Source organism: Colletes gigas, unplaced genomic scaffold (genome assembly GCF_013123115.1).
Source record: "Colletes gigas isolate AHSC1104 unplaced genomic scaffold, ASM1312311v1 Colletes_gigas_Sc00039, whole genome shotgun sequence".
In the NCBI taxonomy this organism is placed as follows: domain Eukaryota; kingdom Metazoa; phylum Arthropoda; class Insecta; order Hymenoptera; family Colletidae; genus Colletes; species Colletes gigas.
Genome location: NW_025106668.1, coordinates 565,964 through 679,261, shown reverse-complemented (window position 1 = coordinate 679,261; position 113,298 = coordinate 565,964). Strand labels below are relative to the sequence as shown.

The 113,298-nt window shown below is 39.1% G+C and overlaps 1 protein-coding gene across 1 annotated transcript; it reads left to right on the top strand.

Moving 5' to 3' along the window:
- The first annotated feature begins 18,128 nt into the window (after nt 1-18,128).
- Nucleotides 18,129-112,373, top strand: LOC122402732. Its single transcript, XM_043405754.1, has 7 exons — nt 18,129-19,377; nt 106,914-107,099; nt 107,997-108,144; nt 108,506-109,026; nt 109,899-110,036; nt 110,193-110,480; nt 111,576-112,373. Exons 1-7 carry the CDS (start codon nt 18,129-18,131, stop codon nt 111,956-111,958), a joined length of 2,913 nt encoding a protein of 970 aa, XP_043261689.1. The 3' UTR covers nt 111,959-112,373.
- Nucleotides 112,374-113,298: the final 925 nt, after the last annotated feature.

The window sequence follows — 113,298 nt, the reverse complement described above, 5'->3', positions numbered from 1 at the left end:
TTTGGTCCAAAGAACGTGTAAGACAAGATTGCGTACCAGAACGGACCCATAAAAATCGACCAGCTCGAACGTCTTCGAAACTACTGCTGGCACAGAAACATTTTTCTGACAAACGATCAATGATTTTTCATAAGTGGCCGCATACTGGGAATATGAAGTTTATATTTTCGATAAATCGGATCATACATTTTCTAATGCGGTAATAAATGCAATTCGTAATTCCCTTGTAAGCTTCTTATGACGGGAAATCGTTGATTTAGAAGATATTTTGATTTTAATATTGTAATTGATGGCATTAGCAGTGGAATCGGGCACTACCACCCAATAGTAAAGTTAAAATATTTTCTAAATTAATAAATTTTTACCGCGTCTGGCTCAGTACTTTTCGTCGTACCGATTGATCTATTAAACAAACAAAGTTGATCTTCGTATCTACGTGTACTATTGGAAATAGGTGGTGGAATAAAAAACAATTTCATCGAAATTCCTTTTAACTAAGCTTTAATATTATTTGAAACACTTGGAAGGTACGTCTGCGCAGTTTGAAAGAAACGTCCAGAATGAGAAGGTCGGCGACGAAAAATTCGTCCCGTATAGTCCGGGCCACGATATAGCGAGGTCGTAAACTCGAGTAGGTGTCAAAGTTTACACGGTTCCAGTTCCCGAAACAAGTAGATTCACAGGAATACGAGCAGCTAAGGGCCTCGGACCATAGTCGGGGCTGTACGAAGAAATGTTTTATCTAGTGTCGCCATTTTTCGAGGTACCGTAACAGGTAAAGGTCTTATTCGAGTCTTTAATATCTTAATTTACCTGCTTATAATATGTGCGTAAATGGAAAAAGGTAGTGCAGTTACGGGCACAGAAAGACATTCAGAAAGGCGCCCTCAAGAGTTTAGTTTACGACCTCGCTATATGGTGGCCCGGACTATACCCTCAGACCCAATCGGTCCTATTCTTCGTCTAAACAAGCCAAGGCAGGGATCACAGCTGCATTGCATAGCTCTTTACTTGTATCTCTTAGTGGTTTTCGTTAAGGAAAGAAAACTTACTCTTTTGGAAGGGACAAACCAACATGCACATTTAGAAGAATCATAAATTACATTACGTACCGTACGAAACCATCCAAGTTTAAACAAAGCAAAGGATACGAGTAAAATATTTAGACGACACGTCCTTAGACCGTTTCGTCGGCTTGCAACGCGGCGAACGACGAACCTGATCCTGGGGATTGTGGAACGAGGTGCTTTGTACGAGGTTCCCATAGTATCTGCAGGAGTAAACAAGGGTTGGATCGCGTTCAGCGGGAGATTCGCGTTAGTGGCGCCCTTGGATAAATCGTACGACGCGCATAAACCGTCGTGGAACTGCGTCCAAGTCGTAACGGAGTTTAATAGCTCATGAGCAAAGCATATCCCCGGGTTTGTTGGACGTGGCGCGGATAAGACGGAATGCTATTTGGAGAAGAGATAAGTAACTTTCGGCGAGGTGCATAAACTTCACCCGAGCTCCAGTGTCGCACACGCGCTGACCCCGCAACGTCGCGGTATTCGTAGTCCCGCGACTCGGGCGGAATAAATCTCGCGGGCAGCGCGGAAATCGAACTTTATCCGACCATCCCCCGCGACGCGAGAAAAGAGATTCGAGTTTTTTTACACGGAAACTTCCGTCGTCGACTGGATCTGCGTCCTCTTGCAAAATTTTCCACGCTCCTCGACGCGAATACAAATACACCCTCGCAATACCAACGAGACTAAATTAATAGATAACGGATTCACTCGCGTTGCGTAACATATTCGATGTTATTTTATTGCATTCGGTGGTGGTACGATCTTTCGTATCAAGCACCTTACGTTTCAAGCTGAACAAAATCGTAACGAATAATGAACGAAATCGAAAACAAAGCTAGCATCAAGTAAGAGGGCAAGTGTCATCGATGCAGAAAGTATCGTATAATGTGTATTCAATTCATAATCACTTTTGTTGCTGTTAAATAGTTATCCACGATATTATAAAACTGACCAACCGACCATCTTGGACTTTTTTCATTCGACGTTGTTCCCTCCGAGAAAGCATGACACGTTTGATCCTATGCGTCAACAAGACTGCCGCCCTTGGTAGAATTATAATAGAAACTCAGCTTACGTTGTTAGCTGGGTAAATGTTTGTTGGCGAAACGGTAGGCCATACATCTCTTCTGCCCATTACAACTGACTCTCGAGAAACCGTCACCGCACTACTGGCTACCCCTATGTAGTTTCATCCCCACGCGCTTACAACCACACACACGCGCTCTGACAGCCACCACTCGGTCGGTCCGACTCACGCTCGCATTCCTCGAGTTCTTATTTTCCTAAACATTTCAATCTCACTCGCCCTCGGGAATTCCTCTCGCTCCTGCGATATAACTGGCAGGGCAGGTTGACCTAATTGATGCAACTGTGAATGGAGCAACCGTTTCCATAAAGCTAAGGGGAGAACATCGTGTGTCGGTTGAACATTAATCTTCCATGAAAAGTTTACGACTGTTGCACAGGTTGTTAATAAATTACACGTTTAATAGGATTCGCTGGATATATTTTGATACGCCGAAAACTTTGTTATTTAATTTTACACTGTTTATCGTCAATGGGAAATCAGAGCATACATATTAGGAATACATTAACGTTATTACTGAATGTCTAACTTGCAGAAATATGAAGCGTAAATTAAATAGAAGATAAAGGATAGACGATAGAAACGAGAAAAATATGCCACGGTATTCTACAATTAATTTCTATAAATGTATCATGAAAAATCCAACCCGTGTAATTTATTATCAGGACTTCTCTTTCAAGTTTCAGCAAGTTGCAATATTCTTGGTAATAATTAACAGCCCTGCGTTTGCAAGAAACATTCCAGATTGTTGCCTGGCGACAAGTGGGTTTATTCCAGTTTTACGTGACACGCAGTCACCATTCCCGACGATTAATGCGTTCAACAAAATCTTACGGACAGAGTCGTAAAAAAAAGGAGACACTAATGCTTTCAGAAAGCAGTTAAATGTTACATACGTTCGCACTTAACGATCGGGCGACTTTAAAATAAACGCTGTTCAGCCGTCATTAATCCATGACTCTGTCCAATTCGTTTCTATACTCGCGACCCCTTCGTTCGTAGGTACCCGCCGAGTCGCTGGCCGGTGGGCTTGAAAAGGTTAATGAAGTAACCGGAGTCTACGCGAACGCATCAAGATCGACCCAGTTCCAGATAATAATAAATCGCGGAAGTGGAACGGATCGAGTAGATAACGTATCGCTGAAACGAGACTTTCGAAACGATTATCACGTATGCGCCGTAACTCGTACACACGTAGTCCCTTTCATGTGTACGATGTGTTTTCACGGTAAATAACTTGGAATTAAACTTCGTATACGGTGCATGGTCCCATTATTGGACGCATAAAAATATTTAATCCTTAAAAAATTCATAAATTGTGGCGCTGCTTCGCTGCGGTTAGGATCTCGTGAAATTCGTAGGAGGACAGAAAGGAAAAAATACGACTGGGATATTAGGAACTTTTTTTTTGTTATTTTTCATGATTGGTCGCAGTACCTGGGGCTGGGGCCCTATAACTTGCATTTAGAATGAGCGTTAGTGTTTGTATGTGTTCGGGCTCGAGGAAAAACTTTCAAAAACCTCGTTTTCATTCATCATGCGATGGAGTATGGTGGTGGGGGTTGTTAGTTTAGGATGAAGTCCGGGTGTTTTTAGTGGGATGGTGATGGGATCGTAATTCCCTAGAGTGGCTACCAGGGGATTTGGGTGTTGGAGGTTGGAGGTTTGAGCTGCAATATAGTTTATTTGTGCTTCCATGGATATTAGAAAGTCGGTCGAGCGCTTGTGAGAGCGCGACCCCTCTGGTGGCGACGCCACAACATCTTACTGATATACGCTTGTCGACGGACAGTTGGACGTCCGGAATGTTCCTAAAAACAAGACGTCAAGCGTGAGCGAGTGTGAACGATGCCGGTGGTTCGTTGACGAAAGACGATTCCCTTGCCTGTTTCAGGGAAGAGACCACCCGAGGTTACGAAGACCCAGATGATCCGGATGTTTAGGAATTCAGCTCGAGCATCCGGACAAGAATAGGACCGAAGAGATACACGGGCTCAAGAACGAAGTACGTGCCAAAGGGCATTTGTACAAGTCAACCGACTTGTTTAACCCTTGAGTGGATCACTGCCCTCCGCAAGTTTCAACTAATAATTGAGAATTCCAAACATTTTATATCATAGGACACGTAATTTATTTCAATGTTACTTAAATTACTTAATTTGGTCATCTGTGGCAATTGCACCTGCTTTGACAATAGGAATTACCGCATGGTAAAGCCATTCAGCATATTTCCTTAGTTTCAAGGGGTGATTTGCGTATCTACCTCGTACAACTCTCAGTGGGTGAGATTTGGAGTCTCGAGAGGACTGGCCCCACGAGGGATGGGCAAAATAGAATCTCCTCCTATTTTTGAATGTATAAACACCAGTGAATCGGACGAATTCAGTTACAGCCAGAACACTTACCAGTTACTTACCAACAAGTACGTATGTACATAGATTCTTCGTTATCGACACCTTTAGGTAGGTATCTTATATTTATACATACAACAGTCATCTTAGTTGTTTTTTAGTGCGCATCTGGTGAATTATCTTCAATTTAGCAAGAATCCCTTTGAAAATTTCCGTTGCCGGCGTGCCCGGTGACAGGACACGTGCAGACCATTTTGAATTAATACGAAGGTAAATCATTTGGCGCGTAAAGCAGGAATCGGCCGAGGCGCGTGCGTAACCGCGTTAGTTACGAGCATTTAGAATGTCACGACCGGTCGGCAGAATTTATGACGAGCGACAATCGGCGACAGACGCGTCTGTTCTTTCGCTCGGCGGGCATCTGCGTTCCCGTTCGCCGAGCGTTTCACGCGGAATTCGTGTGCATCAGGCGCGGTAATGTCTTTCCGGGACCGTACGTCGCTCGTAGCCGTCGTATTTCTGCGCGGACTTTCAATTTAAAGCAAGAGTTGAAAGTCGGTGTTCCGAAACGAGCCGGACGACCGTAGGCGAGAACCGGGCTCTGGTATTTTTTCCTTTACCCTGTTTTCGTTTTGCTTTTCGAACGGAGGGATCCCGTGACACAGTGAAATACGGGGTGTTCCGTGTGATTCGTAGCACATCCGAAAAGGAGGGTTCCTCGTCCAGAAATAAGCAGAGAATGCCACGAATCTACCAACATCCTTGGACGAAACGACTATTTTCTTTTATACCGATATACAGTGAGTGTAAAAAGTATTCGTACACTAATCAATTTGAACAAAAACTTTGCAGAACTTTGTTTATTACAAAATTATGTTAACAAAAACATGCATACATATTCTTAGAAATCTCTGAAATAAATGTCATTAACAACAAATTAATTATTTATATTTATTATGAAAATATTAACAAATTTCCAGAAATTGACCTAAAATATAAGCGTAATAAGTATTCGTACAGTCTTTGATTCGTAACATTCCACATAGAACGATTACAAGATAATCCATGATATGTAAACATATTTAGCATCAGCATGTCTGGAGACGCTGTCGGTATAGGTAGTATCCTGAATTCAAACATTATCAACGAAATTATCAGTAAAATGGGACGAAAACGCAAGGAAACCTCTGAAGAAGAAAGGAAAATTGTTATAAATTTACATAATAAGTGTAAAACACTGAGTGAAATTTCTAAAGTTTTAAATAGACCGAGGTCCACGATTCAAGGAATCATTGACAGATATGGCGATCGAAAAACTGTAAAAAATAATCCAAGAAACGGACGTAAACGAATAATAAATGAGTATACCGGCCGATGGATAATTCGAAAAATAAAGCAAAATGCAAAGATAAGTGCGGTGAAAATCACAGTTGAACTTAAAAATGATCTGGACATTAATGTATGCAGTAGCACAGTGCGTAATTTTTTACGGGATAGAGGATATCACGGCAGAGTAGCTCGTAAGAAATGTTTCGTAAATGAAATTAATAGAAAGAAACGATTGCAATTCGCGAAAGAGTACGTTAATGTTCCTATGGAGCACTGGAACCGTATTATATTTACCGATGAGAGTAAATTTAACATATTTGGATCAGATGGACGAGGTACAGTATGGCGGAAAAAAAATACCGAGTACGAAAAAAGAAATTTGAAGCCGACCGTAAAGCATGGAGGAGGATCAGTCACAGTTTGGCAGTTAGGCTCTATGAGTGCGAACGGGGTTGGATCCCTCCATTTTATCGATGGTATCATGGATCACAAAATGTACATCGATATTCCAAAAGAGCATCTTCAGGTTAGTGCAAATAAGATGCAGTTACAGGGCAATTATATATTTTTGCAAGATAATGATCCAAAGCATAATGTTTATAATACACGTCAGTGGATCCTATATAATGTGCCGCAGCAATTAAAAATCCCTCCACAGTCTCCAGACGTAAATGTGATAGAGCACTTATGGAGTCATCTTGAAGAAAAAATTCGAGACCATCACATTTCTTCGAAACAAGATTTAAAAAATGCACTTTTAGAGGAATGGAACAAAATTTCTAGTACTATAACCAAAAATTTAGTAAATTCAATGCCGCAAAGACTTAAAGCGATTATACAATCTAAAGGAAATCCCACTAGATACTAAAATAGCAAATAGACTGATTTTTGTTACGTTTATGTACTAAAATTTATAGTTTTTGTTGTAAAATTAGAAGTGTTACGAATACTTTTTACACTCACTGTATATTCCACCGTCGAGTATGACGAACGACTAGGATTTGAAAAATGTTTCTCTGCTTCTATTCATATTTAGAAAACTTTATTCGAAACTCTATCATTCATGGAATTCTTTTTACAGACTAGACTTTTAGTCAAAATTCTAGTGCCTCTTGCCGAACATCGTGTCCATTTTTTTTGAATTTCTCGAAATTCCGTGGGCATACGAAGTGGTTGGTACTTTCCATGAGAAGATAAACAGTGACTGAACAAAGGTTCATCCGATTTGAATAAAAGTAATAAAAGTTATACGGAACTCGTAGAGTTTAAGTATGAAATTAATAATAACATCCGTCAATTTGTATAAATGTATAAATAAATTATTATTTATGATGCATGCACTAAGCGGAGATAAGAAAATTAAGAAATACTTGGGTCAGGTATGTAGATATAATATTTTAATTTTTATATAAAAAGTCTCAGGTACGACGCAACTTTCGATCTCAAGTGATAAGATGAAGCTTGTTGTTTAAATTTTAGTGAAATAGATAAATGTGTCGTCTCTTACACGATCTTTATGACAATCAAATTTGATTTGTAAACATAAAAATACTCTGTTAAGTGTCGAGAACCGACGAAGGTTCGTGAATCAAATTATTTCGCCAAAACGAATTCAAAAAGCAACGCAAGGAAATAATTAAAAAGGGCGTTTAATTAGTTCCCGCGCTACACCTTCAAAATTATGCAAAATTTATAATAATTTTGTTTTAATAATTAAAAGAAGAAAGCTATTTATATTAAATAGGATCGAAGATGTAGGTTTCTGAATTAAATTAAAAGGGTACAAGAATTGAACATATAAAAGTGTCTCGTTTTTATGTGCTACTTTAGAAGGGTAGACTTTATAAGGATCTACTACCCTTGTGGAAAGAGCACATTATTTTTCTGTTCGTTAAAACGTCGATAAATGATCGCGAGGGGTTGCATGTTCCAACGTATCGTAGCGATTAACCTGGTCTTCGACCTCGAGGAGTTAACAGAGATATGTTGCTGCGTATAATTAGGTTTCAAAAGAAATGTCAGAGCATATTAGAGGTTTTGGTTACTATTTGAAAAGAAAAGGTGGCTAAAATTCTGTATTACGTTAAACGTTAATTTCAGCCGAGCAATATTAGTTTTCTAGAGCTACCGTCCCCCTACACCTTTAGGTTATTAACTTCGGTCTTCGGGAATTAATTCCTCTTTATACAAATTAGTTACTTCGGAACTTCGATCAGATTACGCTTACCTAAAGACTGAGAAACTTGGAAACACTTTTGTTATCTAATAAATTCTTCTCGGCAGAGATTATCGAAAAGTGTTTAAAGTCAACGCAACCTTCCGCGAAGTGTATAATACAAGATCTTTATGCACGTGCACGTAATTTCAAAGCATTTTTTAAATAAAACTGCTTCCCGCTAATTTATTATATGAAGTGTCACGCCAGAGGTGACTTCGTAGTACAGAGGGTTAAAGAAACCAATTTTCCGATACCTTCGAACGTGAAACCCCCTTTAAACCTTTAAGTCACTTTCGATTTGTCAACGTTCGTATCAAAGGAAACGCGACGGCCGTAATAAACGTACCGCGTTCTGGGCTTATTTTAAGCAACCTGTTGTCGACTGGACTTTTTTATCAAGATTAAAGCAAACGGGACACATATCAGAGGCGAGGAGTCGAACGACTGTACAGCTGACAGACCGGTAACGATAACGTCATCGCGGCCAATCTTCACGAAGCGAGCACATTTTTACGACTCTCTTTCCCTCCCTAAAATCCAGGTCGCTCGATCTCGAGGGTGAGCTGTGTCTTCTAGACGCCTTTGGCCCTCTTTTGCCTCATTTACCAACGGACGGGGCCTCTTCTCGTAACTCATTGTCTCCTCCGCTGTGCCGCGTCAGCCACGATTGATGCGAGCTGGCACCTCGACACAAACCACGCGTCCTGAGGGCAGGTCAGTGTTTCTACTGAATTGATTTCCTATTCGTTCCAGTGGCTTTTCAACCCCTCGATTTTAATCGATGTCCCTTTCTTTCATTCCATTCCATTTGTCCTTTTAATCGATCAGAAATTCCGTTTTAATTACACAATTTAATACCTTGACCACCATGGTGATTACTGGTGATGGTCTGGAACTGGAAAGAATCTTGTTACCTACTCGTGGAATTTTTAATAACACTATTATCATTAGGAATGTTACAGAATTTTTGAACATTATCGAATCATCGAACGTGTCTATTTGTCGTATTAGAATTTGAACAAGTGTTCGAGGGCATCTCGTATTAACCAGTATTTAAGCTTGGTGAACATCTTTATTTTCTATTTTGTGTCTGTCAGAAGCAAGCAGAATCAGTCAGAATTAGTTAGGCTGGGGGCACACGAGTGTTAAAACGACGGATGTCACAACGTCCGTTGTAGAAATACATTGTCGTACATTGGAGACCACACGCTACGAACATGCGTCGCTTTCAACGTCCGTTGCAACGCGCGTTGATTTTTCATCGACGTATTTATGTTTTCCTTTGTTTTGAAACAAACGAAGCAGTCAGTCGTTTATTAGATGAAAAAGAGAGTTATTATGGAACATCTCTAACGAGGAGAAAAATAAAAAATCTGCAGCGTGGAATGAGATATGTGTGTCTTTGTTAGAAAATTTTCTGCCACTTCTTGAAGAGATCATAAGAAACAAAGGGTATCAAACTTCATATTAATTATGTTGTTTGATCGTTAAGTATACATTCAATTACGAATCTTTCGATGCTGTCAACATACTTTCCGCAATCGAATAAAAAAGTTATTTAATTTTTTCTGTCATTATTATAAACTTTATGTCTTCTTTGGTTCTACACGTACTAGTTTGTATTATATTAAATAACATAGCTAATATATACTTTCGATTAATTTCTAAATTATTGATTTGAAATAGAAAATATGCACTTTTGAGACGTGTCGACGTACTTACATCCCGCGGCGACTGTACGTCGATAAGGAGGCTGTCTTCGCGGACTTTTTGCCGATTCTCATTAGCACGCGATTGTCCGAAATTCGTCGAACGTGTGCGCTCGGAACGAACCCTCGATGCACGGGCTACGCGATTCGTCGAATGTCGCAGGCATGCGCCCGCCATTAGAACGAGGAGGACAGCGCGACCGGGGGTGGGAGAAGGAGAGAAAAAGAGGGAGGTTGCTCGCGAGTGAACAGCACGTGCGTACCCAGTCATCCTGGCGCACTCGCCAGGACCGTTTCTTCCTTTTGGCGACCCCCTCTCTCTCTCTCTTCCTAACCCGTTGCTGTTCGACGAATAGTCTTGAACCGCGGGACCCCGATTCCATCCAGTGCGCGCGTTCCGTGTGATAGAATCGCCGAGGGTGCCGAAAGATGCAGTCGTTTCGCGTGATCCAGCGGTACCCGTTCGACGGAGACCTCGGGAACAACGGTGGATCGCGAGGCGAATTTATCCGCGGCGTGGAAATCCTTTCATCCGCGTTCCCACGGATCAAGCTCCCAGTCCACGAAACGGAAGCTCAGCATGATCCTGCCACGGCGAAGACGGTATCCGCGATCCACGTGACCGCGCTCGGTATCTAGATCCCGATGAGACGCCCGAGAGATGACAGTGCGAAAGGAAGACCGAAAGAGCATGAGACACAGCAGTTCCTGGCCGGACCGGGCACCGCAAACGGTCAAAGTGCGCCTCGATCCACTGTCGCGCGCCTTCACGATCATCCCGACGATCCGCGAGGGCCACCTTCATCCGGTGCTCTCGAGGTCCGGCTGGATCGACGAGATCCTTTTCCTCGATCATGGGGATCCGACCCATGCCGAGATGAAACGCCGGTTCGCAGGCCAGACCGGTGCTATCGAGCCCCGGTATCGCGGTGAATTGGACGAGACGTTCGAACTACGCGCCTTTGTACCCGACGTTATGACCGGGAATCCAAAAAGTGACGTTGCGCGAGGCGACCCTCGACGCGATCACGGGGAGCGAGATACACTGGGAGCGATTAAATCGGACTCGATCGATGAGGAAGATGGGAAAGAAATTGCGAGATCGCTAAAAGCGTGCAAGATCGACGGTGGTGGAGCAGAGGCTGAGGATTCTCTGCCGTTGGAAACCGTCGTCCGCGTCGAGACGGCGAGTTTGTCCCGCGAAACGACGCCGGGAAAGAAGCCGTATGCTCGGGAAGAAGATCGCGATTACGCAATTTCTCTAGCGGCGACAGGGGAACCGCTGCACGCCTGTCCGAAGTGCACGTCCGAAGGTTTGCTCAGGCAACGCGTAGACCCTTTCGGTTCATCGATGTCGGCCGATAAAGGCAACACGGTCAGCAAGGCGGAAGCGCTACGTAAATATTCCGCGGTCGAGGCTAAAATGAGGAACAGCTGGCAGAGAATAGGAGCGACCGGTCTAATTGGAAGCGCCAGGAATAGGAATAAGGACGGGGAAATGCACGGGCGGAAGAGGAACGGCGAGCCGCCGCGTCGATTCACCAACGATGGCAGGAAGGAGGCTACCTTGAGGAGGCATTACTATCCGGAGGGCGGATGGGGATACGTGATCGTGACTTGCTCGGCGCTCATTCACTTCCTCGGCATCGGTTTGCAACTCGCGGCACCGGGTAGCTGGCACCTAACCGCCGAACTCAAGTTCCATCATTCTCCGCTTCACAGCGCGGGTAAGTAGCATTGTTACTAATCCTGCAAGGACGGAAACCCGCTGTGACGGCTGAAAGTAAAAACAATTGTTGGCCAGTCACTTCCAATCGGTTGATCGGATCAGACGTGTCTAATGTCCGCATACCAGTAAGTTTACGAATAAGTCTTATTGCGTTGCGTACGTGAGACTAGACTGGGTCTTTCCATGTTAGCAACAGAACGATGCACAGTCTGTCGCTTGCAAATATTGGTGGTAATAGTATGCATATGTATACAGGGTGTAAACGATAACTTTGGCAAAAATCATAGGGTAAGTAGAGGCCCCATAGGCTAGTATTTTAAGCATGGGAAATGCACTAGTAAAAAATTACGGCGATCTTTAACTTCGGTCTTTAGCTCCTGATGGATAGAAAACCCATCGTACTGGAAACTGTTTCTTTTGAGGTGGGTCAGTCGTGTAGGTGACAAAGATGACAAACATTGAAAGTTTTACGATGAACAACGTATAAACATTTAATGAAATCATGGTCAAGAAACAATAAACTAAAAAAAGTTTGCCTACCCATCAGGCGCGAAAGACCAAAATTAAAGATCGCCGTAATTCTTTACTGGTGCATTTCCGGACACGGGTTCCGATGCTCAAAATACTTGCCTATGGGACCTCTACTTACCCTATGATTTTTGCCAAAGTTATCGTTTACACCCTGTAGATGTGTGGCGTCAGTAGTTGCACAGTTGTCGTTTGAAAAATGGAGATAGAATACAGCCAACCAGGAGGTTGTCTTCTGAGTACAGAACGCTACAAATGAGGATCCTACTAAAAATGGTAACAAATCCTGCGCAAATGCTATTAATCACGAATACACCTCCGCTAAAGATCAAGCCATAACGCTTCAAGCTATAGATGGTATTAGTATCAAAGATTATGCCTATGAAATCGGACAACTAATCAGCCCTAAAGCGATAAGATTCATTTCGCGAATATCAAACGGTAGAATATGCATATACCTGGATAAAAAATAAACAAACTCTTCTAACCTTTGACTATAAATCTGTAGAAATAAAAAATAACAAAATAGGAATAAGACCTGTGCTGCAACCAGCATAGCGCATCATTCTATCAAATGTTCCTTCGATAACCTCCAGCTCCAAAATGGATAAGTATGTTTAAAACAAAACAGTGTCGAGCAGTGTTAAAAAATAACATACCTGAAAGCTGGTATTAAACTTCGGAAGACGTAAACCTAGTGTACGTAAGCCCGGACGGTATTAAAAAAATACCTGATCCAGACCTAATCCAGACCTAATTCAGACTTAACCCAAACTCACGCTACCCAAGTACCAAAGATGGGATAAACACAACCACATCCACCAATATAGAGACTCCTCGTACGATCGAAAGAAAATCGTCGATAAATAAGGACACAATGGAAATCGAGCCAGCAAACTTACCAGCAGAGGCATCGATCTTAACTTGGTAGACCAGCATAAGGCTTCCTAATTTCGAACAGTTGGTTCTGAATTGCATCAAAGAGAATGATAATAACGATCCTCGAAGGACAACACGAATAGAAAACACGATAACGTAGAGAGTTTTTTTTAGGCCAACCGCTATATTCGTAGCACGTTCAACAAGCAGATGCATTTAACGAATACGATACGAACGAGCGTAGTAGAAATTTCTTTAATTCTCTAGCTAGACAGGAAGATTGAAAAACTAATTTCTCGTATTAGAGAGATTTTTCTGTTGAATTGTATGGTCGAATCGAGGAACGCAGCAGGATTGAACCACGTCCGTTGCGGTTACTTTCCGTTCCTTCTGGTATTTAAAAAGACCTTGCAAACCCCACGCCAACCGTCGCCGCAATCAACAAACTATAAACCCAAGTTCCAATCCATTCGAGTCTCTATCATTAAGCTCACGCGCCAAATATTTGCACAGTCCGGCGTAACGAGCGCGAACGTGCCACTGAAAAAAGGAAATGAAACGCGGCAAAAACGTTTGATTTATGAATGGCTAAGTGCTGAATCAGCCGATCGGCTGGCTCCTAAAATCGCGCGAGTCCCCGAGATCGATTAATAATCTTATTCGACAAGCGAACTACCAATTAAGATAAACGACGTCCAAGGCAATTAAGGATGAGCACCGCCTCGAAGGTAAAATAAGAGAACAATATCGAGGAATTTCTTCTTTTCGGTACGGAACGTCTAATGGATATGTTTGGGCATATACGCGCATTGAAATTCCATACTTTGATAATTATTTGTGACAAGTGTCGTGAAAGAATGTTAATTTAAATGTAAAATATGGCACTGCAGTATATACGGTTGGGTTTCTCTGGCTCCAACGATTAGATATAAATATAAATTAGTTTTTTTTTAGAAATGAAATTAATCTTGCTGTCGTTATACTTGCAGTCTTTCAAACTATTATATTAGCTTGCTTAGAAACGTAACGTTTTTAAAAGAGACAATTTTAGTTTTACAACAGGCATTAGGAAAATATATACTTTTTCAAGCTTTCCTGGATAAAACAATAGAAAATGTTAGGTCAGTTTCTGAGAAAAGAAACCACTAATATGAAAATATTCATTTCGAGAAAAACACGTTCAAAGCTTTAATTATCAATTATTCAGCTGTGATACGAAGACGTTTGATTCTAATTACGTTTGTTAAGAATTGAAGTTTCTTTTTTACACAAGGAAGGTGTAAATATACCCATTTGAAACGAACATTACCTATAGATAGATGACTATGTTTAATATATAACTTTTATTATCGTTTTATACATTTTTCAGTTTCTTATTAAAAGTAATATTTGTATTTGATTTTTCATATATGAAAATTTGAAACATTCGAGTAATTCGAGCGGCTTGAAATTGAAACGGAACAGAACACGATTTTTCACGCTGAGAACGTAACGTTTCGGGTGGCTCGAGTTTTTCAATTTCACAGCAAGCTATTTCTTTTCATGGTTACAATTTCTTCGTTTGAACGACAGCTATGGAAAATATTAAAACACATAAAATTCTGTGCTACATATCGACTAATTTTGACATCGTGACATAGAAGGTTTCCACCATTTAAATAAATAAACAAAAGGAAAGAAAATATTTTAATTATCTGATCTGGAACAACTTAATAAATGGGTGTAATGATCATTCTCTTGTTGTATTCTTTTCTTGAATAATTGAAAGTTAAATTTTGTGTAAAATCGGCATTCTATTTTTGGTTCGTATTATTACTTTCTTTACGTACGAAGCTAACGTTAGTCATAAAATACGTGTTTTAAGAGTCATTTCTGAGCCCGAGGAGCCCCTTTTAATCTTTAGCGCTACGGTCGGACATTTTAAGATTGAAATTATTCGCTGCACCAAACCTAAATTTTCTCCGATATAAGACAATACCGATAATAACATTTGTAATAATTGTAGCCCCCCGGAATGATCTTTACTCTTACTAATTTGATCCCGAGCATAAAAAAGTTTACAAATTATTTGCATAAAAAGAATAATACACGATGCTTATTTATCCGTTGCGTTTGAAATATTTTTTTGATCAAACCTGCAAAATCAGTTTATATCGTTAAGATTATCGTTCGTAACGATTTATTAATTGTTCCGTATTCGATTTCCATTGTCGCTTGTGCAGGATTATTTTAGAAGAACGTTTCGATAGAAAGAGAGACATTCTGCAAAACTGAGCCAAGGTTGGATAATATTTAAAAGTTCGAATAGTAAATAGTCCGATGGTGGATGATTCGAATAACAAAGGCTCGGGATAAAGATATTTCATTTTTGAAAGTTGAGAAAACGATCATCGAAAATGGCCGTAACTTGGATCGATCGTTCGAGAAACATCGTTTCTCGAAGTCCATCGTTAAGAATCCAGAATTGCATTCGGACGAACTTTCTTCCCACGCGTTTCTTTTTTACCCCGCTGTGTTTAACGACCTCTTAATGACTCAGCGGAGTCGAACACCGTTCGGAGCCGTATCAACTCGTACAATGCATTACCGCAAATGGTCAATATTTTGCCTTATCTCTGCCACGCGAAATCGACAATATGGGCTACCTTATCGAAGAGATCGAGGTGATCTTTGCATTTTCGAACGAGATGTACACCCGCTAAACGAAACATTTCCACGTTTAACTTTATATTGTAGCAACTATTTATAAACAAATGATATATCATAGTTTGAATTGTTATTAAACGTCTTCCATTTCCTCGCGGTTCTTAACACTTTGACGGCCGCTGTCACGTACACGTGACTTTGCGAGCTAGCAGCCCTTTGGCCACTGTCACGTGTGCGTGATCTACCGTATCAGCCACCATTTCATCATACATTCAACTTATTACGTTGGTTATTACCAGACTGCGGATTTTTATGCAAATTCATATATTTATTAATAAAATTAATAAAATAAGAGCTTCGTAGAGGGTTCTTTCAACCCCTAAATACAATAATCCTTATCTTACTTGAGTTTTTGTTATATTTTTGCATATTAAATGCATCTAGTTATTATATTTGTAATTCCATATAATAGTATTCCTAGCATCTTCGTGTATCTCACTTTGGTCTACGATATCAGTGGTGACGGACAACGGTCTTCGCGTGATGCGTGCGGCCATTAACCAGTTAAGTGTGTTTGACGACTATATCCGTCATGGAGATGTGGCAGAATTTTGTGTCATGACGACTATATCCGTCATGCGTAAAATTTTGTTAAAATTTGATATTTAAATCGTAATTTTGGCGAAAACTAAGTTATATTCGTAAATTTTAATATGTTTAATATGTTTAGACGTCAAGACGAAACGAAACAAACAAATAAAAATTATAAATAATTAATATAAAGTATCGTTGTCTTTTATTAGTCATCACAGAAGCAATTACGGATTCATATATTCATTATGCATTGTGCCATGCTTTGCTCAACACCATTCTCTAACAGCAAGTTAAAGTAAGAAATCGATTTTTCATGTTTTTTTTTCGTTCATACGCAAAATATTTATGTTAATTTAAGTAAATAAATAAATGTGAGTGATGAAATAAAAAAAGATAAAAGTCATTTTATTATAACCTAATTTCATATTACACATACTCTGTGTTCGACGACTATACCCGCCATTGCTTAATTATCGCGACACACACTGGTTAAAGTGTTAACCAGTTATATCTATTTCGACCTCTTTGGAAAACGCGTATCTAAATTGCATCACACAAATTCAGCGACGACAAACACAAAGTACGTGTAATATGAAATACTCGCATATATTTATTTACTTGAATTAACATAAATATTTTTCATATAAACGAAAAAAAAACATTTCTTACTTTAATTTGCTGTTAGAGCACGGTATTGAGCATGGTGCAATGTATAATGGAATTTTGCATCATTTTTGGCGAATCGACATTCACCTGACATTTCATGTGTACGTTTAAAAAATCATAACTTCTTGACGGATCGATGGATTTTAATGATTCAAAATGCAAACACGGGCGAAACTTCAAACGTTAGTAATTTTTTAACGAAGTCTCGATCAACGAACTGGTACTCTTGATTTACGTCTTATTTTTGCATCCAGAATCTCCCATTGAGATTTTTCTCAAGGTTGAGCGAACAACCTGTATAGGCGAAGGAGATACAGTGTTGCAAATGAAACTATTTGAAATGAAATAAAAAAAACATTTTGGTTCCAATTTGGAAGAAAGACGAATTTTGTCCCGGCCAGCGCGGTTACAGAAACCACGTGGCGTTGAACGAAGGCGTGATCGTTACTCAACAGTCGAGGTGGCCGTAAAAGAAGCCGGTGTTCCAGATCGTCGCGGCGCCACGATCGCCCGTAAACGTTTCGCGTTACCGGTGTATCGTTGTGATTATTTAATTTCCAGCGTACGAAAGTGCGTGGCGACATCGGGTTCTCGGCCACGCGCCTCAAGGAAAATCGGGACATCGGAGATCGACAGTCCGGACGCGTAGCGAGCCCGGGAGTCTCACGTACGACGTGGTCGGTCGTGCAGGGCATCGCGATGCACCTACCGCGAAGGACCATCTTCCCACCGACACGAGTATTAATTTGTTTGCCCTCGACAGTTAACGCGCGACCATTGCTGCGAACGCCGCGGTCCGTTTCCAAACAATCGCGGTTTCGCTCGTAATCGAGTCTCGTCGGTGCGTTCAATTTTAGCCGGTTCAACGTTCACGCTATTGCCAGACGAAACAAGTTTGTAGTAATATTGTGCTGCTCGACGTAATTGTGGTGGATTGCAGTTCGTTGGATGGCTGCGTCGTTACCTGTCGCGAACAAACGAGGAACGTTTGCGCGGCTATTTCTCATCTAGCGCTCGAGGAAAAGTAAAGAACGAATTCGAGGTTGATTTGCAAACCAGCTTTCGAGTTATCAAACCCGTCGTGAGCATCACTCGTTAATATATCAATAGCGGCAATAGGAACGCGCCTCGTAAATCGGCAAATCTCTTAACGAGCAGCTGTTCGTTATCAATTCGAGGTATCGTTCTCGCCCGAGGAGAGAGCGTTTCGGAAAAATCGTCAGCCAGCGGTAGTCCTTATCCGACAGTGCGATACCTCCGCCACGCTGGCCGATATATCGTCGTCCGATCATAATTACGATCGTTAGAAATCCGCGAGCAGAATGGGGGACGAGGGAACTGGTTTATCGGATCCATCCAACGGAGATGCGTATCGTAAGCGTCGCGACTCGTACAGCGCGGCGATAGACGAGCCATCAGGATTCGGTCGTCGCGCGGTGCCGCCGATAAAGTCTCAGCGAACGAAACTCGGGGACAATTCGAGCCTCGAGTCCGAGACCTGGTCCACGGAGAGCTCGATGCTGAAACGAGACCTGACCAGGACCTCGTCGACGGACACCAGCAGATCCTGGAACGACAGCGTCGAGATACCGGAGGAACTGTTGGCCAGACTGACCAGGTGCCGTTCCGTTCTAACGGCCAAGTTCTCCGTCTCGTCCGAGTGTCAGTGTCAGTGTCAGTGTCGGTGCAGCCAGTGCCAATACTATCGCCGTAAGATCTCTAGCTGCTCGAGCAAGGATCACTCGATCCTCGGCGGTTTCAAGAGGAAGGACTCCGGGTACTCGGTGTCCACCTGCCAGAGCATTCTGCCGGCGTCTTCCGGCAGGAATTCGGTCGCCAGTCTGTTCCAGGAGATCAAGGAGGATCGCGGCAACGATCCCCGGGAGAGGATCGCCGGGGTGATCCAGCGTCGGCACTCGGATCAAACGCAGGCGCCACGCGGCTGCAAGATCCCCGGCATCGATAACCGCAGACACTCGGAGCAAACGCTCGCCAGAGACGCCACCGGCTGCGCCCGAGGTGCCGGCGGCGTCGACGCGACCACGACGAAACGAATCGTCGCGAGAACCAGTCCGCGGTTTTTTCCGGGGAAGGTCACCGGCTCCGGTACCAACGAGTCCTGGCCGTCTTTGCATAATGAAAGTCACGGGACCGATCCGGCCAGGGAACCCCCGACCGACAGACGTTTCGCCCAGCAACCGAAAAAGGAGAGAAGAGAGAACGCGGATAGTCCCGGCGAGCGTCGAAGGAGCAGCGTCGCCATCACGCCCAAGATGATGAGGAGACGGTTTTCCGAGCAGCTGATCCTCGAGGGTGGCCTGGGCAGCGTTCACGATTACGAGGATCTGGTGGAAGAGCCGGAAGAGGGTGCCGAGGAGGAGTCTCTCACCGCGATAAACGCTCGAAAGAGAATCACCTTGAAGAGACATTACTATCCGGAGGGTGGATGGGGACACGTGATCGTGCTGGTCGTCGTTCTCGTACAACTGATCTGTCACGGTGTCCAGCTTGGCTCGGGAGTACTTCTCGCTCCCGCTTCGGAACGATTTCACGAGGGTGTTGCTCATGCAGGTACGGGTTAATCTTTTACACTCGAATGTCGCCGTACCGGGGCAACAATCCGTACCCCGTTAACTTACCTTTCAGGGGGTTTTGTACTTTTAATATATGCTACGATGCAGAATGATGATGTGTTTTAATGTTAGCGTCATTTTGCAGGGCCTAAGGAAGGTTCTTCTTTGCTAAATAATTCGTTGCTGAATGTACTCTGTGAAGAATTTAATGTTTTACATACAGAATCAGCTTCGAACCGATAAGATTGATCTGTTGGGCCCTCTGTTGTTGTCTCCACGCTGTGATAAATCTGTTCTACTCTCGTCAAGTAAATCTGTCTTTGTACAAAATTAGGTTCTCGATTAAAAGAATTTTTTAACAGGTAATTTTAAATGTGATAAATTTTATTTAACTTACATTTCTGCATAGAGTTTATAGTGACGTTAAATCATCGGTAACGACAAGATTCTGTGAAATTTAGAACCGTAAAAATAAATTAAAAAATTTTCAAAATAACTACTTCTTTTTGTTAGAAAGAAGATAGTGTTTTATCCAAGGAACTCGTATTTTCACTTCGTACTAACAGCATTTTGTAAATTTTCAATACTTATATACACAAAACGCCATTATGTGTTGCGAAATTAATTATAGAAATATTTCTATTAGAAATTTTACATTTTATTGCACACTTGTTATCATCGAATCGTTCTATATAAAAAAAAACTTTAGATAAAGTAGATTTAAGCAAACAAAATATAAAAAGGTCGAATGTTCTTGAGCATCGTTGAATGTTTGACTGGTGATTTGTTACTGATGTAACAACTAAGCTTTTGGCGCGTGAGGGAATCCGTGTTAAATGGAAAAAGTTGGATACGATTGATCAAGGTTTGTTTAGCGAATCTGCTGGTAGGGATCAAGGCAAAGTGGAAGTGTGTAGAAAGCAAAGAAAGGGAAATTCAAGTGGAAAGTCGCAAAGAGGGATAGAAAGTATGTTTTAGGGTGGTGGAGATGAGGTTCTTAATTTATGGGCCCTCGTGGTCTGTGTACTGACGTAAATACATTGTCGAATTTGAAGAATCGCTTGGAACGTGTAGTTCTTTTATTCTTAAGAACTCATTCTCTTAGGAGGGGAGGATAAGAAATTTTTAGGAAAAAACGGGGCTTAAAACGTACAGTACAATGAATTAAAACAGATCCTAGAATTCTAATAATTTATATCAGTCGTTTGGATAAAATATAATGTTGAAATATAATATTGCAATTTGGAAGATATCGAATTTTTAAAAATTTTATGTTTTTCTTCTAGAATTCGTAACTTACTAAACGCATTGAATTTTTTATCGAGCAATCGATTTGGCGTGAAATGATCGAATGTTATCTATTATTGCACTTTGCTACGATGCAAAGATATTTAATAATAATGTAAATTGAGATTTGCAAAATGTACCGTTATCGTAAATTTTGTTTATCGATATGACAGCACGTGCAATTCTTCTTTCAATTACTTTTTAAAAAGAAAATTATTGGGAACAAAGTTATTCCCTGTTTATGTTCCTTACTTTTTTACGACCAAGCTGGTATTTTACGATTGAACGATTTCAGGTTTAAAAGAAACATTCCTATGGTAATTTTAAATAAACTGCATTCGAATAATGGAGTTTCGATGGCAAGCTATTCGGGTTACAGAGAAGATTCTAGTGTACGTAATGTTGGTTCGAATGCTATGGAAAACGATACCCTCAGGAATATAGCGCGACGAGTTAAAAGATTCTCAAGGGAGTGATCTTGCAAGTTGCAGAGATAAACCCGCATGATGAGATTTAAAATAACAACAACATGCATCTGATTGCCAAAATAGGGAAACTTCAACATTTTATACTTTACGACCCTCTAAATCTATCGATATTCACGTCCCAAAAATTGTATTATTTCGATGAATGTTTGGAAAATAAGTGCAAAATATAGGTTTCAAGTTAAAATATTCGATCTTAATTTTTACAGTTTTATTCAGGTCGTACAACTTTTATTTGAAACATTTTTTTCATTTTTTCATTTATATTTCATCGTTCGCTCCAACATGGGCAAAGTTAGAACTGTTCGTTCAGGGAAACGTCGCTTCGGTTCATCTTTAAATATACCAATAATGTCGGCAATAACTATATTTACTTCCTTTTCATTCTTCCAAGGAGACAGTCTCAAAGCTTAACTATCTTTATTCATTTCTTTTAACCAAATGTTACATCCAACGCTATAATGTATTTTCACAATTTACTTAACTATCCTTTGGGAATAGAAAATAAATTTTTCAATAATTTTTATTGACTTTTCAAGTTTTTATTACAATGCAATTCTCAAGGTTGACTAAATCAAAAAATATCAAAAAGATTATAATTCGGTAGGTTTCCTGTCATCGCCCTTAGCAAAACAATTAATTTATGTTGAACATTGGCAAAATGGCGAAAGCTTAAATTAAAAATTGCAAAACTTTCTCACTTTTTCCGCCACTTTTTAATAAAACTATACGATATACTCGTTATAAAAATATAATTTTGGTACGGGCGAGAGCTACTAGTATGTGGAACAACGTGTTAAAATTTCAGAACAATCGAACGTATGGTTTTTGAGATTTCATCTACGCCAGTTAAGGAAGTAACATTTCGAGGGAAACGCATTTAAAGTCTGCAAGATCATACTAATCGATCCCAGCTCCATATAGAAGTCCTTCCAGAAAGTTTCTCACCCAGATGGCATAAATGCTAGGATTTCACAATACCTGATATTTATCTCTTAAAATTTAACAGTAGATTCTTAAATATATAAAATTAAATAAAAAAGAAAATTGATTTGTTGAGGTCTGACACGAGACTGCCCTCTTAACTTGGCACTGTGTTCATAAATTCTTTCTTAAAAATTCTAAATACATAATTGGTGTGCACGTTCGAGTCGCAAGAGACGCGGATACTTAAATATTTTCGTAATCGCGATTCGTACGCGCGAAATGTTCGCATGTACTAAGAATCAAGATTACTGCTGATACATCCGCTGGGATAGGTCTATCAGATTCTGTCTTTTTGGTCTGTTGTTGTGATCACTGGGGTTCAATAAGCTTACAAGCAAGCAGGTTCTTGCGGTTACCAAGGCGTGTATGATATTCTTTTGTCGTAGTTGGTAATTTCTTCTTTAATCGCGCAGATCCTCCGAGATCATGGCGGATGATACCGCTCGGCGTGTACCAGCCGGCGTTACAAATGAGCTTAGCTGGTTCGCGCTGAAATCTTTGCACGATCTGAATAGTATAATTGCTAGTAAACCTTTACCTTTAATACCCTATGTTACATCCTCGCTATTTTTAATACTTTTCAAATTATTTCTGGTCTTCTGCTACTGCAAACACGTTCCCCGCGCATGCGTAATTCCTTTACGCGTTCGATAAACGTCCTCCAAATAATTCTCAAATTCCTAACGCTAGAACTGCCGAATCAATCAACACGAACCGTTCGTAATTTCTAATAAAAATTGTACAAAATTCATCGAACTGGATTTTCGAAAATTTATCATAGTTTTTTTTATAAGCGAACGAATAAACATTTATTTCCATTGCATTATACATTTCTTCGGGTATCTATCGTTTCAATCACTTTGTTACAAATAAATAGACTGTAACTGTTGGTAGTTATACCGTTAAATATCCAAAACTGAGAATCATTTGAAACAGGGACAAGACTGGACGTCAATGTCCATAACAGCCAAGGTGGACGTTAAACGAAAAATATATATCGCGTCGTTTATGCTTTCTCTGCAGGACCCACCCATTTAGCGATTCATAGTTAGATCACGTTTGAAACTTTATTTAAATTACTGTCTTCGATGTTGTTGTCGGAGTCAGGTTGTAAATACGAACGCACCGTTTGCATTACGAGAAGATTGGATCTCTTCCTGCGATTGCCCGAAAGGAATAATTGTCCGGTCAGTTCGCTTTCGAGTTTCAAAATATGCGTGATGTCCCATCAGAAAGGGGACACTTGCAATTATCTCGTACGATTTAAAACGTCCTGTACCAAGTTTTATCGCGGTCATATAATTATACAAGAATATTAATATCGGCTACAATGCATAATTCAGTCTGAAACATTTCTTTACATAGTCTGGGGGCCGATGGAAGTACAGTCCGGGCCACGATATAGCGAGAGCCGTAAACTCGAGTAGGTGTCAAATTTTACACGTTTCACAGCTCCCGAAACAAGCGAATTGACATAAATACGAGCAGCTAAAGGCCTTAGGCCATAGTCAGGGCCGTACGAACAAATTGTTTCATCTAGCGTCGCCATTTTTAAAGGCTTATGACACAGATCGCATTTTTGTCAAGGCCAACATGGGCAAAGTCAGAATTTCAAGAAGTGTATACATATATAGCAACCGAGGGGTCGTGAGAGCGCTTGTGAGAACGCGAGCCCTCTGGTGGCAAGCATGAGAGGCGACGCCACAGACTTATCACGTCTCCGACACGTAATTGTAAGCTAAGGGGTTAAACGACCAAATACTTGATTCGATTTAAAGAATCCAAGCTAACCTTGACGTGGCTCATCAAGTATTTAAGATGCTTGAATACCGACCGTACTTTTAGAAAAACCTTTTCGCTACTGCACAGCAATTTTCCTTAGAAACAATCCGTTTTATGCAGAGCTTACACATCGACCAAATGGTTCATCCGAGTCTACTGCGTGAGAGCGAAAGGGATACTTCGCGCTTGTTTACAGTTTTCGCATTGTAATATCATCTTGAACGGGTGCCCGCTTATTCTTGCACCTCGAGAATCGAGCAACGCTTTCCGTTAAGTATACTTTTCAATTATTTGCTAAATAATCTATTTAGCATGAAGACATACAATACGTAAAACTTAAGCGCGTAATAGTTATATTTGATTAAATTTAATTCGTACCTGTTTTCCCCACCTGTCCACTTAATTTTGCCCGTAACTGTATATGAAAATCCCAAGTTTGAATAAAAATATGATCAGTCGTTCCCCTGGTGGTGTTAACCGCGTTACTCGGAGAAGCGAATTTACGATGGCGCCTTGAGTTTAACCGTATTTTGATTTCACAGAAATTGTCCAAGCGATCCGATAAGTGGGGCATAAAATGTAAAATCATCCGAGCCGAAAGGGCCGATAAATGGGTGCATCCACTCGGCAGGAATGGTCGAAGCGCTCCGATAAGAGGCGAAACTTTTCGCGAAAACGAGTAAGCTTAGCGGCGAGATACAAGCACCGTGTAAACGATTCCATACACCTGTACGGCAACTGTCGTCCCGGCGAACGGTACTTACCTACCGTAACTCGCACTCGCGGCTTCTACGAGTTCTGTTCTATATTGCACACGACCGTGCACTCTTAACCTACATGAGTTTGCGGCTAGATACACGTGCAATCGCTTGGCAAACTAGTACGCGAGCTCGGATCGTTTTATTGATTCCGATGCTAACGCCAACTAAACCGTATCCAATAAACTGACCGACCCACAGCCCCCCTAGAAACCTTTGATTTTTAATCGATTTCCCGACAAATTGATCCCTTCGAACCAGATCATCAATCTTTCAACCCTCGCTCAACTTATGCCTCCACTTTGACTCCTCGAAACTATTCGTTTCAAATGTGCGTGCACGTCGAGTGACTTTCAATGCAAAATTTTTTCTGTCTTTTCTGGTATGTACAGGGTGTTCCGTGTTTTTCCGTACACACTTCAGCAGTGTGTTCTACAAGTATAAAATAAGACTAAAGTGTTGCATAACAGAAAATTCATAAATGATGTGTTAGAAAGGTATGATAGAAATGTAAAATGCGATGTTCTTTTATTTACTAAACAAATTTACTGACCCAGACCTAACGTCAACTAAACCGTATCACAGCCCTCTAGAAACGTTTGACTTTTAATCGATTTCCCGACAAATTGATCCCTTCGAACCAGATCATCAATCTTTCAACCCTCGCTCAACTTCTGCCTCCATTTTGACTCCTCGAAACTATTCGTTTCAAATGTGCGTGCACGTCGAGTGACTTTCAATGCAAAATTTTTTCTATTTTCTGTATATACAAAAAGAATTAATTGTTTAACACTAGATTTATGGAAGCCGTCAATTTCACGGATGTCTGATTCCATATTTAACACTTTACCGACCGGTAGCGGTTGATTAATCGGCTATCGGTCGGCAAGCGTTGGTCGGTAAAAAAGTTGATTAATACGCTATCGGTCGGTGAGTGTTGGCCGGTAAAAAAGTCGATTAATAGGCTATCGGCCGGTAATGTGTTAAAATTGCAGAACGCGTAAATATTATTTTTTAACGACTGAAGTTGAATTTGATCGATGCAATGGCATGAATACATATTCTAGTTAAAAGAAAAATCGTAATGTAAGGTAATCGTCTACATGAAAGGTACCAATGAATATACGTGCGATCAATGCCCGTAAATCTAGCGTTAAAGATGTCACAGAGGACTCCTCCAAAAATTATTAGTTACCCATTATCACATATAAAATTCGTCGAAAATAAGGCGACAATTCTTGAAGAAAGTTCGTAATCCGTCTTAATAAGAATTTACATTTTTGCAGATTCGATCAATACCATCGGATTTACCATAAATTATTCGATAGGTCTTATCGTACGATACAGGTCGTTTCCTTTGCATTACGTTCGGTGCGTGCAGATTAATCCAAGGATTTCTGGTGATAAAGTTGTTTGGTACACTGGAAATAAATAGGTCACAAGCAATTGTCGCCTTCTCGAAAGAAGTTGTACCTTGTAAAAAATGACATCTTGCGAGAAACATATCGGGGAAGTTTGTTCTGTACTTTTTCTAAGAGGCTGCAATATTTATTGTAATGGAGGCTCCAAACACAAGAGTCATACTTTAAGCGTGGGAAGACAAGCGCACTGAATAATTCCTTTGAGGTAACAGGATTACGAGAATATAGGGAATTACGGTTTAGAAGAGACATAACTTTTTATACAGGTTGTCCTGTTATTCGTAGTACAACCAGCGAGGGGGTGATTTCTCGTGGCAGAGAAAGTTCAAAGTGTAAACTAACAGTTTTTTCTTCTAATACGACTTGACCTGGAGCGTCTGTTCGTTACTGTCTACTATTGCAAACTCGATTTTCCTGAAAACGAAATTTCTGATACCGGTATTCGTGAATTCTAAATACTGCCAGGATCATCTGTAAGATTTGCTATTTTTAAGCACAACCGTTCAATAAAAATTTTTAAATGCTTTTGCAATAAAATTAGACCCTTTGTAATGTTTTATAAATTTTTTTTTTGAGACAGAGCTTTCTCCTAATGCGAAGAACAAGACACCACCGCATACGCAACGATATAAACTATTTTAATTAGATGGTGGGTCGAGGTTAATTCGGTGGAATTTAAGGAGGAGTGTCACAACTTTAAACAACCACTTTCCAATATAAAAGTTTCCAAGCTCTCGATACAGGTAGTTTTTCGATTTTGTTCAGCGTGTCGGTTTAAGCGGCATATTTAACCTAATCGTTCGTAAAATTCGCATCTCCGATGTTCTTTTATTGACGGGCGCGAAACGGCCCGGTCGTCGAACGCGCGGAATGGAATCGAACTTGTGTAAAAATTGGAAAAGCATCAGTCGAGATAAAGGTTTAATGGATTTTCGAGATCCCTCCGGACGAGATTGTGGAATTTTCAATTATTCGGGAATTTATGTTCCCCGGGCACGGTTTGATTGGAAAGCTGAAAGGTCGCGATCGTTGGCGTGGCTCGAAGAAAATTAAACCGATTTCCCGGTCGCGGGAAATATTTTTCGCGGCGATTAGAAAGCTCCGCGAAGCGCGTCTGTTGGGATAAGCAAGGATATCGTGGTCCGTAAACGCGGTGAAAACTCATGTTTATGGATTTTGGAAAGGTAGAAATTCTTTTGCAGGAGAATGTGAAAATCTGGAGCACCGTTTGTCTCGGTCGTCGTAAAAAAATAAAGAAAATGGAACGCATTTTACGACGGTTATATCCGTTGCTGTAAAAGCTTAAGGATTACGGCCCGATGCTTTCATGTTGCGTTCGACGAACTTGAAAGGATACTCGAGTCGAAACAACAAATACTTGAAAACATTTTCATTATCAATTATTTAAATTATTTAAAGATTGTATCTTCGAGCGTGTATCACTGTTGGAAGGTTAATTGGCTCGAAGAACTTGAACGTGTTCTGTAATTGACGTACTGCTGCTCGTAAATATTTCGACCACGTCGTCCAATAATCTATCGGGTGTTATTTTATTTTTGTTATAAAAATACATTAATGTTATAATTAATTTTTTGGTTAACTTTAGAATTGCGAATAATGAAAATTTTCGCGTTCGCTTTTCCAATATAGAGTTACGTATAAACATTAAACGCGAATTGCAGTTGCGTTACGAAATACGAATATTAATCGCGTTGCAAGTTGCAAGTAACATGAATTTGATCGCGATTGTCTTTACTGTTGTGATATTCCGGGTAGGGTCCAGGAATCAGCTGTGTATCTCCGCTGCCCGAGTCTTCTTTCACTCCGTTTGAGAAACAAAAGAATTCTTATAATTTCATTTGCTACTATAAGAAGCGGTATAGTCGGTTTCTCTAGTCTGTTGGTAATGTTGTGAGCGACGCCACCAGAGGGGTCGCGTTCTCACAAGCGCTCGAGTGACTCCTCGGTTGCTACATGTATACCTCGTCTGTAATGATAATACAAAAATCTAATATTAGGTATTCCTCCTTAAAAGTCATTTAGAGAAAGCCACTTCCGCCGCCCTTGTTTTGCAGCTACGTACTCAGCTTTCAAGCTTTCTATCGTCGATGTAGCAGCAGTGGACAATTTTTTTCGCGTTTACTATCTTTACCGACTTCAGCTGTCGATTCGAACGATTCTCGCAGTCACCGTTCCTGAACGTAGAGCGCGCAACAAAATCGTTGGTATTTCCATGAAATCGATACCTCAGTTTTTGTAACAAAAACGCAGTTGAATTGTAATACCATAAAAGTAATACAAAATTTCATAAAGCAGTAGACCTATTGCACGTACTGTGAAATTCTACCTTACCAACCATCGATAACTTATCGATCCCGGCAAGCAACAGTTACATTTAATATCCCTAGAAATGAGAAACCTTAAAATCCCGGGAGTAAACAACGTTGCAATCTAATAAGAATTGTTTTGTTATAAAAAACAGTATTAATGAGACTCATAATTCAAACTAAATATGTACACATAAGTCTTTTATGCTCATCAGTGTCATCAGATCATTTATTCACATAATTTCTTCGTTATTGATCCCAGAAGCAAGAAAAAAATAATAAATATTCTATTTTACATAGAATTTATTAAACGTATAAAAGAAATATAGATAAAAATTAAGAAATTCCATTATTCTTCATAGTTGAGTTCGGCGTGATTCCAGACCATTCGTACTTAAACGTAATACCCAGTATACTTTCAAAAAATTGATTTTTTTTAGGGCTCGCGTAAGAATGCCCCCTTAAAGTTTTAACAGAGAATACTTTGGCGAGCCACTGTAGTGGCACATATTACCTTCTGGAAACAGACGAAGGGGATTAAAGATCGTCGTAGGAACGGTTGGCAAAGCGTAACGGAGTTGATTTAAATTCGCCCGGTATAGCGAGGACTTTCTAACAGAAAGCTTTTCCAGCTTACAGCGTGTACGTAGCATCCGGGAATTCGCGGAAACCTTATTGCCAACGTGACTAATGCTACCGCGTAAGAAACGTCTGTCGGTGTAATGGATCGATAAGTCGTTCGACTCGACCGAATCACGCCGTTGACAAATGTCTTTTAGCCGCGACGAATGCAAAGCAGCCATGCTAAAGGAGTGTCTACCTAGTAGGTTGCTTCTGCTTCTGGTCGCGGAAACGTCTCGTCGCGATTGGAACGATAGCAAAATGTGCATTAAAACCAGACGAGACGAAGAACAATGACGCATTGATGTTTGTCAAAATTAACATTAATCTGACGTCGAAAATATTCTTTGGTTATTCGCCGTTCAATATTAGACGTTACAACGTTCTACTGTGTCATTTAATATTTTATTAATGGTATATCGATAAGAAAATTATGGTACTCGACCTCCCAATAACTAGGGATTCTAACTCTTATTGGTTATTAGTACTTTACAAAATAAAATTAACAGTAATGTTGGATGACTGAATAAACTCTTATAACACAGAAGGGGCATTACTTGACCACCCGGATTCCAACTCCATACAAACACCACACATCACAAACATTACTCATCCAAATATCCTAGTCACGATTTCTAATCCTCACTCGTCCTGAACCTCGTACCCTTCCTGAATCACACTGTCTCTTGACCAATGTTGGATGACCAATGGACCAAATATCGATACGTCATCGTCTGTTAGTCACAAGGCTCGTTAGTCACTAGGTCTAAGAGTCCTCCTCCCCTGCTATTGCTAAGACATATACATCCCTGGACCGCAGGGCCCAGGGGCTCAGAGTTGCACAAGAAGTCTGCGTGTGTTAACGCCTTGTCCAAGAGTCAAATTCCATTGCAAATTCCGTTATTCTTCATAGTTGTTTCATAGTTCTGTTCATAGTGTTTTTCATAGTTCTTCATCCTTTCAACGTAATTGAATGAATTCTTATAACACAAAAGGAGCATTACTTGACCACCCGGATTCCAACTCCATACAAACACCACACATCACAAACATTACTCATCCAAATATCCTAGTCACGATTTTTAATCCTCACTCGTCCTGAACCTCGTACCCTTCCTGAATCACACTGTCTCTTGACCAATGTTGGATGACCAATGGACCAAATATCGATACGTCATCGTCTGTTAGTCACAAGGCTCGTTAGTCACTAGGTCTAGGAGTCCTCCTCCCCTGCTATTGCTAAGACATATACATCCCTGGACCGCAGGGCCCAGGGGCTCAGAGTTGCACAAGAAGTCTGCGTGTGATAACGCCTTGTCCAAGAGTCAAATTCCATTGCAAATTCCGTTATTCTTCATAGTTGTTTCATAGTTCTGTTCATAGTGTTTTTCAAAGCTCTTCATACTTTCAACGTAATTGAATGAATTCTTATAACACAAAAGGAGCATTACTTGGCCACCCGGATTCCAACTCCATACAAACACCACACATCACAAACATTACTCATCCAAACATCCTAGTCACGATTTCTAATCCTCACTCATCCTGAACCTCGTACCCTTCCTGAATCACACTGTCTCTTGACCAATGTTGGATGACCAATGGACCAAATATCGATACGTCATCGTCTGTTAGTCACAAGGCTCGTTAGTCACTAGGTCTAGGAGTCCTCCTCCCCTGCTATTGCTAAGACATATACATCCCTGGACCGCAGGGCCCAGGGGCTCAGAGTTGCACAAGAAGTCTGCGTGTGATAACGCCTTGTCCAAGAGTCAAATTCCATTGCAAATTCCGTTATTCTTCATAGTTGTTTCATAGTTCTGTTCATAGTGTTTTTCAAAGCTCTTCATACTTTCAACGTAATTGAATGAATTCTTATAACACAAAAGGAGCATTACTTGGCCACCCGGATTCCAACTCCATACAAACACCACACATCACAAACATTACTCATCCAAACATCCTAGTCACGATTTCTAATCCTCACTCATCCTGAACCTCGTACCCTTCCTGAATCACACTGTCTCTTGACCAATGTTGGATGACCAATGGACCAAATATCGATACGTCATCGTCTGTTAGTCACAAGGCTCGTTAGTCACTAGGTCTAGGAGTCCTCCTCCCCTGCTATTGCTAAGACATATACATCCCTGGACCGCAGGGCCCAGGGGCTCAGAGTTGCACAAGAAGTCTGCGTGTGATAACGCCTTGTCCAAGAGTCAAATTCCATTGCAAATTCCGTTATTCTTCATAGTTGTTTCATAGTTCTGTTCATAGTGTTTTTGCAAAGCTCTTCATACTTTCAACGTAATTGAATGAATTCTTATAACACAAAAGGAGCATTACTTGGCCACCCGGATTCCAACTCCATACAAACACCACACATCACAAACATTACTCATCCAAACATCCTAGTCACGATTTCTAATCCTCACTCATCCTGAACCTCGTACCCTTCCTGAATCACACTGTCTCTTGACCAATGTTGGATGACCAATGGACCAAATATCGATACGTCATCGTCTGTTAGTCACAAGGCTCGTTAGTCACTAGGTCTAGGAGTCCTCCTCCCCTGCTATTGCTAAGACATATACATCCCTGGACCGCAGGGCCCAGGGGCTCAGAGTTGCACAAGAAGTCTGCGTGTGATAACGCCTTGTCCAAGAGTCAAATTCCATTGCAAATTCCGTTATTCTTCATAGTTGTTTCATAGTTCTGTTCATAGTGTTTTTCAAAGCTCTTCATACTTTCAACGTAATTGAATGAATTCTTATAACACAAAAGGAGCATTACTTGGCCACCCGGATTCCAACTCCATACAAACACCACACATCACAAACATTACTCATCCAAACATCCTAGTCACGATTTCTAATCCTCACTCATCCTGAACCTCGTACCCTTCCTGAATCACACTGTCTCTTGACCAATGTTGGATGACCAATGGACCAAATATCGATACGTCATCGTCTGTTAGTCACAAGGCTCGTTAGTCACTAGGTCTAGGAGTCCTCCTCCCCTGCTATTGCTAAGACATATACATCCCTGGACCGCAGGGCCCAGGGGCTCAGAGTTGCACAAGAAGTCTGCGTGTGATAACACCTTGTCCAAGAGTCAAATTCCATTGCTAATTCCGTTATTCTTCATAGTTGTTTCATAGTTCTGTTCATAGTGTTTTGCATAGTTCTTCATCCTTTCAACGTAATTGAATGAATTCTTATAACACAAAAGGAGCATTACTTGACCACTCGGATTTCAACTCCATACAAACACCACACATCACAAACATTACTCATCCAAACATCCTAGTCACGATTTTTAATCCTCACTCATCCTGAACCTCGTACCCTTCCTGAATCACACTGTCTCTTGACCAATGTTGGATGACCAATGGACCAAATATCGATACGTCATCGTCTGTTAGTCACAAGGCTCGTTAGTCACTAGGTCTAGGAGTCCTCCTCCCCTGCTATTGCTAAGACATATACATCCCTGGACCGCAGGGCCCAGGGGCTCAGAGTTGCACAAGAAGTCTGCGTGTGATAACGCCTTGTCCAAGAGTCAAATTCCATTGCAAATTCCGTTATTCTTCATAGTTGTTTCATAGTTCTGTTCATAGTGTTTTTCAAAGCTCTTCATACTTTCAACGTAATTGAATGAATTCTTATAACACAAAAGGAGCATTACTTGGCCACCCGGATTCCAACTCCATACAAACACCACACATCACAAACATTACTCATCCAAACATCCTAGTCACGATTTCTAATCCTCACTCATCCTGAACCTCGTACCCTTCCTGAATCACACTGTCTCTTGACCAATGTTGGATGACCAATGGACCAAATATCGATACGTCATCGTCTGTTAGTCACAAGGCTCGTTAGTCACTAGGTCTAGGAGTCCTCCTCCCCTGCTATTGCTAAGACATATACATCCCTGGACCGCAGGGCCCAGGGGCTCAGAGTTGCACAAGAAGTCTGCGTGTGATAACGCCTTGTCCAAGAGTCAAATTCCATTGCAAATTCCGTTATTCTTCATAGTTGTTTCATAGTTCTGTTCATAGTGTTTTTCAAAGCTCTTCATACTTTCAACGTAATTGAATGAATTCTTATAACACAAAAGGAGCATTACTTGGCCACCCGGATTCCAACTCCATACAAACACCACACATCACAAACATTACTCATCCAAACATCCTAGTCACGATTTCTAATCCTCACTCATCCTGAACCTCGTACCCTTCCTGAATCACACTGTCTCTTGACCAATGTTGGATGACCAATGGACCAAATATCGATACGTCATCGTCTGTTAGTCACAAGGCTCGTTAGTCACTAGGTCTAGGAGTCCTCCTCCCCTGCTATTGCTAAGACATATACATCCCTGGACCGCAGGGCCCAGGGGCTCAGAGTTGCACAAGAAGTCTGCGTGTGATAACACCTTGTCCAAGAGTCAAATTCCATTGCTAATTCCGTTATTCTTCATAGTTGTTTCATAGTTCTGTTCATAGTGTTTTGCATAGTTCTTCATCCTTTCAACGTAATTGAATGAATTCTTATAACACAAAAGGAGCATTACTTGACCACTCGGATTTCAACTCCATACAAACACCACACATCACAAACATTACTCATCCAAACATCCTAGTCACGATTTTTAATCCTCACTCATCCTGAACCTCGTACCCTTCCTGAATCACACTGTCTCTTGACCAATGTTGGATGACCAATGGACCAAATATCGATACGTCATCGTCTGTTAGTCACAAGGCTCGTTAGTCACTAGGTCTAGGAGTCCTCCTCCCCTGCTATTGCTAAGACATATACATCCCTGGACCGCAGGGCCCAGGGGCTCAGAGTTGCACAAGAAGTCTGCGTGTGATAACGCCTTGTCCAAGAGTCAAATTCCATTGCAAATTCCGTTATTCTTCATAGTTGTTTCATAGTTCTGTTCATAGTGTTTTTCAAAGCTCTTCATACTTTCAACGTAATTGAATGAATTCTTATAACACAAAAGGAGCATTACTTGGCCACCCGGATTCCAACTCCATACAAACACCACACATCACAAACATTACTCATCCAAACATCCTAGTCACGATTTCTAATCCTCACTCATCCTGAACCTCGTACCCTTCCTGAATCACACTGTCTCTTGACCAATGTTGGATGACCAATGGACCAAATATCGATACGTCATCGTCTGTTAGTCACAAGGCTCGTTAGTCACTAGGTCTAGGAGTCCTCCTCCCCTGCTATTGCTAAGACATATACATCCCTGGACCGCAGGGCCCAGGGGCTCAGAGTTGCACAAGAAGTCTGCGTGTGATAACGCCTTGTCCAAGAGTCAAATTCCATTGCAAATTCCGTTATTCTTCATAGTTGTTTCATAGTTCTGTTCATAGTGTTTTTCAAAGCTCTTCATACTTTCAACGTAATTGAATGAATTCTTATAACACAAAAGGAGCATTACTTGGCCACCCGGATTCCAACTCCATACAAACACCACACATCACAAACATTACTCATCCAAACATCCTAGTCACGATTTCTAATCCTCACTCATCCTGAACCTCGTACCCTTCCTGAATCACACTGTCTCTTGACCAATGTTGGATGACCAATGGACCAAATATCGATACGTCATCGTCTGTTAGTCACAAGGCTCGTTAGTCACTAGGTCTAGGAGTCCTCCTCCCCTGCTATTGCTAAGACATATACATCCCTGGACCGCAGGGCCCAGGGGCTCAGAGTTGCACAAGAAGTCTGCGTGTGATAACACCTTGTCCAAGAGTCAAATTCCATTGCTAATTCCGTTATTCTTCATAGTTGTTTCATAGTTCTGTTCATAGTGTTTTGCATAGTTCTTCATCCTTTCAACGTAATTGAATGAATTCTTATAACACAAAAGGAGCATTACTTGACCACTCGGATTTCAACTCCATACAAACACCACACATCACAAACATTACTCATCCAAACATCCTAGTCACGATTTTTAATCCTCACTCATCCTGAACCTCGTACCCTTCCTGAATCACACTGTCTCTTGACCAATGTTGGATGACCAATGGACCAAATATCGATACGTCATCGTCTGTTAGTCACAAGGCTCGTTAGTCACTAGGTCTAGGAGTCCTCCTCCCCTGCTATTGCTAAGACATATACATCCCTGGACCGCAGGGCCCAGGGGCTCAGAGTTGCACAAGAAGTCTGCGTGTGATAACGCCTTGTCCAAGAGTCAAATTCCATTGCAAATTCCGTTATTCTTCATAGTTGTTTCATAGTTCTGTTCATAGTGTTTTTCAAAGCTCTTCATACTTTCAACGTAATTGAATGAATTCTTATAACACAAAAGGAGCATTACTTGGCCACCCGGATTCCAACTCCATACAAACACCACACATCACAAACATTACTCATCCAAACATCCTAGTCACGATTTCTAATCCTCACTCATCCTGAACCTCGTACCCTTCCTGAATCACACTGTCTCTTGACCAATGTTGGATGACCAATGGACCAAATATCGATACGTCATCGTCTGTTAGTCACAAGGCTCGTTAGTCACTAGGTCTAGGAGTCCTCCTCCCCTGCTATTGCTAAGACATATACATCCCTGGACCGCAGGGCCCAGGGGCTCAGAGTTGCACAAGAAGTCTGCGTGTGATAACGCCTTGTCCAAGAGTCAAATTCCATTGCAAATTCCGTTATTCTTCATAGTTGTTTCATAGTTCTGTTCATAGTGTTTTTCAAAGCTCTTCATACTTTCAACGTAATTGAATGAATTCTTATAACACAAAAGGAGCATTACTTGGCCACCCGGATTCCAACTCCATACAAACACCACACATCACAAACATTACTCATCCAAACATCCTAGTCACGATTTCTAATCCTCACTCATCCTGAACCTCGTACCCTTCCTGAATCACACTGTCTCTTGACCAATGTTGGATGACCAATGGACCAAATATCGATACGTCATCGTCTGTTAGTCACAAGGCTCGTTAGTCACTAGGTCTAGGAGTCCTCCTCCCCTGCTATTGCTAAGACATATACATCCCTGGACCGCAGGGCCCAGGGGCTCAGAGTTGCACAAGAAGTCTGCGTGTGATAACACCTTGTCCAAGAGTCAAATTCCATTGCTAATTCCGTTATTCTTCATAGTTGTTTCATAGTTCTGTTCATAGTGTTTTGCATAGTTCTTCATCCTTTCAACGTAATTGAATGAATTCTTATAACACAAAAGGAGCATTACTTGACCACTCGGATTTCAACTCCATACAAACACCACACATCACAAACATTACTCATCCAAACATCCTAGTCACGATTTTTAATCCTCACTCATCCTGAACCTCGTACCCTTCCTGAATCACACTGTCTCTTGACCAATGTTGGATGACCAATGGACCAAATATCGATACGTCATCGTCTGTTAGTCACAAGGCTCGTTAGTCACTAGGTCTAGGAGTCCTCCTCCCCTGCTATTGCTAAGACATATACATCCCTGGACCGCAGGGCCCAGGGGCTCAGAGTTGCACAAGAAGTCTGCGTGTGATAACGCCTTGTCCAAGAGTCAAATTCCATTGCAAATTCCGTTATTCTTCATAGTTGTTTCATAGTTCTGTTCATAGTGTTTTTCAAAGCTCTTCATACTTTCAACGTAATTGAATGAATTCTTATAACACAAAAGGAGCATTACTTGGCCACCCGGATTCCAACTCCATACAAACACCACACATCACAAACATTACTCATCCAAACATCCTAGTCACGATTTCTAATCCTCACTCATCCTGAACCTCGTACCCTTCCTGAATCACACTGTCTCTTGACCAATGTTGGATGACCAATGGACCAAATATCGATACGTCATCGTCTGTTAGTCACAAGGCTCGTTAGTCACTAGGTCTAGGAGTCCTCCTCCCCTGCTATTGCTAAGACATATACATCCCTGGACCGCAGGGCCCAGGGGCTCAGAGTTGCACAAGAAGTCTGCGTGTGATAACACCTTGTCCAAGAGTCAAATTCCATTGCTAATTCCGTTATTCTTCATAGTTGTTTCATAGTTCTGTTCATAGTGTTTTGCATAGTTCTTCATCCTTTCAACGTAATTGAATGAATTCTTATAACACAAAAGGAGCATTACTTGACCACTCGGATTTCAACTCCATACAAACACCACACATCACAAACATTACTCATCCAAACATCCTAGTCACGATTTTTAATCCTCACTCATCCTGAACCTCGTACCCTTCCTGAATCACACTGTCTCTTGACCAATGTTGGATGACCAATGGACCAAATATCGATACGTCATCGTCTGTTAGTCACAAGGCTCGTTAGTCACTAGGTCTAGGAGTCCTCCTCCCCTGCTATTGCTAAGACATATACATCCCTGGACCGCAGGGCCCAGGGGCTCAGAGTTGCACAAGAAGTCTGCGTGTGATAACGCCTTGTCCAAGAGTCAAATTCCATTGCAAATTCCGTTATTCTTCATAGTTGTTTCATAGTTCTGTTCATAGTGTTTTTCAAAGCTCTTCATACTTTCAACGTAATTGAATGAATTCTTATAACACAAAAGGAGCATTACTTGGCCACCCGGATTCCAACTCCATACAAACACCACACATCACAAACATTACTCATCCAAACATCCTAGTCACGATTTCTAATCCTCACTCATCCTGAACCTCGTACCCTTCCTGAATCACACTGTCTCTTGACCAATGTTGGATGACCAATGGACCAAATATCGATACGTCATCGTCTGTTAGTCACAAGGCTCGTTAGTCACTAGGTCTAGGAGTCCTCCTCCCCTGCTATTGCTAAGACATATACATCCCTGGACCGCAGGGCCCAGGGGCTCAGAGTTGCACAAGAAGTCTGCGTGTGATAACACCTTGTCCAAGAGTCAAATTCCATTGCTAATTCCGTTATTCTTCATAGTTGTTTCATAGTTCTGTTCATAGTGTTTTGCATAGTTCTTCATCCTTTCAACGTAATTGAATGAATTCTTATAACACAAAAGGAGCATTACTTGACCACTCGGATTTCAACTCCATACAAACACCACACATCACAAACATTACTCATCCAAACATCCTAGTCACGATTTTTAATCCTCACTCATCCTGAACCTCGTACCCTTCCTGAATCACACTGTCTCTTGACCAATGTTGGATGACCAATGGACCAAATATCGATACGTCATCGTCTGTTAGTCACAAGGCTCGTTAGTCACTAGGTCTAGGAGTCCTCCTCCCCTGCTATTGCTAAGACATATACATCCCTGGACCGCAGGGCCCAGGGGCTCAGAGTTGCACAAGAAGTCTGCGTGTGATAACGCCTTGTCCAAGAGTCAAATTCCATTGCAAATTCCGTTATTCTTCATAGTTGTTTCATAGTTCTGTTCATAGTGTTTTTCAAAGCTCTTCATACTTTCAACGTAATTGAATGAATTCTTATAACACAAAAGGAGCATTACTTGGCCACCCGGATTCCAACTCCATACAAACACCACACATCACAAACATTACTCATCCAAACATCCTAGTCACGATTTCTAATCCTCACTCATCCTGAACCTCGTACCCTTCCTGAATCACACTGTCTCTTGACCAATGTTGGATGACCAATGGACCAAATATCGATACGTCATCGTCTGTTAGTCACAAGGCTCGTTAGTCACTAGGTCTAGGAGTCCTCCTCCCCTGCTATTGCTAAGACATATACATCCCTGGACCGCAGGGCCCAGGGGCTCAGAGTTGCACAAGAAGTCTGCGTGTGATAACACCTTGTCCAAGAGTCAAATTCCATTGCTAATTCCGTTATTCTTCATAGTTGTTTCATAGTTCTGTTCATAGTGTTTTGCATAGTTCTTCATCCTTTCAACGTAATTGAATGAATTCTTATAACACAAAAGGAGCATTACTTGACCACTCGGATTTCAACTCCATACAAACACCACACATCACAAACATTACTCATCCAAACATCCTAGTCACGATTTTTAATCCTCACTCATCCTGAACCTCGTACCCTTCCTGAATCACACTGTCTCTTGACCAATGTTGGATGACCAATGGACCAAATATCGATACGTCATCGTCTGTTAGTCACAAGGCTCGTTAGTCACTAGGTCTAGGAGTCCTCCTCCCCTGCTATTGCTAAGACATATACATCCCTGGACCGCAGGGCCCAGGGGCTCAGAGTTGCACAAGAAGTCTGCGTGTGATAACGCCTTGTCCAAGAGTCAAATTCCATTGCAAATTCCGTTATTCTTCATAGTTGTTTCATAGTTCTGTTCATAGTGTTTTTCAAAGCTCTTCATACTTTCAACGTAATTGAATGAATTCTTATAACACAAAAGGAGCATTACTTGGCCACCCGGATTCCAACTCCATACAAACACCACACATCACAAACATTACTCATCCAAACATCCTAGTCACGATTTCTAATCCTCACTCATCCTGAACCTCGTACCCTTCCTGAATCACACTGTCTCTTGACCAATGTTGGATGACCAATGGACCAAATATCGATACGTCATCGTCTGTTAGTCACAAGGCTCGTTAGTCACTAGGTCTAGGAGTCCTCCTCCCCTGCTATTGCTAAGACATATACATCCCTGGACCGCAGGGCCCAGGGGCTCAGAGTTGCACAAGAAGTCTGCGTGTGATAACGCCTTGTCCAAGAGTCAAATTCCATTGCAAATTCCGTTATTCTTCATAGTTGTTTCATAGTTCTGTTCATAGTGTTTTTCAAAGCTCTTCATACTTTCAACGTAATTGAATGAATTCTTATAACACAAAAGGAGCATTACTTGGCCACCCGGATTCCAACTCCATACAAACACCACACATCACAAACATTACTCATCCAAACATCCTAGTCACGATTTCTAATCCTCACTCATCCTGAACCTCGTACCCTTCCTGAATCACACTGTCTCTTGACCAATGTTGGATGACCAATGGACCAAATATCGATACGTCATCGTCTGTTAGTCACAAGGCTCGTTAGTCACTAGGTCTAGGAGTCCTCCTCCCCTGCTATTGCTAAGACATATACATCCCTGGACCGCAGGGCCCAGGGGCTCAGAGTTGCACAAGAAGTCTGCGTGTGATAACACCTTGTCCAAGAGTCAAATTCCATTGCTAATTCCGTTATTCTTCATAGTTGTTTCATAGTTCTGTTCATAGTGTTTTGCATAGTTCTTCATCCTTTCAACGTAATTGAATGAATTCTTATAACACAAAAGGAGCATTACTTGACCACTCGGATTTCAACTCCATACAAACACCACACATCACAAACATTACTCATCCAAACATCCTAGTCACGATTTTTAATCCTCACTCATCCTGAACCTCGTACCCTTCCTGAATCACACTGTCTCTTGACCAATGTTGGATGACCAATGGACCAAATATCGATACGTCATCGTCTGTTAGTCACAAGGCTCGTTAGTCACTAGGTCTAGGAGTCCTCCTCCCCTGCTATTGCTAAGACATATACATCCCTGGACCGCAGGGCCCAGGGGCTCAGAGTTGCACAAGAAGTCTGCGTGTGATAACGCCTTGTCCAAGAGTCAAATTCCATTGCAAATTCCGTTATTCTTCATAGTTGTTTCATAGTTCTGTTCATAGTGTTTTTCAAAGCTCTTCATACTTTCAACGTAATTGAATGAATTCTTATAACACAAAAGGAGCATTACTTGGCCACCCGGATTCCAACTCCATACAAACACCACACATCACAAACATTACTCATCCAAACATCCTAGTCACGATTTCTAATCCTCACTCATCCTGAACCTCGTACCCTTCCTGAATCACACTGTCTCTTGACCAATGTTGGATGACCAATGGACCAAATATCGATACGTCATCGTCTGTTAGTCACAAGGCTCGTTAGTCACTAGGTCTAGGAGTCCTCCTCCCCTGCTATTGCTAAGACATATACATCCCTGGACCGCAGGGCCCAGGGGCTCAGAGTTGCACAAGAAGTCTGCGTGTGATAACACCTTGTCCAAGAGTCAAATTCCATTGCTAATTCCGTTATTCTTCATAGTTGTTTCATAGTTCTGTTCATAGTGTTTTGCATAGTTCTTCATCCTTTCAACGTAATTGAATGAATTCTTATAACACAAAAGGAGCATTACTTGACCACTCGGATTTCAACTCCATACAAACACCACACATCACAAACATTACTCATCCAAACATCCTAGTCACGATTTTTAATCCTCACTCATCCTGAACCTCGTACCCTTCCTGAATCACACTGTCTCTTGACCAATGTTGGATGACCAATGGACCAAATATCGATACGTCATCGTCTGTTAGTCACAAGGCTCGTTAGTCACTAGGTCTAGGAGTCCTCCTCCCCTGCTATTGCTAAGACATATACATCCCTGGACCGCAGGGCCCAGGGGCTCAGAGTTGCACAAGAAGTCTGCGTGTGATAACGCCTTGTCCAAGAGTCAAATTCCATTGCAAATTCCGTTATTCTTCATAGTTGTTTCATAGTTCTGTTCATAGTGTTTTTCAAAGCTCTTCATACTTTCAACGTAATTGAATGAATTCTTATAACACAAAAGGAGCATTACTTGGCCACCCGGATTCCAACTCCATACAAACACCACACATCACAAACATTACTCATCCAAACATCCTAGTCACGATTTCTAATCCTCACTCATCCTGAACCTCGTACCCTTCCTGAATCACACTGTCTCTTGACCAATGTTGGATGACCAATGGACCAAATATCGATACGTCATCGTCTGTTAGTCACAAGGCTCGTTAGTCACTAGGTCTAGGAGTCCTCCTCCCCTGCTATTGCTAAGACATATACATCCCTGGACCGCAGGGCCCAGGGGCTCAGAGTTGCACAAGAAGTCTGCGTGTGATAACACCTTGTCCAAGAGTCAAATTCCATTGCTAATTCCGTTATTCTTCATAGTTGTTTCATAGTTCTGTTCATAGTGTTTTGCATAGTTCTTCATCCTTTCAACGTAATTGAATGAATTCTTATAACACAAAAGGAGCATTACTTGACCACTCGGATTTCAACTCCATACAAACACCACACATCACAAACATTACTCATCCAAACATCCTAGTCACGATTTTTAATCCTCACTCGTCCTGAACCTCGTACCCTTCCTGAATCACACTGTCTCTTGACCAATGTTGGATGACCAATGGACCAAATATCGATACGTCATCGTCTGTTAGTCACAAGGCTCGTTAGTCACTAGGTCTAGGAGTCCTCCTCCCCTGCTATTGCTAAGACATATACATCCCTGGACCGCAGGGCCCAGGGGCTCAGAGTTGCACAAGAAGTCTGCGTGTGATAACGCCTTGTCCAAGAGTCAAATTCCATTGCAAATTCCGTTATTCTTCATAGTTGTTTCATAGTTCTGTTCATAGTGTTTTTCAAAGCTCTTCATACTTTCAACGTAATTGAATGAATTCTTATAACACAAAAGGAGCATTACTTGGCCACCCGGATTCCAACTCCATACAAACACCACACATCACAAACATTACTCATCCAAATATCCTAGTCACGATTTTTAATCCTCACTCGTCCTGAACCTCGTACCCTTCCTGAATCACACTGTCTCTTGACCAATGTTGGATGACCAATGGACCAAATATCGATACGTCATCGTCTGTTAGTCACAAGGCTCGTTAGTCACTAGGTCTAGGAGTCCTCCTCCCCTGCTATTGCTAAGACATATACATCCCTGGACCGCAGGGCCCAGGGGCTCAGAGTTGCACAAGAAGTCTGCGTGTGATAACACCTTGTCCAAGAGTCAAATTCCATTGCTAATTCCGTTATTCTTCATAGTTGTTTCATAGTTCTGTTCATAGTGTTTTTCATAGTTCTTCATCCTTTCAACGTAATTGAATGAATTCTTATAACACAAAAGGAGCATTACTTGACCACTCGGATTCCAACTCCATACAAACACCACACATCACAAACATTACTCATCCAAATATCCTAGTCACGATTTTTAATCCTCACTCGTCCTGAACCTCGTACCCTTCCTGAATCACACTGTCTCTTGACCAATGTTGGATGACCAATGGACCAAATATCGATACGTCATCGTCTGTTAGTCACAAGGCTCGTTAGTCACTAGGTCTAGGAGTCCTCCTCCCCTGCTATTGCTAAGACATATACATCCCTGGACCGCAGGGCCCAGGGGCTCAGAGTTGCACAAGAAGTCTGCGTGTGATAACACCTTGTCCAAGAGTCAAATTCCATTGCTAATTCCGTTATTCTTCATAGTTGTTTCATAGTTCTGTTCATAGTGTTTTGCATAGTTCTTCATCCTTTCAACGTAATTGAATGAATTCTTATAACACAGACATTACTTGACCACCCGGATTCCAACACCATCGTCCCTACCTCTAGCTATCTCCAGCAATAGTATACATACTAAAAGCTTGCAATATTGAAGAACGGGCAGAAAGAGTCTAGTATTTAGTCGACCTAATAGTTGTACGAGTTTCTCTTCTTAAATAAAGTGTTGTCAGTTCTACTTGAATCCAACAGTAGGTTATTTTGTATGGATGTCGGGGATGGTTGACTGGCTTGTGGTCAGATTCAAACATTCGGACACTTTTAACTTGGATATATAACTGTATTATTTAGTATTATAAAAACTATTCGACGCGAAGTACATAAAAGGACATAATCGTAAAAATGATAAGCGACTTCTCTCGACCAAAGTTCGATGCAAAGTGTCTTCCCGCTGTTGAAGTCGAACCCTCCTGATTCTTATCTACATGTTATAAACAAATGAGGTCATCGATTCGGAGGACCCTTTTTGCTACGCACGTTCGAGGAGCAAACTCCCGAACGCATTTTTGCCTAAACCTAAATACATACTTCGCTCATCGATGCCAACGATAACGCTCCCACGACACAAACGCATATACGCTTCTTGCAATTTATCACCGAAAATGAAAAGTTGGCGATTTGTTGCCGAATTTCCCAGTATTAGTTTAGAATGCACGATTTCTATCGCTCTTAATAGCTAAAGTAACAAAAATTATTCAGGTCACAGGCGAAAAATGATAAAAATTCATTTTTATCAAATTTAATATCAGCCATGATCTACATATAAAAGTCCATCGTACCGATTCGATTTTCTGATAAAGTATTTCGTGTAAAAGAGAAAAGAGCATCCTTACGTAGCCAGATGATTTCCTTACCCAGTAGCTTTACATTTGGACTTACGGTGCCCCAAATTTTAGTCAACGGCGATACTTCTTTCCATCATGTTCGATCAGAGCCAGGAAAGTGATACGCGTCGAACGTTGTCCATAATTTTTCCAGCGCGTAAAATTTCATCGATATTTTCGTTTAGCTGTGGAGAGGGGTGGATGTGCCTTGTAACTTTAATGCAAGATACTAAAAACTAAACCAAAGAACTGGCGGCCGATTCGCGTCAGCAGAACCAGGAGCATTTCCGCGCGTTATCCGAGGTGTAAACCGTAAAGATAGTTTTTATGATCCTGAAGCGGCCGTGCGTCACCGACATACGTCCCGAGACATTGGAGACGTTCTCGCAGGAACGAATCAGAGGGCTGCAACTTGACGCGTATCTGAGCTTCACACTGGCGGTCAGATGCTAGGAAAAAAGAATCCAAAAGTGGTTAGAAGAGACAAACGACGTTGTCGCGTCGTTACCAATGTCCATTCACTACCCCCGAGGGTATAGTTCACCCTTTCGCACGACTACTGGAGAAAACTGCTACTACCATTATCCGTCAGAGAATTCTTATATTGGAAACTCTCGATCTATGAAATATCTCGAACCCTCGCAATCTTATAAACCGTTACGACGCCAATCGTAACAAATCCTATGGTTTTAATTAAAAGAAACTCGTTTTTCTTAATCGATAGTTGCAGGGAGAACTTTCTGCATCTTGTACAGAGTGTTTCGACCAAGTGGGATCGCCTAAATGTTTTTCAGGACAATGTTACATAGTTTCAAAGAACACACGTAACGGTAAAGTGAATTTCTCTCAAGGTAACTTTTTACAAGATTTCAGGGCCATTTCAGGTCAGGTATTTTTTGGTAATGTACTGTTTACTTTAGTAGTTGAAGTTTGCGGAAAATTATGACAAAATTTTGCAATTTTTAATTTAAGCTTTCGCCGTTTTGCCATTTTTCAACATGAATTAATTATTTTGCTACGGGCGGTAACGGGAAACCTGCCGAATAAAAATCTTTTCAATTTTTGTTATTTAGTCAACCCTTGAGAGCTAAAATCAACTACGCCAGTGTTTAAACACACGTTCACTGTGAGCGTAATAAAATCATGAAAAGTCAATAAAAATGATTGAAAAATTTATTTTCTATTCCCAAAGGATAGTTGAGTAAATTGCGAACATAAATTATAGCGTTAGATTTAACGTTTGGTTAAAAAAAATTGATAAAGATGGTTAAATTTTGCAACGTACACCTGAAACTGCCCTCTTAAAGGGCCATTCTACCTTGTAGGCACGAAAAATACATGTTTCTTTGTGATTTTTTTTTGCGGGCTATTAAAGAGCGATTAATTCCGTGTTTTGTAAATACATTTATTATATATTTAGCTATATTTACGAATTTTTGCAACGCATAATATCTATTGATTCCGCTGTTTTTGTTGATCAACAAACAACAGTTTTTACGAACGGCGCCCGACTGCGTATGTGATATCTTGCGAACAAGTTATCCGAAATCCAAAAACCAATGATATTCTTAATGTAGATGAGGGTAGGTATAGCATGAACTAGGATCTTTTCAAAAACACAAAAAATGGCAAAATGGCAGCTATTTTACGAAAAAATGCTGAATATTTTCATATATTCGGTTGCTTTTTCGTTAATAAAAGAGAAAGTATTGCAGATATCGCAATTATCCTAGTCCATGCTATAGGAAGACCAGTTCTAAAGATACTGTATAAATTTCATGTTGATATCTTGAATAGTTTTTTCGTTATCGCATACGCAGTGCCGAAAGATGTAGTTTCGAGAGAAACAGCTCCAATTGTTATACCTGCGCGCGGTGCATTTCAGCAGGCTATAACTTCGTTAGCTTTTCAAATTTCAATTCAATATTTGGTAGATATATTTTCGAGACTACATACTAAATTCAAACGCAAAAAAACTTCGATTTTTTAAATTCCACGAGGTAGAAAGGCCCCTTATGTACGGACGCCTTAACGTATTTATCGGGCGCCCTGCTGGGAGGATAACAATGAGCCTGGTTCGATCTCTCCGATATTTTTCAGCCATGAACTGGTCACCCCGTTCCAATGGGCTGAGTCACCCTAACGCCCGTTTAAACCGGACGTTGCGTAGATATGGTGCCGATTCGCGGTAGACGTTGCTCGTTACCGATCCGTGTCTCGTAAAAGTTTATTAGGAAGAGAGCAGCACGGCACGTCCTCTGCTAGGCGCGGGAAGCTTTATCGCCATGGTGCTCGATCGCGACGCGAGACGGGGTCGGAGGACGAGATGGGGAGCCAAAGGCAAGGCAAGGCGAGGTCGGTTAATGACATCCCGGAGGAACACGCGTTGCGCTCGCGAGAGTTTTTGTTGCACGGTCGAGTGCTCGTGCACGCAGAATCGAGTTTTACTTTCATTCGGTGAAAGTGCCGGCCCCGGTTCCCCCTGGCTGCCGGGAGCTTATCAGACGTACGCCGTTTTTCTTTTTCTTTTTTTTATTCTTATTCGTCCCCCCTCCCCATACCGCCCCGTCGACGTCGTTTCCGCCAGGGTATTTCATTCCGCAAGGGACTCTTGCCTCCAGACGAGTCTACTCGTTCCTCTTTTCCTTATTGGTTCACGACGAAACAGACCCCCCCCCCCACCCCCCACCCCCTCTCAATTGGCCGGTTGCATGATTAAAACTTCGCGATGCGCGGAATTTCTTCCGACGATGAATATCGTTGACCCTTTCTTACCAGACCGGGAAAAGAATTTTATCCGTAAATCGTTATAATTAAATGAAACGAACGCGTTCAGGTAGATACCAGACTGTCACCAGTTAGTGTAAAAATCGTAGAACTCTCGATAGAAACGAGGCAGACGATTTTTTGTTTAATCTTTTTGTCAATAATCTGGCGTTGGATGACCAACCTCCTTATCAATGTATATTCTGGCTCATCGCCTCTTGGTCGCCTAGATGGCAAGCCCTTGCTCATTTTGTCAAGGGTAGAGTTCACCTAGGTTCGTCATACCATGCCCCTTTTTCCTTTCTTCAGATTTGGTATAGAAGATTTAGAAAGTAGGTAAGAAAGGGCATTACATTCTTGACTGCCGGACGTTCAGGCTCGTTTCAATGTCCGCCATTGTTTGCCTGAAATATACATATACTCATACTAATTTCTCCAACTCCGGACTTCGACACTGGTACCAGGGTATTCTACTCCATATTTCACTATAAAATGCACATTCTTCTTATAATATCTTCTTCTTGTAATATCCAAAAATCGTTTTGGATCCTCGTCTTTTGAACAGTTCCACGTTTGTTTGCGTTTTTTGAATAAAAATTCGTTGGGAAGCTATCGAGTACGAGGGCTTGATATATACTTATAAGCTTGATCAATAACAGGGTGCACGTTATTTTTCACTAGAGTTCTCTTTGGAACTTCTACTCTTTGGTAGAAGAGCTAGATATTCCGACAGATTCGTCAGTTGCTTCTTGGGATGAGCGATGCCTGGTGTCGTCCCAGGTCTGAAGTATGTTTTAATCAGTGTCCGTGAAAGTTTTACCAAGCATTCGGTGTTTGGTTGGGTTGAATTCCATAAAAGTCTGAGAGCGAAGAATCGGGTTTCGTCAAAGGATTTTTAGTTTCGAATTAAATATTGAATTTCCGTTGGTAATGTTACATTACAGTAGAGGTTATTATACTACGATTTTAATGTCGATATTATAAATAATTTAAGAAAGAAGGAAGGAGAGGCGTAGACTCTGCTTCTTTCTCCAAGTACCGAGCTCACTAGGAACTAAAGGAAGCCTCATCGTTACTAGTGTCGTCGTCGATGCACTCAATTATGCCAGATCTGGCCACACTGAGTGAAAACGTCGCTGAAGGGGGCGTTGGAGAAAGTAACCGTTTTCGCGGGTAATACTTTCCTTCGGTTTGAAATTCAGAGGTTCGTGGTAGGGCTGTGTGCTGGCACGCGGATGTAAGAAGGATTTTTGCCCTACCATAAACCTCGCTTAACAATGAGGCGGCAGACTGCTAGAACCGCTTAACACTTACTACCCGAGGTCATTGGGGCTATCGATTATTAATTTCTACCAGAACCATTAGTGTAATAGTTTTACTATTATACTATACTAGTAATAATACTATTAGCATATTAACGAAAAATAATAAGGACAAAGTGTCGTGATTTCTCGCATCTTACGCTACTTGACTTTCATCCGCGGAGAACTTTGAAAGAAAAGATTTATGCAACAGCGATTAATAAAGAATTGAGAAATTCGAAATGTCCAACTATTCATATTACAAACTAATTTTTGTAGCGTCGTAATGCGAATTATATTGTACTCGTGTCTTATGATGGTTACCATTTCGGTGTATCGCTGTTGATAAAATTCCCCATAAATTTTCTACGAAGTTTAAGTCCGAGGAGTCGAAACGGTCGCTTAATAAGTTACAAATATTCCGATTTAAATGACTTCCATATTTTTTTTTAACATTATCGTTAAATATTGATAAATTGTTTTTAGCATTGTAAAGAATAATTTTCTCTCGTAATTTTGTTCGATAAACGAAATTAATATTTGTTCGAATCCATTTTAATACATCTTTTGCATACAGGTGTTTTAGAAAAGTAGATACATTCTATACCGGACTAATTTAAATCTATCTAATTAGCGAAGAGAAAAATTCTTTTTATAGTGCAGAAATTTTCGTTCCTTTTCGAGAGGCGATTTCCAAAAATTTTTAATTTGCTTTAAGCAATTTTATGGGACCGATATAACTGTTAATCGAACTCGCGAGCCTTCGATTATAATAACATCATGGTCGAATTGCGAAACAACCGAATTCCAATCACAATCGAAAAGAAAAGGGAAATAGGACGATCTGGTTGGCAATCGGGAAAATCTTTCGCCTAATTGGGGCTAATATCGCGGACCGGGAACGCGGATTGCAAACAGTACGCACGAGAAACGCAAATCGGCCCATCCACTCGACTTTGCTGTCGCTGGAGCAAAACGAGCCGCATTTAATCCGCGGCTCATTTGATTTTAGATGAAGACTGCCGGATAAATTCTGCCGGGAGGGAAACTTCATTCCATCGGGCAACCTTCCCCTCGTCCACGGCATCACTTAAGTCCGACTTGGAAAAAGTTTTGCGTACAGCAGTTTGCGCAACGTTGGATGCCGCGAATAACTCGGAAATTCGGTCGAACAGGATCGTTCGAACAGCACGAGACACCTTATTTATTTATTGCAAGAACGTTCTAAAGCGAACAAAAATTCCTTGCGTCTGTGGTTAATCTCTCGTGATGTTTCCTCGAAAAATTTCTCGAATTCCAAAGAATGTCAAAAAGAAAATCAATGTAAATTATTCCACGCTCATCCCAAAAAACTGACGCCACTACCTTTCCATTGTTTCGATTGTTCCTTCGACTCAGGCGTGAAGTGATGGATCCAGGTTTCATTCATGGTTATGAATCGGCGCAAAAACTCGGCTTCAATCCCGTGAAACATCGCCAAACACTCGATTGAAACATCCTCACGACGCTGTTTTTGTTCCATCGCGAGCAACCGCGGCACCCATCGTGCGCACAGCTTTCTCATATTCAAATTTTCAGTCAATATACGTTGTACAGCACTTTTTTAAATGTCTACCATGTCTGCAAGCTGGCGCACTTTCGGTCCACGATCGTCCAATACCGTTTTGCGAATTTTCTTCGCCATTTCCTGTGTGGTCGCTTAGCCTGTGGTGCCTAGCCATCAAGTAAAATCAAATGACCCCTTGAAACTAATTAAGTATGCAATTTCTATTGTCGAAAAAGGTACATTTGCCAGATGACCAAATGAAGTAAATTAATTAATATTGGAAATACATGACGCGTCCTATAATAGAAAATGTTTGGGATTCCAAACGATGAATTTTATCGAAGAACAACTGGCGTCTATGAAAGTTTGTTTGGAAAAATGTGTTGAAAGCCGGATCGTCATCCGTGATAGATTATATCGAAATCGACGTTGATCTAGCCAAATCCAGCGAACCGCGATTGCACACGCGACATCGTCACCGATGATTCAGAGCGACGCGGACTCTCTGGCAGGTTAAAACCGCCGCGTTTCTTTACGAGAGGCAATCGCCAACGCGTTGCACGTTTATATCCTGAGTAACGATTGCCGCGATGTTGGAAGCAGCCTGATAATCTGGTCGCGCGATCGTCAACAGGGCGAAACTTACGACTGAATCGTTTAATTTATACAGGATGCCCCCAACATGGTGTCAGAGAATTTATGAGTACATTTCGGGGCTCGAAACTGACACGAATGTCTTGACAAACGGGAGCCCGCGATCGTCTTGTCTCTGGCCCGTAGCTAATTTTAGTTTCCTCGTTAACGATTTTATGATTAATTGGCGTGCGTAGCGTGCAACAGGAAATGTTAAGAATATTTTATTGAGAGGATGCGCCGCTATAGTCGTAACCATTTTCTCTGTGATATTAATGCCACGGTTTAAAGAGAAACGGACAAAATGATACATAGGCAACGGGACCTCGCGAAGGTAGGAGGGGTTGCTATGAATTACCTAGTTTAATATACAGGGTGTTCCAGTATCGACGGTACAACCGAGAATAGGATGTTTCTACGCGGAGAATCAAATCGAGAACAAACAGTTTTCATTTTCAAGATAATTGGACAACTGGACTGGGAAGGGTGGGGAATGCTGGAAAGGGATGGTCGAACCAGATTCTATGAAATAAGAAATAGAAATTGCAATAAAAGAATAATTTTATTGTTTCCCAGAGTTGGGAGTATTTATGTATTCAGCCAGAAATTGTCTAGTACGGTTTTGAATCTTATTTGAGCATTTGTATCATTCTGTAATTCGATAAGACTTTTCTGGAGCGGGTATTATCAACTTTGTTTATCTCTATTTCAAACGGTTTTACAATCCAGCCTGGAACATTCGTGTCTATTACATCGCTAAATCACAGTTCGATGCCTTCTTGTAATTGTTTACAAATGTATCAGCGTCTTTCAATTCTGCAGAAATTACCGCTACATTCACAATTAATTATCTCCAAATGTTCGTAAAGTTCATGGCTCCTTGATTCTTCCATTTGTTTGCATATTGATCTAAATCACAGTTTTCTCCATCACTGATGACAGGTTTCGAGCTTGTACAAATAGGGTATAGCCGGATAAGATGGTCAAAAGTGCCCTTGAGCCGTACCCTTACTGAGAGGGTAGTTACAGGGCGTAACGCAATTTTCAGTTTAAGCTGTATATCTTTTTTTGTATTGTATCAAAGATTTTGAAAAAAATTGGGGGTATTTTGCTCTACGGCGTACGTGTTTGTGAATTTTTTCAGAATTTTTCACCGCAAAATGGATTTTTAAAAAATTCGAAAATTATAAAAATATTTTTTTTTAATAGAAATTATTAAATGACCACGTTTATATTTTTACAGTGTTAGTGTCTTGTTATGATTATTAATCCATAATTTTTTCAGATTTTTAGAAATGGGGGAGCGATGTTGGAAAAATCAAAAACCGACATTCGCTTGTATTTTTACCTTAATTTTCGTTGTGACCATGTTCGTATTGTTACAATTTTAATAGCTTGTTACTGTTATAAATATATAATTTTTTGAGATTTTTTGTGGAGGTGTATCACATACAAAATAATTATAAATCGATATTTCCTAAGTTTTCGTTCGCAGAGGAGTAATATATTCGGGTAATTGATATGCCAGAAAGAGTCGATGGACGCGTAAGCCGCTCGATTCCCTTTTTTCGATCGCGTAAGAGGCGCTGAATATAAAATTGCAAAATATTCTCGTCTAATCCTATCCTGACGGCAGGAAATGCATATCGACGAGATAGCCGCGAGCGACACGCCGTATATTATATCTTTGGCACCTTGTCTCGCGGGCTTTCGCGAGCAATCGTGGCAGGGGAAAAAAGGGAGAAACGACGAGAAAATATGCCGGTCGTACGTCGTGGTTCGTACATCGAACAGTTTAGGAGGGCAGGTTGATGATGGCCGCTTCCGGCGATTCGTGACGGTCTTGGATTTCACTCTTTACGTCACCACGGAATCAACATTAGAAAAAACCTATAATCTGGCTGTTCGGAATTTACGTACGATTGGAATAGAATTTCTTTATTGTTGATATTCACAGTCGTGTTCACCGTTGTTCTTTTAAATACTTTTATCGAAATATCGTATTACATGTTTAGAAAATCAGACTTGCACATCTAATTAAATACTTCGGGTTACCGTTGTATTAAATGTATCAAATAATAATGTAACGCCAAAACGATTTATTCGATTTTTAAGTAATATCGAATGCTTAACGCGGTGAACGGTAATTAACGAATGATCGGTTAAAAGATTTCCTTCGATTTATATTTATAATCTTCTTCGACAATTTAATCCAGATATTTGAAATTTTCAAAAGTTTCACATTTTTAGCCCAGTTTTCCCTCATTGATGTTTATCGTTAAAAATCCTGGTACTTTCCTGGAGAGCGATTGTATTCGTTAGTGGCTACTTGTTTCAATTATTTGATTTATTCCATATTTTGCATCACCGTTGCAAGAGTTCCATATTATCCTGTCGACAACCGTTTCTTTTCGAAAGTTTCAAAACATGTATCTTAAGCAGATAGAAGTGTATTTTTTATTTAGGAATGTAAATAAATTCTTTATTATCTTTTCTGTGGGTGAAATGTTCCGTGGTTACTTAAGTTCTTGAGTCAGAAAGAGTCGAAACGTTCTTAAAAGGAAACTTTTAATTATTCTCGAAACAAGAATATACGTAATAAATATAAATGTATATTGAAAAAGACGCGACGCAAAAACATACAAATAGTATGATTTACTAATATAAAGCCAACCAACGTGTGTATTATATTATTGAAAGGTTGGGGATTCTTTCCCTCAGGGACTGATAAGAGAATCCCGCAATTTAACCCCTCCGAATTTATGTCAAATTTTACATACGAGGCTATTTTTACAGATATCAACCATAACAATCTTATCGTCCCTTATTCATAGGATGCTAAAAATATAAAGGGTCACTGGTTCGAAACCATATTACGCAGAATTTAATGTTTAACGCAAAAGCAAACCTTCAATCTAACGTCAGTCAATGTTATTCACTTGATGACGAATTTATATAAATAAAAATATAACTTGGCAGTCGTAAAATTTTCATGCAATTTCAATTTCAACTTGGACGTTTTTACAGCATTGGTTTACTTCTTGCACAAAATGTTCCGACTAAGTGGGGATCACCTAAATGTTTCTCTTCTTTATTGTTGTATAAAGAAAATCTTTCAGGACAACGTTATGAAATTTCAAGGAACACACGTAACGGTAAAGTGAACTTCTTTCGAGGTAATTTTTTTTTTTGCAAGATTTCAAGGTCGTCGGTATTTGTTTGTAACGAAACTCTATATTTTTGTAGATCATAAAAGTTAAAGGTGCTTAAACAATTAAAAGCTTCTAAAAAATTCACGTGGTATATCGATTCACAAAGGAGCACGCGCAGATCTTATGGAAAATGGCCCCCGGTTAAATTAGCTGAACTTTTGATGTGATGTACTACCACGTTTGAGCATATTCGAATGTGAGAAGTTGTACACTGTCCATTTATTTATTTGATTCCTTAAAACTCAATAGTAGCACCGTGGGCCCTTAAATATTACACCTTGACCCCCTGACCCTCTGACTCTCCTTCAGGAGTTAAAATAAAAAAACGCCAGAAAGGTAAAAAATGGTTCTCTTTTACCCAGTGTGCACCACGAGGTGGACACTGGATTTTTATTTCGCCGACAACATGTCTTCGATAACCGAATAACTGCATTTTATTTATATTATGGCGGATGTATTTCCAATTACAGAATTATTAATAAAGCCAGTGTATTACCAAATACATGGTGTAATGTAATTTTACGTATATCTCGGGAACTAAGTTCGAGGGGTGGTAACACGACATAATCCAGGGTTATCGAAATCGGTGATGTCGTCGATCATCCTCGTAATTACCAAAAAAAAATCGATTTTTTTAATCCCACAAAGTAGAGAGGCCCCTTAATATTTACTATGTTTGTTACGCGATGAATTCTGTGGATTTGATTGGTCTGCGACCACGCAAGGATAGATACTGGATGGCAACGGGAATCGGGCGGCGGTCGTGCAAAGTCGGGACACGAATCGGGCAAAGCGGCAACAGTGTGGGAAGACAAGGCTGGCTGTCGTTGCTGTAGCATCAGTCGCCGGTACCGCGCGATGCTCTGCGCTTTAAATTCCCCACCAGTCGTGTCCCGACTTTGCAAAACGATTCCACCGCGGCGTAAAACTCGAAAATGTTCGCGGCCAAGCATGTTCACGAAACAACGTCGCGTTAGAAGCAGTTTTTACGAAGATCGTGTGTAAAAGATCGAGCGAATAAACGTCACTTCCGTCGATCCTTCGAATCAATCCACGAACCTTCGTTAACGATCAACGGTTTGTAGTGTACATTTGTGCTTACGAATCGAACGTTATTTTATTTTGTTACTCACAAAATTGAGCGTACACCTATGTGGTTAATAAAGACTTGTGGGAAAATGAACATAAACAGACATATTTAAAAGTAAAAACGCATTATAAATTTTACTTGTACATTTCAGCGGATAATGCGTGAAGAAATTTTTAAACAATATTGATTGTTCGTCTATGTTTAACAAAAACTTCGAAAGTATGCTTATTTTAATTCGGATGGAAAAATAATAGTATGGAGACAATCAAAAGAATACGGTTCCTACTGTAAAACACGGCGGGGGTTCAATAATGCTGTGGGGATGTACATGTATGGCAGCAAGTGGAGTTGGTAATAGCGAATTTATTGATAGAACTATGGACGAACTAAAATATCTTGATATTTAAAAAAAAAATTTGAAATCGTCAGCTCTAAAATTAAACATGCCAGCCATATATTATTTCCAACAGGACAATGATCCTAAACATACATCGTATATCGTTAAAGAGTGGCTGCTATACAGGGTGTTCGGCCACCTCTAGCAAAAATTTTAATGAGCGATAGTAGAGGCCAAAATAAGACGAAAATCAAGAATACCAATTTGTTGATGGAAGCTTCGTTAAAAAGTTATTAACGTTTAAAGTGCCGCCCTTACTGAATTTTTTTCTCGAAAATGCGCAAGATTTCGGGGGTATGTCTATTCACCAAAAATGACTGTAATTGAACCCTACAACCGAAAATAATTTTTCCACAACGATTTGCAATTTTTTAATTTTCTCGAATAATTTCACACCTTCTCTATTTTTTTTCTCGAAAGTGGGCAGGATTTCGTGGGTATGTCTAATGACAAAAACTGATTGTAATTGACCCCCGCAACCGAAAATAATTTTTCCACAACGATTTGCAATTTTTTTTCTCCGTTGAAAAATTTAGGCACCTAATTGGATTTTCAGTAAGGAATTTTTTTCTCGAAAGTGCGTACAATTTCGGAGGTATGTGTAATGATAAAAAATGATTGTAATTGATCCCCGGAACCGAAAATAATTTTTTTAGAACGATTCGAAAAATTTTTTTTCGCCGAAAAATTTCAGCACCTACTCGATTTTTTTTCTCGAAAGTAGATAGGATTTCGGAGGTATGTGTACTCACCAAAAATGATTGTAGTTGACCCCCGCAACCGAAAATAATTTTTCCAGAACGATTTGAAATTTTTGAATTTAATTGTTAATAACTTTTTAACGAAGCTTCCATCAACAAATTAGTATTCTTGATTTTCGTCTTATTTTGGCCTCTACTATCGCTCATTAAAATTTTTGCTAGAGGTAGCCGAACACCCTGTATAACGTGCCAAAATTATTACACACTTCACCACAATCGCCGGATATTAATCCCATTGAGAATTTGTGGCGAGAATTAAAATTGAAATTAAATAATTGTAGTTTTAGTAATAAAACAGATGCTAAACGCAAAATTGTAAACTACAAAAAAGTTAGTCGAATCTATGCCAAAACGTTTGAGAGCAGTTATAGATACAAAAGGATTTGCAACAAAATATTAAAATAAAATCTGTTAGTTACTTTTGTTTAATTTGATCTGCTGTATGCTCAATTCTGTGACAGTAAAACAAGAACAGTTTTGTTGCTTTTGCTAAACAGAAATGAATAATTAATTTTATTTAAGACTTTCTCCACTAATTGTCCGTCAAAATATATGAACAAAATAAATATTATGTTTTTACTTTTAAATATGTCCGTTTATGTTCATCTTCCCACCAGTTTTTATTAACTACATAGGTGTACGCTCAATTTTGTTAGTAACTGTATATGTATGATACAACTTTTTTTACATCGACACGTTGACTGCCATTTTACTATGTCCAGAGGCGTTCTCGAAATTTTGTTTTCAATAATACAATTATTTAATAGTTCGACGAGTTAGTATTTAATGATAGTAACTTTATTTACATTTTCATAACATTGAGATTAACTACCATGACAGTGAACGGGTTCATTACTAAAAAGGGCCTAATATGTATACACGCGAATGTTGTTCTTTTAAAACGAATAGAGACCAACTCATAAATAGAAACTTTATCTTCCGAGGATAGTGTAGTATACGTCCGTACGTTCCAGTTTCCGTGACTCAACTCTTTTAGGAATACAAATTCAAATAAAAAATTGAATCATATCGTTTGGCATCGAAACGAACCCCGTGCTTAAGAGGTTGGGATTTCTCAATTGGCGATTGCGCGCAACTTCCCACTCAACGACAAAATGATATATCGTGTTTGTTGCAGATTTCTTTGCGTAAACAAATTTTTTAGCACGTTTGGGTTATATACGATCATTGTGGTATCGTTTGATATTCAGAGATTCGACAATTTTGAATTGAAATAATCGGTAGTAGGCTTCTTTGGGATCATCAACAATTTCAATCGTCGTTATTATTGGTATATTCGAAGCTGCTGATACACATTATTAAAGTTCATAGAGTTTCTCTCGAAAGATCTGATTGTTACCTTTTATGTTACAAAATTTCACATACGATTTTCGATCGAATTACTATTCTCTGAGCACGTTTCGTTCGTAAATTAATTTGTCGATTATGAATCCATTGCTGAATTATTATTATAAATTACAAATTTCGATCGGTTATTTAGAAATAAAATTTACTCGACTGCGATTACGGCTAACATTGACAACGCGTGCATTTTCGTTTCTTTCTTCGGCGATAAAAGTTTGATTCGATTACGTTTGCTAGCGTGCATCTGACGCGCGCGTAACAGCGGAACGCAAGAAAGGACGATTGAATCGGTGAAACGAATCGCCCGAGCTTTCTCCGCAATTACGTTTCGCAAAATGTTAAAAGCAAAAGTGGCTTGCGATCGCGGGCGCAGCCTCCGCGCTCACGTGACGAGGAAATTTTTAAAACGAAAAGGTTCGCCACGGTGATAACCATCAATTACGGCGTTAACCTAATTCTCGGCGGATTCGCGCTCGCGCGTCCATTATCGATTACACCGCGAAAAAGAATTTGCACGTCGCGATTTCACGCGCGAAAACTTGTTTCACGTCGCGCGTACCCTCGATGGAGCATCTGTTAACTCTTTATGGTACAAGAATTTTAGCAGTTTTTAAATTAAGAAATGAAAATGGCGAAACATATTTACAGCGATTGTCACTTAAAATCGTACACCTAGCCGACATTTTTTCAATAATACATGAAAATTGTACTAAATTATTGAAACTCGTATAGAGGCATATAGCGTAATATTTCTTTGTTTGATACATAACAAACCTTTAAAAATAAAATTTTAGGTTGCGTATGAAATTTAGCTGTTAGTAAAAATCGTACAGAGGAAATGAGATACAGTTTTAGAATAATATATAATAAAAATTGTTCATATTAATATTTAGTTGGGTAATTGATTTTACTAAATTCTCACAAAATTCAGGTGTTATTTTCGACCGTCTTGCAAAGCTTTTCTAACGCTTTCCTTGTTTGTAATATTGTGTAATCTTACTTTTTTTTGTCGAATTCGTTCCAAATATGTTCTATGACATTGATATCAGGAGATTATGTAGTAAAATTTAAATTTACGTAGATTAGGAGATTATACAGTAAAATTTAAAATCGTTTAAAATGCCCATTTTTTCGGCACTTTTTTTTCAATTATTTCTTAATATACTCAAATGCGACCACTTATTCATTATATTATCAATAAATACCAGATTTCCAACGCTGGACGCGACATGCAGCCTTTGGTTTTCTCTATACAATTTTTCTACAATCCGAGCCGACGATATAAAATTTCGATTCGTCGGTAAAAATGACATTTTTCCAAAAAGTAAACTGTTCCTTCATACATATAACCAGCATCCGTAAATCTAGCGTTGATGCAGTCGAGGTACGTTTTGGCGCGCACCAACCAATGTTAAAATTCACGTTCATTGCACGCAATAAATCGTCGCGGCGTACAATGAGCCGAAAATTTATTAAAATCGGCCGTTACGGGTTCCACCCCCGAGGGCAGTTGCATTAATTCGTGGTCGAAACTGTAGAACGATAAAACGGTGTCGTAACGTTAAAGATTCGCCGTGTAATTTATAATGGCCCACTTCGAAAGGGCCCCCGTGCACGTCGTTAATCCGTCTTTACATGTTTCCGTGGAAAGTTTCCACGTAAGTGTTACGTAAATCGCTGATCCCGTTCCTCTTTTGGTTATTTTGTTCCTGGTGTTGATGATGCATTGAGAAGCGCGCCGAGAAACGAACGAACCGATCGAACGCGTTGATTTATGGGAACGAATTGTGGCGCCATGAATCGCGGGACGATTAAAGCGAGATTTGACTTTAAATTTCGTGGGAAAGCCCGGAGGATATTCCCGATTGGTGGAATTTTCTTTTCATAAAATTCTTTTTTAACCGTTAGTCGACGCGGGGGAGCTACGAATGTCTATTCTTTCCAGTAATCCAATTTTCAACATTAACACTAAACCTACCACGATCGGTCGAATGACCGTTTCTAAAATTTCGTTTAAATTTTCTGACATACGATGTTATTTTAGCGCCAATTTAACTTCGCGGCTTCTCTTATGTAGACCGCTCGTCTGGTCGGTTGAATGATTTGTATTTTTTTGTAAAAAACAAAATTTGGTATTAAATTCTGGTTAGCTACCGATGTAAATAGGAAATATGTAGCAAAGATGAAAGGAGAGAATCTTCGGTTTCTACTGTCTTAGAAAAATCTAACAACGCGTATTAAAAATAGCTGAACTTTGCGCACGGACAGTTCCGAAACTACTAGTGTTTTTTCAATAATTAAGCTACTGTTAGAAGTGGTAGGGCCTCCCCTTTAAAATGCTTTTTGGTTTATGTCGATCTGACTTTTCGTTTTAGAGATATCGTAATTTAAATGAAGGGGTACCGTGCTGTCAATGACCTCGCGACGTAAACAATGAAAAGTAAACAAACGCTTCGAACCCTTATATCCCCGGAACTAATTACGCTATCGACTTGAACGAGCACTCATTTTAAAAGGCATTTCATCCTCTGCCCGATGAACACAATAACTATTATTATTTTCGCTGTCTTCTATGTTTATTTTGAAATCTGCTTCGACTCTATGTACCCAAAGATGTTTCAACAATTTGCGACATGAAATAAAAAGATATCTTACGGATAAACTTCAAAATACAACTTTCTACATATATGTATAATGCAAAAATTAGAAGTACCTTGCCTCGTAGAAAAGAAAAAGAAAGACTGGTCAGGTGGAAGTTATAGTATAAAAATATCTCGAAAACGAAGGCGAAGAAACCATTGCGAAGAGACCTATTAGTGTTCAGTTGATACCAGGCACGCACTGTTCTTAACGAGGTCAGGATACGAAATAATAAACGAACAAATTAAACATTTATCAAATCGAATATGCGGTGTACAGAAACGATACGATAGACATACAGTGACGTAACGGACGACGATCGCGGTGATGTAATTGAACAATCAGTTTGTCTCAGCGCCTGAGAATATTCCGTCCCTCTTTCTAACAGCTATAACTTGCACCTATCATTTCAAAAGCAATGCCCACGACTGTAAGGTGCCCTTGACGGTTAACGCAGTTTGTCGGCCGGATAGTGGCGGGGATCAGCGTCTCTTGGGCAGCTACACTCGACCGATAGATACATAATTGGTGACGCGGGGCAAACGCGAGGAGCGAGGAGGATCGAGGAACCCGTTAACGGGAAGAGACGCGGGACAAGGGCGTACGGTGCCTTCGGGAGGATCGTCAGCATGCTTGTGACGTGTCGGAGCGCGCGTGTGTCGCGCGAGCCGCGTACGCTCGCGACAAAAGCCGCGCGAACGAGAAGACCGAACGAGGACGACACGGGCACGTAGTTTGCCCGAGGGTGAAGAAGAGCTCGCGTATCATGTCGATATCGCGAGCGCGATCCTGGCCGCTTCTCGAGCCACCGGCGAAACGGAACCGCCGACCCGAGAACGGTATCGTCGTCGAGGATCGCCCGAAGAAGCCCAAGGAGGATACCGAGCAGAAGGGACGGTCTCGTCCGCAGGATGGCAGTTCTCAGGTGCAAGCTAGACGACTTCTATCCAGGCATTATTACCCCGAAGGCGGATGGGGCTGGGTGGTGACGGTCGTAGGCGCTCTAGTGCATCTCCTGGGACCTGGTTTGCAACTGTCGATCCCGGCTACCCTGGCTCTACCAGCCACCGTCAAGTTCTATCATCATCCGTTGCACACCGCTGGTGAGTTTGATAATGTTTCGTGTACAGGTAGCGTAAACCGTTGCCGCTTCTTACACGCAAATCTTTAGGATAAGATTACAGAAAAACTGTAGGAATTATTTGTAGTAAAGTACTTGTACATGAGAATTGAGGCAGGGATTAATTATTCGGAGGCTTTTTTAAAACGATCACGTTTATTATATAACAAAACCTAACCCTGACTCCCGGTAAATCTAACGACTCTCTCAGAAATACCCACAACTACCCACGAAAACACACTCATATGCTTATTGCTCTTTTTCATTCTTGTTTTCATTTTATTTCGTTCATCCTGGACACAGTCGTCAGCCATTCGAAGGGCACATTCGGTCATGTTCGTCTCGAGCCCTGGGTGGCTCTTACTTTTGCTTCTTTCGCTTGCTTCTGGCTTCGTTTTATTTACATTAATAAAAATGCAGTTTATTCGTAATAACTTTAACATGTCGCCAAATATACGTATATGAAATGTTTGATACATAGAACAGTATTACACGCAGGCACAGATATCGGTTGCGGTTGCATCCGGGCGCAGTTTCTGCAGCTGATGAATCTTGAAACGCGAACGTGCACGGCGGATAGTTTTCAGTTTAATACGCTTACAGCGTCTGGCTAAGACGGTTGTTCGGATTACTTGTGGCGATGGAACGTAGTGGGTGTGTGGCTTAGGAGAACTCGCTGGTGAGAGATTTTTGGTTTGGTATTACGTTCGTATACAGGGTGGCTCTCGTAACGCGGCGACTTCAAGTAACTCCTTAATTATTTCCCGTACGAAGCAATGTGCTCTCGAGGAAAACGTATAGTACTCTAATCAAGTTTTAGTAATTATTTAAATTAAGAAAATAACTAATTCATTTATTAGATTAAGATCAACTAATTCCAACGTTTCGTTACTTTTTTAAAATTATTCGAATTATTTCTGCGCTGTCCTTTGATTTATTTAATTTTATAAGTTTGCCTTGCCGCGACTGCAGACTGAATTTCAAAGTTCAAATTAAAAATCACCCAATTCGTATCGCAAGACCGAAAAAAAATGTTTTTGTCGAGCACCGCAATCGTAAAGAAATAATAATAGATTTCGATAGAGAAATTTATGTTCGAGTTGTGCAACACTTTTTAAACGAAGCTGATTCGAACGGGCACGCAGCAAGGAGAGATACCTTTCGTTTCAGAAGAGATTCACCGGGCGGGAATCGCCAGGGGAACAACCGTCTTGAACAAGTGAACAATCGTCCGAAGTGATTTTTATCGATGAATTTAAATTCAAGCCACTTGCTCATGATTTTTCTTAAACCAATGCATTAGCTGATTAGTTCTATCAGCACAAAGTGAAAACATACAACATAGTTTGATTTCGATTGCTCTATTAGAATTATGAACGATTGCACGCATTTATTACTTAGCTACTTGCTTAACTTTTTCGATTCTGTTTTTTTAAAACGTAAGAAATTCAGTTTGCTAAAAGACCTTATGCAAAACGAAATCATCCCCTCCCTCCCCCGTGGATTTCTTTCAAATTTTGCACGGTTTTTCAACGGTTAAATACATCTCAATTGCAATTACTTCCAAAAATAATAAAATAATGTACGGTTTCTAACGTTTTATCATTAATTTTATTTAATTTATGTCCATTTTTTGACATACTCGACCACAACAATTTTATACTAATCGTCGTAGCCAAAATATATGTAATATCAATCGGTTGTTACGAATATTTATCCGAGTGAATTCAATGCTCTCCCAGATATCACGTGTAATATTTGTGCAATTTACGGTTTAGATAATATAATGTGTAATTCGTACCGCGTCTTATGTTCGCGGTAACGAACGTGCTGCAACGATTCTTAACACGTTTTCTACGCTATTTTTAAGGTTCGTTAAAGAAAAATTGTACAAATTTACTCCTCTTGTGTAGTGAAAAAAACCCCATAAAAGTGGACCAATTTTCAAACGGCCATAACTCCTACAATAGTCGATGGATTTCATTGAAATTTAGTCTAAAAGTAGAGCTCGTGGATACCAACAAAAAAGTACTAAACAACTTTTTCGAGCAGTGTCAAAAAAAATTTAATAAAAATGAAAAATGAATTTTTGAGAAAAATCAACGACGATATTAAAAAATTTCAAATCATTCTGAAAAAATTATTTTTGTTCGCAAGGGTCAAATACGATCATTTTTTGTGAAAACACATTCCTTCGAAATTCTACGCGCTTTCGAGAAAGAAATTCTTTATCGTAACTTCTGGACGAGTCGAAGGATTTTAATGTTTCAAAATACAATATTTTAAGAATGTCCGAAAATTTGTTTCTTAACCCCGTAATTTCATTTTCTGTCTCACTTCCTTTTGTGGTAATTTTTGTAACTGAAAATGAAATTGGGTTTTATGTGAAAATTGAACTCTAAGACAACTGTAGTTCGACAGTAAAAATAGAGAATAGAATTCCAGTTGGAACCAACGATTTAGAATAACATATTGGTTACGAGCGACAGTAGTTGATTATAGTTTTTATCTTTGAATTGAAGCTATCAAAAGTTACTTCGTTCTTCAATAATAAGTTTTTAAGCACGTCTTGGAATAAACCAGAGATAAGCACGACTTTATTGTGAAAGTTTGATGAAAGTAAATAATTTCGGAGACTGAAACAATTGAAAGTTATCTATTCCGGCATCTGACCTACTCTTGAAATGATTAAACCGACAAAAGCTTCTTTCGTTTCAACCCTTAACGACTCCGCGATTCATCTACAACGATTTGTCTTTCTTTCTATTCTTTGCTCCCTTCTTTCAAGATTTTGTTGAAGGCAATATGTGAGACGAGAGTTTCTTTTTTGGGAAAAACTTGCGACGAGAGTTATGAAAGGCATTTATCACGGTTCTCCAACTCGATCGATCTTATTAGTACCATAATTTTGGTATCAATCGGTATATTTGTCAGTAAAGATTAACTTATGTTTCGATTAATGATATCTTAATTCATCAAAGGCTTTGATTTAGAACTCTGTAAGAATTTAAATATTTCATAATCTTTGTTCGGCATAGGACATTTAAAACCAATTCAAGTTGATGTTGGAAGAGTTAACTGCTACTGGAAAATTTACAAAATTTTGTAGCAGTTGGAAAAATCGTTACTATCGCTTACCATATATTTAAGTTCGGATTTGATTACTATTCGATGCAGCGACAAATCAATATTACAAATTATACAAATATGTTCGATGTAATACGTATACATAAAGAAACTACCGTTGCTTTGATCAGTGTTTAATCTTTGCATTTTCGTGGATCAGAATTTTAATAACCTTCTCGTTTATAAAACACATCGAAGTCTTGCGTAACGTTACGGCACTTCGAAAGCAAAGATTGTTTCTATAAATAAACGCTGAGTACTGGTTCAACGTTTCGTAGCCCGCGGTAGTGTTTTTATTATGGTAATACCACAGACGAGGTATACGAGTAGACTTTTCACCTTATCGACTTTCGTGGCCGAATTTCACTGGCATACCAACCTGAAAATTCGGAGCTGATTTGAGAAACTATTCGTTGAATTAGCATTGATGGGCAGACAGCTGTAGTGTATGCGTAAGTTGACTATTGAAGGGATTAAAATTCATTTTTGAATCTATTGGCAACGTTGCGAATGACACGAAAATGGTAATGGGGTTTCTAGACCCCATACAAATGGGTCCAAAAAATCCATTGAGTGAAAGATCTACCTGTACACCTCGTCTGCGACAATACTCTTGAATCTTTGATGAATCAATTAAAACTAACCTAGTGAAGAAGTTCTATATTTATGATGATCTATGCAAAACGGATCGCAGCCAATTTGCTAATATTATTCAGTTTTTAATTAATAATCGCATTACCCAGCTAAGAGTGATACGATTATTAATTAAACGGTAATTACTACCCAGGTCTCACCACGTGGGGGGTTGCTGCGAATGGAGACCCGCCCTAACCGATTCCCAACCACCCTCCATTAATAAAAATCTTCTGTGACCGACGATCGTTATTTCAACTATTGCCTGATGTTGATTAATAATTATTGCAAACAATAGGAATGAAAATATGGTTAAATTCCAGGAGACTGAAGGATTCTTTGAATTTCTAACGAGAACCAACGTCAGGCCTGTAAATCACATATTCGTTTCTTCGACCTAAAACTGAATATTCCACGCGAAAGGGTATCAGAAACGATTATTTGTACAACCCCACGCTATCAAGCGTTATTTTAACTATTGCTCGATGTTAATTAATAATTGTTGCAAATAATAGTTATGAAAATATAGACAAATTCGAGGAGACGGAAAATTTCTTTGAATTTCTGTCGAGAACCAAGGTCATACATCGCGTATTCGTTTCTTCGCTCTTCTGTTCTTTATACGATACTTTCTTTCGTATAAGTTTTCACTTTTCTTTTCTTATCAGTAAATTATACAGAATTCTAACAAAGATACGTAAACTTCGTCACTAGAATCGCAAAACAGTATATTGCAACACCCAACAAAACACATATTAATGCACACGAAGAGAAGTTGTGTATTTTGGATCGTAAATTTGGAAAATATTCAAGCATCGAGGGGTTTGATATCGAAACATGCGAGAACAATTCTCGTGTCGGCCAATTGGAACGTTTTAAAAATATTAAAACGATTATAAATATTATATTAAAAAATTTCAAATCTTTCTGGAAAAATTATTTTCGGTTGCGGGGGTCGATTAGAATCATTTTTGGTAATAGACGTATCCTTGAAATCCTACGCATTTTCGAGAAAAAAAATTCTCGTTAAGGTTACCCTAAGTAGTAAAAGAAATACAATAAACATTCCAATCTACCGTTTTTCTTTTGATGTTATGCGAAACACACACGAGGTATACGAATAGACCTTTCACCTTATTGACTTTCGTGGCCGAATTTCACTGGCATACCAACCTGAAAATTCGGAGCTGATTTGAGAAACTATTCGTTGAATTAGCATTGATGGGCAGACAGCTGTAGTGTATGCGTAAGTTGACTATTGAAGGGATTAAAATTCATTTTTGAATCTATTGGCAACGTTGCGAATGACACGAAAATGGTAATGGGGTTTCGAGACCCCATAAAAATGGGTCGAAATAATCGATTCGGTGAAAGATCTACCTGTACACCTCGTCTGCGACAATACTCTTGAATCTTTGATGAATCAATTAAAACTAACCTAGTGAAGAAGTTCTATATTTATGATGATCTATGCAAAACGGATCGCAGCCAATTTGCTAATATTATTCAGTTTTTAATTAATAATCGCATTACCCAGCTAAGAGTGATACGATTATTAATTAAACGGTAATTACTACCCAGGTCTCACCACGTGGGGGGTTGCTGCGAATGGAGACCCGCCCTAACCGATTTCCAACCACCCTCCATTAATAAAAATCTTCTGTGACCGACGATCGTTATTTCAACTATTGCCTGATGTTGATTAATAATTATTGCAAACAATAGGAATGAAAATATGGTTAAATTCCAGGAGACTGAAGGATTCTTTGAATTTCTAACGAGAACCAACGTCAGGCCTGTAAATCACATATTCGTTTCTTCGACCTAAAACTGAATATTCCACGCGAAAGGGTATCAGAAACGATTATTTGTACAACCCCACGCTATCAAGCGTTATTTTAACTATTGCTCGATGTTAATTAATAATTGTTGCAAATAATAGTTGTGAAAATATAGACAAATTCGAGGAGACGGAAAATTTCTTTGAATTTCTGTCGAGAACCAAGGTCATACATCGCGTATTCGTTTCTTCGCTCTTCTGTTCTTTATACGATACTTTCTTTCGTATAAGTTTTCACTTTTCTTTTCTTATCAGTAAATTATACAGAATTCTAACAAAGATACGTAAACTTCGTCACTAGAATCGCAAAACAGTATATTGCAACACCCAACAAAACACATATTAATGCACACGAAGAGAAGTTGTGTATTTTGGATCGTAAATTTGGAAAATATTCAAGCATCGAGGGGTTTGATATCGAAACATGCGAGAACAATTCTCGTGTCGGCCAATTGGAACGTTTTAAAAATATTAAAACGATTATAAATATTATATTAAAAAATTTCAAATCTTTCTGGAAAAATTATTTTCGGTTGCGGGGGTCGATTAGAATCATTTTTGGTAATAGACGTATCCTTGAAATCCTATGCATTTTCGAGAAAAAAAATCCTCGTCGAGGTTACCCTAAGTAGTAAAAGAAATACGATAAACATTCCAAGCTACCGTTTTTCTTTTGATGTTATGCGAAACACACACGAGGTATACGAATTTGAGACCTTTCACCTTATGGACTTTGATGATCCAATCTGACTGCCATTACCGAATTATTTTTTAAATAAATAAGGATTTTAGTGTTGTTGTCGATGAGGTACATCCTTTCGTATTTTAATAATATTGAAACTTTAAATAATCTTAATCGATTGGTTACACCAATGAAATTAATCGATCGATGCCCAATTCTGGACCGTACAGCTTTCATTCCGTTAAAAACTAATAAAATTTATGTAATTTCATTTTCCGTCTCACTTTTTCTTGCGTTAATTTTTAAATCTGTTAGTAACGTTGCGAGTGACATGAAAATGGTAATGGGGTGCTGTGGCATTACGTTTATGACTGACGTTTCGATGCACTGACGTCGTTTCAATAATAATTACATCGTATTATCGTGCGAGATCTAGGGAATTTTTGCGTCTTCGGATCTGAATTACCGACAAACGCGCAGAATATTATAGCGCGCTCTACGTTCGAGTCGAACGCAACACCGCCATGGCGAAGAATACAGTCGATACGGATTAAATTGCCTTCGACGGGTTCCTTTTTTATCCGTCGATACAGGAAATTAGGTTGCGCGCGCAAAAAAATTGAACACTTCGATATTCTGCCGCGGAGATTTTGATTTTGGGTTCCACCTGACATTGTCAATTGCTTCCCTTCTCTTTCAACTCCGAACGAAATCCCATACCGTTACGATTTTCTGATCAGATATCTGTTAATATCAGTAAAAAGTATCGCGAGCCACGTTCGCGGAGTCAAACATCCTTGAATTGTCGTTTTTTTATCGAAAAGCAAGAATAGCTCGAATCAAATATTTCCGATATTCTCACACTGTTCTCAACTATTTATTTATTGTCACCAGAATGTTTGTAACATTTAAAAAATCATGGACTTCCGTTAAATCATTTTCAAAATTCAACAAGTGAAAAATAATTTCCATCGATTAAAATTAATCGAAAGACATTGTAATTCTGAAGTAATTAAAATGAACATCACCGAAATCAGTTGTCTATAAATTTTGGATGAATTTTTTTTTTTAAGAAAAGCACTTTCCAAAAAGTTTGAAAACCGATACGGCGGAATGAAATCTTGGTAGTCTGAGTAATCTGAGAGTGATCTAAGTGATCGTATCATTTTGTCATTAGTAGAATAATCTAGAACCCACAGGGGAGATCTAGAGCTGTTTCTTGCTGGGATTATCAGTCTCGTGAACCACAGCACGTCATCTTGACATGTAATAGCCAGCAGCTGGTTCTTTTCTCGACGTGCCACGAGGGTATCGGTCAACATTGATGGAACGATTCGATTTTCTCTGACCCTGCATCGCGATATTCAATCGTAGATACTATTCGATGATAAAAATAAGAATCGTGATCGAAACCAAGAACTGTATCATCTACGAAGACTTTATCCAGTATTTAAATTTGTTTCAAGAAACATTAATTATCCCAATACCACCTTTATCGATCGTAACATTGTCGTATTGTGTAATACACAAAAGTTAAAAATATATTTTTTTATTTAGAAAAACCACATCGGTCGTTCATATTGAAAAACGAACCGCCACTCTGAATTAAGGGATTTTTGTGTGTTTAATTCCAGAAATTACTGCTGGATATATTCGATATGATAAAAATGAGAATTGTTATCAAAGCCAACATCTGTATCGTCTACAAAGACATTATACAGTATTTAAATTCGTTTCAAGAAACATTAATTATCCCAATACCACCTTTATCGATCGTAACATTGTCGTTTCTGTAATACACAAAAGTTAAAAATATATTTTTTTATTTAGAAAAATCACATCGATCGTTCATATTGAAAAAAGAACCTCCACTCTGAATTAAAGGATTTTTGTGTGTTTAATTCCAGAAATTACTGCTGGATATATTCGATATGATAAAAATGAGAATTGTTATCAAAGCCAACATCTGTATCGTCTACAAAGACTTTATACAGTATTTAAATTCGTTTCAAGAAACATTAATTATCCCAATACCACCTTTATCGATCGTAACATTGTCGTTTCTGTAATACACAAAAGTTAAAAATATATTTTTTTATTTAGAAAAATCACATCGATCGTTCATATTGAAAAACGAACCGCCACTCTGAATTAAGGGATTTTTGTGTGTTTAATTCCAGAAATTACTGCTGGATATATTCGATATGATAAAAATGAGAATTGTTATCAAAGCCAAGATCTGTATCGTCTACAATGACTTTATCCAGTATTTAAATTCGTTTCAAGAAACATTAATTATCCCAATACCACCTTTATCGATCGTAACATTGTCGTTTCTGTAATACACAAAAGTTAAAAATATATTTTTTTATTTAGAAAAACCACATCGATCGTTCATATTGAAAAACGAACCGCCACTCTGAATTAAGGGATTTTTGTGTGTTTAATTCCAGAAATTACTGCTGGATATATTCGATATGATAAAAATGAGAATTGTTATCAAAGCCAAGATCTGTATCGTCTACAATGACTTTATCCAGTATTTAAATTCGTTTCAAGAAACATTAATTATCCCAATACCACCTTTATCGATCGTAACATTGTCGTATTGTGTAATACACAAAAGTTAAAAATATATTTTTTTATTTAGAAAAACCATATCGATCGTTCATATTGAAAAAAGAACCTCCACTCTGAATTAAAGGATTTTTGTGTGTTTAATTCCAGAAATTAATGCTGGATATATTCGATATGATAAAAATGAGAATTGTTATCAAAGCCAAGATCTGTATTGTCTACAAAGACTTTATCCAGTATTTAAATTCGTTTCAAGAAACATTAATTATCCCAATACCACCTTTATCGATCGTAACATTGTCGTTTCTGTAATACACAAAAGTTAAAAATATATTTTTTTATTTAGAAAAATCACATCGATCGTTCATATTGAAAAAAGAACCTCCACTCTGAATTAAAGGATTTTTGTGTGTTTAATTCCAGAAATTAATGTTGGATATATTCGATATGATAAAAATGAGAATTGTTATCAAAGCCAAGATCTGTATTGTCTACAAAGACTTTATCCAGTATTTAAATTTGTTTCAAGAAACATTAATTATCCCAATACCACCTTTATCGATCGTAACATTGTCGTTTCTGTAATACACAAAAGTTAAAAATATATTTTTTTATTTAGAAAAACCACATCGATCGTTCATATTGAAAAAAGAACCAACACTCTGAATTAAGGGATTTTTGTGTGTTTAAGTCCAGAAATTAATTCTGGATATATTCGATATGATAAAAATGAGAATTCTAAATCAGGGACTATATCGTTCGAAATTGATTTACATAGCATTTAAAGTTGCCTCGAGAAATGTAAATTATCCTAATACGAAACGATTAAATTGCATGGTTGTAACAACTATCTGGCACCTGTTAGGACCGATTGACGAAGGGAATGTGGTAGTTGGTTGGCGTTTATTGCCCGTGGTGCGTTATAAAGGCGTACGCGTAATGATCGCTGATGATACACGTCGAAAAGCATAAAGCAAACGCGCGTTCGTGAATCCGTGTATTCCGACGAACGAGAGAACAACGTACGGGAGACGTGAGACCATAGTGTGTTGAGATTTAGGGGCGAGAGGGTATCGTCGAAGGCGCTGTCAGACGAAAAAGCATTTCGGCACAAATGAAAAAGTTGAGATCATCGCGGCGATTTAGCCTTTTACCCTCGGTCTGATAAAATTCTCGGCGATCCCTGTAGAGGTATATAATTGTGTAATGTTATAAAAACTGAGCCGTGGAAGAGTGCAAAGAGCGATACGGGACGAGGGTAGATTACGTTCGAGGACTGTTTCGAAACTTATGTTAGGCGTTCATTTTAGAAAATCAAATGTAAAAATAATATTTTTTAATTATAATATTCATTACTTCCCGTTTCACTGTATCATTTATTTGTAATGGGATAACTTTTTATACAAGTTGAATAGCGAGAATTTTTGCAATGCCATTGAATAACAAAAATTTATTATTATACGATGCTTTAAATACGTTTAAAATGTATAAAATAATGATTCGTTTTAGAAGATTTTTTAGTACTAAGAAATGGTTGTTTTGTAATCGATCCAATGTAAAATATAATGAAATTGATAGATATTCTTATGTAAATGATCAAATACGTGAAATATTTTGAAATTATGACGAAAAGAGTAAAAGTAGAAAGAATGGGGCGATTCGAGAAAGTATTATTTAATATGAAATATCTGTGGAAGTTTTAAAGTGATTTTAAAGAGAAGTAAAACAACTTGAATCTGTCTAGAAACTCCTTGGAACCAAAACCATTTTCATAATATGTAAAATTATCTTTACTTGTTATAACAAAGGTATCCCTAAGGATTTTTCAAAGTTTTTAAACCTTAATTTTACAGCTCTTTGGAGAACAATGTTATCCTATGTCCACTAAATTATGACCGTTGAACTAGCAATGGAATCGGAATGAAAGATGAAGGTGACGGTCTTATGTTCTTAGATTGTTTGAAGACGTCTGTTATTTATCAGATTTTCAATGAAATTTTTATGAATATTCTGAAACGACAATCGTAAATATTAAAAGCAATTGTTCTCTCGCTCCATAAGTATTCGATCAGATTCAAATCCAGGTTTTGCGCCAGCCATTCCAATAATTTCATATCGAAATCCTAAAGAATTGTTTTTAAATTTAATTCGTACCTATTTACTCTACCTGTCCACTTAATTTTGTCCGCAACTGTATCAGCGTAGGATTCTCAGGCTGTATTTTGCAAGGGCACGTGCTGTCAGAAAATCCAATTAAAAACGAGGAGCTTTTAAACGTTCCCGAATCCTCCCTCGAGCGCACGCGCTCGCGTCGTAGTTCTGTCATCATAGATCAGCGATTTAAATTCTGAACAGTCCATGAACACACAAAGTGTCTTAAACAACCGCTTGGGAGGGAGTTGAGAAAAAGAGAGAGGGTTTCCTCGGGCATCGGTTGATCCGGAGCGGCCGACTCCAGAAGCGCAGCTGTCGCGGACAGCCCGTACGATTCCTCGCCGTCTACGTCGCGGTTCTCGGCCAGTTTGCGCGCTGAGCGTGCCGCGCACGGTCGCTTCCTCGCACTCGTGTCGCTCGACAACCTTAGATCCACGCTAAGATACATACCTGTACCCGATTCACTGCCAATTAAATTCTGATCACCGAAATCGCTTCTAAATCGAAATTATTCCATCGAAAGATCTCTACCAATCTTTCGTTTCAATGGTGTTACAATCGTACGTTAAACTGTGAATTTAACGGTTTCGTGGTTCGATGATATACTAGAGTCGCGAGTAATTTTGTTTACGATAGTGTCGAAAACAACCGAGAATCTTCTGAAAGCGATCGAAGCACGAAAGTTGAATCGTGACGCGTGGTAGCAGCCAATGCTACCGAAAAAATAAAATGAACAGTCCCGCTAGCTTCGGTGAACGTCGTTCCGTGGAGGGTTCGGTCATGAGGATTCTTAGTTGGATCGATTAAAGGATCAGTCAGCAACGAAGCAGGAATCCCCCGGTGGAAAGGAAATGGAAGAGGCAGACGAGACGGAGGAAGCAGAGAAACGACGACGAAGACGGCGAAGACGACGAGGAAGAAGAGGACGCGACGTTGAAGGACGCCTCGAGGCCTGAAAGACCCGGATAATGGCTGCTTCTCGCGTCGATTCGGAAATTGGCGGCAACCAAACGATAGCCGATGGATCGACGGTACTTTGTTCCGTGGATTCGAGCGCGAGAAACACCGATGACGTTCCGGTGGAACGTCAGAATGCTGACAACGAGGTTGAGGGCACGGAAAGATTCATCGAGAATCGCCAAGTACCGAACGATGACGCGGGTTGGTTGGCTCGTGGAGCGAGCACAATGGATCGCAACGGCCTGGACGAAAAGAAGTCGTTCGTCGAGCGAGATAACGCGAGGAGAGGGACCGAACCTGCTGACCAGCCGAAAACTTTGGATCGCAACGTCTCGCAGGGCCACGCGTCGCTGGATCGACAAAGTCCGTACGACGATGTACAGATTAAGAGACCAGAGGCAGCCGCGAGGTCGGATAATAGTTCCGAGCGTAACAAAAGTATCTCCGCCAGCAGGATTATCTATAAATTGGTCGGTCCGGGGAATCGTCGGTCTAAGCGCGAGGATTCGTCGCGCGGTTCGGTGCACGGCACGCAGAATCGCGTGGATATGATACTGGAGACGGTCGACGGTTTGCCCGGGGGCTGCGGGAGCGAAGTACCTCGTAAACTGGTTGAATCCCTCAAAGACTCGGCGTCCAAGGCGGCTAAAAAGAGACGCAAGGAGAAGAATCCGGGCGGCCAGAACACGATCAAGGTCGGATCACCGAACAACGCGACGTCCATTCACGGAGCCAGAATCCAGCCGGGGCAAACCAAGTGCGAGAATTGCGGCGAGAGGCTACCTTGTCTGCGCAAGTACTATGGATATCTGGATAGCGAGGGGGTCGCGCGAGACGATATGGACGCGAACGCGCGGGCCGTCTCGGCGGATTCGAGGCATGAGAACACCGGCACCCCTGTTGCGGTCTCTCTGTATCGTAGCAGGTCCTTGCCGCGGTTATCGGTGCACGACAGCGGCGTCGGGTGCAGCGGAAACGAGCACACGCCAGCCGCGTGCCACCCCCACAACGCCAAGCAATTGGTGGCTGATTTCAAACAGCTGCACACGCTCAAGCAACACTACTACCCAGAGGGTGGCTGGGGATGGGTCGTGGTGTTCGTCGGGGTGCTGGTGCAGATCCTCTCGCACGGAATACACGGAGGTAGCGGTGTTATTCTGCAGCAGGTGGCGGGGATGTTTGACCACCACGCGTACCCGGAATCAGGTTAGTTTTATTCCCGCCTCTCTAAACGTCAATCGACCTTGTACAGTGGGTCAAAGAAGTATTTGTACACCTTGTTTTCTCATGATATCTTTATATAAACAAATGAATCTGTTGAATATTTATTTGTTAAATAAATACAACGGAGTTTCGACCTAAGTATATACTTAACGCGTTGACTGCCGCGCGCATTTTACGTGGTTTGCCCATGGCGTCGCGTCAACGTGTTAATTAATGTAGTTTTACAGAATCGTTAACAAAAACTGTATTCATTAAGAGCCTATTGTGTGCTAAGATAATTTGTTGAATAATAATTTTTAACAATGTATTGCAAAAAAATAATACGGGAAATACGTAAATTTGAAAGTCAAGAAAGTATTTGTACACTTTAATTATGACAGAATGTATGTGGTTATTCTAATTATACAGTATAATTAATATTTTATTATTTATTTCTAGAATAACTCATTTCATATCAGTCTTGTTTTGGTATCCTTCGTTTCCTGATTCTTGTGTCCAAGTGCCATAAATTTATCGTAACTTGTTTAGGGACGTTGTACAACAACCATTCTCTTCTTTCTTGTTTTTATATGATCGCTGATGAATGAAATCACTTAATATTTCATTTAAATAATTCATTTTTCACAATTGTTGGCAAGTTTGCAAAAATAGGTTTAAAGTTTTGGTGGAAGATCACCCCTTTCCTGTTGACCAGCTCTGGCCGTTTTTCCCGGAATATTTGTCTTCGGTTGCTCCAATTTGGGAACAATACTTATCAGAATTAATGGTTAGATTAGACTGCGGAAGTTTATAATACAGTATTCCGTACTAATTCCACCGTATACATAGCATGGCCTTCTTGGGGTGTAAACCTGCCTTTGGTGTGGTATTAACCAGACCTCGTTCTGGCTTATCCTAACGTCTTCTTTTATACTATATTATTATAAACAATTAATTTCTCTTTGTGGTATAATTCAATATATCCAGTTTAAACGTAGTTCATTATTACAGCATTTCGAAATAGAATGTCAAACTAAAATTTGCTTCGTTAAATTCCTTTCACTCAAACTACGAAGACTCGAAACAAACTAAGAAACTATACCAAGTTGGTACGAATGATCTCTAAGGTTGAATTCCGACATTTCCAATTTTTTACCAATATTTTGTATCAATTGATGACTTACAATTAACGTGGATCTTAAATCGTTATCAATTTCGATAGGCTTACTATTACGCATCGACCAACTGAAAATCTCCATAACGACACATTTTGAACCATCTTCGAATCGTTGCTTCAAACGAAAGAGCTTCGTGCCAAATTATTTGTTCATTTTTCATCTCAGAGTCATCCTCCTTTCGGTCGTGCCACAAATGCCTCCGCATCCTGTATCTCGCGACGAGCATCGTACATAATAGTAAAAAGTGACCCGATCAAACCGTTCGACCGTTAAACGAGCATCGAACGAAAAAGGCGACTGCTCGAAGAATTGTTTCTCGTTTTGAAACCAGGAGAAAAGGGCAATGTTAAAGGTCGACGATTTTTAGCCACGATCGGGAACAGAAAATTCTTTCACGGTATATTTCTACGCATCTTTGGAAGCAAACAGCGTAACATCCATTTTGTCTGGAAATGACAGGAATGTATTTAGACAAAATACGTATTATATTACCAGATATTATTGAAGGAATGTGCAAGTTGAGTAAATAAAAAATAGCTCGGAAAACGACTTGCGATCTGCGGATACCGCGTGATCCGTCAACGGATTGAACGAGCATCAGAACGGAAAGATCGAAGAATCGTTTCTCGTTCGAGAGCCAAGAGAAAAATTACCGCGTGTCCCTTGGTCGATAGACTTTTCATGAGTTTCGTGGCGAACGTTCCCCAACTCGGAAACAGAAAGTTCCACGGCCGTGAGAATCTGTCGGTGAAATTAAAGCGCGTCAGCTGCCCGATGTCTGCGACTGTCCGCGCGGAACGAGGATAAAATCGCGATGCATCTTTCACCGCGTTGCCGCGCGACAGTTTCTCGTTCCCCGTCGCGGAACCCAACATGCTTGTACCTATATTGTGCCTTGGCGGTCATCCAACAGCCGCGAGTGTCGCCGAGTATTCTTACAGCCGCCGCTAATAAACGGGTTATGAATCGCGCTAATTATACGCGACACCTTCTCACCGCCCGTTTAATTCTCCGACGCGCCCCGACGCCGCGACGGGACGACACGCTCGTACGCCATTACATCCTGAACGTAGGGTGGTCCCTATTTTGCGACTTTCCATTACTTCCCGACGCTCGAACGATCGCAAGAAGAATATTTTATGCATTCCTCGATCAACCCCTTGGCTTACAATTACGTCTTAGAGACGAAATAGAGAAGAAATGAAATCGTAAGGCAAGGGGTTAAAAAACAAGAATCATTTGGGATTTGAAGAATTAATGATACGGAATACATCAGAAGGTTCGTGGAGCGGTTTTATTTTTTATTAGATAATTCCAATGCTATTTACAACACTTTGAATTTATTTGCAAATATATACAGGTGTTTAACGATTAACGTTTCGATGTTCTTGCGTTAGTGTCCTAACTGTAACGTTGCATTATTCTTGTGTTCTTTCTAACGAAGACCTAGGAAACCGTATATTCATTTACCTATATACAACAATACTCCGTGTCTAACTTTGTTAAACATTTGTTCGTTAAAAAATGCTTTTCATCCTTTGTTATTTATGTGCTACAGTTGGCGCCGTAAAGTAGTTAGATATATCTTTTCCCTGGAAGTTATTAAATCATTTTCGATTTGAATCTCTTTCCGAGTGTTACATCAAGCAGTTTAATAATTGAAAATGTAACGAATCCTAAATGTGTAATTCGAAAAAGCGAATAAAGTATTTGCGTTCCTGTTGAAATTACTTTGATCTTTTTATATTTTTATTTCGACGATTTATATCATTAGTACGTGTGTTATATGTAATTATGAAAGAACGCAGTATGAATTTGTTGTCCGCGGTATAAATCCAAGGTACATTCGTGATAGAGGAACAGAAATTTCACGGTAAAGTTTACGCGATAGTCGACGTCAGGATGAAACCGCTGGGAAAACCTAAACAGGGTTGCGATGGTGCTGGTTGGGTCTAATAATCCTTAGGAAATATTCGCAATTCTAAAGAGATGGCGCGTGGTCTCCTGGTGTTTCTCACACATGGTCCCGGTTATCTCTTGAAACAGAAGCGCGCGTTCTCTTATCGAAACACCAGACGCCAAATCGAACTTGGAAAACAGGCAACTGTTCAATTATCATAAAGTTTACTTGTAAAACTAACGCAGATGAAACGTACGCACCTGTTCTCTAAATATCGGTATACTTTATCATATTTTATTTTCGCCGCATTGAATTTCGTTTTGGAACTGGTGTTCTGAGATCGTAATAAGACAGTAGAGAACAACTTTCAAATAATAAAGCTGATTTATTCTATATAAATAAGTAAATAATCTTTGAAAGTATATATATTTAAGAATCTACTGTTAAATTTGGTTAAATAGATGTCGTGTATTGCGGATTGTGGAACATTTTAAGTCATAAATGTCGAAATTCTACAACACTCTGGATGGAATTCTATATGGAGCTGGGATTGATTAGTATGATCTTACAGACTTTAGATGCATTTCCCTCGAAATGTTGCTTTTTTAAATGGCGTAGATAGAATCTAAAAAATTCTATTTTTATAATGAGTATATCATATACTTTGATTAAAAAGTTTGCGAAAAAAATGACAAAATTTTGCAATTTTTAATTCAAGCTTTCGCCATTTTACCAATTTTCAACATAAATTAATTGCTTTACTACGGGCGATAACAGAAAACCTACCGAATAAATTTGATTCTTTTTTATTTAGTCAATCTTGGGAGCTGCAATTCACCTACGAAAAATTTATTTTGTATTAAACATTTGGTTAAAAGAAATGAATAAAGATAGTTAAACTTTGAGACTGTCCCCTTAGAAGAATGAAAAAGGAAGTAAATATAGTTATTCCCGACATTATTGGCATATTTAAAGATGAACCGAACAGTTCTAACTTTGCCCATGTTGGAGCGAACGATGAAATATAAATGAAAAAATGAAAAAAATGTTTCAAATAAAAGTTGTATGACCCGAATGAAACTGTAAAAATTAACATTTAAATAAACATTTGGTTGGAAGAAATGAACAAAGATGATTAAATTTTGCGACGTACACACGAGACTGCCCCCTTAAGAATATATTAAAAGCGTGTTCTAGAAAACTAGAGTCCAGTGTCGGTTAAACGGACTTAGGTTCGAGCGTTGATCCCGTTTCCGTTCGAGAAAGTGCTCTTCACGCTGAACGGGTGCGCGCACACGTTACAACAGGTTCGCATTCGTAGAGGACACAGCTTCACTCACCTGTCAGGTGGGCCAATCGGTCTCACGACCGACTAGATGCACGATTCAAAGCGATAATCAACGATCGACTGGTTAATTCAGGGATGACGAACCGGTGTAGTGACTTGTGAGCCAGTTGTGGATCTTTCCCCCCCACTCTTCTGTTCCGTTCAAGCGTGGAAGAAGCTGGCCCAACGTTATATGTACCTATTCTGCAGAGTTGAGGCCAAGGCTCGCTGGATATCTAACCAGCAGCGTTGGCGAGGGAATTCTCGTGGCTCTCGATGAAGAAGTTCGTCGCTCCTGAACTAATTCCTCGTGATCTCGCGAATGTCGAAACTCCTCGGGCGGAGGGAGATCAGATCCGTGCAAGATCGACGATACGAATTATGAAACGATTTTTCTCGATGTTTCGACACTAGAACTACCGACGATTATGGTGTATTTATTTGCACCAAAAAAATTAAATCGACAGATTACAAATACTTTAAATTTATTAACAGATATATATATATATATACAGGTGTAACTTGAAGTGTCCTGATTGTAACTTGTAACGTGATTATACAGGGTGGTCCACGCGATTGTTTCAAGTCATAACTCCGTTATTATTGCATTTACGCAAAAATGCCAAAAGGAGAAAGATAAATGATTCGAAGAGCGCTACATCTGTAGGCCTTTAAATTTGTTTTAGATGCAGCGGTGCATATGCAATTAACAATTGCATCATTTTTTTAAATAGAAATACATATTTTTCTTTTACACAGATCGATTCTTCTGTTCATTCTACGTATAAAATGATTAGGGTACCATGGCAAAAAAATTATTAGATCTCGAGATATTTTCAAAAAATGTCTTTATCGAAGAAGATGCTCAAACGCTTCTCCATAGGAGTGAGCTAGCTAGCTAGCTAGCAAGGAGAGATATTATATATATATTACTGGTGTCAAATTAGGTGGAGATTCTGTTAACTGATCAAAACTTTGCCCACCCCTCCAGTGGGCCAGTCCTCCCGACACTCGAAATCCCACCCAAGGGGCAGGTGAATGGGCCCAAAGGTACGGTGTGCTTAATGGCTTTAGGGTACGTCGATTCGTTTTGTAACGTAAGGTATCATTGCCAGATTACCAAATCGAGTAATTTAAGTACCAGCGAACTAAACGACGTGTCCTATAAATTGTTGGAATTCCCAACAGGAGACATAAATGAAGAAGATGACGATGATCTTTTTACCGAGGATACGTTTTAGGATCTCGAGGTGGATGCCCTTTGGAAAGTTTGGTTTCTGGAAGTGTCTTCTTTTCTTGTGCGGCGTCTGCCGTCTGCCGGGGAATTCGCTTCCGATAAGACGTGAAATACGCGCGGCGTCGTCGTGGAATTCGTCGCGCGCGAATTGCGGAACGCGAGATACGAGACCCGGGAAGCCCCCCGGAAGAACATGACGGGAATTTTTTTTTGAAAGCCGTATCGTCCTGTTGCGAGATCCGAGGCTCGCCGTACATTTTATTCCGTTTTCTTTTTTTTTTTTTGTCTTCTGCGTCGAAATTCCCGTTTGTTAAGGACACGGCTTTCGTTCAGACGCCTCCTGGGGAAGTTTTCGTTCGAGATGAGGATTATTGTAACAGCGTAGATAAAGAAACGTGGCTTCCGCGGGAGAAAAGAGAATCCCGGGTAAGAGGATTCTGGTATCAGCGACGATGGAACCACGCTCGTTTCGCGGATGTTAACAATCGGACGGAAATACCACGGATCTCGTAGAATAACCACCCCTCGTATCGGTTACGAATATATATTTTCTTCCCTATCCTCGCGGGAATCCATCTTGCCACTGTGGATATTACGTCTGGCGCGAATCGATCCGAGTAGAAACGACCAAATCGTTTTCGGAAATCTCTTACCCCGAGTCGCTTTGCTCGCGCAGGCTACCGCCTTCCCACTTGGGAAACGTGCTGCTTTTTATTATCGTTTGTTTAATATTTATTCGCTAAATGAGTACGACAGAGTTTCGATTGTAAAATCTGTACGGAAACTTAATTCTTAATATTCACATTCGAACAGATCCTCGAGTCTTACGTTATCTATAAAGAAAAGAAAATTTCTGTCCCCGAAATAAATGGTAGATTTAAAATGATGGAAGAAAATTATCCATCAACGCTTACTTATATTTCTATAAAAATTGGTAGATTTAGTGAATATCTCGAGATTATTAATTTCCTTCCAAGTGTACCAGTCTCAAAGGATATTTGAAACTATGTTGATCGAAGAACAAAATATTCGTAGAGAAAAATTTTAAGTCAAGATTATGCCTATCCATTTTTAAAACACTGGTTCGGTTGAAAGGGATTCGTCCTTTTTGGAATATGAAGTAGGTTTTATACGACAGACAGAATCTTGAGTAACGCCAATACTAGAAAAATATATAAATACAAAGCTAATAAGACGTTGTAATTATGTTTCTGTTTGCTGGCGTATTTACATTACTTGTCCGTTAAATTTTGTTCGTAACTGTATATAGAAAATTATTTATAGCGCGAGTGGTGAATTGCGCGGTAAAAATTAAAAGAAAAGGCGCGAGTGACTAACCACGAGCCGCGAGCACTGTAAAATAGCAGCGCCGCAAATTGCCCGCCATAAAGTAATGAGAGATACGAGAGGACCGTGCAAAAATACCGAACAGCGAGGCTGTTGCACGTTCGAGGCCGAATCGAGGGTGAAGAAACACGCGACTGAGTCGTCGGGTTCGGTAAAAGAAGGCAGATTTATCGGAGCAACGGGCGTAAAGATGGCGGAGATGTTGCCGGTTCCGAGCGCGAAATCGCTTGTAACGCGAGACGACGCGCTGATTATTTTAATTTTTATCCAAAAGGGGCAAACTTGCTTTACGAAAATAATTGGAGAACGTTCGACGCGAATACGACCGGATCGATAAAGGAAAAGAGGAAAGTATTTCTGTTGAAAGAGCGACGGTCGATGGATTTCGAGCCCACGCAAACGTTGGAGAAATGTTGTTGCAATATCGCGATTATATTTAGAAATTGCTTTTGATATATTTTTAAAATAATTGCTTGTGGCAAAAGTTGAATTGTACATGTAGGGGGCGTGAAGCACAAGCGAATGTTTTTAATAATCATGGCGATAAAGGGAGATTGTATAAACTGAGTGATCGATCTCTTCGAATAACTTTCAAAATTTTAATGGTACTTGGCTTTGGTGAAGTGTTGTCAAACTTCTTCGCACTTCTTCATCGAAGTTCGATCAGTTTGTGCGGACTCCATTTATCTATCCCTCTTTGTCTACCTATTTCTGCTTATTTTTTATTTTATTTACCTATTTCACATTCAATACTCCGTTGCCATGAATTTTATTTAAATCGAAGTTGTCTCTTATGTGTACGTTCGTGAATCGATTCATATTTAGACTGAACAATAAATGATTCATCACAAATCATTTACAATTTTCTTAGCGAATTGGCAAGAATTCTTTTCGTTAAGTTTTCAAAAAGTTCAGTGATCTATAATGATCCCTGTTAGCTAAAATTAAAATACAAAAATGAAATGGAAGATAATAAATATTTGTCATTAAACATGACTTAACAGGCTTGTTCGTACCACTGATTTAAATAACGAAACTAGGAACCAGCAGTCACTCTATCTGCATCTATTAATTCTTTCTAAAAAAAATATTTCTTAAATTTGAAGACACTTGTATTGTACAATTCAATTTCTTTTCCTGGATATAATGATCCCTGTTGGCTAAAATTAAAATAGAAAATAATAAATATCCACGATATTTTTCATTAAACATGACTTAACAGGCTTGTTCGTACCATTAATTTAAATAACAAAACTGGGAACCAGCAGTCACTCTATCTGCATCTATTAATTCTTTCTAAAAAAAATATTTCTTAAATTTGAAGACACTTGTATTGTACAATTCAATTTCTTTTCCTGGATATAATGATCCCTGTTGGCTAAAATTAAAATAGAAAATAATAAATATCCACGATATTTGTCATTAAACATGACTTAACAGGCTTGTTCGTACCATTAATTTAAATAACAAAACTGGGAACCAGCAGTCACTCTATTTGCATCTATTAATTCATTCTAAAAATTATTTCTTTTTAATTTAAAGGAAGATACTTGTGCAATTCAATTTCTTTTCCTTGATATAAATTTTGTTACACAGCTATGTTATAGGTAGCATTTTTAAAATAATTTCATTTCCATGCAAATATAATATTCACGTCGACATAGTTCTCACAGAATGATTGATAACTCCCAGAGCAATAGTAGAGGGACCTGAATGCCCGAAAAGGCACAACATCGAGCTGTGAGCGTTCGAACGATTTTTATCTTGTACGTTGTAGGTGACGAGCTCGTGGCAATATAGCTGTCACAAAGCTTCCCTTATTCTCTTAAATAAATGGTTAACAGAAAAAGATTAATAGATAAACAGCAAGGTCAATACATACGTATTAGGTCGTCTTAAACATTCGTGCTGAATTTTCTACTACAACTTGAAGCAATATTTTAAACGTACAATGGAATTTTATGAAAAACAGTAAACCCTTTCTTGCTCGATAACTCCTCCCCTTCCTTTAACAATACCATTGTACCATCGCTACAAAACATCTTTGATTTTTTATTAAAATCTAGTCGAAAGCTTTTCAATAAAACCTAGACGTTCACAAATTGTTTAATAAGCCTGAAAAGTGCTGCGTTTAAAAAAATATGAAAATATAAAAATGACTAGAAATATTACACGATCGAGAAAATTTCTTTCGAGTATCTGTGAATCGTTGAGGTTGGTATTTTTAAGATTATAGAAATCCCCGGAACTGACAGATTTTCTTTGTTTTTGTATTAAATTGCAAAGTTTATCCTCGTCAATTTTAGACTCGAATGGAAAAACAGATTCGAGCTTTTCTATAGGATTCTGTGCAAAACAGACGTTCGAGATATCTTTTGTTTTGAGAGCCTCGATGTCGTTCCGAAAATAACAAATCGAAGAACGCTTCCTAGAAATCATAGATCGTCGCCTCGAAGCTAAATTTCATCGAGGGGTCTCGTAAAGAAGCGCAAGTTTTTTCCCCCCGCGTTACGGGATACACGCGGTCAGGCTTAAAACGCGTTCGTAAATCCTTCGAATTCGGAGGGAACGTAACGACTTGCATGTTGCCAGTGGGACTTCATCTTTTCTGTCGCGATCGTTACTACGTGGGATTTCCTGCCATTCCGTTCGTCAAATTTACGCCATTCTCTGCCTATTTCCGTTCTTTCTTTCGTACCGTCGCGCCGGGAATTGCCGCTAGTATATTTAATGGCGGGGACGTTCAACTGCACTCGAATCTAATGCAACTACGGCTACAGCTGCTGCCGCATTGTAATTGATTTCAAGGTAATTGCGAGGCAATTTCCCGACGGCTGCTGATCACATTTTAAACTTAATAACCATATTCCGCCCAGCGAATATGCTGTTCAGTTGCTTCACGCGACCCAGAAATTTAGACTACCGACGCGAACCGATGCAAAAACCAGTCTGTAACGGAGGACGAATTGAATTCGAATTGTAATTCAACGACAGAAAGATGCGAACATTAAATTAATAAGGGAATAAACTTTAATCGCAAAGTATCAACCGTTCATTATGGAAGTGGCGCAAGTTCGTTTATCTTGTGTTTCAATGAACAAGATTTGCAAATATTGGTAAAATTAATAGAACGAATCAGACGTTTGAATAATACAGACTGGTGGTTTTCAAATTTCTTAAAAATTGTTCAAGGTAATTGGTAAATTCAGAACGATTCAAGGAAAATATACTCCAATTATTGTGACACTTTGATGGTCGATGTATTAATAAAAAGGAATATCTGATTGCGAGTCCTACATTCCAAATTCTCTTTTGCCTCCCCTCATACTTACCAGAATACTCTGTAAATAAAAATATATTTTTGTTTCTGGTAATATATTGAGTTTAGAAGCGATAAGAAAACAATATTTTAATATAAATTCATTGCATAAAATATTTATCCCAAGCTAACGATAAGTGTTGAAAGTAGTCAATTTTATATTCTTTTATTGATTTCGAATGTCTTTTGGTAAAATGAATTTTAAAGAATACTTTTAAATATGTTGCTTTAATAGGTAAGTGAAATGTGAGAAGTATCTTTGAAAGTATTGATCGTAACAAGGATGCAGAAATCGTTTTTTCTTTTCAAGAGTCATTATTTCAGTAAAATGAAACATTAAAATTTGCTCGACTTTGAATGGACAAGAGGTAGCTTGCCTTATCCTTTTCAGGGACAATTTTTTTCTTTTTTTGTCTATTTATTATCGACAGTAACTATAATTATAAAAAAAAAAAAATTAAACGTCCAGATATGTGGCCAAGGGCGTAAAGAGTTTAATATTGATAATTTATTCCTCTTTTTACTGTCACTATAATTCAAATATGTGTTTTTATTTATTATTATCTGCTATAAAGGGTTTGGAAATATGTAATCGTGTTGTACACGTAACGTATGAGACCATAAGTCCAACATGTAATATTTTATTCGTGTTACGTGATTTACATCAGAATCATAACAAATTCTTCTCCGTTCCGTTCAGTAAATGCATTTCATTCAACACGATCGTAAGTAAATTTTACCTCGTCGACGCTGAAATTTCTTTATACAAAAAAAAACAAAAAAAAATCGAAATATTCGTCGAGCTTTGCTCACAGAAATATTTCCAAAAACTAACTTACACACGCTTCGTGTAACCGTATAAAAAGGAATGTTTCCGATCCGTCTCTGTCGAAGGAAAGAAATTTATTTTCTAACTTGTCCGATTATTTATGTTTCACGTCCGACGTGAAGGAAACTAGACCAAACGGACGTCGCAAAGAGGCATATAAAAATACGCGTAAACGAATTAAACGTATTTTGACTCGCGTCTGTTTTTAAACCCTATAAAAATGAACGTTCGGGTTAAATGATAAAACGAACTCGTCTTTCCCGCGACAGTTACGCTTTTTCACGCAGTCGTGCCCAATTTGCTTTCGCCGATTATACTGTTCCCCGTCGGTCGTAAATAATTTTTAATATAGTTTCCCTTGATATTTAGTGCGTCTGTCCTCCCGGGCGTAATTAAGTTCATTTCTACTTGAAATACCGGGGCTCCCCCTCTCGATGCGCCTAGCTGCTCGTATCTTTAAATAAATTGAAACACATTACGTAGATTATGCCGGCCTCCGTCTATTATTTCCGGTTATCTTCGTTATTTTCTCTTGCGGCCACGAATGCTTGTTTCTCGATGTTGAAGCGGCCCGCTGTTCCTATTCTCCGCGAAACGTTAACGAGCAAATCCTTTAAACGCATTAAATTCTTTAACCTGATCCTTTACTTTGAAATTCCGTATCTCTTAGGAAACTTGGCGAGGTTTACGATTCGGTCGCTCGTGAATGCCGCTATTTTTTAGGACGTCTAATCTCAATTCGCTTGTTAATAGTTACAGCTAAACGAGGAGTCGGGGCCCTAAAGAATCGCTACAAAAATTTCAGCGATTAGGAACTCGTACCAAGGCCCTGTTAATTAAAGGCAGAGGTGTACCGCGAAAAACCAAGGTATAAGAAGAGCTTGCTCTGTAATAGATGCAAATGAAATTTGCCAGGTAGTGTCATCGGTATTGCAACGATTTAAACTATGTATCCATGTTCAAGGTAGCCATTTTGAACACTGGTAGTGGCAGTGTCAAAGCATCCAAGTGTTCGAAGAGTGCTTTGAGACAATTTATTTTCTATTGCAGTTGACTTTGGGTGATCTTGAATGACCTTAAAAAACATACTGTTTCATTTAAAAATGGAGTTGACCTTATCTCCTTGACGCCTCCATCTACAGAAAAATTAGTAATACCAGATTATGAATCTGGGATTATGGGCCAAGAAAAAGGGGGTGCGCCAGCTTAAATCTAATACTACCAACTAGTGACTTACTTGAACTGACTAAAACTAACTAGAAACTAACTAAAACTAATGACTTAACTGGATGACTTGACTAGCGCGGTCATAAGCGCGTCACAACATCATTCAAAACCTGTATATTTAAACATTTTTAACGTTTTATTCTTACGTTGATTACCTAATTCGCATTAAAATTACCTTTGTCATGTTTTACTGCTTTGTACACTAATAAGGATTCACGTTTATCGAATAAATGGAATAAAATAAAATAATACAATCACGAGCCGAATTAACGGATTGATACAACCCTTGACAATAAAACAGACAATAGAACTCTTCGCAAAGTTTTAAAAACTGAATTAAAAACACATCGTTGAGAATGTGAATTACGTCGTTGTGCCTTATAATTAAAGTACAGAATCGAACAAAAATTTAATTATTGCATTATTACCTCGTCAGAGTACTATAATAAATTTAAAAAAAAACCTAATCTTGAACATAAATTATCTTGTTTTTAGAGTCGCGATAAACAATGAAATTTTGGAATTGAGAGAAACAGTGATCTCGAAATAAAGAAACGGGACGTGAGTAGTCGACGGAGAATATTGCAAACAGGAATATGAAATAAAATTTTAAAAGGCTGAAATTGCCCGTCGACCCAATACTATAAAAGATTTACTCGTACGAAGCTGTTCGTTTCGAGTGCATGTTTCGTCGGCGATAGTCGGACAATCTATAAAAGAACTCGGCAAGTGCGAATAAAAGGTCGATAATATGAAACTTGGACTCTTCAAATCGCAGCTACCGTCCAATTGCGTCATCGACGTTTCGAACGGTTCAGCAAACTCGATGGTCAGAATAGAAATCCGTTTTTTACGACGGGGGATCATTTCGTTTATCAAGTACACTCTTAAACTCGAAAGATTTAGTAGCGACGTTAAGAAGGATTCACGCGTCGAACGATATTGTTACGAGTTAATAGCAGCGCGCATGCGCGGCTGATCCAGATCTCGAGAACGATCTTTTTCTCCAACGATGTATCGCTGATCGGGTGAAACGAACGAAAGCGAAAACGGAGTTTCAATCAGAAGGTTTCCCATAGGCTGGTCGTTAGCTACAGGGTGCAAAATTTTCTTTTTAGTTTCTTTTGTAACGCACCCCCATAAATTGCGTCAATCGATGAAGAAATCATTTGTGCGTGATCGGACAACTAGAACACCGTGCTGCGTTTGAATCGAAGTTTTGAAATTATAACAATTTCGCATTAGAGTCGTATGTATTTGTATCGTCTTATTCGAAATGTGGTTCGATGGTAACACGAAATGTAATTTAATCCATTTCAGCGAAATTACAAAGATAGCGAACAAGAGATGTTTTATAAAACTGTTTCGATAGTAATTCACAAGCACGGGAATTCCCCGCGACCGACTGACTCTACTTAGGGGGCAACCCTGGGAAAAAATTGTAATGTGAGATTCTAGAGGCCAAAATAGGACGAAAATCAAGAATACCAATTTCTTGATCGAAGCTTCGTTAAAAAGTTACTAACGTTTAAAGTTCCGCACACACTGAATTTTTTTCTCGAAAATGCGCAGAATTTCGGGGGTATGTCTATTCACCGAAAATGGTTGCAATCGACCCCTGCGACCAAAAATAATTTTTTGAGGACGATTTGAAATTTTTTAATTTTGTCGAAAAATTTCACACCTTCTCGAATTTTTTTCTAGAAAATGGGTAGGATTTCAGGGGTAAGGCTATTGACCATAAATTATTGTAATCGACTCCTGCAACTACAAATAATTTTTTCGGAACGATTTGAAATGCATGAAATTTCAGGGGAATCATTCATTCATAATCAGACGTTATATTTTCGGTAACAAATTTTTTTCTCGAAAATGCGCAGGATTTCGGGGTATGTCCATTCACCGAAAATGATTACAAAATAACCCCCGCGACCAGAAATAATTTTTTTTAGGACGATTTGAAATTTTTTAATTTTGTCGAAAAATTTCACACCTTCTCGAATTTTTTTCTAGAAAATGGGTAGGATTTCAGGGGTAAGGCTATTGACCATAAATGATTGTAATCGACTCCTGCAACTACAAATAATTTTTTCAGAACGATTTGAAACGCATGAAATTTCAGGGGAATCGTTCATTCATAATCAGACGTTATATTTTCGATAACAAATTTTTTTCTCGAAAATGCGCAGGATTTCGGGGGTATGTCTATTCACCGAAAATGGTTGCAATCGACCCCTGTGACCAAAAATAATTTTTTGAGGACGATTTGAAAATTTGTTTATTTTGTCGAAAAATTTCACACCTTCTCGAATTTTTTTCTAGAAAGTGGATAGGATTTCGGGGGTATTTATATTAACCAAAAATGATTGTAATTGACCCCCGTAACCGAAAATAATTTTTCCAGAACGATTTGAAATTTTGCTTTTTCGTCGAAAACTTTAAGCACCTACACCCTTGACTATTTGACCCCCCTTGTCGAGATTGCACAGACCACCCTGTATATGTCCATGTGATCTGACGAGATGGTAAATTCGCGCGGAATCAAATGATCCGTAGCACTTGGAGTCGCACGAGTTGACATTATTGGCTAAGTCGACTACATCCACAGGTACCGCGCGACGAAGGTCACGAAGAAGGAACATCGAGAGAGTGTGATCGCTAAGAATCCTAAAGCGAGGATTTCTAGAGAGGATTAGGCGGACTAAGTGGGCTATCTCGCCCCTCTGCCAAGAAGTTTCCGAGTATTCGGCAAATCAGGATCTCAGTATGATGAGAATCGCCTAAACAGAACTTCAGAATTATCACAGAGTTCTAAGAACCTTTAGTTACACGAACATTTAACAATTTTTCCTACGGCACTGGAACAATTGATTCTCCAAATTGAGAAAGGAAATAAAAGACAGCGTTCAAGGTTACAAAAACAAGTACTTAAACAAATTTTAGTTTACGTAGTTTACGATTGTTTAAAATCAAAATTTTGGTCCCGTAGAAGACAGTTTCGATCTTATCGTAAACATTGGAGTTCTTGGACGTTAAGCTTGTTGTACAATTTTTCTTATTTAAAGAACATCAGAGTGTTCTACATTCTATTTTATTTATTTTTTTTACACGATTCAACGTCATTTAGTCGTTTGACAAACGCGTTAACTTGGAATATCCAAATCTAAAACGATTTATTAATCTTTGGCCTTTTCCGTTGAAACTGATCGTTTTTCTTTATTGAATTCCGTCTTGGTCGGTTTCTGTTTAAGATTGCATTTGGTTTTATCACATTAATTTTCTTAACTGTTCATAGACCCAAGTGATTTAAGATCGTCGTACTTGTTATTAATAAACTACTTGGAATTTTAATTACCGAATATGGAATCGGGAAATAACTCTGTGGAAGGGAACAGAAAGTGGACGCGTTATTTTGTGTAATAAACGTGGGCGACTGTTTGAGGTATGGCAAAGGGATCGCCGTGAAAATTTCCATGATATCTCTTCCTCCGGCTGGTGGAGTGTTATCGTCGATGTATCACGCATCTGACCTTTTTGATCTGGCATGTCGGGGGGTGGTCGTTCCTCTTGGTATCTCCCTTTGGCCACTTTATCATCGGACGTACGCAAACAACGCCTTCTGTCAAAGGCACCGCATCGTTTCCATGCCGAAAATCCCGAAGCAAAAACTCGTGACTGTAGCTGCCGCGCGGAGAAAAAATATTTCACGCGAAAGAAGCGCCGGAGGTCCTTTTTCGTTGGTGTCTTCATCTTTGCTAACGCTCGATCAAGACTGTCGTCGCGTTTGTCGGCGCGTCTGGATTCGTTTTCGAGGCATTGCTTTCGCGAATGACTCGGAACGCCTTCCATGGAGGCGACGAGTTCCAAGTCGGAGGTTTCCTTCTGTGAAAACCGGTCGCCTCGTAGCAAATCGCAGGCTCGAGTCAGCGGCGAGTTTTCTCCGTGAAAATGCTGTTTCGCTTTCGAATACGCCGACGACTCTGAAAACAGGTGACCGCTCTGACTGCACCGTGAACCTTCAGGACGAGGTAAAAAAACAAACTTTAGTCGTGCTTGGTTCACGAAGAAGCGGTAACAAAATTAATAACGTTTCTCCCTTTGTTCGTACATTTTGTGAAACAAACTCTATTGTAACGATTCGTGATCTTGTCGTCTCGGGGGAAACGCGTCGAATGGAAATATAATTGACTTTCCGCGAAGAAAGAAAGTGCCAACGTATGATAAATCATTTCTCCCTTAAGCTTATCCGGTTCGGATAAGTCGAAGGCCAGAAATCGAGCAAGAGAGACCTTCTTTATCGACTATAGAAACTCGCAAGTTTGGCCAAGTAGGTACCTGCGCGTCGTGTATGTTTTACCGGAAGTACCTAGTATCTTTAAAAATATCTGAAATGAAATAATGGAGTAGTAAAACACGGACTGTAGTCTGAATTATTAACCGTTCCATCGATATACATGTAACATTTAAAAAATATACACAAATGGTAAGAATGTTGTTAAAAATACCATTGCATTGTGTCTTTAGAAGAATATTAAATATTTGCTTTACTATTGATCTCGATGGTATTAAAATTTTCAATATTCACAGATTTCAAATGATAGAACACATTGTGATAAATTTATACATCCCATTATAATAGTAATTCTAGGTTCCGTTAAAATGGCGAATTTTTTTTTTTTATTACGCTGTAACCCCCTACGGGATTATTAGCACAAGTTTACATAGGAAAAAAAAAATTACAAAATTAAGTATTTTATTACAAATGAAGATCATGTTTCTTAAGGGATTTAAATATAACCATCATAAGAGGTATAAGTGGTTGAGAAAAGAAAAGCATCGATCGTGCACGGAAAATGGCGAATTATTAAAAATTGGTTCTCTCGAAACGTTTAAAAAATTCGGTTACAAAGTTTCGAACAACCAAGGATTTGTTCCGTAAATAAAGTATGCTCGAAGCTTTCCCCGAACCGAGTCCAAAATACCGAAATGAGATTGCTGCGTGATTTCCGTTCGTCATCGTAGACTCGGAACAGATCAGACAAGATGAATCCACCGTTTGCTATCTCGTGGAACCTTGGCATTGCGACTTTTCCGACTTACTGTTATGCCAATTGTCGGTCGGCTGGTGCCTCGTGTGGCTCTAGATCACCATTAACCCTGACAGTTCAACGAATTCGACGAGATTGGTCGGACGGAGCTAAATGGACGGCCATAAGACGGAGCCATTTGTCGAAACGAACGGCGACATACGACTATTTCTCTATCAATGTTTCCTCTCTTACATATAATTCATATTAACGCAACTCTATGAAAAGAGAATTCCACAAATTAATTGTTCTCCCCCCCCCACAAAAATCGTCGACGAACAAATCAAAACGATTTTAGAAACACATATGAATTTATCTTCTATTCTATAGTATTTCTTTAGTTTTTAGAACGAGTATTGGTTTAAAGCTTTAATTATATTTTGCATCGCGAATAATCTAGAACTACCGACAGTTACAGCATACTTGTTCATACCAAAGAAATTAAAACAATAGGCATGTGAAGAAACGTATCATACTCTTATAGAAAACTATGGTAAATATTCAAAAATTCAGTCGAGTAAATTTTTTATCGAGTTTTATTGGAAATTACTGGCTTGATAGTTCTAGTGTTAAATAAGTTAAATAAATTCACCGAAACCCGTTCCCACTGTTGGGATTTTAGAACGCCATCATTTTTTTCGTGGCAAACAAATATCAAAGAACATTGTCTTTATTTTTTAATTTTTTAGTATTATGGACCTATCACGAAAGATATTCGCGTGAAAATTGGATACATTATTTGCAACAAGCGAATCTGTACAACGTTTCGATCATCATGACGATCTTTTAACGTTGGAAGTAAAATGCAAGGTGTTCGGCCATTCCTGGGAAAAAATTTTAATAGGACATTCTAGAAGTGAAAATAAAAACGAGGATCAAGAATACCAATTTTCTTATTGAAGCTTTATTGGAAAGTTATTGAACGTGTTTAGATTCTAAACGTCGTAGAAATTTAAAATGTGTATTTACTTCTTTACCAGCCTTTGAAAATTGTAGCCTAGGCGGTAGTCTTAAGCTGATCTCGTTATGTCAGTTTCGAAAGGACCGTGAAGCGATACCCTCGTCGGGTGTGAACCGCTAATTGGTTTTTTTTCCGGCGGAAAATTTTTTTCCTAAAAGAAAACTTCTCCAAGCCGGTTCTAAATTATGGTCACTCTGTTGACAGGCGTACCATTTTTGCACCCTGCAGTGTCTCTAAACTCAGATTATGTCCGCCGGCTGCTGCTAATGCATAATAAAAACTTTTATATTTCTCATTACATTTTCACCAGCCGGCTTAGACAAATTTTTATTTCAAATAAAATGACAAATAATAATTTGAAACAATGAATTATTTCAAGCGCTTTGTTACTTTTATTTTCTAGATCACATAAGAGAAATAATCGTTTATTTGAGTTAATTCGGTCAAATAATTTGATTGGGATAAGGTTATTATTTTATTTCGTTTTTCGCCACAATAAATTTAGAATACGAAAACTTTCTGAATTACTTGAGAAGTTGCTCGAATAAAAGTTCACTGTAATAATAAATAGAAAGTAAAATGCAAAATTATTTAATTGCAGCGTCAAATGGCAAAACACTTTAGCGAAAAATCTGGTCAAATATGATAATGCGTTATTTCAATGTTTATTTCTCAAATGCAGCATTTTAAAAATGATCGCCCAAAATATGGAACTAAAATTTGAAATAATAAAGGAAGTATTAAAATACTCCAATCTGTTTCAGCACCTGTACTTTCTTCGATCCTAAATTTTCTGTTTACCATTATATTGTTCGTTATAGATGCATTAACTCCGATTTAAGACGTTTTGAACATGGACAAATTAATGGCTGCTGGGTGGTTCCACACCTACAGAATAAAAATTTTTTTTATTTAGTCAACCTCGAAAGCTACAATCACCTACGCCAGTGTTCAAACACATGTTTACTGCGAACGTAATAAAAACATGAAAAGTCAATAAAAATTATTAACAAATTTATTTTGTATTCCCAAAGGATAGCTAGGTAAATCGCGAAAATGAATCATAGCGTTGGATGTAACATTCAGTTGAAAGAAATTAATAAAGATGGTTAAATTTTGCAATATACACATGAGACTGCCCCCTTAAAGGTGCTAGAATACTGATCATACCTGATTAAAAAAATAGTATTATCATTGAGGTTGGACTTAAAATTAATGTCCCGCCATTTTTACATTTTATTCTGTATTTACATGTTCTATAAATTCTATGCAAAAATTGATATAATGCAAATCGTAGCATTCATTTATAACGCTCCAAGCGCATTTTATATCGTTACATTTACGATATTTTACATTCAGATGAAAATAGACCTTTCTGTGGTACTGGTTGTCATAGATATGAAGTGAGTGATATTTTGTATGAGAGATGAGTGTCACACGAGTGAATGGTCTAAATAGTTTGTATACTTTTTGATCGAAAAGTAAACGAAAGAGCGACGTGTGTGAAACTGGTCACTCGTAAGCGAGCATTGATAGTGAGAAGACGTGTGAGACAAATCCTAGTTATTGTATCGATTTCTTGTTAAATAGTTTTGACCAATGTTATACAATTATAACAAATACGTTCTAAACGTCCACCCACACTTTCATCTTAAAAAGTTATCATAGTATTTAAAATTGTTCGTTTTAGTAAAAGATCCAGAAAGTGTTAAAAGATTTATCTTGTATTCCCAAAGGATAGGGTTAGTTGAAAAAAAATTAATAAAGATGGTTGAATTTTGCAACGTACACTGCCCCTTTAAAATCGGGATGAGACGGTTGATGTCGTTCGGTTGTGAGATATGGTATAGAAAATTGATAAAGCCGAGGAGCAATGGAGGTGCGCAACGTGGGCTACGAAACGGTGAGGATTCGCGTCGGTTGACCGCGAGTTCCACCGGGGAACGTGTGGCCGCGAAAGCACGTGGCGAGGTCGGAGGACGAGGGGATTGGCCCGTTTGGTTCCCCCTACGCAAGCTCGCCGCGAACCTCTTCGGGGAAACGTCTAACTGGATCCAGTTCGCGCTCGGCACCGCGTCCCTCGTCCAGCGTGTCGTTTGTTACCTTGCGCTCGGGATTCGCGATCGTCGCGGGAACGTCACTCAAGTTCAGTTCGGAGAACATTCATTTTTCAGCAGAAATAACTTTCGATCTTTAACGGGGGGGGCGAACTTCTGGGACCCATAGCTTTCAAAGTGTTACGTTGCACGTGGGGATCGAATCAGCAGCTATGAGAACACTTGGAAGCTAGAAGACACTGTCGCCGTTGACTCTTATTTTCTCATTTAATAGTAGATTCGCGCAATCCGTCAATTCAACGAGATATAATTTGTTAGTAATTTACGTTGAATTTTATTCGCGTAATAGTATGAATCTAATCTTAATTAAAAGAAAAAGCTACGTTTGAATGAAATCGTCAATATGGAGGGGGATTCCATATAAATATGTGCAATCTAGTGTTAATCCTCTGTAACCTATTGTGATTTTGTAAATTCACATTGTGCACAGTGTCATGTAATTGATGTCGAGAGATATAGAGAAATATAGAAAATTTGTGTTAGAGAGGGTTAATAAACTCATTGTTTGCCTGTTTTTCCGTAAACTGAAGAATATATTGCGAGAGTTAGGTCGTCCCATAAATTCGTGCCGTTCGACATTCGAAAATTGACGGAGGATTGGTCAGTGTTTTTCGTCAATAATTCAAAAACGAAGCCCCATCCGACATTTTTGCAAAGGAAATTGTTCAGAATCGTCTCAGCTACCCCCCATTTCCGGTTCTTACACTATTTACGGGGCACCCTGTATATGTAATTTAGTGGCGGAAAAGAAAAGAAAATTTCTCGGTTCAGAAGGTAACGAAAATTTTAAACACACCAACATCAACAATTTATGGACAGTTAGGTCAAAGCACGAATTACGGAGTCCACATTGGTTTATGGGAACATGCTGACTTTCTTGATCGTGTGACTCCGTAAATAGTTTTCTCCGAGTACAATAAAATCAAGCTTTATTCAAACCACTTGATAACTGGTGATAAGAAATGGATTATGTAAAATAATTTTCAGATCTTTTAGTGGGTGAACAATTTGAAAATATCAACGTACCAAAGAACAGAAATAAATCGTCCCATAAGTTCGTGTCGTTCGATATTTGAAAATTGGATAAACTTTGTAATTTAATAGAAAACAAAAAAAATTTGTCGGTTCGGGGGATCTCTATAATTTTAAAGATACTAATGTCAACGATTCGTAGAAAGAAATTTTCTTGATCTTTTAATATTTTTATTAGCAAACAAAATACAGCAATTTCCAGGCTCATTAAACAACTTGGAAATGTCAACGTTTTAATGAAAAGCGTTGAACCAGATTTTAATAAGAAATCAAAGAAGTTTTCCAGCGACGATATTTTGCTGAAGGAAGGTGGTTTACTGTTTTACATAAAATTTCATAGTACGTTTGAAATATTGCTTCAAGTCGTAGTACAACGCTCGTCGTGAGCGAAAGAAAAGCTTTTTTCAATGTCGCCGGATGAAAATAGTGAAATAGATTCCGGTAGCGCGAGAAGTTGAAGCGTGGCAAAGCGTGGCAGGTTTTGGTACAGGATACAGTTTCTAGAATTCTTATTCCGGTTCAGCGGCACGTACCATCGTTGACCCCTTTCAGAACGAAATCAGCCGGAGTAGTATATTTTTGCCAGTCGAACAGAGGACAATGGTAGAAAAATTTTTACTCGACTTTCTATAAAAAGTCGTGAAACGAGGTACGAACCGCATCATTGTATTTCAATAATAACGATTTAGTAACACGCTGATATACCGACGCTCGTTGTTAATGTACCCTGAAGATCGTTTGGTATTTTGATTCGTGGTCTTGTTACGATTTTCATTTTTATTCTCGTTCGTTCTCAAAGCCAATTTGGCATTTTTTAACCGAACTGACGTTAAAAAATTTATTACTATAATAAAGAACATCCGCTAACACAAGCATTGGCGAATATAAATTGAAAATATTGAAGCAAACACGCGGTAATCAAAACTCAAAAGTAAGTTGCCGGTTTCTCGAAGTAGGAATATCGTCGACACGCATGTTGCTATGATATACAACATTCACTAAGAAGGTACATATTATATGCACAGATATTGGCGTATGTAAATTGAAAACATTAAATTCATTAGCTAAATTAGGAAAAATAATTACAAATATGTAAGTAGAAATTGCAATTTCAGATAGTTTGCGGGGCTGTGCAAATACGCAAGGAAATTGGTATTGCAAAAGTTTCCAACGAATTAACGTTAACGTTTTTTTTTTTTTTATATCTCCGTTATTTTTAATAATATGAAAAAAATGTTATGTAGAAAACTTGGACGATCATTGTGATACAAATATTTTTCGTGCGAGTGGAGACATAGAGGAGATTTCAAGGTCATCTTAATCTTTTTATATGGAATGCTATATTTTTTTTATTGCTTTTTTGATGGCGGGTGTTGAGACGACTTCGTCGAGCTATCCTTGAAGGTCATTCAAGGTCAAATGTGGCGGTGAAATAAACTTTCTTACATTACAAGAAGATGTTCGAAACGGTGACCGTTTGCTTCATTGCAATAGTTGCAGTTTTCGTATCGTTGCATCACGTGTCTGTTTTTATCGTCTCTGGACTTATTTTAGCACATGCTGTACTTCGTAGATCCTTACTTTCACGTAAACGAACGGTCTTGCAACATTGTTTATGTCGTGGCAATACATCGCGTGTACCTAGAAATGCAAACATTACGGCTGTTCGTAACATCGACATGAAATATCGGTAGTTAAATCAACAATGTGATTATCAAAATGAAGTGTTCCTTCGAAGAGCAAATGGATATGATCCTCGTTTATAGAGAAATGCGAGAAAATTCGATAAGAGAACATTTCAATACAGCAAATTTTGTATTTTCCTTCTGATTTACAAATTTAATCCCTTTCGATCGTGAGAATACCAAACTATTGGCACGACCTGATATCTCATGCATTTTTTTATTAAAATAAAAAACGATTTGATCGAAACTTAACTTTCAACTCTAATTGCAAACGAGTATGGTTGGAACTTGGATAAAAACGATCCAAACGTATCGTCGTTGAATTAATTTTTGTATCGACAAATATGACTTGCGATGCGAAGCTTTCGATTCTGAACCGCCCCCGTTGTCACGGATCGTTTAGTTTCATGGCCCGCGTTGGAAATCGATTTCGATAAATTTGCAAACTTTTACTATCCATCGTTTCGTCGGACTCCGCTTACAATGGACGACAAATACATACATTTACACATTGAGTTCCTTTCTCGACGCACCCCCTTGTCCTTTTGTTTCTGTTTGCCGAGCTTTTACTCTAATTCGGAGAAGAAACAATTCAGCAGCCTGCGACCTCGATACACACGTGTTACCGTTAAACACATAAGTTATAGGACTCCAGCTCCGTTTGGCTGTCGTTACATCGGTATTCCTTACCAGTCGCTCGTCCTTATTTCTTTAACACGATCGAACCGAGTAATCCTTTGTTTTACACGAAGGAAATACATTTCGTTTCGTAATATTTCCTTTACTACGTTCCGGATATCCTTGTCGATTCTTTTTAAAACGTAAGGGTTGTTCCATTCCAGGATCTCACTTTTAAGTATTACAGTTCTTTTGGAATTTTTTTGTATCAAGTTTCGACGCATTCAGGGTGTTCGACCAACCCTGGAAATAATTTTAATGGGTGATTCTAGACGCAAAAATAAGACGATAATTTCTTGACCGAGGCTTCATTAAAAAGTTATTAACAAAATTAAATTAAAAAATTTCAAATTATTCTGAAAAAATTATTTTTGGTTACGGGGGTCGATTTCAATAATTTTCGGTGAATACACATACCCCTGTAATCCTACCCACTTTCGAGAAAAAAATCCGAGAAGGTGTGAAATTTTTCGACAAAATTTCAAAATTTCAAAATGTCCTAAAAAATATTATTTTTGGTCGCGGTGGTCGATTGCAATCATTTTCGGTGAATAGACATACCCCCGAAATCCTGCGCATTTTCGAGAAAAAAATCCGAGAAAGTGTGAAATTTTTCGACAAAATTTCAAAATTTCAAATCGTTCTCGAAAAATTATTCTTAGTTGCGGGGGTCGATTGCAATCATTTTCGGTGAATAGACATACCCCCGAAATCCTGCGCATTTTCGAGAAAAAAATTCGTTACCGAAAATATAACGTCTGATTATGAATGAATGATTCCCCTGAAATTTCGTGCGTTTCAAATCGTTCTGAAAAAATTATTTGTAGTTGCAGGAGTCGATTACGATCATTTATGGTCAATAAGCTTACCCCTGAAATCCTACCCATTTTCTAGACAAAAATTGGAGAAGGTGAGAAATTTTTCGACAAAATTGAAAAATTTCAAATCGTTCTCGAAAAATTATTTTTGGTTGCGGGGGTCAAATACAATCATTTTTGGTGAATGGACATATCCCTAAAATCCTACCCATTTCCTAGAAAAAAATTCAAGTAGGTGGACCTGTTCCGCAAAACTGATAAATTTCAAATCATTCTAAAAAAATTATTTTTAGTCGCAGGGGTCGATTACAATCATTTTTGGTGAATATACATACCCCCGAAATCCTACCCACTTTCTAGAAAAAAATTCTGTACGGGTGGAACTTTGAACGTTAATAACTATTTAATGAAGCCTCAGTCAAGAAATTGATATTCTTGATTTTCGTCTTATTTTGGCCTCTAGAATCTCCTATTAAAATTTTTCCCGGGTATGAAATCTATAAAAATATTCAATATTTCAGTAAAGGGCGATACCATGATTGCCACAATTCCAGTCCTACAAATTAAAAATGAGAAAAATCGAAAACCATGTTACTCGGTATGGACGTGATTATAATCGAAACTAGAAAAAAAAATGGACGTTTGACAGTACTTGAAATGCAAAGAATCTATTTTTTTCGACTCAGTACTTTGTCTATTATATTTATTCTCTGTCTTTGTTGTAGAAATATACGAAAACTAATATATCTTTAAAAACGTTTATATTTTTCGTTCATCGATAAATGTGGAAAAACTGATCGCAAGACCTACTTTTCATTTAATTTAAGTTATTGCTAACTACTCTGGTATTTGATTTAATCACTGTAGATTATTTATATTAACAGACAAAGATCCAATATAAACATGCGTAATGAGCTTAATTATTATTTGCACGACGTTTTCTGAAATAGTATTTTTTCTAAATTTTTTCTCTCTGAAATTATCAAGTATTGCTGTAACTGGATATTCTGAATCTATTTAGGAAGAAAGGGGGTTAGAAACGGCATTAGACGATACTATTCTTCGTTTCTCGGTCCATGTACTAGGTACAAAGATTGCTTCGAAAAGCAGCCCTGTGATCCGAGTATTAGTTTCAAATGCAGCTTTGTTTCGAGGTACATCCAGTACGAACCGCAGCTTAAAGAAAGTTATACCGCCGAAGTTTACTTAGTTTTCCAACTGTATCCGCGTGGCCACATTCCGTCCGCTAGGATCTACAGAATTTAATCTTCAACGTGACCGGAATAGAGATTCCAAATATATTTTCGCGTCGATAGATTTTGTATTTTAAATATCACGAAATCAGGGCCACGTAGCTCTCGATATACGTTTATCAAAAACAACAACAACATTCCCGAGTATTCGGAGTCGTTGGTCTCGGACGTGACGTCTCTTCGTTCTGGTCTGGCTGTAGAGATTCTCGGGACAGATATATTTTTACCGTATTTTCGAAACGATAAATCTTCGATTGGACAAATTTTTCGAATAAATTTATTTATAGAGTAGTCGCGGAACGATGGATCTTCGACCTTCCCTCTTTTATCTCCGTCCTCATCTGACCCTCGAGTATTAAAAGACCCCGGTTTATTTCGAACGTGTATATTTTACGTTACGTTTGCGCGTAAAAGAAAGGGAAACGAGCGAGGATCACGACAGATTCCAATAAAACGTTAATATATTACGCAACATTTCTTCAATGGGGGGAGTTAAAAAAGCTTAAACTTCGTGTTCTTTTAGGAAGACTATCAAACTAGAATCTCTGGGGGTAGAATTCAAAAAACGAAAACTCGTATTGCAGTTACACGTTATCGTTACGCTTAGCCGTGGTTTTGAAATAGATTCGATCAGCGTTACATTTGTCGACTCATTACTATTGCATTTACATGGTTTAATTAACGTACGTGTTGCGAAAATATTCGTACTCGTCGTGTGAGAACGCTGTGTGCTGGTCGCGTGAAACAATTCGTTTTGAACGATAAATTACAGCGGGGAACGTTCGTAATGAGAAAGAAAAGATGAGCCTCGGTGGGTTTCGGTGGTAATGACCGCGCGAGGGATGAAGACTCGTGTCCTAAACGGAGGAAATGGCGTTCAGAGTCCCGTGTTCGAGGACAGCGGAGTCGCGGTTTCCGGCGAGCTCGGTGACCACTCGTTCGAGGGAGACTCCGAGGGAAATGTTTCTCCGCGAAAGCCTCAACCGCCGATAGGAAACGAGGAGGACGAGAATCGAGATCCCAGGTTCCATAAAAACACGTTCACAGTAAACGGTGGTCGATCGATTGTTTCCCCACGAATATTTTTATTGCAATCTTTGTGCACGGGAGTTCGAAAAGAGTGTTTCGTTGACTGTCGTCAAGTATTTTTATTGTAATTTTTTAGTTTAGGAGTTCGAAACGAGTGTTAGTTACCTATCGTCAAATGTCTCGTTAAAAAAATATAAGGGCGAACGGCACTCTTTTTAATCGTGTTCATGATTTTAAAAATAAAATTAAACGTTCGGGAAAAGTAATGTTAAACTTGCAATAAAGTGAGGCTAATTTTCTTTCGTAAACATGTCTGTTTGTAGTGTAAACTGATTATACATATACTTTTAGAAGACTGAATACTGTAGAATCATTCGAAATAACTAGAGTATGTTCTATTCGAATTACAGAACTTATGTTGCCGTGATTGTAAACGCGCAATTTTTAATTGACCTAATTCATACTTATTCAGAGTTTGTTTAGATAATTTTTGTGAATCGAAATAGGGATGGAAGCTGTGTATTTTTATTCGAAATTATTGAGATTCCTTCTCATAAACTTGAATACTTGAACTAGTAATATTTTAACAGTCGATTATTACAAGATAAAATCATTTCATGTATTTTCTTCAACATTTACCATTCAAACTACCGACAATTATAGTGAATTTATTTGTACCAAAGAAATTAAAACGATAGACGCGTGAAAAAATGTACGATGCAATGGAAATAAATGTATATTCGTTCTCTTATAGAAAATTACAGTAAACTTTCAAAAATTCGGTCGAATAAATTTTTTATCAGGTTTTATTAGAAATTACTGGGCCATTTTGATCGCTTTGGTAGTTCTAGTGTTGAACCAATTAATTTTGATCTTTTTTAGGAAAAAGTATATAATAAAAGATTGGATCACAAATTTTTTTTAAATATAAAAATCGTTATCGAAATCGGAATTCGAAGACTTGAAGTGTTTCTTAGCGCGATCCGTTAGGAAATTTGTTATTTGTGGCCCCATACTGAAAAGATATTGCATAACTATAGGCAACGTGACTAAATTGGGACGAGCTAGCGGTTTTCCAATTGGCACTTATTTTTACGTGCTGTAGATACATTGCACGATGTACCGTAAGACAGCATTACTATCCAGAGAGTGGTTGGGGGTGGGTGGTCGTTGTAACCGGCGTTATGGTGCAAATTCTTGCCACGGGGATTCACGGGGCTGTCGGATCCTGGCTGCTGTTGGAAGGAACGAAACGATACAGGCAACCCTTAGTCAACGTAGGTACGATACACGAGGATCAACGATCCGATTTTCTAATTTCAATATTTTACTACATTTTACTACCCTGCGGCGTTTATTATTGAAATCTTTTAACCTTGTCGCTGGGACATTTTTATTATATGAATTTTTACAACTATCAGAAACTATATAGAAATTATTGTTGATTCAGGGGATGGGTGACTTAAACAAATTCATTTCAAATGTAAATCGCACATATACTACCGTGTTAAAGTATTGGGGCACTGAGCATAACACGATTGTAAATCTTGTAACTTTATTTCATCGGTATGCAGGGCGTTTAGCCACCTCTGACGAGACGAAATTCAAGAATATCAATTTCTTAAGTAAGGTTTCGTTAAACTGTTATTAAAAAATTTCAAATCGTTCTGGAAAAATTATTTTCGGTTGCTGGGGTCAATTATAATCATTTTTGGTGAATAGACATAACCTCGAAATCCTACTCACTTCCGAGAAAAAAATTCATTACCGAAAATCTAATGTGAGGCCAGAAATGGTACCCTGAAATTTCATGCGTATCTTTAAAACATTATAACTTCTGAATGGATTGGAGGATTTTAATGTTTCAAACGGCAACCAACGCATATTTTGGGGAAGAAGATGTAGAAATTCTAACAATATTGAAAAAGTTATTCCTTGATCCCGTAAAGTTAGAAAAAACCCCATAAAAATGGCCCAATATTCAAACGGGCACAACTCCTACAATAGTGAATATATTTAAATGAAACTTTTTTCTGGAGTAGAACTCGTGGGTACCTACGAACAAGTATTAGACAATTTTTCTTGTTGGGTGTCAAACAAAATTACTAAAAATCAAAAACGAATTTTTAAGAAAAATCGACAGGGTGCTGAAATTTTTCGGCGAAATTTAAATGTGTAAAATTATTTTCGATTTCAGGGGTCAATTACTATCATTTTTGGTGAATAGACACACCCCCGAATTTCTACGCACTTTCGAGAAAAAAAATTCTAGAAGGTGCGAGATTTTTCGACAAAATTAAAAAATGTCAAATCGTTCTGGAAAAATTATTTTCGGTTGTGGGGGTCAATTACAATAATTTTCGGTGAATAGACCTACCCCCGAGATCCTACCCATTTTCTAGAAAAAAATTCAGTACGGACGGAACTTTGAACGTTAATAACTATTTAATGTTGCCTCAGTCAAGAAATTGATATTCTTGATTTTCGTCTCATTTTGGCCTCTATATCTGTATATTCATATAGTATTTATGAATTCTATTAAAGTGTTGATAGTGTGCGACGAAGATTTGATAAATATCGTAATAAATTACTGAAAAATTATCAAATATTGCGTTCATCTATGTGTTTGTTTCTTTGAGCAAGATGAACATCGTCTTGGGTTTGTCCTAGTATATATTTAGACATATAAATTTATTATCGAAAGAAGTAATATTTTGAACTTCAAAGATGAAGCTAAAATTTACTTTTGGCTAAGAAATGGCGCTTCCCGAATCATTTCGCGTTGATTTATCTAATAGTTAAGATCATTCGAAAATAACCAGCGGTCTAAAATGGTGGCCCACGGAGAAACCGTAGAAAACTCGAACCTATTCTAACAACGGTGATTTACGCGTCTCGCGCAGAGGCAACCAATTTTCACGATTAATTGTACCGAAAGTATACGAATCTAGGTGACATTCCCTTATATTGTTTACGCATTCTTGGCCCGAAACTGTTGAATTTATGGCAAACGGTCCGTACCGTTGCAAACAAAGGGATCCAAGAGGAGTTCAGTTCGCGGACAGACCTTGGCAAACCAGCTTAAATACGACGCCGGATACCGTTTGAATATTTTATGCGGCAAAAGGAAAAGAAACTCTGCCCCTACGAGCAGTTTTACGCTCGCGGAACGATCGCTGTAACCATTCCTGTGACGTTTTTCGCAGAACTAACGCTGATGCGAGTTAAAAGCAGGCTCGTTATTGTTATTCACGAAATGCGCCGAAAACTGGTATCGCAGCCGTCACAGGTTATTATTCTTTCCGTAAACGCGACTTCGGCTGTTACGACTCGTTTTGTTTTTGTTCGCGATTCGAGTTCCTTTCACTGGCAGCCACTTTGACTCGCTAACGAGCTCCACTTTCCCTCCTTAGTCTTCGTTTATGTGGACCACCGCTTGGATTAGGAGTGGCTGGAACCTTTTCATATTTAAAGTCAATACACCATTGGTCGTTTTACACCTAATGCAACACCGATGTCTGCTTCTAATTATTGTATTTTTTTAAATCTCTGTGGGGAGGGTGGGGGTGGGAGGATTGATTTGGCAATCGACTTTAGAAGCGAGAACGACTTTGGTCTACGAAGCAGTCGATTAATCATCTTGGTTTCTTAACCCTTTGGCTGCTAAATGCGTATATATACGCTTTCACAAGTCTATCAATATTATACGAAAGACGTAAATATACGAATTGGATAAAAATTGGATATTTTAATTTATATGCATTTATTATTTTTTTTTTAAACCGTAAGAATGGTCTCTGAAATCTCCGGGTACTTTTTTGTGACGATCGCGCCATCTATGTGGATGGATCCTTCCCGGGACGCGCGGCAGTCAAAAGGTTAATGACGATCCAATCGGACGACGCTGAAAGATCCAACGTGGATCGATCGCCGCACGAGTCGGTTGTAATTGTAGGAAAATCGTGGCTCCGCGAGGCGTTTATTACGATTGCAAACTAGGAGCATGAAATATGGCCGCTCGAAAGCGAGCACGGAGCATCGGAGATCGGTTCTAGAGCGGTAGAAGAGACGTACTGCCAGGTGAATGATTCGTCGATATATATTTGCAAGCGAGTACCTGTCGGTGACGCACAGAGAGGAATGCAAGGAGTAATTGCATCGTAAATGTCCATTTTTTTTCTTTATATCTAAGAGGAAATAAATCTCGGACAAGAACACTTTCTCCATCCGCGACTCTACGTAACTTTATATCTGAACTTTTACTTCTTTGCTCGTTGAAAGTATTCCAACTTGGAGGAAAATACAGATTTATATTTTAAGACGCTCTGCTTACGATTTGACTATTGAAAACATACGATTGCGTCTAAACGAATGATCGAACTTGAAAGAAACTGTACTCTGTTCCTATTGAAGATAGAAGAAAAAGGACAATGGTAAAAATTGGGCAATTTTAGACCCTGAGGGTAACGAAACATTTTTACACGTTTCCACTTTATTTAATTGATCAATTATAAATCAATATTGCAACAAATATGCAAGAAATCTCTTCGATCAACGATAGTCGCTTTTTCAATCCTAAGTTGAATATTTGGTCTTTTATCAAAGTAAAAGTAATAGTCCGAATTTATTCAAAATGTTTGCACATTGATGGAATCTATTCTACGGAATAAATATTTAAAATTTCTTCTTTACTATAATTTAATAAGTATACAAGCAGTCTGATTCTTATTTAATTAAAAACGATATTGAAGCATATCTGCGGAAGAATTCCTAATATCAAAAACAGCGAAGAAGTCACGTTCTCATAAGACCTGCCATTTCGATCGAAGTTCCATTAAAAACACACCATCTTCGTTAAATTAATATTTATCAATGTCTCTCCATGCTTCCGTGTTCTCCAATCCGAAACATCGAGTTATAGTATTCGCTTGTCTCATCGATCAGGAGCAGACTCCCTGAGGAAATCTGCCAATCAATACGAACAGGGAAAGGAGCTCTAAGCTATACATATTACGATAGCGATCAATTTATAAGGGCCATCGAACATCGAAACAGCTTTATCACCGGAAACTCTATGGGAATGAATACGTTATACGCGTGGTTTCGAGGGAACGTCATAAATTCTGATCCATTCCCCCGACCCCGGCGCAAGACATTTATGACGAATTTAAATAGACCTCTGAAAAAGGAGAAGCAGAAAAATAAGAAAGATAATACGGGAAACGAAATCGGAAAACTGGCGTCGGCTAAACGTTGGATCCGTTGATTTCTTATTTTATTCTTATTAACGTTTAATAAATACCGTTCATAAAATTAGAACAGTAATTATATGCGTGATTAATTGTTAAAATTTAAAAAAAAATATAATATAAAGATATTACAGAATGCACTTGATATGCAAAAATCTAAGAAATTATTATATTTAGGGGTCGAGACAACCCTCTACGAAGCTCCCGGTTCGGTAATTCTGTTAACAAAATGTCTAGTTATTAGGAACGATACCTAATGAATTATGTGCTTGTTCCTTATTTGTATAAGATATTGTAGATGTTAATTGGGTATTTGTTCGATGTTAAAAGAATTAAGAAACTATTGTTCTTTTTTTTTTCACAGGATGGTTAGGTGCAATGTCGACGGGGGTGGCTTTGCTGGTTTCACCTGTAACAATAGCGTTTTGTCGGAGGAAGAGCACTAGACTCACGGCCGTTTTGGGTGGCCTCGTTACTGCACTCGGTTGTCTCTTCACTTCGTTCGCCTCGCAATTCCACCAGTTGTTTTTCAGCTACGGCACCGTCGTTGGTAAGCTAGAACAGAACCACAACAACAAATAAACACCAGAGTCTGCGCCCCGTCGTTTCAAAAAACAAAGAAAACGTTCGGATTTATTAAAACCGTTTTTCCTCGGTTAAGGGATCCATTCCACGGAGTAAATATTTTTGTTACAAGTTTAATTCCCACAGTCCTATTTATTCTATTTAACTGGTAAAATAGAAGAAACATTCTAATTTGTTTTAAATGTTTTTTTAAAATAGCAAACATTTCTGGGTCGGATATTATTATGAATTTCTTTTTTCATTGTATTCGAATACTCAACCCTAACATGGTGTTCCTAGAAAATCGAAATGTCTTATACAGAAAAACTGAAATGCATCGATTTTATTAGAGCATTAAATAATTGATGACAATCGATACGCTGAATTAGTAACTTTTAGTTGTTCTATTGGCGTCGTTTCTTTTCGCGTTCGTCCACCGTCGTCAATTATGATTCAACTTTTGCCATTTCTCACGCGCCGTTTCCAGTCGCGGAGACATTGAAAGAAGCAACTTTATTGGACGGTTACACAGATAAGATTTGCATGCTTTGGAGCAGCAATTTCTAACGTGAAGAAGGCTGAAACGCCCCAGGGGATGTTAGTCTTTCAGAGGGGCGTTAAAGCGACTGCACGCTCGAGTGAGGGTGGCTTTTGAGCATATTGAAAGAGCTTTAAATTTAATTTACATCGCTCAAATTTAATCTTATCAATTACATAAATTATTAATTAAACACTGTCGTCAATGATAATGTATTTAATTGTTTCAGTTTATAAAGATCATTTCCAAAACGATAAACTGGTTCTTTTAACGCTGATATCTCATTTGCTCGTTTCAGCGACGAAATAAATATCTTGTTCCTCTGGATGAAATTATTTTACGCAGGAATAGGCGTCGGAATAACGAGAGATTGCAGCACGCTGATGGTGGCGCAATATTTCAAGAGAAGAAGAGAGCTGGTCGAGATTTTCATTGTGTCCGGAAGTGGCCTTGGTATTGCTGTAATGTCGGCTTTTATAAAAGGAGCGATTAGGTACACGTCAATGTCTTTGAAACGCTAATTATCGCGAAGCTTAATTTCGCAACGGAGGCATCGGTTGTATGTTACCGTGGATGTGAAAGTTTCAGCGATTTCATACAATTAGTCGGATCGGTGGATGTTGCTTTAAATGCTTTAAATTTGCATTTACTAGCGATTTGATTAACGGTCAACCAGCGGACTTGGTGTCCAAAATGGAGAAATTAACGATCGTAAATAAATAAAGAATTTTACAAATACAATGAGAGAAAAATTAAATCAGAAACAACCATCGACCCGACAAGCGGATGTTAAATTAGAAAACCCAGTTCCCTCGATACTTAAATCCATAAGAATGCTTGTTTCCTCTTTCCAGCAAAATAGGTTGGCGTCTGGGTCTTCAGGCGGTGACCGGCGTAGTTTTTCTCACTTTTATCTTGGGCACTTTTTATCGAAGCGCGTCCCTCTACCATCCGCAGCGCAGAGCGATCTTGCATCTAAAAAACCAAAAGCGTAAGATCAAGGATAAAAATAAGACGGACGACAGGCCGCCGTTCTTCGACTTCAGCACGCTGAAAAGCAAAACGGTCAGGATACTGTTGGTGTCCACCGGGATATCCGCCTTCGGGATCAACACTCCGATTTTTTATTTGGCCCATCAAGCCGAGGAGGAGGGTCTGGGCGACACGGTGATCCTGCTCCAGGCGTACTTGGGCTTGGCCTGGACCGTTGGCTGCGTAGCCTTTGGACTCCTGGTGGTGCATCGGAGCGTGGAGTGCAGGATAGCGCGACAGTATCTGACGCAGGCAGCAGTGTTCGTATGCGGACTCTGCATCCTGGCCCTCACCGCCGTTCGAGGGAATTACCACGGATACGTCATGTTTGCGTGGATTTATGGTAGAATATACGCTCTCGTTAACATCGAAATTATCAAACGATAGAAAGATCCATATGGAATTTCGTAAACGTAAATTACCGATACACGGCGAATATTATTGTCCGACACTGGTCAAAGATTTGAGGCTTTTGGCAGACCGGTGGAAAGTCGTCTGTAAGGGCTCCAGTAAAATAAAATCTTCTATTCGATAATTGTGCCGGTAGATCTGGAGCGTCCAATCCTGTAAACATCGTTTGGCTTCCTAGATAAATCCTAGATAGTACATATTAATGCATCGGTATTACTCATCCCCTGGGTTGCATTCAATGCAGACCACACTGAGCCATGATCTATACAGGGATTAAGTGGGAGAGACATGTATAATGAGAATCGGGTGTAAGCGTAATTTCTTTTTGAGCCAAATGACCCAATAATAAATTAATTAAATTAACGCTGTTGTAGCTGTTATTTGTCGCTATCGTCAGGTTCATATTGCGTGGTTCTGTTTCGCCGTTTAATTTAAGAATGCACAATGAAAAGAGTCGAGTGAAAATATTTCCAGAGTGTACAATTTTACTGGAGCAAATTGAGATCAAAGCATCGGGGCAACTTGCACTTGCGTGGTTCTATTTCGTCGTTTAATTTCAAGAATGCAGAATGAAAAGAATCGAGTAAAATATTTCCAGAGTATACAATTTCCAACGAGTATAAAATTTTAATTGGGGCATCTCACGCCTGAATTAAATATGTCTCTAATGTCGTAGATCTCACCGTTATAAAATTTCAACGAGCCGATCGATGATACAAATAGTGTAAAACGGTCTGAAATTTTCGTTGTTAACGTATAAATATGAATTTTTCTAGATAAAAGTGAAATGTGCGTTTACTGCAGGTATCTTCTGCGGCGGTTACCACTACAGCCTGAAAATGTACACATACGAGAGAGTGAGAGCGAGGAACTTCGCGAGAACTTGGGGTTTCGTGCAGTGTTCCCAAGCCATACCGATCGCGATCGGAGTTCCGATTTCTGGTAATTAAACACGACTCGGACGTTTTATTCAGCCTTTGACAGACTCGCGCGTAGGCAAAATCCCCTGGACTCGGAAACTAATCCTTCTTTCTGCCAATAATACAAAGAATTATGGGAAAGTTTAACCGCTCAGACGCTGGATCATATATTTTCCAGGATACATAAACGTCGGTTACGGTGGAAAGGCCGGATACTATTTCAGCTCGACCTGCGTCCTCGTCGGCAGTTTCACCCTCTTCTTCATAGATCTCCATAGAAGGAACTTATCGAGACACAAGCACACAAGGTCTAACGGAACCAAGCATCTCTGTATATCGGACGCTTGTCCACAACGCCGCAGATTATCGTTCAGTCAAGAACCGGAAAACGATGGTCCACACGTCGCAGCTGCCGGGGCTGCTGCAGCTGCGCTTGTCCTTGGAACCGAAATTTCACCTCCTACAGGTAATCACTGTCTAAATATGCAATTACGCTATTCGACAAAAATATAAAATACATTTTTTATATTTTAAAAGAACAAAATATATTTATATTCCATAAAACGAAAAATAACATGTAAAACTGAAAGTTAGAACATTGTATTTTACTTCGCTCGTTAGTTTGTACAGGGTGTTCGGCCACCTCTGGGAAACATTTTAATGGGAAATTCGAGAATATCAATTTTTTCAATCAGGCTTCGTTAAAAAGTTATTAAAAAATTTCAAATCATACTAAAAAAATTATATTTAGTTACAGGGGTTAATTACAATCATTTTTGGTGAATAGACATACTCCTGAAATCCTACTCAGTTTCGAGAAAAAAATTCGAGAAGGTGTGAAATTTTTAGTCGAAATTAAAAAATTTCAAATCGTTCTGAAAAAATTATTTTTGGTTACAGGGGTCGATTACAAGCATTTTTGGTCCTTAGTCATACCCTCGAATTCCTACTCACTTTCGAGAAAAAAATTCGAGAAGGTGTGAAGTTTTTCGACAAAATCAATAAATTTCAAATCGTTCTGGAAAAATTATTTTCGTTTGCTGGGGTCGATTATAATCACTTTTGGTGAATAGACATACCCCGAATTCCTACTCACTTTCGAGAACAAAATTCGAGAAGGTGTGAAGTTTTTCGACAAAATCAAAAAATTTCAAATCGTTCTGGAAAAATTATTTTCGGTTGCTGGGGTCGATTGTAATCATTTTTGGTCCTTAGTCATACCCTCGAAATCCTACTCACTTTCGAGAACAAAATTCGAGAAGGTGTGAAGTTTTTCGACAAAATCAAAAAATTTCAAATCGTTCTGGAACAATTATCTTCGGTTGATGGGGTCGATTATAATCACTTTTGGTGAATAGACATAGCCCCGAAATCCTAGGCGTTTTCGAGAAAAAAATTCTTTACTGAAAATGTAGTGCAAGGCCGGAAATGGTTCCCCTACTTTTCGCCATGATGCGAGTAACTACTGCGTTTCGCAACACAGAGTGAAAACTGTTATCGTGCTCGAACGATGACGAATTAAAATCGATATTCGATTGTGAAAACTAGCATTTTGTCGCAGGTGAGATGATCGACGCGATTGCCACGGAGAAACCCGAGCTGACCTGTATCTCCGAGGAGGGAATCGCCGACATGGATCTCCCGGACAACGTGCTCGAGGACCTCGATTATATCGGTGACTGCATATCCTCGTGCAACAAGGTCGAGAACTATCTGATGCTCTCGGAGTTCGAGAACAATCTGATCGCCGAGATGCCGATCATCACCGATCGTCGAGGTCGAAGGTGGTCCCTGGCGCGTTCCAAGAGCAGCCGTACGAACTTTGAACGACCGATGCCCGTTCAACCGTCGATCGAAGAAACCAATTCCAAACCGAAATGGCACGTCACGAATGTGCCTCCTAGTAATAGGGTGATCACAGTGATCGACGAAGCCAGCGCGTAACACGATCCTGGGATCGCGATGGAAAGGTGAACCCAAATGATCTATCGTAACTCGCGGAAGGTGTATTTTTCTCGATGTATAGTTTGACAAATTCTATCAGATCCCCGCGGGTATGACCGAATAGATCCGTGGATGTTCAAAGCAAGACACGAATCGTTATATTTAGGGGTTGAGACAACTCTCTGAAAAGCTCGAATTTCGTTACTTCTATTGATAAAACAATCAATTTGAACGCAGTTGAAAAATTGTGTTTATTAAAATTCATAATATAATTTGGATGGCAGGTCAACATTTCGTTTTTACCGGCTCGATAATTATAAACAGAATTTTTTAGGAACAATTCACTATGAAAAAGAAACATTAAATTCTGTAACTTACACGTAAAATTATTCGTTCAAAACGTTCATCAAACTGTACATTTTGTTATTTTCCACAATGAAGTGTAACTGAATTTTTGAACATGATCGATCTCCGGGTGCATCGTTACCAAGGAAGCGATAAATTCAAATTGACAAGCTCTTTCATAGTGGTATTCTAGTCGCTAGGGAACGGATTAAATCAGGCATTTCGAATTTCGAAAAATTTCATGTAATAAAGGAAATACGAGATTATAGGATACGAATTGAAATCGTATAAAATTGTCACTATTGGGACACTACCTACAAAGGAAACCTAGTTCCTACGAGCACCTGGTGGGGGACGGGGTCCCTCAAACCTGGGATCCTTTCTAATTTGTCGAGCTGTACATTTGCAGTTACTTTCTTCGAATTTGTACCGTACTACTTTGTAGATATAAAAACGCGATTTCGAGCCATGAATTTTTGGACAACGAATTGGTTTTCGATGCGAGGGATATTATTGTGCAATTATATAGTATGAATTGAAGACCGATTGAAAGATGAATAAACAGAGACGGGCAGAATTTTATTGCAATAATGGATGAATGAAAACTAAGGCAGGTAACCCTCCTATAACGCGGTAGATAGGTTCCTAGAAAATGCCGTGTTCTATGAGACCCGGAGCCAGTATAAAAAGGGGACGTTCCGGAAACTTATTAAAAACAAATGTTTTTTTTAGATTCTACATAAGTGAGTTAACTTTTATGAAAAATATAAATGTATGTATAACGCAAAACGAAAAATATTATTTTAATTTAACACCACCTTAATTTAATAAATTATACTATAGTTCATTATTTTAAGGTAATTTAGTTTTTAAATATGATAAGCAAAAATCATGTTATAGGGTGTTGCAAAAGCACAGCGTTTTACAAAGGTTTTTGCAATTTTCTCATCGTGTTGTAGAAGGGCTACCTGTATAGCGATTCGATATGAAGTATG

Bases quoted from the DNA above. Each gene is read 5' to 3' on its own strand.
- LOC122402732 (XM_043405754.1), top strand. From the start codon at position 18,129: ATGGGGGACGAGGGAACTGGTTTATCGGATCCATCCAACGGAGATGCG. The intron at 109,027-109,898 runs GTAGAATATACG...CGTTTACTGCAG, and splicing joins CATGTTTGCGTGGATTTATG to GTATCTTCTGCGGCGGTTAC. The intron at 110,037-110,192 runs GTAATTAAACAC...TATATTTTCCAG, and splicing joins GATCGGAGTTCCGATTTCTG to GATACATAAACGTCGGTTAC.